A 144,179-nucleotide genomic window follows, 5' to 3' on the forward strand; every position below is an offset into this window, starting at 1 on the left:
GCCATTGACTGATGTGTGGTGCATGCAGCAGAACTGTGAGTAAGGCCTGTCCAAACACAAAGAGGTCAAAGGTAAATGGCAGTGGATTATTCTAGGTTGTGAACTGACATTTCAAGAGCGGCTAAATTGTGTCTGAACTCTTGTAACACTCCTCTTGGGTAGATGTAAGAACTTGGCATTTGTGACTCAGGGAAAAGGGCCTGAAGTCAAAGAGAATTATGAAAGAATCAAGTCACCTCTAATCCCCTCAGTAAGAAAGCCAATTAAACTAGTAAAATTTTGCTGAGACAATGTAGAGATATACAGGAGTGGAGTAGCTCTACTCCTCTCCACTTCTCTCTATCTCCACATTATCTCCATGCCTACAGAAGAACAATTGCTCACTTGGATAATAATAGGAGTAGGGCTCAATTTTGTGATGGGAGTTTTGCTAGAATGATGTTTGCCAAGTTCTAGTACTGCTCTCATTACCATGACCTTTAGAGGACATAGAGGTTTGAGAGCAGCACACACCTGATGTTGCAGGACTGTGTCAGAAACTAACTCTGTTCATCCGGCTGAAGGATGAAGTTGTGGGTGGAAAGGCCTCATCTGTGGTGTAGCTCCCTTAACGCCAGTTTGCTCCACAACTCGATAGTCTTGAAGTTGGGGGATTTGACAACCTTAAGCGTGCCTTCTGCACTGAACAGCACTTTCTGTTATTTCCTAGTATAATGAACCTCGAGGGAACTGGAATAGTTTGCTCTGCTGTAAACGATGTCAGCTCTGCGGTGTTGGCCAAAACTGGTTCAGATGTGGGCTCTGGGCTGCCCTTGGCTGGGGAGGCAGCACTGAGGGGGCGGCCGGGGCCTCGCTCTGCGCCAGCCGCCGCTGGGCGCTGGGCCCGCTCGGGGGGCTGCAGGGACGTACCTCGGTGCACAGGACAGGGCACCGTCACACCGCCGCTCACATTGGGCCCGTACCGAGCGCAGCCCAGGCTCCGTTACGGACGCGGTGCCCGGCGGCCTCACGCGGTTTCGAGGCCGGTAACTTAAAGGCCGTTGCGGCTCCGGCTGCCGTGAGCGGGGACTGTGCCCCTAGCCCCGGCTGCGCGGGGGTTTTCGAGCTGCTGGCCGCCAGCACAGCCGGGCCGTGCGCGACCCCAGGACCCCCTCACGGCTCCCGGGGGGCGGGGGGGCTCAGGTGTGGGACGGGACGGGGCGGGCGGGGCCGCGGCGCGCGCTGCCGGCACGCGGGCGCGAGGGGCGAGGGGCGCGGCCGTCACGGCGCCGTCTCCGCCCCGCGTCCAATGGCGGCACCGCCCGCGTCCGCCCGCCCCGCCCCGCGGGCCGCGGGGTTACTGCCGGGCCGGAGGCCGGGCGGGCGCACACGCGCCTCCTCCGCCTCCGCCTCCTCGCCGCCTCCTCCGCGCACCGCGGGCCGGGCAGCGGTGGCCGGCGCTGGGCGGCCTTGGCGAGGACTGCGTTCCCGTCCCGGCCGGCGGTGCCCATGGCGTAGCTGCGCCGCTGCGCGCCTGCCCCGCGGGACGCGGCGTGGACAGACCTGCCGCCGGGTAGGTGCGGCGGCCGCGACCCCCGCCCCGATTCGGGCCGTCCGCTGGGGCGGGCGCGGGGTGTGCGCCCCTCGGGCTGTCACCGTGACAGGGCTGAGCGGAAGGGTCCGGGGGCCTCCGCCGGGCGCGGGAGCTGCCGGGGGCGGTCAGTGTCCGCACGCGTGCCGGGAGGAGCGGCTCGCCCCTCGGGACCGTGCGAGCTGCGGGCTCCCTGTGGGAAGCGAGGGGAGAGCGGGAGGCGGGCACCTGGCGAGGGGCAGCTACAGGTGTCCCAGCGGCGGTCGCTGTGCCCGGTACGTGCTGGGCGCGCTGCGGGCAGAGAGCGAAATGCTTTACAGAGAGGCTCGCTCTGCTGTGCGCGAGTGTGTCCTCGTACCCTTCCTGAGCCCAGGTGAGAACTCGGCAGTGCACGAGCAGAGTGTGACTTCAGTGTAAGTGACAATAATACAAGGGCCAGTATAATGTCCCTTCAGTGCTATTTCAGTGAGGCGTTGACATGTGGGAGTTACTGCTGTAGATTTTGCAGGGATGCACTGGAGTCCGGTCACTGCAGGCTTCTGAGTACGGCTGTCCTAGTAATAACAAGAATGTGGCTTCAATGTTAGATGTAAAATAAGTGAGTTTTTAAACACGAGCTTTCCCCACTTTCAAGTGCACTCGCAGTTCCAAAGTCACGGGTGTCAAACAGCACAGGATGTGCTACTTCTCCCTTTCACAAGAAAGGACTTCTTCAGGTGTAGTGTGCATGTGTAGTTATGCCTTTTCCACTTGCTGTGGATGTAACCAGATCTAAATCTACTTATCTCAGTTCTGTTAAGCTGTAGGTGTTAAAATTGATTTGCTGTCATTTATTATTTTCTTCTCAAATGTATGATCATTGCACAGTTCATTTTTTACAGAGTATTTCTGGTAGTGTTTGTAACTTGTTAAAGAGACACTTGGACATACAAGTGCCATGATTTTGTTCTAACAAAAAGGTTTTCTGGCTGGGTCTGTATTTATACGGATCTAAGTTTATGTATTTTTTGTTTGGTGAGGTTAAGCAGGGTGATATCAGACCCCCAATGGAGAGAAAACCCGAAGTGAGAGAGCTGCCTGCTCACTAACTGTGGCATCAGTTAGGTTTGTCTCATGGTGACCCACAGGACTGATACTATTGTAGTCTCATATATGGAAGACTTTACATGTGTAAATGAAATGTCTTCCCAAGACAAAATCTATTTGTTTATTGCTACTTATGAAGATTACTTTATTTTCCTTACAGTCCATGCTTTTTTCCATGAATGCCTGCCAAAGTATGAGTTGGTAGCTGGGTTTTTAATTAGCCCTGCACAAGTATCCTGTCAAAGTATTCCCAACAACAGTGTTAGTAAATGTTAATGGCAGATGCTTGTTCATTTGAAGAGCTCCAATTTAACCCATGAAAGCTTACAGGGCTTGAGTTCCAGCTGAGGAGGAGCTGCTCCTCGAATGCTGACCTGGTGCAGCTGGTGCTGGGCTGGGGGAGGAAGGGAGGGACGCGTGTTGGAGGGGGGGCAGGTCATTGGCTTCCTTCAGTGAAGAGTCCTTTACTCTGAAACTTGCTTCCCCCAATTGTTTGCTGCAGTTCAACCTTTTCAAGTTTAAAGTGACACTTCAGATTTTTCTCTTGACATGCTTTTTGTCCCTGGGGAGATCTTGTTTCATTGTTGATTTTGATCCATGTTTTGTGCGTCCAGAGCCTCATCTAGTCAAAGCGTGTTAAGTGATATCCACCAAGGATGTGAGTTCTTTTAAAAAGTAACTTTTAGTTGTTGTTCCTGGCATGCAAAACATATTTTCATACTCCAGCATCTTGATGCCTACCACAGGAACAGTGTTTGGAAGTCAATTGCTAAACCAGCAGGGGGAACACAAAACTTGCTGTCTATAAAGTCTCTCCTCCTACCACAGTTGGAATTTATGAAAACTTTGGGCCTATACTTTTGATAGTATTTCTTTAGAAGGTGAATGTTAATTTACTTGGAACACCCACATACATTGAAATAAACACAGTATTTTCAAATACTTTTTTATACATTTCCTCTAGCAGGCAGATCTCTCATTCTTCTGAATGCAATTTTTGTCATATTAGCCACAACTGACTTGCAAAAATACTACAGGTTTATGTGAGTGAAATTTCTCTTTGAAGATGTTTGAAGTGAATTAATCCCAAGAAATGATATTTTGAGTAATCCTGCAGAGTTTCAGATGATGAACTAGACAAAATATTTTCAGAATGGAGCTCTTACTGCATCACATATGATTGTACGTAGACATCTTGAGAGCTCAAGTTGACTTGCAAAGCAGTTGTACTCTCACAAGAAACTATTTCTAGTATTTAGGCTTTCCATAAGAGAAAATATTTTTAGATATTCTCTTAGGTTTTAAGAAGTCATTACTAGCTTATTATGTAGAGGTCAGCTGATGGTCCCAGCACAGAGCAATAATAGTTTTCTTTTTTCATTCATATTGGCATAATGATTAAGTTTTTTGTACCAAGAATACAGAATGTAAAGGCTGTTGCCAAAGAAGGTTATGGGGAGGGCTTGCACCAATCCATATTGCTTTCTGGTCTGTGAAGTCTGGCGCAGCCAAATGGCAAATACTGAAGGTGTGGATGCACAGACAGATGGCTGAATAGGAGTTTGCAGGGTGTCAGGTACTCCTCAGTAAGAGCTGGGGAACAGCCTTTCATCCGCAGTAAATTCAAGAATCTTGCTGCTTCTACTTGGGGTTAAGCCACCTTTCACTGATGGTGGGGTAAGAACATGCCGAGGAGCATTTGCTACAGAGTAACCAGTTTGCTGCTTGTGAGTGATAACAATTGTATATTCCACCAGCATTAGGTGCTAGAGCAAATACAGACACAATAGAGTTCAACTGAAATTAACAGTCCCAGGTCAGGTTTAAGGATATGTAAGCTCTGGTTCTGGAATGGCACTAATTGCACAGTGAGGTATAAAATAGATATACATGTATATAAAGTATATACATATGTCAACGGCCATGCATTGTTCTCTAAGAGCATTACATGATGTTGCCTGCCACTAAAAGTACAAAAAGGTGTATGTTAAATTCCATTGGCAATCTTCATCTCCTGTTGTTTTCATGGAATCCCAAAACTTTCTCTCCAGATGGTTCTCTGAGATGCTGAAGTGTGTATTTTGTAAAGTCAAATTGAAATTTCTGTTTTAATGTGATTTGAAAATAGTGGTAAATCTTTGCCTAATTTGTCTTACAATTCTTTTTTTTTTTTTTTTTGATACTGCCAGTAATATTGTGTTAAAATTAAAGACATGAATTATCAAGTCTTGGGCCATTTATGTGAATCTCAGAAAATACTATCTGGGATATAGATTGCAAATATCTTTGCAATCACATTGCTTTTGATCTAGTTCCATAAAAATATTTGTATATTATAAACAGGCATTACTTCTATAGCAGTAATATTTGTGGTGATTAACAGTGGTATGCCAGTTTCTAGCCTTCATGAATACAAGCATGTTTTGCCATAAAAATGTACTAGCAAAAAGTAGTGCAGTTGGAATTGCTTGATCCATCAGTGTGGATTCGCATTTTTATGTGCTGGCATTCATCCAACAGAGCAGCATTTCTTGTGCTTACAGCAACAATTAACTCTGTGGTGGCCAAAATGAAAGAGATGTACCAGATTTCAGTTATCTCTGGAAATCATGGAAGAGGGACTTTGAAGCTGCCACTTAATTTATATTCCATATTTTTTCATTTCAAGTATCACAAAATAAATGTCTTAAAAGAAGAACTTACTTTTTGACCTTGATTATCTAAGTAGTCATATTTGTTGAGTTCAGCAGAGAACATTTCATATATTGCATTTTAAGATAATAACTGTTTATTTGTACTTACAAATAAGTCTGTCTTGGAAAGTGTGCTAGTTTCTGATGTTTCTATAATGAAATGAATGGTGTTTTTGAGGAAAATGTGAAAACAATTTCATCTTCATCATGTGAATAGTACTTCAAAATGAGTGACACCTGCTTATTATTAACAAATTTAATTGCATTATATTTAGCACTCCTGTGTAATAATCGGTCTAATTTCAGTACACTAGTTGGCCAAATTCAGATTTATTTTTTTTCTTCTGTCCTGCTGTAAGATGTTAAAACGTTTTGAGAGTCAGCTGGAAGGGGCCTCTCTTTTAGATAGTTTCTGTTGTGACTTTGCAAGAGACCTGCTTAGATTGCAGGAGAGCAGCTTATCTGGAGGTCTTTGGTCTGAAACAATTTAATTATAGAGCTGCTGTGTAGAGGTTGTTTTTCTGCCCAGAAGGCAGTAGGGGCTGTGATACATAAGATGGTGTTAGTGATTCTGAAGGATAGTGGCAATTCATTTATTCTCTGATTCTCCTTTGTAAGCATAGGCATTTTCTGTTGGAAATTGGTGAGCTACATTGTGTGAGTCAGGGACAATAAAAAAATCCCAAAGTATCCAGTGAGCTTAATGTGTAGTAGAAATGTGCTGAATTCATGTGTTTCTTTGCCAAGAAGCTGGAGGTGGACTGAAGACTGATATGTCCTCTTTTGCCTTACATTTGACAAGTGAGTTGTTAGACTGTAGCTGCATTTGACTCTGTGTGATTAAGAACTATGGTAGTATTTTATCACACGTGTGATGCATTGTTTTTTACAATGATTTGAGTGAAACAAAATTCTGTTCAGCTTTCCAAAGCAACTGTTGTGGTGTTTGAAAAGAACCTTTTCTTTAATGAAGCTATTGCATTAATGAACCAAGTCACTCCTCCAGTGTATACAGCTTGTGTTCTGTGATAGATTAGTTCCTCCCTCCAGCAGTTAAAATCACCACTGTTTCTAAATACTTGTAGATCTGGTGATTTGGTTCACTCCAGTGATGATCATATACATGATAGTTTCCTTCTGACAGAAAGATCCCTCTGACAAATTATTTATATGACTACTGGAATTTGTTGTGGTCTTCCTTCTCTCCATACCTGTGCCCAAAAATTTTTTACAGTTGTCATTTATACATTTAATGTAAAATAATTAAAGGAAATTCTGAATGGTAATGATTTTATGGGAGTGTTCTCCACTCATTCTGAGTGGAACATGCTAGTGATTCATACCTTGACTGAAGCAAATCCCCAATGAAGTGCTTCTAAATAAAAATTTTTATGAAAAAAATTTTGCTCCAACCTGAATAGATTTTTCTGCTCAACAAATGGAATGACATCCTTTATTTGATAGAAAGTGAGAGGGTAGATACCCCTACACAAAGGGAAACTCCTTTTGACTCCTTCTTTTAACTGTGTGTCCCTTTAAGGACTTCCATATTTGTATGGGAGAAGTTTCCTATCTGTGAGATGTGCAGCTGAAAGTTTAGTGGCTAACAGATGACTTTTGGTGTGTTTATCTTGCATTTTTGTTTAGCAACCTGAACAAATAATCTACTAATCTGCCTGCCTATTAGAGTTTGCCTTATTCTAGAGACCAAAAGAGACACTTCTTTTGTTGTTCTCTTTGGCTTTTTTTCCCAAATGTGGGTCTGATAATGCATGCAGTTAACTTTAAAATCCCTAGTAGTTAATATTTCAGTCTGTTAATTCACTTCTTGTAGTATGTAATGGCCCATGGCAGTGAGGAGGTCTAGTTTGTATCACTTCATCTAATTCCCCTGTAATGATAAGCACTGATTTTTCAATCCTATTCATTTATTTACTGACTGTCTTTTTTGTTTGTTTGTTTTACCCTTCCCAAAGAGGATTGCATCCTTATACAGTGAACTTGTTTAATGCTGTAGTCTTGCTTTTCATCATAATCTTTGTGGCTTTCTCACAATTAACCCAGACAGTTGCTGGTATTTATAGGTCATGGTTTCAAAACTACTTTTCTATATGTCTACAAGTCATTTCAAGATTTTAAATCCACCACTGATGGATTTAGTTGTTTTTTCGTGGTAGGAAGGTTCTAGGTAAAATATTTTTAGATGCAATCCTATGGTTTTGCAGTTCAGTCTTGAAAGAAATAACAGTGCCAAGCATTCATTAACAGTAATTTGCTGAAATCTTTTACCCTGTGTGGAAGAAGCCTTGCTGAATTGTTGGTAACTTTCCATCCTGCTGTGGCTTCAGTCCCACAGAGATGCCCTCCCTAGGTTATATCTGTCTTGATAGGTACATTAGAGCTGTTATCTGTTTAGTTGAGGTGTGCAATTAGAAACCCAGCCAAGTAAAACTTAAGATAAATTAAATTTGTGTGAAGTTGTTGGCTGCTAATGTGTTTGTGAAGAGTAAGATAGTCCAGTGCCAGGAAACCTGTTCTGTTTCCAATTAGGAACAATAAAAAAGTTGGTAATTAGTCCAAAGAAATTTAACTGTGAGAAACAAAGGTTGTAGAGATGTTTTTTTCATGCAAGTTAGCATGATCTCGCTTAGAATGAAGATTCCTATTTCTATTGTTTTTGTTTTAGGGTAAACTTCTTAGAAGCGGCAAGTCCTATTTAAGAAACGTGAGCTTAGTTCCTGTTAGTTGTGGTGAGATATTACTGGTTAATTGGGAATTTGAGTTTTATTTAAATGTACATTTGAGATTTCTTGAGTTGCCATGTTTTTATGTATGTATGTTTCTAGTTATGTCTGCTTTTTTACTTCATTGTGCTTCCTTAATGTGTATCAGAAAGATGGGGTCTAATTGTGTTTCTGGTATTCCGTGGTAAGATCAGTCAGGTTTCTTGTCCATCTTCTGACTAGAAGGTGGAAGCAGAATGCCCAAAGTAGTGTTGTCTTTCCAGGCAGGTGTTAAGGAGGTGCTGCTGTGGCCAAGGTGAGATCCTGTTACGACTTGTTTTGCCTGTGAAAGAATGGAGTAGCTGTGAGTTGCACAGAAAATACACAGCTGGAGCTGGTATGAGATTGCAGATTGCTTGAGCCAATACAGTACAAGAGCTGTACAGCACCCCTGCCTCTTGTTTTCTCCACTCCCTTTAGAGATGTCCTGATGTAGGAAGTGCCTGAAGGCTCTATGATAAAGGAAAAAAATTCTGACTTGGTATTCAGATTACGTGTGAGGTGTTGGTCTTGGTAAACTCTGTCTGCAGTGCCATCTGTGCCTCCTCCTGTAGAGGTTCAGTAACCTCTAGGAATTTCTGCTGCTGTCAAAAAGCAATCTGTTCCAGTCTGCTCCTTGTGGAAGCCTTGTGTACTCCTTCCACTCCAAGATGCCCGAATGCACTTCCTTCCCTTCCATGCATTGAAACCCTCCTGCATCCTGATCCTTTAAGAGACTGTTCTCTTGTTTACACTTGGTAAGCAAAACCTTCCTCAGCCTAGGAAGATTTAACTGCATACCTCCCTGTGTTTGGGGGAAGGGAAGTCCTGGGAATATATAATAGAATGATTTTTTGGTCCTGTTTCTGTAAACTGCCTCTTACTTTTGTGCTGTATTATGCAGTGATTCTTCACCCAAAACTTGCAATGTCTGGTGTCATCTAAATTGACAGCAATAAAATCAGCTGATTAAAGAAAGGGAAAGTTGTGAAGCTGAAGGGGAAGTTGGTTATGAAATGTTACTGAGAATAGACACACCCATCCACACTTTCATTCCAGCTGTGGGCAAAATATCTACTAGGTAACAAAATCCCCCTCCAGTACACTATTACTAAATAGGTGGAATGGTTTCACATTTTTATTGAATTTATTTGTTTATATTTTTGTTCCTGTAATTTGGCAGGCTACATTGTAATACATTAATAAGAAAATAAATAAAATACTAAAACAAAAATCACATGGAATGGAGGGGCACATTACTAAATGGCATAAAACATCTTCATTTGGCACTCATCCAGTTCCCATAGCCTTTAACTGGGACTTGTTGAAATGTCCCATTACAAGCGCAGCAGCATGTGAACTGCAGGACATCAGAGTTACTTTTTCCCTGGCCTTTATGATATATCAGAGTTTTTAGTTTAATTACTATTCATATATTCCCTGAAAATGAAACCACTTTGTTGTTTCTAAACCAGAATCTGTCCCTTTGTAGTTTATGAATAAGTTACTATTTTAAGTTCTGAATGAACTTGTGGGACTTTGTGTATATGCCTTGAACGTAGAAATTTAAAAATACGGACAAATTTTCAATTCCACATGCACATTTGCTAATCCTGTTAATCATCTTTCCTGCCTGTATATGTGCAAATCATGCAGAATTTACATGATAAATGTCAGCTAATAAGTCTTCAAAAAAGCATTTTTAATAGGAGTAGGGTTATAAATAAGCCCTTTTGCTGTTCCTAAGTTTATAGAACTGCTCGTATAGTTAACTATTTGTGGGGTTGTTTTACTTGAGATGGGGTGTACTTGATTACAAATGTTTGCCTTATTTACTTACACAGGGCATGCCTGTATTCACTGCATTCTCACAGGGAAGCAGCTTGGACAAATGGAAGAAAAGCCGGTTAAATGAGTGAAATGGTTGCCATGTGTAAAACAAGCAAACAAAAAGTGAAAAAGCTTTGGCTGTGAAGGCGGCCTTGGATGGCCTAGAAACTTGGGTTCACGTTGCTATGGCAAAACAACACAAAGGGACAGATCCTTCTGGCTTCACTCAAGTATCCCCATTCACTTTGTTGGGACTTGTGATGTGACTTGAGAGGAGGAGGAATTTTGGCTTGCTTTGGTAGAGGAGTGTTTGTTAGCAGTGTTGTAGAGAGCTGTGCAACCTCTAGCACCACATGTGGAAAGAGGAGGGAATTACCAGAGTCCATGCTGATAAGGCAGAGAGGAAGTGGAAGTTATTCTTCAGGGAGTAAAGGAAAAGTTTAGACAACAAGAAGGGTAGAGTTAAGGCGGGGGAAGAGCTTGTATGGGAAAGGTAGGTACTGATTAATGAAACAGATGGTAGCTGTTGGGGAAAGGGCTTCAGGGAACAGAAGTAAAAGGGGTAAATAAAACAATAATATCCCAGTTCAGCAAGAAATGTGGCAAATTCCTGTGCTGGAGAAACATTTAATAGGAAACAGAAACGCCCTAGAATCTGTGGCTCTGGCTGCCTGCAGGTTGCACTGGGCAGAGAAGCTTTGAAGAAGTAAGCAAAAATAAATTTACCTAGAGAAGAAAAGTGTGTAAAAGTTGAAGCTAAGCAGACTTCTGATTTGAAGAAGACTGCTGCATAATAGTCACTTGGCTAAAAGTACAGAATTGAGCTGAGTAAAAAGGTGCTCAAATATCCTGAAGCCTGAACCTAACCCAGGGTGGTTGATTTTCATTTATAGTTCTTCAAGCACTTTGGAGCAGAGTCCTGTCCCCTTTCTGGAGAGCATTAGGCCCATGGGGTGGAGACATTTCTGCTAGTGGCAGAAAAGTGCTGAATGTCATTTCTTAGTGACAAGCCATAGACCACAGAGCCTTATGGTCTGGGAGTGCCTGTCAGTAAGGACTGGAAAATCCATAGGGAAAGATGTTATGGGTTTTTTTAGGAGTAAGTGTCATACTTCTAGCCTGTGAATTCTTCCATGTTGTTGTAGTATTAAAGGTGACTTTTTAGTCCAAAGGCTAGCTTTAAAAAATCCAAAGACTGAAATTCTGAGGAAGATGAGTAGCAGAATTTTACAAAGAAAACTATGTATGTAGGTGAAAGGCAGAGAGAAAACAGTAGTGTACTCAAGTGATTTGTTTCCTCTGCTGCTGGCTCTAACAAATGTAGATTGCTTTAAGTACCACTAAATTAAGGACAACATTTGTTGTCCTCTAGCTTAGCATAGCAATGAGATCTGTCCTTCCAGGCAGTGCTTTGGTATCTTTCAAAAGCACCATGCTTTTCACTGGGTTCTAGCTAAGCTTTATGCATCAAAATTCTCATGGGCACCAGAGGCTCCTAGCTGAAACCAAATTAAAACCTCATGCTTTCTCCTCTGCTTGTCCTTATGTACTTCAAAATGTGTTTCCTCCCCTTCCATTTCCTCAGTCTTTTTTCGTACCTAATAAAAGCTAGTAGTAATCAGGTTATTCCTGATGTTCCCAGCAGCATGTATTCCTGATTTGATCTGCAGATATCTATTTCTCAACAAAATATGGTCTTTGTGCTTTTTAGACCCTCACTTTTACCAGAACTAGTGGCCTTTACAACAGCAGATTTCAGTGAAAATGACCAAAAATGACCCCATAGTCTTCAATGGTTTTTATTCAGATGGCTTCTTTTGCCAGCCTTCCTTGCAGCTTGTTGTAGTAAAAAGCATTGGCATGAAAACATAGTTAATAAACCCAAAACTCATGTCGTCTTCTTTTTCTCTTCCACATCAGGATTTTTTGGTTATACTTTTAATATGCCCTTTCATGATCTCATTTACAAAAATAGCCACCCAGATATACCCCAAAGGAAAAGATGATTCTCTTGGAAATTTCTTCTGAATGTCAAGTTGGCTAGCAGTTGTGTTTACTTCTTGGGTAAATAGTTTAGGTTCCTTATCCCTTTGCACAGCTTTCTTCTCTTGTTTCAAGGGAAATAGCTTCCTATTTTGTGGACTGGCTTTTCCTAGTTGGCAGGTTTCACATTTTTTCTAGTGACAGCAGGTCTCGCACTGAAGCAAAATCTGGCAGATTTTGCACCACAACTTAACTTTGTCACTTTTTTGTTGTTGTTGTTGTGATTGGTTGGTTGGTTTGTTTGGTACTGCCAGATGGTCACTTAAGAGCAGCTTGGTAGCTGATTCCTGCCACACATGATCATATTTTGGAAAATATTGACAAATTACCTGCTTAGTAGGTTTAGTCTTAAATGAGTTATTAGTAGCAGTTTTATCTGTCTTTTAAATTGCAGCTGTGGAGCTGACAGTTGGGGTATCATTCACCCTAAATTCATGAAACTCACTGTTAGTTTGTCACCTTTTCATGTTGTTTGATATTTGCCCTGCATTTTAAGTTTGTGAGTGTATGTCTTCAAGCAAGTGAGCTCACTCTTCAGAAAGCTCTTCCAAATTTTCATTTAAGTCTTCATTATTCATCCTTCATGAACTGACAGAATCAGGGTAGAAGTTTAGGGCTTTTCAATCATATACTGGCAGCTCTGAGTTATACCTTGCAAATGTTATTGGTCAGTAGATTGTGGTAGAGATTAAATCACTCCTACAGATGGAAATGTGTATGTGTTCTCTCTGCCTCGAAATCACCTTTTTCAAACGGACTTTCATCCAAGTTGAATTGCAACTTGACATTTTAACACATTTAAATGCTCAGGTCAGAATGGGATTCTAAACATAATTTCTTTCTCTCCAGTTCTTTCCCTGTGCTCCCTGTTTCTACACAACTTGGTGCCTTATAAAATTGTCACTGAGGAATGAGAGACTTATGCAGATGGGACAGTGAGCATCTTGGATTTTCTTTATTAGCATATGTGCTGTAGTTGCTCTTTTTCTGGTTTCTCTTCTGTTTGTTGGTGGTGGTCAAATGGCTGTACATCAGTAACTTGGGTTTCAGAATGCTTCTTCATTGCCTCTTTGCACATAGGACATCTTGCAGAACATTATGATGGTCTTCTATAGATAACACTGACTAGAAACCTCATTATTTCCTCTATTTGATAATTTTTCTTTGTGGCATCATTTAAAAATTGAACTAGCAACCAAATAGTACCACCAGGTAGAGTTAGGTTTCTTTTCATCTAGAGAAATAGCAGCAAATTATTCCAGTTTATATTTGACTTCCCAAATAATGCTCAATATTTGTAATGTCTTGCCATTTTTCCAAAAGTGCATTTTAGGTGGGACACTGGAAAAGGAGCTGCCTGAACCCCCATGTTGTGACAGACTGTCAGCTTCTGGCTCTCCCCATACACTGCTGTCCTGCAGGAGTGTGTCTGGTGTTCCCAGCAGCCTGCAGAGCTGCTCCTGTTCCCCCCACCTCCCAGTGGGGTCTGGGGCACTGCCAAGACCACTTGGAGGTTCCAGGAGCTGGGTGCTGAGTGAAGGATCTGCAGGAGGCTGGAATTCTGCCCTTGGGCCCCAGCAGCCCTTTCAGGGATGTAGATGCAGCTCTATGCACACAGGGCAGTGCCATCCCCACCAAATAACCCGTGCAGAAATGCTGCTGAGCAGTTTGTCCAGTTTCCTCAGAGCCCCAGGGGTGCTGGTCTTGAAGTGCTGGTCTGGGTGCAGGTTTTGGTTGAGCAGGCTTCTGCTGGTGCACAGCATGGCACACACTGTGTGACAGAATCTGGCCTTTTGTCCTTGTGCTTCATTCCATTTTCATGTCAGCAAGAACCTTTTAAGTGATATTGATGTTGCCACATGATCCTGACTCAGCATTTTGCTATCGCTTAGTCCCATGATGGAGGTTTGTCATTTCTTGCAGTACTTTATGATGGGTGTTAGTGGTTGCCAAGGTGCCATCTGTTATCTGCTCCCAAAGGCGCAATACCAACATTCCTGCTCTTTACCTTCCTGGTTTGTAATCTTATTCTAGACATCTAGATAATTGACAATAGAATAAAAAAAAAAGTTTAAGAGGATATTGTGGATCTGCTTAAGTGTTTCCCCTCCAAAATCTGCAGCATGCATTCTGGGGTCACAATTTTCCGTGTTTGTAAGGCTTGCAGGCAGCAGCTCTATTTTCATTTATTAGCATAGCACGCTGGAGTTGTTTAACTGACCTGGTATATCATGTCTCAAAGTATTTTAAAATAAAGATTCTGAGCAGTTTTATGTTTATATTTAGTGTTGAGTAGCATTGAAAAGTTTTCAGAGTTTGTCATACTGAGAAATGATGAGTTAAATTTGAGTTACCCACCAACCAGCACATGTGAAACATTTTTCCATGCTATAATAAAGGTAGCAGCAGATAACTGAGCAAACAAATGTTTATATGCACCAGAGAAAGTCTGATTACTTAAAATAAACATGTCTGAGGGTGTGAGTACCATTGGCAGGCTTCAGTGGGACTGTGGTATTAGCTGACAGAAAGGACTCTGGGGCCTCGCTTCCAAACAGATCCCAACTTGCACAATGTATCACAGAAGGGAGCAACATCTGCAAAGAAGTACTGAAATACAGGGGAGGAGTACTAGGTTACTGGTACCTAGGGTATCTGACAATATAAAATGCACTCCCCTACTAGACATTTAAGAGAGAGTTCTGTTTCTCTTCTTACAAGAGAGACAATTTTAAATATCTAACAATATTTCTGTAAGTTGTATTTGTATTAATGTTTATTTTTACTTCTGTCTGTAGGCAAATAAAACTCCAGAAGATCTGATTTCAAAGCTCACCACAAATTTCAAAGAAAGTAAATCTACATGAGGAGCCACAAAGCAAGTTGATTTGAGAAGATACAGCATTTACAAAAATGTCAAGTTGTGTGACTTCAGTATTTGCTTTCATGGTTTTGTGCTTTGCAGCTGCAGGTAGGTGGTATTATGCAAATCATGCATTCAGTGGATTAACTTGATGTGCATATTTAGAATTGTTGATCACAAATACTTTTTCATGCTGAAGAAAGTAGGTCAGCTAAAGTTTATGTCTAGGTTTTCTGTAAAACTATTGTGATCATAATTGCATCATATATGATGTGAGAAACAATGCTGTTCCTATAAGAATGTTTTCTTGCATCTATGTTCACCCTTAAGATAATACAAGAATTGCAGTAGTAATCTAGGTTATTTAGGTTATTTACCTATTTATTTTTAAAAAATACATGGTGCACTTAAAGGGGAGGGTTGATATGGAAGCCTTTGGGAGTGGAGGCAGTGTAGCTCTGCCAGCATGATGAGCTATTGGCTCTGCCAAGAGGCTGAATTTATTTTCCCAGATGCAGGGTTGGGCTGGTGAAGCTGAGGCTGCTAGAGTCTCTCTGCAGAGCTGGGCTGAAAGGGTCTACCTGCTCAGCTCCATGCTGCCTCCAAGACCTGTAATCTGGAATTAAGCCCCAGTTATTTGACTTTATAAAAAATATGTCAGACAAAATCCCAGAAAGGTTCATAATAGGTCGCTGAGTCTGTCCATCCATCCTGCCTTATTGGGATAAACCTCACCTTGGTCATTTCTGACAGTTGTCTAACGTGACTTACAGTCAGTCATTAGTGATGATGGCAAAGGCCTTTTAATAACAGTTGTCTGTGTTAATGGAGTCCTTTTAGGTTAGGAGCATGCATTGCCATTTAAGGGGATTGTTCCTGTCCCACATTTTGGTCTAGCTGGGGATTTTTAAAAGGGTATGTTGCAATAACTTGTGACAGAGAAAGGAAAGATCTGTGGAGTTCAAGTACCTAGTTTATTCTGTAGTTTGTTCAAGCACTGAAGTGATTCTACTCAGAATGTTTGTTTGTCAAAGTTCTTTCTGTGGTTGCAAGGGGAAGCCTCTTATGTGTCCAGCTTGTGTACAGTGTGGGTCTTTGGAGAAGAGGCCAAGTGGATGTGCAGTCAGTCAAAATGAGACAGTGGGAAAAGTAGACAGTGGACAGATGGCTTGCTTAAATCTGAGATGTCCTCACTGTGGAAAAGATGACCAGCTTTGGAAGAGACAGGGCTGAACAATTAAATGTGTTACAATTTGGCTTCATTTCATCTTCAGCATGGAAAATTATGTTATTTCAAGCCCTCAAGCCTTGTGGGACTTTCTCTGGGTTTGACCTCCTTGAGGGCATCTATCCAGCATGAGTAACTTTGATTGTTTAACAGTACGTGATGCTGACATTTTGCAATAGCTTCACTGCAGACAGACTTCCAGCAATGCAGGGTGTGTCTGAGTGTGTCTGCAGCTCGAGCTGAGCGCATCAGTGCTGCTCTTGGCTTACAAGAGCCATTACTTGGAGCAAATCTGTATCATTCTAGATGTGTGAAAATCTACTTTAAAAGGAAGGGCCAGTGCAGAAAAGAAAAGCTTTTTTAATTGATCACAACCATAATTCTGTTTTGCTGCTGAGGAGAATGCTTGCCTGTTGAGTCAGCTTACCTCTTAAAGCTAGCTTTAATTAAAACCCACTGATTTAAAAGTGCTGTCAAACAGTACCACTATTAGTAAGTTATTCAGTGTTGAGAAAACGTAATGTGTCTGTCTTGAAATTCGTTGTGGTTTTTTGGTTTTACTCCCCATCTCTGTGTTTTCCTCTGGCAGATATTATTGAAACAAGCTCTTAAAAAGCTTTGGATTCAATCAGATGCTTAAGTAGAGTGACAGAATTATTTTGGTTGGAAGGGACCTCTGGAAGTCTACTCCAGCACCCTGCTTGGAGGAAGGCTAGTTTCAAATTCTTTCTTTCTTTCTCTGATTTTTCTTCTATCTGCATGGGAAGAAATCAGCTGAGGAGAGTAGGAGGGGTCACAGTCTGTTAGGGGAAGGTGAGGAAGCACTGTCTGTGTGGTTTCTGGCTATATCTGCCTGTATGTTTTGGTTTTCTTTCTTTCTTTTTAATTTTTTCAATAAATTCTTAATGAGAACAACTAGATAACGTCCTTACAGAGTATAATGAGTACAGTGAGATAAGAGCAAGAACCAATGGACTGTGATGAAGAGGGAAGAGATGCCAGGCAGATGCAATTAAAACTGAGGAAGGACAGCTCTCTGAAGGTTATTTAGATAGAGCTTTTGCAGCTGGAGACTTTGAGTCCTTTTAATGCCAACAGTTATGCTTTAAATGCAGGGAGTTTGTGACTCTAGGTGGAAGCACACAGCATGTTGCAGCGCTGTGAAAAGCTGGCAGAGGCCCCTGGCTCTGGTCAGTCTGGTGGCCAGGGCACTGCAGGCGTGGCTCCTAATTGCCAGCATACAGAACCTGTGCTTTTCCAGTCTTGAACCACAAATGTACTGGTATAAATAAAACTAGAAATCTAAATAAAGTTAAGAAGTATAAATAAAATCCCTTGCTTGTGGTGGAGCCTGGGGGAGGCAGGGGGCAGCATGCCACCTCCCTAGGGTATTGATTTTTTTACATTTGAGCCTTTTTCCAGCTTGCTCTTTGTTTCTGAAAAGTGAAGCTGCTGCAGCAGAGCACACCTTTGTTTTGTTTGCCAGTCCTACTCTGAAACTGCTGCTGCTGGTTAAGGAGGGTGTTTTGCTGACATTGTAGTAGCTTCAGTGTTCTTGTATTTTCAGGTGTAAGTGAGGTTCTAGACAGAATCCATGTTTGGTTTCTGTTTTTCCACTCTTGCCCTTGAAGGTACTAGTGTGTTAAATATATCAAAAAGCCCCCAAAACCCTGGAGTTACACTGCATGATGTACAGAAATGGATGGTCAAAGATGAATCACAGATCTGCATGTTTTTCAAGCTGATAGTTTAAATATTACACCTCACTAACTGCATTGAAAATAGTCCATATAAATATTCAAAGAATATTTGCCTGTTTTTCTACCTCCTTATACTACTTGGATGTATGTAGCTAAATGCTTATCTGAATTTGATTTGCTTTTGTCTTGTACACTGATTTCTTGTAAGCTTTTATTTATAAAGCTTTATTGGGCAGAAAAAGACTGCAAAGTATACCTTGATTACTCTGAGATTTTTCTACTTCATGGAAAGTCCAAGGCAGGATGGGGAGAAAAACTCCTGGCAAGCTCTCTACCCGACTGAAGGAATGAAGTTTTTGAAGTGGGATTAAATTAAGGTCTGGCAACCTGCAATAGGAGCTGCACACAAACACTTAGAACTACACACAGTTATCCAGGCCTTGGATGACCTCTTAAATTAGTCTGGCTTTTTAATCTTGGAGCAAAAATATTCTGTCCTAATGTGGCTTAAATCAAAGGCTGGAACATATTTATTTTACTTGCTGGCAAATTAGTGCAGTTGGGTGCATGATGCATGTCATAATAAAGTGTCTTAGAGGACAGCTGAAATACGTACCTGCTCTAGACCTTGAGGGCCAAACCTTCAACAGAACAGGTCCTTCTGTGAAGGAATAGGAATGTTTTTTAACTTCAATTTTTTGGTTTTGTTTTGTTTGTTTCTATCCTGCATTACTATTCAGCTGGAAAGAAGACAGAAGGGTGATACAGGCTATGGATTTCCAGTGGCCAAAGGTTCTCATTGCAGCCTCTGGGGTAGATCCTCTGTTGGTGCAAATCATTCCTGCTGCTGAGGAAGCAGCACAGCTGTGGCACCGATACCAACTGGAATTTGTCCATGCAGCCCATGTTCACTTTCCTTCAACACCCTTGATATTTAGCATTGTCTGTGCTTGACTTGTGAACACTTTTCTCCTTATGGCTGCATTTCATGGTTGTGGTCAGGCAGATGAAGACCCTGTAAGAATTGCATATATTGAAGAATTTACTTATTTTCTATAATGCTGAGGTTACTGGTTTATCTGCTTATGTTAGGTCTGTCTTTATGGTTTTCTTACAACAGCTCTTTAATCCCTGGTTCTCCACTCTATTGTAATCCTAGCTGCTTTTTCTTTCTTTTTACATACTTGTTTTTGTAAGTAATCTTACATTGTTCAGAGCATGTGTGCTTCATTTTCAGTAGGACTGTTCACTTGCAAGCTCATGTATCTCTGCATCTGTGCCCCCCAGATATAATGGTGATGGGTGCCATGTTAATAAGTGGAACAACAGGAAGAAACAGGCCTTGTCATGACACCTAGTTTTTATTTTTTTTTTTAAAGATGAACTTCCCCTGACCTTGAACATTGTGTTTCCAAAAGTAATATATGATTCTTCAAAGCACGGTAGAAAAACCTCCTACTAGAAGGTGAAAGACATGATCTAAAAAAAGTAGAAAGTAATACTGGGAGTTACTCACGCAAATTTCCCTCTATTTTAAACAGTGCTTGCTGGGTATTTCCCAGATGTAATTAGACTGTAATTATTTTTTTCTTAAAGTATTTGTTGCCAGAGGTGTGGAGATTTTTGTTTGTTTAAATTGTTTTTAGAGGATGAGAACCAAGGGAAAGAGGTTGGATCTTGAATTCTGAGGACTGAAGTAAAGCACAGGCTGGTTGCAGCATTCAGCTTTTGAATGGATGAAGATTTCACTCTCTACTACCCTTTCTCTTCACATCTTTCTCATAATCAGCTGACTTCTGCCTCCCTTATGAAATCACCTGTTCCTATCTGTTGATGGTCTGGGTGTTCAGACTTTGGAGGATGAAATAAACCAGCACTCAGAACATTTGAAGATTTGCAGTGTCATAGAATTAGAGGAGCAAAGGCTGGTTCATGTGCTGTGCCATGGCAGAAAGGTTGCAAGGAGGGGCAGGGGCTGCAAGGGAATGCCCACCTTCTTCAGGGGAGGCTTATGTGCTCTCAGTTCTGAGAAATACTATTGAGAAACCAGGGACTGGCTATTAAAAGTGGAAATTGTTCTAATTTTTTTATTCCTTCATCACCCTGATGGTGATTTGAAACATGAATACCACGTTTATCTGATAGGAATCAAACGATGAATTCCTAAATTCATGTCCATGAGCTCTGTGACATAACTTTGAGATGCCAAAATATACATTAAAAAGAGTTAATTTTCATTTCACACAAAACCTAATACCTTTCAAGCAATAAATTGTTTTAAGTGAGTACTTTAAATACAAAGACTGATTAGACTAAATCTGTGTGTCCCCTGATTTAAGTTTCTTCAGCATTCTTGTGCTGCATGATGATCTATTCCTTTGTAAATTACTTTTTTAATCAGTTCATCCGTCTGTCTTTCAGCAACTGAATTGAATCAAATCCTGTGCCATTTCTATGTGCTTTATGCTTAAATAGTGTTTTTTTTATCTTCCAAACCCACACAAAAATTGTGAAGAATTTAGAGTCAGGATACAGAGAAGGGTTATGTATTTTCAAAGAGGTAATTGTATCACAGACTTGGAATGGCTTGAACTGAGCAGACTTCATTTTTCCTGTATCAGCAAGGCTCTCAAGCTAAAACCAGTTGAATTTCAGCAGAATTCTGCACAATTCTGCACCCATGTGGAGCAGTAGGATGTGGGATTGTGGGTCCTGATTCAGCAGAACAGCTGAGTGTATATCCAAGTGTTTGCTGAACCAGAGCATTTACCACTAAACATGAATATCTGCTTCTTTGATTAAAACTGGCTCTGGTGATGCCAAAGGAGCCCTAAGAAATCTGCAGCCCATAATGCAGTGCTGGAACTGTGTAGGTGCAGGCAAATGGTGTTACTGAGGCTCTCTGGAGGGAGGTACTCCACTGATGAAAAGTAGTTTTGAGGAAAATTTTATGGCACAGAATGGGGATGGCATTAATCCGTATCTTTGTAAAGGAATTTATTCAAGTTTTCCTTTTTTTTTAAGAGAAACTTGTCTTTAACAAGTTCTAAGCTCCACATAATTATTTTATAAATACTTTGCTAAAAATAATTCTTTTGTTTTCTGAAGGGAATTGGGATTTGAGGTTTTGCTTGTAGATCTTTTAATATCCTTTCTGTATTGCAGGCCCTTGTTAACTCTTTCTTAGCTTTTCCATCTGTCATTTGTCTTATAAATAACATGATCCCTTTAATTAATAAAAAAGTGAAAAAGGCATATTTATGTAACTAAAGATTAGACTTCACATGCTGTAGAACCCCACACCCAGCATTCTCAATGTGGTTCTGGGGTGTCTCACCAAGAAATGAAGCATCTGCTATTAGAAAAACAATTGCTATTTTCACATTAAAATTGTATTGAATTTCTGCAAATCTGTTTCTTTTATAAGCTCCTTCCACTGAAGCATGCTTGTATGATTCAATGCCATTATTTTACTGCTGGTGATGTTATAGTGTAGAGAAAACATAGGGACCAGATACATGCCTTTTCAAGAAAGAGAACTAATTTAATCCTCTGTACCTAATGCTAAAAAGAACTGAAGTCCCTTAGGCTGTAAGTCCTAGGAGAGATGAATTTGGAGTGAAAAAAAAATATATTTAGCACAAAGACTGTACCATGTTTCATTACCTGAAGGCACTGAGTTGGATTCCTCTTTGGTGTGAACTTATTTTAAGTCAATGGAATTTCACCAAGGATAAGTTTTGACCCCAGGTGACAAAAGCAAAGGTTTTTACTAATGCCATGAAGTGCAGCTGCTTTAAGCACAATGTGCTTTTCTTCTTAAGCATACTTTATAAAAGATGGAGCTATTGTTCCTTTTTTTTGGCAGCTTCCACACTGTGAGACTTACTAATAGGCATTTAATAAAAAAGGGATTTTACCTGTCAGGGATGGAAATAACTAAACTGAAAATGTCATTACTCTCATTATTGAAGTAGTGCAGTGAAGATGTAACAAATAAAGGAGTTTGGGGGTGGGCAGTGGAAATGTATGTAAGGTTTGTTGCTGTTTTATCTCTTCAGCAAAAAGTTTGCATTCATCTGAAGCAGGTTTGGTGTTTTGGTGGTGGGTTTTTCTGTTATCTTTTCCTTAACACTTGAAGCCAAGGGTGGGTGAAGAATTTATTTTTGTGGTTATTTTTGCTCATTTTCCTCTTTAGTTTTTCTTCATTTCCTTGATCACCAAATCTGTCTTGAGTCTGGAAAGGATGATGGATGCAATCTATTTTGGAATAAATAAAATTTTTCTTTATTTATACTTTTAAATTAAATAGAGCAGTAATAAGTATGTCCTACCAGAGATGCTCCTAGTTATTTTGATTCTAGCTACTATGTCAAAATTACTTTTTTCCATCACAAGAATGCGTGCCTTTCTTTAATATGTAAAAATCAAGGAGGGACACTTAGCATCATAATGCCTTGGTGATTCTTTAGACTTCTAGGCTTCAGGAATTGTATGAAAGTGGATAAAGGTGAAAAGGTTATTTGTAGCTATTACTGAAGTAGTTTAGCACAGTTCAGTTTGCAAATTTGGGGTTGCTTTAAGGAAATATGTAGAAGATGAACTTTAAAAGCAGGGGTCACACATTTTATATATCGGGTGTGTGTGTGTGTGTTTAGTCTAAATGGGCATTTTGGTTACCACTGGGAAGCATCTGCTCTGTAGCATAAAAGCTGGACAGGAAGCATAAGAAGCATGGGTGGACAGGTGCTGCTGTGTCTGAGGGTGGAGTGTTGCCCTGCCCATGGAGTGATGTGCACCCTCGGTACAGCCAGGCCCAGCAGCCCCTGTGAGGTGATGTGTGTGTGTCCATCCTCTGTGGTGATTGAGTGTAAATGTCTGTGTCTGAAGGACCTCTGGGAGCGGGTGGGGCGAGTTATGGGCTGGCAGAGCAGTTCCTTCCTGCTGTGGCTCTGCCATGAGCAGGGGCTCCTGAAGGAGAGCACGGGGAGGCTGGAGCAGCAGCTGGGGCTGTTCTCCTTGTGCAGCCCCCGTGCCCGATGGCCATAGCTCTGTTAGGTGCACGGGGCTAATCTGTGAGCCTCTGCTTTTGACTGAAATGTGAAAGGCTTGCATCTGGATTTGTGACTTGCTCTGTGATCTCCCCACGAGTTATTTCATCTCTCAATCTTGGTCACTTGATATGTAAAACGGATGTGTTCAACCCTGGCATCTTCCCTGCAGGCCTGTTTGAAGAGCCAATGTAATCACTTTAAAGTCACATGGTTGACATTGTTGCAAACTGCTGGGATCTCAATTCTTCAAAACCTCCCTGTGCCCTTTTTGGAGGTATGAAAATAGCAAAAGTTTTACTAAAGGTACTGCCAGACTATTTGCCAATTTTGCTTGTTTTTAGACGCATGGATGCTGAACTGCAGAGGTTTGTTGTGATCTCTGATAAGGATCAAGGTGGTTTACATTTTGGCAAGTCATAAAGTATCATGTTCTGAGAAGTGTCTTAACTCATGGAGTTACTTATTTTACTCTACCCATCATCCTTATTTAAAAAAAAATAATTAAAAATCACTATATTTGCAAGAAGTAGAGTCAGCCATACCACAGCAAGGAAGTGGGAAGTCTGAGACTGTACCAAAAATGATTTTCAGGTGAAATACAACTCTGTTCTTGCATGATTGGGAGACAACTTACAACAGCAGGTAGAACTGCATTAAATCCCATACAGGATTTGAGCAACATGATACAAGTTAGTGTGTAGCTTCAGTTTCTTGCATTAGGGTAGACTTTTCCTTTGGATTGTATAATAACTTGTAAGAGTTATATACAGTAAGAGTGGCCAGATTTCTGTATCTTCTGTTTTGAAATGTTATATCAGTCTGGCAAAATTTTCTGTTATGGCACTAATGAGTTCAAAGCAGTAATTAATTTTTCTGTGGGATATTTTCACCTTCAAGCTGAAAAAGTAATAGGTATTTGAATAAATTGGCAAGAAAACTGTTGAGAAATTACTTTGGAAATTACTTGTCTCAATTGCTTTTTGGAAGTAGGCCAGTAGTAGTTATTTTTCTTGCTAAAATAGTGCTCGTGGCCATTTTGTTCACTGCCTTAATTTTCATTCTCCAGTGCTGATGCTTGATCTCTGTGATCACATTTACCATCACAGATGGAAGTAAGAGAGCTCAAGTATGCATCATAGGAAGGTCTCCGAAGTTTTTCTGAAGATTGCAATTGTCTTAATTGTAATACTTGACAAATGCTTCTGTAGTGCCTCCTGTGAAAAGGGGAAAAAAAAAGTAACTGAAATGTCAGAATAAGGAATGCTTCATGGCAGTAACAGAAAAATAAAAGCAACCCTTAAAAAGATCTGGTTTTATTACTTGTGGCTCTTGAAATCTTTTTTCTTCTTTGAAATTAGAAAAGCTAGAGGTATTTTCAGCAATTTCATGCCCAAGATAAAATAATGTTCAAGACTATGTGATGGCTGATTTTGAATAAAGCAGTTTAAAAAATATAAAGTTCCTTAATTCTAGGTCTATGATACATTTACTGGATCTTAAAAGTATGTTTGCAGCAAGAAGCCTATAAGTCAGCTCTTATAAATACTGGACTGAGCTTCAACTTTATTGATGTGATTCAGGAGAAAAGAATTCTAATGAAACCATTCTGAGTATTGAACTGCTTAATAGTGTTGTTAAAATCTTCTTGTATATGGAGAAAACCAAACCAGCTATTGTTCTGTTTGTTTCAAAATTGCACAAGCTCTATGTAAAGGATTAAGCAAAAATATTGTCAAAAACATTTCAAGTAAAAGTTGCTAACAAAGAACTCCTTGGGTTTTTTTCCTGCCTTGAAGAGTCCTAAAATGTATCTTGCCTCTTTCTCCAGAGAAATAATAATGCACTTGAGATGGTTTTATAGGTCAAGCATTCATGTAACTGACTATGATTTGACAAGATTGCTCAAAGGAAAAGTGGAGTGAAATCAGGATTTACCCAGGAGGATTTTTGAGCAATGAATCAGTGCTTTTTTGGCTTAGTGGACTGAAGTAATTTAATTGGAGCAATCAACATTTTTGGTACTAGTTGACTGAACTAATGAAGTTGATTCAGTTTTGATACCTGTGTTGTCATCTTGTTCCAGTTGCTTTCCTTAAATTTTTGGAAGGAGCCAGCCTGTATACTGGTGTCCCTGTGCTCCCTGGTGCCATCTCTTGCTGGAATGCTTTTTTGAGGATTCAGTTTGCTGCTTGGAGGGCTGCAAGTGCTGCAGACATAACAGGTTCATGTTGAGACCATAACTTGCTGCAGAATTACTATGTCTTCTTCCCTTTAATCCCATTCTAAACCAGTCAGTAGGTATCTGATCCTGATAGAGTTGTATAGCATTATGTTTCTAGGAGGACTTAATGGCAGAAATTTGTAGATGGTGTAGCACATGTCCTCTTTCTTAATGGATTTAATCCTAAGGGTCATGTCCTGAAGTGATAACAAAACTCGTGTTCTGGTCTGAAGACTTTTGGCCTGCCTTTTCCGTTGGTGACACATGGGTTTGTTTGCTTTTCCTTCAAAGCAGCTTCTTGTTAGGTCCTCTGTGCTATTTTGTTAACTAAGTCCTTTCTGGTGGAGTTGGAGAGAGATTTACTGAGAACCTGCTGTGCAAGGGTGTTGTGCCAGCAAAGGGAATTCATGCTATAGCTCCTTTTTGGTGGGACCCTGCAATGGGTGTGATTCTCTCTGCTCCCCTCTTTACTTGGGGCTATGTTCTTCCTCCCGTGTTCAATATCTCACTGTAATTGTTTGTATCCAAGATGTGCATTAGTATGGTTTTTTTTGTTAGGATGATCTCATCCCTAATGAGTATTTGATGCCTTTGCAATGTTCCTAATATACACATAGAACAGCTGGAAGAGACTTTTTAAACAAGGATCTTTGTAATATCCTGGATGATCTCAAAGAACATTCAAATACAACAGTGGAGTTGCATTGGAAGCTTTAAAGATAAACATGTATTTTCATGCAATGGCTGAACAGTGTGCAGTGGGTGACATAGGGGTTCTCTCTGCATTTACAGTGAATGAAAGCTGCAGTGAACTGTCCAAAGGGGCTAACTACACTGTTAATGGTTAATAGTAAGCACAAGTAAAAAACAGTAGATGAGAGTACACTTCTCTGCTACATTTCTGAATATTTTCAAGTTGTTATTGTAGGCTTGTTATCCAGAGAAAAGGTTGTTTGTCTTCAGCAAGAACTTGGTTCTTTTCCAGCCAGACTCGTGGCACTGGTGGTAGGGCTGTGAGTGGTGGGACCGCCCAACTGCTCTGCCCGGGCTCTCTCTGGTCCTGAGTCAGGCCTGTGCTGTGCTCGGGGAGGGAGTGGGGCTGTTGGTTACCCAGCTGTCTGTGTGCAATTAGAAAAGGCTGATACCGTGCTTCTGGTGCTCAGTAGGGGGTGGTAGCTTTTCTAAAGCAGGATACACTCACCAAGTGACTTGCCTTGCAGTGTGAGGTTAAGCCTGCTTCTGTGTTGGATGGTCAGTAAATTATCACAGATCTCATGAGGTATTAGTGAAAGCATGGCTGTTTACTTCCATTCCATTCAATGATTTTAAACTACTGGTCCACTGATGGGAAGAAGTTTCAACTGGGCTCCTGTGTGCTTACATGAGAGCTTTTGAAGTCCTAGAAGTGGCTGGTTTTCTCTGAACCCTCATGCTTGCTAGAGCAAATAAGGGACCCTTGGAAGTGTGTGGCAGGGGTAGTGGAGCCACCCTTTTTTGCAGCAGATTATGTTTGTATTAGGTCAAAAAAGAGTTTCCTCTTATAGAGGGAGAGCATTGAAGTATTGTTCAAGTATTTTAACTAACTTGATCTGTGCCTCACCTGGTGGCACAGTCGGACACGACCACAATGTGAAACAGCCTGTCAGAATTGGAATATACAGCAACAAAACCATTTGGTTTACTGGCAAAGCTGTACATCCTTACCCAAAAGTACATGAAAAAGCTGACAGAAGCACTTTTTTTGTTCATGTAACTTATGTAACTCTACCCATAACAAGCGTTTGCCAGCTAGTTTCCCACAGTGATATGCAATACATTACAAAAAGGAAATGTGCTGCTGTACAATGCAATGTTGAAACTTCTATGCTTCTCCTATGAACACTGTTCAGTAAATGAGAGGCAACAGTCCTCCTCTGGACTCTTGAGCTGGAACTCTTCACAGTCAGTGTATTATGCTACAATGTAAGCAAGTGAAAGCCCGAACCATTTGACCTTGTTAAAATCTACCCAACCATATAGTTTAACTGGGCCCTGCATTAGTTTGTCTGCTTGGTTTTCTGTTTGTATCTTGTTGGACATCTAAGTTTTTTCAGTCCCTAGCTGTTTTTTTTCCCCAAAATCAAAACCTGATATTACCTCCTAGTTAAAATATGCTGAAATGGGTTGCTTACATGGTATTTTCTTCTAAATAAAATAATAGTAGTAATTAAAAAAAAAGGCATGTAAGATGCATAGCAATGGCTACTTTCAGGCTGTCAAAAATTGCAGCAAACCAGATGAATTGCCACCACCAAGTGCTGACTCAGTGATATCTTTTATGTGTACTTTGAATGTTTAGCAGGAAGAGAGATTACTCATTCCCTCACCTTTCTGAGGGACTGTTTGAAAGCTTGCAAATCCTGTATGAGGCCCCTTAGACTGCTGACTGCACTGCAAAGTTATTTTGCATCTAGTAAGTTCCAGTATATTGTGACTGTTTTCTGAGTAACACTATCCTTTACTGATTGTACTTGAAAACAAATAGTGCTAAGTGTTGCCGAGTCACTTTGAAAGGCTCACTGAAAGGTTTCTCACTGCTTACCCCATATGTAGGGCTGGGGTGTTGGTTGTTCTTTTTGTAGGAAGCAAAAAGCCATCCTACTCATTGAGGTCTCTGCTTACAGTTATGTTAGGGGCTAAGAAAGCTTCTGTGGTCTTGCACTTTTACATTTAGTTAGTGTTTTCTAGTTAGCTTTTACAGAATGTACCTGCATTTTTTTCCCTGAAGCCGTGTTTGTTTGCTTGTTGAAGAAGGAGCAGCAGGCGTTTTCCTGTCCTGGAGAAGACAAGGAATTGCACTCCATTGCCAGCTCTCGGGCCCCCCATGTGTTCCCTGTGGTGTCAAGGAGGCTCATGCTCATGTGTAAGCCCTTAAATGGGAGTTGAACCTTTGCCATACAGAGAGATGGATTTCTACACCTGTGGGGTCTCTGAAAAGGAAGTACTTCAGATGTGCGTGTGAACATTTTATGTTTTTGTGAAACCTGAATCGGCTTTGAGGCTCTCTGAGACTTTTTTCCTCTGCAGCAATGATACTACGATGCATGCCTTATAAAGGCTGTGTTAGCATTGGGCACAAATGACTTATTTCCTGTTAAAAATCCTTTCCCCAGCTTCCCTTAAAAAAAAAAAGTCAGTAAAAGATTATTTGAGGAGAAGAGCCATTGTGTTTTCATATGGAGACCATCTCAGTTCTCCTTTTATATCTGCTGCTCGCCTGGGAGAATACGCTGTACTCTTGTCCAGAGCTTGAATTGTTTTCAGCTTCTTATTAGTTTTGAAAATGCATTTAGCAGTTAACTGCCAATGTGCGTGCTCCTTCTGCTTACAGCTAACAAGCAGCTGGGCAGTGCATTAAGGAAATGTGAAATTGGTTAACTCTTGTAGAACTACATCCCTGTGTTTCTTCAGTTGCCCTTGTAGAACTATATGGGGAGAAATCCTGTAGGATAACACAATGGACATGTGCTTATTAATAAGGGAAGAAATGAGCAAAAGCAAGTCAAGGAGAAGAAAATTGTTTGGTGTTCTGGCAGGGAGGAAAGGCTGTAGTGAGGGAAGTGTCAGTTGTTGCCCAGATAGCCAGGAGATGAGTGAGTGGTGGCATTTAGTAAGAAACTCCTTAAACAGAACTTTACCTCAGGGGGAACGGAAAGAGATGCATTAGTGAGTGATTCATTTTAGAGCTCTGATGTTGCAGATGGCCTTTTGAGAGACCTTTCCTAAGTGAGCAGTTTTACTTTTTCATGAGAATGATTTTGGTTTGGTGTGGGGTTTGTTTTATTTCTGGTGGGCAGAAAAGGGATACCTCAGGGATACTAGTTAGTGTTTTATTTTACAATTAAATATATATCCATTTATGTTACTTCAACAGTTTTGAAAATCTTGTTACTGGACTTACTCTGTCAAAATTTACATTTTAAATAATGGAACTAATGCCTGTCTGCTGATGGGCCTTTTTCTTTTTGGTGAGGATGAGGTGCAAGTAGAGGATATATACGGCCAAATCTTTTCACATGTGGCTGCCATCTGCGTGAGCTAAATTACTGCCTATGAATCAGGCACACAATATGCAAGCTCTGCTCTGTATAAAGATCTGCTCCCAACTTGTTTAGAGTCATCCTTTCTCACTCTCCATTTAGTCCTTTCTCTGGCAAATCTCCCATGGACCTCATCTGGATTCTTGCCTGATTAAGGACTAAGAGCTTGACCCTGTGAGATAATAAAACCCCAACATCCCTGCAAGAATCTACAGATTTCAATGAGAGTTGAAGGCAGTGTGTGCTGCTAAAGTCTTCAGCATGTGTGCTGGGTTTAAGGTAATGATTTCAGGACTTGGCTGTGTTACAGTGTGCATACTGGCCCTAACTTGATTAAGCTGTGAGTATATTACTATGATTTCAATCCTCTGTGGGAAGGGAAGCACCTAGTCTCTCTGTGGATTTTGTAGCTTATTTAGAATGAATTTTCATTTTCTGACTGTGTATGTTGAGATGTTTCTCACCAGAAAATTTCAGTTTATTGGTACTTGTGCTTTTTTAGGAGCTGTTTTCCTAAAAGCAGGGGTCCAAGAGTAGATTGCTTTGGGAAGTGGAGGCCATGAAATTGTAAGAAGTAGGAAAGGTTGTAACTTTGACTCTTAATGCACACAGCCTTCCAAAATGATTCACTGTTTCCTTAAAAGATTCCAGTATCTCTGCGTTTTTGTTAGAAACAAAGAAACACAAAGCTAATTATCACATCCAGGAAGAAAACACATTACTGAATTAGACCACATAATGAGATAATGAGCACAGTTGGATAGTGACCTTCAGCTCTTTGTATGGGTAATGCTCTTTAGACTTTCTTTGTTTTAATAGAGCAGACTACCCAAACCCAAGGTTTAAAAAGAATTCCCACAGAACCTCCCAGTTTAGAAGTGGGTAAGAAATATTGAAATGCTCACATAACCCCCAAATTATCTTTTAATTAAAAACTGAGTAAGTATAAAATGCTTTTTAACTTGCAAATAATGTCTGACTTAAAAAAAAAAAACCTGTTCTTTAATGTTGCATTACTGCTTATAGGTTTCTTTTGGAATGCTGTTGCACGTAGGCACAAGGGGCCTGATATTCAATTTTAGGTTGAAAGAATAACCCCTAAAAGACAAAAGTTTCTTGATTTGAAGGCTACAGGATGCCTACCAGCAAAGTAACTTTTTATTGAAAAGCTCACCACAAACACAGGTAGTATTTAATTAAAGCAATATTAAAAAAAAAAAACCAAAACAACAAACTGTCACTTAAAAAATCTGCATAGTTTTCTGGTGATAATGCTCTTTCATGCTTTTGAGACCAACACTCCTGTGTTTATAAAATTTTTTGGTGCATATACTTCTTTTTTCATGCACCTATAGTTGTCTCCATACAAGGTTCACAGGGCTGGGTGTCACTGTGGTTGCACACTGGATAGTATCTGATCAAACATGTAACACTTGTGTATTTACAAGCATGATGTGTTTTATCTTCCTGCAACATGGACTTCTGCTGTGATGACCTGGTAACACACAGTGTTTATACAGATAGGAATAGTCAAGCTTGGATGCTTTGTGAGTCAAGCAGAACAGATTGCAAAGGCCCAAGCGATGCAACCCCAGAGAGGTTCTAATGAAAAAAGACAGGAAACAAAGACTAGTAAAAGTGCTCTTGTACACCCTGATGCATATTCAAGATAGTGCTGTGAACCAGGAAGTTTGTGGTCACTTTTCCTGTAGAGACTGAAGGAAGGAAGATGAGGTTTGACTGAGAAAAGAAATGGGAAACTGTGAAAAGCAAGAGTAGAAGGCAAAGGCTGTGAAGAGAAGGAAGGAAATAATGTAATTTCTGATATCCAGTCTGTGTTGTATGTGTTCATGGTTATCACAGGTACGTGGGGGATGGCAGGAAGGAGGAGGCATAAGGACTTCCTCCTTACCTGTAAATGCCTTTGGCTGCCTTCAGCTGGGGAAGGACTGGTAGGATGCAGTGCCTGGAAAGAGCACCCTCAGCCACTTCCCTGATGGCACTGAGCTGGCACACTGGAGGGAATCAATGCCACCCAGAGGGGCACTGACAGGCTGGAGATGTCAGCGGGTCCAGAGGAGGGCACATAGTTGATAAGGGGACTAGAACACCTTTCCTCTGAAAGAAAAGCTGAGAAAATTGGGGCTGTTCAGCCTGGAGAAGAGAGAGTTGCATGGAGGCCTGAGAGTATCTGAAGGGGGTCTACAAGAAAGGCAGAGAGTGACTCTTCATTCAGGAAATATAGTGACAGAACAAGGTGTAAGGGGTTCAAACTGAAAGAGGAGACATTTAGGTTGGATATATGGAGGACATTATTTAGTGTGAGGGTGGTGAGATGCTGGAACAGGTTGCCCAGGGAAGTTGTGGATGCCCTCTCCCTGGCAGGTTTCAAGGCCTGGTTGTATGGGGCTTTGAGCAATCTGGAGTGGTGGGAGATGTGTCTGCCCATGGCAGGGATGTTGGAGCTAGATGATCTTTAAGGTCCTTTCCACCCTAAACCATTCTATTGTTCTGTGATTCTGAGAGGAGGGAGCTTGCATCCATTTTCCTGGCAATTGATACAAAATAATCTTTCCAGTCCCAATTTTCCTTATATAATTCTGAGATTTAAATTCCATTTAAGTCTGTGACACTGTTGTTTCCCATGTATGGGTGTTACTCTGTGTTTCAGGGCTGGACTGCTGGGTTCAGAGGGGTGGAAGATCAGGCAGGGCATGGAGCATATGCTGTACTGTGGCATTCTGGCCACGTGCTGTTTGATGACATACTCCCACCATCAGTTTCTCCTCCATTAAGTGTGTTTTGCAATATGCCTTTATTTTTTTTTTTTAAAGGAAGATGTGAATAAACGTCAAGTGGTGCTTTTCATGTAAAACATTCAAAGAGAACCTGCTGTGTTAGCTAAAAAGGGTTAATTTGAAGTCTCATTTAAAAGCCACCAAATTATTTGCCAAAGGACAAGCTCATTTTTTCAGCTGCTGAATTTCGTTTGCCCTATAAATTAGTGGTAATAATGTTAACAGGTTATAAAAAGGGAAAATGTAGCAATGGAGCCATGTTAGTGAAAACCATTTGTCTTAAGTGCTAAGTTGCACTTTAAATGATAGTTTTGTTTTTAGGAAACTGGGGCCAACCATTTCAAAAGTCTCAGATCCTTAACTTCTTGAAAATACCTTGAAAAATATTTGTCTAGGTTTATGCACCTGGAATTTCTGGTTTAAGTAATCTTACTTTGGGATAACTTTGCTGTGATGATGGCAACCCTAAGCTGTGGAGTAATGGCCTGTGGTCCAGTGGAAGGTGGGTTGGTTGTTTTTCACATGTCAGTATTAGAGTAACAGCTGAGTTTAAGATGTAACATCACACTTTGAAAACAGGTTTTGTTTAGAATGTGGTGTGAGCACTGAGCTTGTTAAAATTCAGGTATTGTTTTTTCAGTCTTTTTGTGTAGATGTTCAAAATAGGGATTTCTGAGGCCACTTCATCTCTGTGCTTGTATTCCACTCATCCTGTTGAGTCAGCTTTATTGAGAGAGCAAAGATCAATTTCTTCCAGTTTGGGGATGAAAAAACAAAGATGGTTTCTGCTTTTCACAGCTATAAGCCAAAAATGGTTGACTTGAAGAGAAGATCTCTTTATTGGCTTGTCTGAATACTGACAGTTCTATAAAATTAGCAGCAAAAGATGAGCAAAAACATGCACTTGATATGGACAGATATTTTGCCCAGCAAACAAACCTGTGGACAAAACCTATGAGAAAATGTTTATTTTAATTTATTTATTAAGCCTTTTTATGGTTAAAACCCATAGATTTATCTGTTTATGATTGGAGGTCCTAAATATGTAAATGAATTGAAGTGACATTGTATGCACTTAATAAATTATTAAACCAGTTCAGACTTCTCCCACATCAGGTCTAATACTGGAACATCTAAGGTGATCTTTGCAGTGCAGCTGTAAATGCAGTTTCCAGGAGTTTAACACAGGAAGTAGAGATGAGAAAGCAAGGGGAGTGCAGAAGTGCAATGTGGTTACCCCTTACAAAGGGAGTAGTTCCAGTTTTGCATTTCATATGAGGTGTTAAGAGTGGGCTTACACGAACACTGATTAGGGAAGCAATTTTAAGAGACCATGTGTCAGGACTGCTATGTCCTGTCATTGTAAATGGTGAGATTAGTAGTGCTGAGGAAATTAAATGGAATTCCTTCAGGAAAGGCTTTTATGTTAAAAAAAGCCAGTCTCTTACATGCTCTTCAAAAGTGAAACAAATACCTTTATATGACTAAAGTTTGATTGATCTCACTTCCTCTGAGTATTTTGTCAGCATTTAGATGAGGTAGCTATGGAGAACATGTATGAGTATACATAAATACTTACACATAAAAATATGTATATACATAGAGTGCAGTGAGGTATTGCATGAAATCTTCTTGATAATCAGAGCAGTTGTTAAGCTGTGACTATTTGTGTTCTCCACCATGGAGATATTTATTCAAAGTGGAAATGCATGAGGATCTTTTGAAAGTGGTAGTTTGTGTCACTATTGTGCTTATAGTCAGCACATTTTCCAAAATCAACAGTATTATCTCTTTCTAGGAAGGTCTTCTCACATTCAGTCAGTGAGGTTTCACAAGCACAATCAAGTCTGAAGGCTCCCTGCTGCCCACAGTAGGGACAGGGGCGCAGGTTCTTCCAGTGGCTGTAGTGACAGCCAGCCTAGGTACTCCCCAGACCTGCCTTCCTGCTCTCAAAGGCACCAAAGCCAACAGAAACCTACTTAGTCTCTTTATTGCTGGGTTACTTTCCTGTCATGTTAGTGAGTTGAATCAGCTCCTGTGGAAGGCAGGTTTGATCAGCATCAAAAGAGGCAGAAGATATCTGGAAAGTGTTGGTGGGAAGAAGAAAAGTGGAGAGACTGAGGCGCCCTGGGTTTGGCTGTGGTTAGATGTTGGATGATTCATCCTGTCTCATAAACCTGCAGTGCTAGGTTTTACTGGTTTTTCATTACCTGTAGCAATAACTGTGTATGTGTAGCTCTGTCAAACCTGCCATCCCACAGACTTGCTCACTTGGGTCCATCTCCACCCAGATGATGTGGCCCCCTGTCTGTGTGAAGCTGAGAGCTGCGCCCTGGGTACCAGGCACAGCATTTGTCACCTGCCAAGCAGCCACCAGGGCCTGGGGCCTGTCCTGCAGCTGGGCTGGTGCTCCTGAGCAAGCTTCAAACAATATCCAAGCATGAAGTCACAGTGCCCACACCTGCCTTGGCTTCAGGCATTCCTCAACAGCATGGGGCCAACATGGTGTTTCCTAGTCTTCTTTAGAACCTTGAAAAATGTTGAGCACAGAGTCTTTCCTACTTAAAACCGAACTAGATAATAAATATTCAGAAGTCTGAAAAGAGAACCTGTAGCAGAGCATATTCCAGGATTGATTTCCTTACTGATTCTGCAGCCAAGGGCAAGAAGCATTTGGCTAACTGAGTGGGGATTGTGGAACAGTACAGTAGTTTTTGCCTTTTTCTTTATTGATTTTTTTAAGCATCTCTTTTTATATTTTTCAAGACAAGACTGAAGCTTTTAAGTGTTTTGTGGAGGAACGTTTTGTCTTGCTTGAGCACTTGATCAGGATCAGTTTTCTAGGTTTGTTCAGTGAGACATATAGAGATAATGAACTCATCCTTAAAGGGTCAGTTACAGGAATTCAGCCTTCAGCTGAACTTGTAATCTTGTTATTTGTGATTAGGAAAAAGCTGGTTTGCTTTCAGTTATGGAGCCATCTTTCCAAAGTTTTTCTCCTTCCTTTTGGCTTTTGCTGCTTCTGAGATCCCCACTGCATTTGATGGGACTGAAGCAAGTGGTGGCCAACTGCTTGCAGCTAAAAGCCTGAGTAGCAAAGGCAGGTTTCTTTATTTTATGAAGGGTCCTGTCCACTGATGAGGATTTTCAATCCCTTTGCAGCTGAGGAGCTGGAAAAGCAGCCCCAGCCTGGCCTGGTGCGGCTGGCAGCGTGCGGATCACGTGTTCCAGTGCCGCTGCTCTCGTTCCAGCACTGCGTCCAGCAGCGGTGTTTATCAGATCCTCTGACACACAGCACTGAGCAGATGTTCCCTTTTTTAGTATGGACTGATGCTTCTGACGTGCAAACTGAGATTAGCAAAGGGAAGGCTTATAAAGTTTCATGCTTGAGTGAAGCACCTATATGTCAGTTTCTGACAGGCAGAACTGAGGGGAGGGAAAACCAAACCCCAGACCAAAAAGCTCTCTCCAGCTGCTTTTCACTGAGTGCCTGGTGTTGCAAGCAGAATCCACAAGCTTCAGTGGCCAAGGATTAGAGGCAGTGACTGCTAGCCCGTTCTTCTGGTGGGCTAGTCACAAATGGCAAGGCTCCCATGCAGCCCTGGGCCCAGTGACAAAGTTTAAGCAGAAGATGATTGCAGGAAGTTGCTGTTGTGCTGACAGCTGTACCATCTGGTACTCTGCATTTCTGTGGCTGTCAAAAAGATATTTTTGAAAGGAAATCACTTCTCTCTTAACTCTCCAGATGTGCATGCATCCATATGCACCAGCATCCAGAATTTATTGTTTTCTCTCTGAAGACCAAAATCTGATTTGCTGATAATTGAATTGACAGATAAAAGCAAGACATCCTATTGAAAGAAGAGCCGTGTGAATGCAGGTGTAGTGAATGCCAAGTGTTGATGAAGCTTAGGGGACTAGATAGGAATGGTTAAATGGAATAACAGGGCTTGAATTGGATAGAATACCAACTACTGAGAAGGAAAGGAGCTCATAGAGGTGGTAAAAAAGGGGAACAACCAGAACTCCTGTAAGTTCAGTGTGTCTGTGTGAAGAAAAGGAAGAATCTTGGGCCAGATGAAAGAAATTAAATAAAAGGAAAACTTTGGCTATGCTTTTACTTTGAAGCTTGGATAGCCTATCAAAAATAATACTAATGTTATGAATTAAAGCAAAATCTGTTAATGGTTTGTAGAATTGTGTGATAGTGTGATTGTTTAGGAATGCTTGTGAAGTGTTTAATAGATTCAGTAAAAGGAATTGGAAAATTTTCACAATTGCAAGAGTTGCTCTCAGCTCTGTGGTTGGGATGCCCCATAACCAGTAAACACAAGACACCTCTAAATCTCTCCTGATCTCAATGAGGTTGCTCTCATTAGTCACCAGATAAGATAAACTCTTCATTGCATAGTAGTCCCCCTTGAATAACCAATGCCACTTGGACACTGTGTTTTTGAGCAAAAGATGGCTGCATATGGAGTTCCAAAGGAAATTCAGTAAGGATCAAGCATGTGACAGCTACTTGCAATTCTGAAAAATTGCCTTGGGATATTTTTCATCATTATGATTAAGAAAAGCTGAAAAAAAACCCCAACAAAATCCATCTATGCCAGAAATCTTAGCCCTGCCCCCCAGTCTAGTGTATGCATTTTATAGTCCTACTATTACTGTATATTTTGGTACCTTCATCTCTACTATTGATACTGCCTGAGATAGGAATCCAACACTTGTTGTGTTGGTTTGAAAATCATTAGAACTAGTATCAGAACTTTGAAGCTCACCCATGAGTATGCAAAGAACTGAAGTATATATTTGCAATTTAAGTAGGTAATATTTTGCTGTGAGAGACTCAGAAGACTTGTTTCCTTAGATAAGCACAGATTGCTGAAGTTTACATGTGTGTTTTTGTGCATGCTCTTTGAATTCTTGTATGGCTGGTCATGAAAGTAAGTATGGTTCTCTCTCTTTGCCTCCTGAAACTGATTTTATGAAATCTCTGATTTTCTTCTCTGTCATCTTCAATTTACCCAATTTTAGGAATACAGTAAAACTGATAGTGTGGGTAGGGTGGTTTGACAAGTTCCAATACTGATTTTTTAAAATAAAATGGTTTTGAAACCTGATTTAGAGTTTTTTGCTCTAAGCAGGCATTAAATTTTTATACAGTTTCCCCCCCCGCTTTTGGCCTCAATACAGAGCTCTCATGTAAACCAAGCAGAATGCTTCCTGTTGTTTTCTGATAAAAAGTGCACTTCCATTCATTGTTTCCATGCAATTTCCTATCTTTCTGTGGTCAAGAGTGGTAAATCTGAGACGATTTATGGGCTACCTCTAGGGAAAATAGACTTTTATAACATGAAGTTTAAATGTTTTGGGGAATAATGAACAAGGAATGTTAGAAATAGTTTGTGTTTGTTCATTTCTTCCTCTTTGCAATATCACTTTGCTGAAGACAACTTTATCCATTAACAGTGATGAAAATTGAATGCTAAATGTGCTTCTTCTGTTAAGGCTGTTAAGGCACAATGTTTCTTTGCATTTTTAGGTATTGCTTGTTATCTGAAATAATTTTTGTATCTTTTACAGTCTTGTTAAAAGTTTGTGATTTGAGTCAGGCATTTTTGAAATACAGCCATGCCTGGGGGGCAGGGCAGCCCTCAGTCTAACATTGACCAGTTTTAAAAAGTATGGGTGCTTCATGGGACAGAAGATTGGTGCAAGAGAATAATCTGCATTTGATTTTTAGACTAATTGCTTGAAACTTGGGTTTTTTCTCTACTACTTGAGGATAACAAAGGGAAAAACTCAACAATCCTTTTTGAAACATTGGTGAACCACTTTGTTTTCAGTTCTTTGACATGGAAAACAAAAATTGTGCTTTCTGGATGTGTTTAAATGAGAGTCAATGCATACATGCTGTTCTGTTTATGAGTATTAAAAAGACGCTCTTATGTTAGTGGAAATGTTTTCCAAATATTGGCTTGGGAGAAGGAATGGGAAGAGAGAGTAAGAGCATATGTGGATGAGTTTGCACATTCAGGCATGGAAAAATACTAGGAAGAGTTCCTGTAAGCAGTGTTTTGCTGCAAACCTCAAGAGAAGGTAGGGCTCTGACAGTGCTTTTGGTCAGAACCAAGTACAGCAGAGGTTACATGAAATGTAGCTCTGTGGTAGAGTACATCTGCTTTTGAAAGACTTCTTTGTTTTCCAGGTGCAGATGTTTGTTTTCTAAGATTATGCCTCATGGGTAGCAATGTCTTGAGACTGTGCTCAGCGGATGTCAAACCAAACAGGTTTTTCATTCATTGCCTTTTCTGTTTAGTTAGCTTAATATGTGTATAAACAAGACACCTAGAGTTTCTTTTGTTAAACAAGATGCTGAACTGATTGACATTGCCTATCTTGGCCTTGCTTGCTTGGGTATTGAAATAGAGTTTTGCTGTATAACAAAGGAGTATTACTTTATAATTTGTAATTTTTCATTAAATGGATAGTTTAGGTTTAATTCATATTTTTTAAGTAGCAGCACGTTACTACAGCAATTGAGTTTTATTTGAGAGTTAACCTTTCCAATTAAATTTGGATCAGTGTTATGTCCTGGTGAGGACAAAAGGTCAATATAAGCTTATTTTTCAAAAAGTGAAAGAAGGAATTTCTGATTTAAAAATGTAATTTGAATGTTTTTCTACATGGAAAAAAGCTGTGAGGTCCATGCAGGTAACACTCAAAATTAGATCATCTCTGCTAAACAGAGATAAACATTGTGCTTCTACCAGTGGCTGGGAGCCATGGGAGTGGATGTTTTGCAACACATCCACCAGAGAGGCATAAAAAATTATTTTGCTTCGAAGGAGAAGCCAGCATCAGGAGTTTGTACCAAGCAAAACAGCAACCTAAAAAGGTATGGGACATGTCATCTCAATGATTCCCAGTGGGCCAGCAGATGATGTTAGATAGACTTTACAATGTATAACAGAAATGTTTAGAGAAACTGCAGAAAATAGAGGATCAAAAGACAGGGGAGATTAAGTGTAATCTAATGTGTTGAAATGTCTGAAGAGTTTGGTCCACACATGGAATAAGTCTGGGCAGAGTTGATAATAGTGGAATAGGAATTAATTGGAGGATAATGGTTGGGGATAGACAGCACATGGAGCAGGGGTTTAATTGCACGTAGCATTAGCTCCAGATGTCAGTGTCAAGGTGAAGAATGTAGGTTAATCCATAGTTCCAGAGAATTTTTTTTTGTTCTTGAAGAAAGGGGAAGGGTGCAGGGACAGTGTTGTGGAGTTGCTGGAGGTTAGTGAGCTCAATGCACTGGAATAGGAAACCTCTGCTGAGTTTCTGCAAAAGCACATGTTTTTAGTTAGTACAACTTGTATGTTTTAACTCCTACAACCAAATCTTGCCACCTGTACTGGATATTTCTTCAGGATATATTTTTTCTCAGTAGAAGTTTTATAGCTCATTGAATTCAAATAGATACCTGTGGAGTCTGGTAGTCTGGTATCTTGGGTGTTTTGGTTGCTTGGATTGGTTTGTTTTTTCAAAATAGCCAAAATTAGTCCATGTTTGTGAATCTTCTCCGTGCAATTTTAAACCTCTCACCCTTGCTCCAATGGCAATTCAGTCAAAAGTGGCTTCACTGTGAAAAATATGCACTAGATGTGACAGTAAAAGAACTCCCTGAAAATTAAGGATCTGAAGGGAAATGTGTAGATTTATACAAATATAAAATGCTTTAGACAGTCATCTTCTTTAGTCTTCCTCCTGGCCAGTATGAAAGTCTGATATTCTGTACCCTGCATCTTCCTTATGGCAATCCCGCTTACTCAGAGGGGAAAATGATGGAATCCAGGAATGGTCTTGGTCAACCCAGCTCCTTGTGGTTGCTGATCATTGTGGAGGAGCCTCTCCTATTTGTGAGCAGAAACACTGAGCTTTCCTCTATGCCCTTGTCTCTTGACACAAAGCTGTGTAATATTTCCTACCACCTGATCTTCTCTTTTACATCTCTCAGGGCTGCTTGCCAGCATGAACTGGTCCTGAGCATTCATGTCTTGTTCAAGTGCTTGCTTGTGAGTGTGAAACTGGTTTTTTCATAGTTATCATTAATAAAAGCTGCTTTTCATATTAATAGTGGAGGTTGTCCATTATCCTGTATATTGAAATTACAAGGAATTTGGCTTTCCAGGTGGTCTTCTGTGAAGGGGTGTGCAGGAAGGAATTTAGTATTTACTGTTAGACAGCCACCCATACTGAATAAGTGACTAACATTTTCTCTGGTAGTGATAGTTGTCACTTCCCTCTGTAAATTGTTATTTGCCTCAACTCTTGTGTATATTTTTTGGTGTAAATACTTCCCTCAGTGAGAAACCCTTTATGAGAAGAAGGTTGTGTAGGTGGTAACAATTGTTCCATGTTGAACAGTGGTCCTTTGCCCATGCAATTTTAACTTTAGAAATGAGTGGTGAATATCAAGGGAAGAAGTTATTCCTGAGTCTTGCTCAAGTGCTCTGTGAAGCTTTTTAGTTCAAGATTCAAATGATTTCCCCTCTCTGTTGTCATTCAAACATAGGTTTGTTCCAGCCATCGTTGTCACTGGGAGATTTAAGAGAATACGCTTAAAATTAACCTTCTGTTTTGTGAAAGTCTGTCATTTGGGCACACTGAAATCTCTACTTGAGTTAGCCTCCTGCACATATAATGTGCCTTTCAGCATAAAGTGATGAATTCTGGGTTTATACATAATGACTAGATTATTGTCATTCTCTCATTCAAAAATCAATTACAATAATGCTGTCCTTTTTCTGAGGAGTGTTCTGTCCCCTTGGTGTGGCTTGTACCCTCTGCTATGGCATATGGGAACCATGCTAATGTGCTGTGGAGCCCCAGCACAGATTCACGCCATTTGCAGGAGCTGCTTATGCTTTTCAGCTGACAGAAATCACCATGGAAATACAACAGAAACTACGTTACCCTTTACTATTTGAGTAAAATCAATCACAGTTATGAGTTGGTCTTGGGTTGTTGTGTTATCCCCCTTAGTCTTACTCCCATTTCTGCTACCTTCTTACAGCAGAACACGTTACTCATTAGTAGCATGTAGATATGGGAAACAAGAATGTTGAAATTGGGTTGAACATGTTCCAGATGGACACAGCTACACAGTATCAAAGAAGGTTGGGTCTGCACTGATTTCCTTTAAAATATTAATTGGAAGTGAAAAATAATTCCATACTCAACAATTCTCTAGAATTCTGAATTCACTAAACATTTGAAATAAGTATTATATTGGAAAACATGTAGCTAATAATTGGTTCTTAGAAATAAAACTGCCTAACCTGCTTTCCATCCTCTAAAGGCATTAAGGAACTAAAATTTGATTGGGGTAGGAGCCAGGATTCACTAACAAGATTAAGTGGTTACATGCTCCAAAGTTAAACAAAACCCAAGGCTGGCTGTGCATGTGCACTTAAATTCTCAGCAGAGAAGGCACCAAAGGCTTCTGACAGCACTAGGATGGATAAACTGGAAGATATCTTTGACCCTTTGTGCTTTGATTGGAGTGGAGATGCAGGAGAACATCTGTACATATTTAGAGCTGATAAGGCAGGCTTGTTGTGTTAATCGGACATTGATAATGAATTTTGGTAGGATGTTGGTGTTGCTGATGTAGGTGAGGAACAGGGTGTGAGGCTGGAGTGGGAAACTGGCCAAGCCTCATCCTGGTGTTTGTGGAGGGCAGAGGGACAGTAAAGCCCAGGTAGATGAGGCTGTGGTTTCCTCTTGTCTTTTCAAGTAGGTGGTGTGGAGGTGATAAACAATCAGATTAGTAGTATCCTAGGGAGAACTTTGTTTTAGTTTTTTTTCCAGAGTGGTAAATATGCATTTTGTAGGATTTAAACTACATAGAGAAGTAGCTGGCTTTCTAGTCAGAGAAAAGTGACAGGAAGGAAGAAAGATGAAGGATCTGTGAGGGAGTCAGAAGTTGCTAATTTGGGTAGAAGAGGGCTCTTGTTGCTCCCACTGGAGTGACAGTGCCTTGTAGCAGCATCCACCTTTGAGTGGGGCACATCTGCAGGTGCAGTAGGAAGGGCTGTAAAGAAATGCAGTTTATGAATGTTGAGCCAATAGCTCTAGCATTGCTGTGGTGCATGCAGTATAAGAAAAGACTAAAGTAGAGCATAAATGCAGAAAAGGTGGCAGAAGGAGCTGCCTTGTGCCATTTACAGGCTGAGTATTCAGTGGACTTTGTGATCTAGAAATAATTTTTCCTTTCACTTGCTGCTACCTCCAGGCTTGCCAATGTATGTGGGCCTGGCACTACACCCAGGTTAGTGGTTGGGCAGATATGCCGATAGCAGTACATGAGAATTGTGGTTTGATATTGCCAGTGTAAGAGAAACAGTGATTGTGCGAGTCTTGAATTGCTGGGAAGGGCAGTATGGGCCCAGGACACACCTACTGAGGCACCTGTGTGAAACTTGGCAAAAATGAGACTGCTGGAGCAACCTCTCAGTTATTTACCCCCACAGCATGCCTTGAACATGGGCAGTTTCACAGCATGTGTGGTCTGATTGCAGTGGAGCATCCTCCAGGCAGTCCAGTCATTGGTTCAGATTCCAGGACTATATCCCTTTCTCTTACAAGGCTGGTGTGGTCTGAAAGCAGTTCTATCAAATGCAGTAATTCCCCCAAAACATTGGTTTCTTGGACTTGAGTGGCTTAGAGCAGCCTTGTGCACCCCTTCCCTACAAACAGATGTGACAGAGGGGATGTGCCCCATGCTGCTCAGAGTGGCCCTGCCCCAGTAAGCCCTGCTCAGGAGTGGCACAGCACCTGGGCTTGCTGCCAGTGAGGTGAGGGAATTGGTGCTGGAGATCTGGCCCCTGTCCAGCCAGGGTGGAGTGCAGGCAGAGCAGGCATGCCTCATGCTGCCAGTCCCTGTGCAGATAAGCTCAGCTGCACACAGTCATCCAGGATGTGAACTTCTGCTCCCTCCGGGACTATTTCCACCTTGCATGTTGAGCAGAACAGAGGGATTTCTTGATGTGCAATTGAGGTGCCAGCAGAGGAGGCAGTTACAGCCTGAACAAAACAGTCACAATCATCTTCCCCTTGTAGGATGTGAGGGGAAAATCCAGATGTCTTTTATCTAATGTATTGAGTTTGTTCAGAGTAAGTACCAGATAAAGGCTGGAGGGGGGAGGATTGGTAGATGTCCTGCATGGGGATAGGTGTTCACAAGAAAATCACAAGGAAAGTATTTGCTTTTTCTCCTCAACCTTTGCTAAGTGCACATTTTTGTCAGCAACTCCATTTTTGGTTTTGTTCAGTCCTGTGCCTTGTTCTTTGTGGGTGAGTGTGTGTTATGACTGAAACATCTTAAACGTGAATTCCATTCTGGGTGACAAGAAACAATTCAATGAACAAGTGCTCCTTTCCTTCCCAGCCCAAGAAATGCTTGTGGAGCTTAGAGAAGCGTTTTGTGCAGGTTGTGTAACATGGTGTGCTGTAGGACTTACACATCAGCGGCCCGGCTAATTTAGCAGCTGGCTCTCTGATCTGCTCTTGTACGTCAGGAAAATGCAGCCTTTCTACTGGTTTTGTTATTGTTACAAATCCTCAGTATGTCTTCAGCTGCTACAAAGGGCAACTTTTTAATTAATTTTTTTCTTAAACTGAATCATATCACTGCTTGGACCAGTCACATTTTGTATGTGTATTCTTTAAAAGGAGCTAAATAAAAACCAGAAAACCTCAAGTCAGTGCTGCTTGGTCAGTGCTACTGCTAAGCTCCTCATTTAAGGAGAAGAAAGTTTGTTTATCCTCTGTACCCCAAGCACATGCATGCATAATTTATGCCTTGAGCATTTCCTTTACAAATATTCCTGCTCTGTGGGAGCTCATAGGATATGCACTATGCACTGGTGGGTTTCAGGAACGGCCTCTTTGAGGCCTGAGGCACTGCAGAAATCTCCCTGTGCTCAAGGGCTTTGCTTTTTCTAGATAGTCTGGTTTAAGACAGACTCTGACTTGTAAGTAAATGGCCAACTGCAAGCTGTGTTTTGAAAGAACCGTGGTTTTAACCAGCAAAGTGTAGGTCAGTGCTAATACAATTAAACATAAGTGTACCCCAGTGTCGGATGATCTCTAGTGTGACAATAGCTGGCTTTAGACTTGACAAAACCAGCTAGAGCTGTTCCATTTAATCAGTTGAGGATTTTCTTTATTTTGAACTTCCTTCAAAGGAAGCATTTTACTTCAATTGCAGATGTGCTCAATTCAGAAAAAAACCTATGCTTCTGCCTTGTATCTCTCTTTTATGCCTGGCAGCCTCTGAACTGACTGGTTCATGTGAGTCTAATTCTTATCTGACTGACTTTGGTGCAAATTAGGGGTTAAATCAATTATGTTCTCCTGCGACCTTCTGAATCAAAAACATACATGTATCTGTTACTGTCAGGGGTGGGCTTGAGCCGTTTTGGAAAAGCAGGGCTGCTTTTCATAAATATTTGTCTTGATTTAGTTTCCTGGGATATAGTTTAAATGTAAACTGCTCTGTATGCTTTGCTTTTGTGCTATCTTGCTCTATCACATCACACGGTCTCACGTACTATATAAGAGTATGGCGCTACATCATGCTGTGGTGATTATTTGAAAGGGCGTACACTCTGTTTTGGACTAGATAACTGTTATCAGTGCAGATAATTGCTGTCAGACACAAAATAGACTCAGTAAACAAACATTTCATTTTATCATGTGACAGATGCGTGCTGTTTTGTACAGTGTATTTGAATGATGTTCACTATAAATCAGCACTGCTTCAAAAGCAACAAATCCAGCTTGCCCAAATCCTTCCTGACATAATTACCTTCCTGACAGATAGAAAGTTTTCATTGTTATATACACATGATGGCATTTACAGTTGCAGATAAGTGTTTGACATAAACATCTAAGACAAACCAATTCCCCTGACCGCTGTCAGGGGTGGTGGGAGGAGGTTTTTTTGTTTGGTTTTTTGTTTGGTTTTTTGGGATTGTTGGTGGTTTTTGGTTATTTTGTTTATTTTTGGTTTTGTTAAATGGGGTTTTTTTAGACTTTATTCCCCTCTCTTTGTTTTTCTCCCTGGTAAAGAAAAAAATACCCTAAGTTTTGGAATTCATACTTGAAAATTTAGACTGTCAGAGAGAAATGAACCAATGAGTTAGCATATTCAGGATGACTTAGAAGTGCAATGGGAGTAAAAGTCTTAATTTTGTGGAGAATGAGCACAAAGCTTCTGCTTGTGCTCCTGTGGATTTTCTGAACAAAAGGATCATCATTATCTGACAAGTATAAACAATGCATTGCTTTTTTTCCTCCCAGTGATGTGTGTCTGTGTCTTTCTCTGCAGGTCCTGTGCCTCAGAGGGAATGTGTCTTGTCACCTGTTAACAATTCGCACCCAGTCCATGCCTTGCTGGAAAGCTTTACAGTCCTGTCTGGCTGTGCAAGCCGGGGCACGACGAGCCTGCCCCAAGAGGTGCACGTCCTCAATCTCAGAAACCCCAAGGAGGGTCTTGGCCATCATGAAAGAGAGGTAAAAGGGAAATTAGTTTTTCTCCAGATCCCTGGTGATAAGTATGTCTGGAAATGGGATTGTTATATGTTAATTTTCTGCATAAAGTTATTTCTGAATTGTCACCAAAGTACCACAAAGAACCATGTGCAATTTGCATGGAGACTGTCCACCTACACTTTACATGTCATGTGAATAAACTGCTTCCCTACCTAGCCACCCTCTTCATTATCTTTCACAACGACAAAGTATACTTAAAAAAGGTAGGGGGTGGGCAAAGGAAATAAGAAACAGATTTAGATCTCCCACAGGCCTTTGCAGAATTGGCTGTCTTCAAAAGCAGATCGTTTACCTAAATGTGTTGTAAATTAACATGAATACCTTTGGAACCCTGCCATGACCACTATAAACAAATACTGAAATTTAGATTCTTTTACAGCCTTAATGCTTCACTGAGGGGGGACTGCTGTACAGAAAGCAAGTGTTGCTGACTATGGTAGTCTAATTACTTATGTGTGCTGCACTTGGAGGCACTGGCAAAAACTTCAGCTGTTCTGAAAGCAACAATAGAATAAAATTTTTGATGTAAGATTGTGCCATACTGTTGTTTACTCTCAAAACACATCAAAACAGAGTGCCAAAGTGCAAAGAAAACATTGCATGCCATGACAGCTGAGCCTTTTAGTTCATATTCTTACAGTATTACACACACAAATCCTTACTACTGTGTCCTGTGGGAGCACCGTGTGGGTACACAATTAGAGAATTTGTAAAGAGAGAACAAAGACGATCTAACAGGGAGAAACTCAGGAAAAGAGGGTCTAAATCTGTGCTGAAAGAACTTTCAAGTGGAGTCTTTCTTAGTGATGTAAATGAAGGCAGATTCCCTTGGCCAGAATCAGTCTTTCCACTGACTTCAGTATCAGCCTTGTTGGGTTTGTGGTGACTTCAGCTCAATGTGTATTGTATGCATCCATGAAATTTCAGCTGTTGTGTTCATTTTCAGTGTATATATGGTCTTAAATGTCTAGTTTATGATGAGAAAAATTACTTACAGTTTTTTCAATAGATACCTTATTGGCTTTCATTAATCAAAATTGTCAGATTTTCTACTGTAATGAGATGAATAGAAAAGTTATGCTTTTTTGGTGGCACTGTGAATGAGGAACAGATATTTTTATATTTGGAGGGGGTAGTGGTGGTGTGGGAACTTGTTTTGGGAATTTTTTTTTTGTTTTGATGTTCTTAAAACCTTTCTTAGTATACCAGGCACTGGATGATCAGCCTGTTAAGTACACTGTGAAAGACTGAAAAAGGTGTAGGTACGATCAGTTCTCTGGACATGAAGCCCAAATTGTTGGGCTTTTTGGGTTTTGTAGGTTGTTTGCTTGGGGAGGGTATTTGGGGTTGGTTGTTTTGGGTTTTTTGAGCACAGTTTCCGATGAGAAATATATAGCTGTATGTGATTCTGCTGTAGATTTTTCAGTGCTTCTCTCATCTCCCAGGAAACTTTAAATCTATTGCTAAGTCAAAGGCAAATTTGGTGTGAGTAGATCTCGCAAGGTGATCACAAGTTTTATTGAAAGTGGGCAGAAGAGTGCCTGCACTCTGGGGCTGTGGTACTGGGGGAACTTGTAACTCCTTGGTTACTAAAGGGTGCCCAGGGCAGGCATGAAATGGGCTGCAGCTGGAGCTTGTACCTCCTGAGAGAGAGCAGCATGACTCAAGTGCATTTGCATAAGCCCAAATTTCCCTCTGGGCCGTGAGGCGGAGCTTCGTGCGGCCTGGCCGTGTGCGGCACAGCGTGAGCCAGCCACGCTGCGCGGGGATGAGGGCTGTGCCCTGCTGCCTGCTCAGGGTTACACAGTGCTGCAGTTAAACACTTGGCTTTGAGTAAAAATACTTGCTGTCCAGCAGAAAGAGGCTGCTTGAGGCTCATCAGATGTGCTTATGCTGAGAAAGCAGTTTGCCCTAAGCTGTCCTGTCTGTGTGCTTTGGGGTGTACTGAAGTGTAGGGCACTGAATAGATTTCAGCATTTGAAACCCGTGGCCTCCTTCTCCCATTTCCTGAGCAATTTCCAGTCACGGCCCTTGGAGATGGCTGCTCTAAAAATGCACAGGAAGCTGGAGCAAGGTTTGCTGGCAACAGTGTTGAGCAAAAGAGTGTAAACAACTTGGAAAGATCAGATTTTACTTATAGGATCAGGCTCAGAGAACAAAGCAGAGCAAATGTTATCTTTTCCATTATTGTAGAAACCAACTCCAAGTGGCCCTTTGTCTAAAAGTAGAATGCACCCATCACCTTAAGTTACATGAGCTTGATTTACCAGCTGAGGTATTTCCTGTTGCCTGCAAATGCTGATAGCAAAGGTAGAGATCTGTTTGTCATGTAGTATTTCCAGTAGACTCCAGAATAAAACCAGTAGTTTTGTTTGACAGCACATTACTTAGATTTAGCAACATCGAAAGCATGTTTAAATAAATCATGTATTTGTTCAGAGGTTGGCTGAAGTTTAATGATATGGAATGCAAGTTCTGAAAATCTTTAAGTGAAGGCTTGCTTTGGGGGAGGAGGTTGGGTTGTTTTGTTTTTAACCTGCACTGTGCTAGAATGCTGCTAAATTACACATTCCTTACTTGCTGGGAGGAGTGTAAATTTCCCCTAGCAAATCCCTTGGAGAGTTCATGCAATAAACATACTTGTGCAGTTATCATGGTTCTCATAAAGATGCAACATATGTGTATGCATTAATTTAACTCTCTTTGACACTCGTGTAGAATACACAGACAACAAGCATTTGCAAATTTAAGGGGTGGCTGATGAGGAGGAGAGTGCATGGCAGGGGTGATGCAGGCAGGCTTTTCAGTAGGGGTTAGTAAGATTTGAGTGCTTGTCCTTCCCTATAAACTGGGAGAAAGAAAACAAAAGACAGACTGGAGATGTATAGGAGTGTGTATTTTGAACAGTCTTTGCGAAACTGAATCAGTAGTTTACCACTTCTGTGTTATGGCAGAAATCTGGTAAATATAAACTCATATAATGAAATATTGTTATCACATTTATGATCTTCAAGGAATTTGTTTGTATTTTAATTCATTAATCCCATGGGGATGAAATCTTGTTTGTTGAGACTGGGAATATCTTCTTTCTTCAAGTAAGAACCCCCACAGTTCCAATCTCTTTCAAATATTTCTTAGAAATGTCTTTTATCACAATTCATATTTGGCCATGCTTTATCATAGGAAATAGAATACGGGTGCATGTAATAGCCTCAAGTGTTTATATTGAACTTGGCAAGAAAAATGCAAGCCTTTTTTGTTTGTTTTATTTGATCAAATATTCCTGGGGAAGTGAGTGCGTGTGTGCATTTCTGTACTGATCTGAGTCTCAGCTGAATGCCAGGAACTACTGAACTCTTACAATAACTTTCTCTTCGGCTTTGGGTATCTTCACTGCTTCAGTTTCTCAGTTTTTGGAAAAGAGATAGTTGCTTCCTCATGGAGCTGTTTGTTCTGAGGAAGAATTATTGTTTGCAGAGTAACTTGGAAACTCTAGAAATTTGCACCAGAAAAATCTGTATAGAAGAGCATAAGATTGTTCTTAAATCAAAGTCACTCTTCAAGTATATTATCAAGTCCTAAATAAATGGAGGATTCTTTTCTTATGCCTGTTGGTTGAATTTCCCTGAGCTTCTTCGGGCACACAGTTACAATTGAAATAGTTAACAGGAGAGAGGAGGGGCATATAAAGTTAATCTCATGTGAATACTTAGGATTGAATACATATGAATACATGGAATCAGAGTTCCTGGCAATGGATTCACTATTGTTTTCATTGACACCCTCATCCTCAAAAACTTTGAGATGTTATGCCTGATACAGATGTTTAACATGTGTTCTATGAAATGAAGGCAGGAAAACTAAGGACTTGTCTTTATATTTATAATTTCGAATAATGCTACTGAGGCTGTAATAATTTGACGGACCTTTTTCCCAATGTTTAATCAGTGCTCCTCGGCAAAAAGTGAATAAAAACAACTTTAAAATTTCCTTTGAGAGTAAACATGATATTAAAATGGCTGTTAGCTCCTGGAATAGGCTAGTTGTAATAGGCTGATCCTGAATTCAGGATAATTTTTCTGTGTCACAGTGTTTTTGGTTTTTACAATTTTGAAGATCTAGGTGAAGGTGATGAAAACCCAGTTCATGTTGCCTATTATGCTGCATATTTATTGTATTTCTCAATGTGTTTGTTTTAACTGTTTTCAGAAGTTTAATACTACAACAGCTATACCCAAGGCTATGTAAGGGAAAAATGTTTTGTTTCATGCTCAGGCATCCAGAGATCCAGGAACAGCCTTGAGATTCAGCTCAGATAAAGGGGCCACTTTCTGGGCATATTTAAAACATGCTGACCTGCAGCACCAGAGTCATGGTCAGAGGGAGCCTGGAGGTCATGTGCTGACCGCAGGCAGGAAGGGAATTCAAGGTTTGTTACTTGACAGCTGGAGTTAGTGAGGATTTTGTTACCTATTCATTTGTTTGAATAGATACACAGTGCTGCACGTGGGTATATTTAGTATTTCTGGTGGGTCAAAGGCCTTTGCTTTGAAGAAAAGTAGTTGCTGCTTTAGAAAAAGAAGCTTTGAGAGATAAAACAAAGCACTGTGCCTCTGCCAAGGTACAGATAAATTCTGAACTTAGCAACAGTGTTTTTCTTTTCTTGCCTCTTGACTTTCTGACCACCTTAGCTTGGCAGCAGTTGTGGGTCTCTAGCTCTAGCCGCAGACCTGCGTGTTTCAATGCATGTTCAGGGGTTTTGAACCTTCAGCCTCTTCAGCTGGCCAGCTCTCCTGTTATACTGAGCCCATCAAAGTTAATTTGATCACTTCACCCATTACTTCTTGTTCCTTGATGACGTGTGGCTCATGAAGTTGTGCAGACGCAACATAATCAGTCATCCTGGGTATACAGAATAACAATGGAGAAGGAGTTTGGCCACCTGCAAGACTCTCTGTCAAATTTGAGGTTGACTACTGCTTTTCATTGTAATTATTTTGCATGGTGTTTTGTGAGGGAAGGGTGCCACTTAAGAAGGTTGAGAATGGGAAGTCCAGATGAATTACTGCTTCCACCAGTGCTCTGTGCCAGTGAGGTTTCAGAGTCAAGCTGTGAGTGATGCTGTGGCAAATGTACTCCAGGAACACCCTGTATTTGTTCCTTGGAAAGCAGGAGTTCCTCATCACATGCATCTTTGATCCTGGGTAATTTCCAAAGTTTGTGGTAGCTCTACTGGCTCAACAGAATGGTTTCACAGGCTGCTGTTGTACTCCCTTTATGCACAGCCATGCCCAAGAGCCCAGCTGGAGTACTGGACTAAATCAGAAGAAAAAGTACATTGTAGACCTTATAAAGCCTTAAAAGTAGTGGAAGTATGTGCCACAGAAATCGTAACCATTCAGTGTCTCCGGTAACTCCATGTCTGCTGAAAGCTGCATCTGCCATGCAGCTGATACATTAAAATGACACTAATGTCTTAATTGCCTTCAGGATGAACATGGCATTACCATATTTTTAAGAAAGTGGAGTTTGCTTGTTGTTTGAAAGCCTTTACAATGCTCTTTCTCCTCTCTGTTAGCACTTGGAGGCATCTGTGCTTGCATAAAATTCCACCTTTTTTAATGTGGCTTTTTCATCTTGTTTGTCTGGACTGCAGTCTTTGCATGTTGTTTTTAGCCAGCTCAGGATTTGCTGGTCACTGGATTTGGCAGTCCTTTCATGTTCTGCCCACCAGAACTGCCAGAGGAAGTCCTGTGTTGGCCAGAGGAGTCTGTTTGTACAGAGCTTTATGTCCTGCAGGAGCGTGGCTGGACGCGTGTCTGCCTTAAAGAGGCAGCAGTGACATCTCATGACTTGGAAAGCACTGTGCAAAGCCTCGCTATTTTCTGTTTTTAGAAATGGGGCTATTTGCTGTGTGCAGAAAGTGAGCCCTGTTCTCAGTTGAGGGAGCTGTGTGGAGCGGTGGCTGAAGCCCTGCCAGGGCCTACCACAGAACGCTAGCATCTTCAGAAGGAAAAACGTCAGTGTGAGTTTTCTGGCTGCTCACAGTTTTGGGTTTTGCTGACTGCTGCTTAAAATGTCGTGTTGGAAGCTGTAAACTGGACCCTTGTTTTCCCCTGAGGCAAGATGCAGCAGGTACTGCTGTGCTCTTGCAGGGCTGTAGAGAGCAAGAAAGCTGCTGCTGGTTACTGGATGGGCTCTTCCTGTCTCTCTGAGGCTTGGATGTGTAAGCACACTGTGCACGTGGGCTCACGCGGTTCTTTCAGGCAGATGTGTGTTGATTTTTGATCATAGACTGTGATTTGTGTTCATGGTCTCCAGTTTCCTCAAAGCCTCTGACATGTCTTCTTTATAAATTACTGCTTTGTCTGTAATTACTTTGTCCGAGAAAAGATAATTAAGGAAATGATGACATTTCCAGCAGTCCATCTATATCCCAAACTCCATGCTCAGGTTCTAGTCTAGCTTTGGGCTCATGCATGTATGTGTGAGATATTGGAGCAACATTTGTCAGGAGGGGTCATATTTATGTTGTTCTCTAGAGTGTCTGTTTGAACCAAAAGCTGGAATTAATGAAGTCGTTCTTCTTCAGCCTCCCAGTGCAGAGGAAAATTTCCAACATAAATTGTGTGGAGCTTGCCATGCCTGACAGCCATGCTCCTGAATCAGCTGAAAAAGTAAAACCATGCTGTGGCAAGATGGAAGAACAATAAGTGTTTTAATTGGTTGGGTGTTTTTATGTGGATCTTGCTTTTGATAACACTTTGATAACACTCAAGTTTGTGTTTCTCTAGAAGAGTCTCTTATTTTCCCTGTGAAACATAAGCAGTGTACTTATACAGTAGCAAACACTAAACTGCTTTAGTGATACGTTAGTGCAGCTCTGTAGTTTCTGCTGGGTGGCTAGCATCTATCTAACTTGTTGAAAATACAGGCAGTGGAAACTTGTGTTTACCTGAAATAGCCTGTGTAGATTAGTTTAGAAGGCTCCAAATGCATTTAAGGAAAACAGTCCTGGCAGATACTTGTCATGTCTTTTATCTCCCGGTTTAAGAAGCTTTTCCTTTGGGACAGGAGCTGCTTTTTAGTAGGTACTCATATATCCTCTGACGTAGTTAACTGCCTCCACATCCATTTTTTCTCTTCAGGGCACTGGACACCTGTTACACAGCTATTTAGTAATAGTTTAGGGCAGGGGTGGGAGAAGGTAAAGCAAATTAAAATTTGCAGCTCAGGCGATGCACTGAAGGAAAACTTAGATCTGCAATATATGTACAAATAAATGTGGACTAGAAAATTACCTGGACATTTGTTTCATTTCTGCATGAGTTTTCTACCTTAATTATTGAAGTAAAACTCAGTGTGATGGTACCATTTTAGAATAGGCCACTAGCAACAGTAGGGGAGATGTTGTACTGTGGTGTATAGGGACAAACCCTCTGCACTTTAACAGATCTAAAGCCAACAAGGAATTTTCCCACAAAAGAAGACTGTCCCCTCAGGATTCATTATATGCCATGTGAATGGTATTGACATCTACTGATTTATGCAAAGCTGAGCAAAGCACTGTGTTTTGGGAAGCCTGGCTGATCTGCAGAAGGGCACATGGCACAAATGGTTTCACTTAATCTTTGGGAGCCTGAGCATCTCGATCAGGTCACAGACAGAATGGGCAAAAGGGTCCCAGCTTTGCACTGATGGGCATCAGTTTTCTATTGACCAAAACATGGGGCTGGTCACTGTGGGCAGCCCTTGCTCTGCAGGTGACCACAGTGGGGATTGTTGTGTGGGAGTTACATTTGGTTGGCAAAGCTGAGCAGAACTGTGTATGCAGAGACTGCTTTCTTTGCTGCAGACAGAAGTTTTTGAAAAATCTTCTTTTTCAGGAAGAAAGAGAATTCTGGTTCTCAAAGCATGTAATGCTTAACACATTCAGTGAAAATTGAATTGATATGTGTATGCACAGGGGAAGCTGGAATTTGTATAATTCAGGTAACAAAGCTAACATAGGCAGTATATGTATGATATCTACATAAAATTTATCAGTATACACTTTGGTTGTACTTTCAAGATGATAGTTACAGAGCTGTCTCAGTATAACTTATGATAATACATTTATTGCCCTTTGTGTTCTGTCCTTATATCCACCTTAAACCTTCAAGTTTTTTTACTGTTATTATTCTTGCACTGTGAAAGTCATACCCCTTTCTATTGCAAATAGGACTTCAATAACTGTCCTGCATATTTGCCAGGTTATTTGTGTCAGGAATAGCTTTTATTACCTGGGTATTTGCATAAATTATTAGCATTTGGCTGCTTCAGCTTAGAATAACAACTTAGGAACATCAGAAATTAATTTGCTATGTTTTTGTCAGAAAATAAATGATGTGAGTAAGCTCTGGGCAGAAATAGCCCAATGTTTTCATGAAGCTAGAAGAACTGTTTTGTAATGTCTCCTTGTGTCAGAATTTTTTAAAGCTATGTGAGCTGTGGTGCTTTCTGAACAGGCACTGCATTGCCAGTAGAACCTTACCAGCATAGTTGCCTGCTCTTCCACTTTTGAGGGGCAAGTATCACTGGTGCAGGAAACTACCAGTTGTGAACCAGACACAGACAACTCTGCTGCCAGGAACAGAGCAGTATGTTTAATGTCATACAGCATACTCATCTGGCACATGATGTCTTTGATAATGTTATAGTACTAAATTTTATTTGTAATTTGATTTTTTTAGTCTGTTGTGGGGAGCAGCTGAATCACAAGCCACAGGAGGAGATCTACATGTGCTGCAATTCCATCCTATTACACAGACCCTCAGCTTGGTCATTTAATACTGGGGCAAGAAACATACCAGAGCTTACGCTGGAGGCAGAACTACAGATAATTTTTGACTGTGCTGCAAGCCCTTAGGCCTTTGTTCTAAAGGGTTCTCTCTCACCCAACTGTTAGATACAAGTATGAAGTCAGTGTATGGGCAGATCAGTTTTCTAGCTGGTTCTGAAGCCTTAGGTCTTCATTAAAAACAATGTGCTGCTCTACAGGGAATAGGTGCCATACTCAAGGGTGATGCTTCATCCCTACTGAAGGTGAAAGGACTTTGTTTAGTTCATGTCTTGAACACATGTTTTGGGGCTGTCCTTTAATGGCTGAGGTCAGTTGGTCTATTCAGCCTAGGGAAGAGGAGACTGAGGGGAGACCATATGACATTCTACAACTTCCTCATGAGGGGAAGAGATGGCCAGGCACTGGTCTCTTATCTGTGGTGACCAGTGACAGGACCCAAGATAATGGCCTGAAATTGTGTCACTGGAGGCTGAGGTTGGATGTTAGAAAAACGTTCTTCACTCAGAGAGTGGCTGGGCGCTGGAACCCCCAGGGAAGTGGTCTCAGCCTTAAGTCTGACAGAGTTCAAGAAGTGTTTGGACAACATTCTCAGGCACAGGGTGTGACTCTTGGGGATGGTGCTGTGCAGGGCCAGGAGTTGGACTCAGTAATCACTGAGGGTCCCTTCCAACTCAGCTTGTTCTGTAATTCTCTGATTTTCCTCTGAATTGTTATTAATGGGAACAACATGCATAATTCAAAATAATTTGTTAGTGGATGTTGGCATGTTCATGTGCTGCAGGACTTGACTTTTAAGCTCTTTGTGTCTAGCACAGCACACCCTGACCTTTATCCCCTATTGTAGGACAAACGAGGGTGAAGGGAAAAGGAGTTTTCAAACACCTACTTAATGAAGAGAGTGCAGTGGGCCAAGGGTCATAGTTGGGCAGTCCTTATCAACTTTTCTGTTTTCTTATCTTCTTTTTTATGGAGCCTAGTTTTCCAGTCTGGGTGGTAGATTGTAACAGTCAAGAGATTGTGCAATAGTATTCTCTCTTCCATGAAGTAATGTATGGGACCTCATCTGTCTCTGGTTTAGTGCCAGTAGCTTCAGTGGAATTATGCCAGAGGTGAATCTTTCCCATGATTTTTAAAACTGAGCTATAACTGCTGTTTAGTCAATCTGGTTCTCTAGTTCTGTGTGGGCGAGAAGGTCCAGGCAATGCCAATCTATTTGCAATTGTGTACTTAGAGTAAATAAGCAAAGGGTTGATTTTAAAATAGAGTGTTACATGAGCCTTGGAAATGAACTTCAGTCCCCATGTACCTGGGTAGATGCTACCTGGGACTCAGATCCATTCCCTAAGGATTGAGTTGTGCCTCATCCTGGAAGTAAGAACAGGTCTTTCCTTCCCTTGTGCCTCGTGCATCGCAGCTCCCTCCCTGCTCTCTCCCACAGGGACAGGTCCCTGCCCCAGCAGCATCCATCTCTGTGCTGCTCTGGCACAGAGAAGGTGGCGTGGTGTGTCCCTGGCACGGACTGGGAAGGTGGCACATGGTTGGGTTCTGTGGGAGAAAAAGTAACTCTCTGTGGGTATGAATGCTTGCTTTTAGTGCCATTGCAGTTTCCCTGCAGTTAGTGGTTTCTTTGATACTGTTTTGCAGATCTTCGGATTGCTGAGGTGAGTTTTCAACAATTGGTGCTTGCCCTGTCTGAACAAAGAGTCTGTGTTAGAGAACCTTCCCAGAAGGGAAGCAGTAGGATCTTGTGTGCTTTTAGGAACCTGCTTATACAATCATTTGATTTAAGAATGCAAATATGTAACCCTGAGAGCAAAGTTACATTCAAGCAGTAACACCATGTGAACATATTTTAAGTTCCTTGGAAAAATCAGCAAACTCTCTCTCAGAAACTGTTGGCTCTCAAAAGCTGGGTATTGTGATCTACTATAGCTGGCTTGGTATCAAATCTGTAACACAATATTCAGTCAGCATAGCAAAAATATGAGGGGGAGGATAAAACAGTATTTCATTTTGAATCACAATCCCTGTCTAAAGAGTGTGCTTTTTCTAGGCTTTTATTTGGAGAAGAAAAGGATCCTTCCTAAAGTACTTCATAAACACTTCTGAAAAGTGGTGCAGTACCAGATCTCACCAGTTGAGTTGGATTAATGGATTAATCCTTAACTGAATTCTATTATGGCCGATTTACTAACATTATATTTTTTTCTAGTGAATTTCAGTAGAAATTCCAAATCTCCTATACTGATAGACACAAGTGAACTGTAAAAATAAGTTTCTTCATATTAATTTCTTTGACTTGTAATATCAGAATAAACTATGTTCTATAAATATTGTATTAACAAAAGGAGTGAAAGCACTTAGGACAGAGATAGGTGTAAATTTTGATATTTCAGCTCTAAATTTTGCCTGCTTTGAATGAGTTAATTTAATCTTTGCAGCAGAGTAATGAGTTAAGATGTCATAAATCTGTCTTTACTGCATCACTTATAAGTCAGAAAATGTACTTATGTGATCTGAGAGTTAAAATTCTTTTTTTCTTCTTTTTTAGAGAACAGCTGTCCAAGCCTAGACAGTGTAATTCAATACAACACCGCATATTTTGTCCTGGCTTTTTAGCACAGATTTGTAATGGTTGTTTTGGAAAATGTGCTATGGATTTATCTGAAGGTCTTCATGCCGGAATAGTTAATTCAACCTTACAAATCCTTGGCACTTAGCTTTCATCTTTTTAGAGCAAAACACAGAGCCTGTGATTTGATGCCTTGAAGTCAGCAAAACAAAATGGTACTTTAACAGCAGCATTTACTTTGATCAGTTTTCAGCATTTGTGTCCTTGCCTTTCACGTAGTACAAATTGCTTTAGCAGAGCAGCGGGGCAGGAGCCCGTGGACTGTTTTTGTAGTTGGTTTCTGTGGTGATCCTCAGCCTTCCATGAAACTGATCTCTGGGGACAGGAGCCTCTGCAGCCGCCTTAACCTTGCTGCTGCTGGAGCCCTGGAGGAGCTGTGCAGAGTGGGCAGCCAGCAGTGACCAGCAGGGTCTGGCTCAGCAGTGCCAGCAGAGCTTCGGTGGGCGCTGTGCCCATGGAGGGCAAATGCATTCCAGCAAACAGGACACAAGCTCGGGGCTTCACAGCCCCCTTGGACCTGGATGCTTTAAAGAGGAATGTGCAGGTTTTGTTCTGAGATTTTCAGAATAGCTGAAGTCTGTCATTTTCAGCTATGACCAAATCCTTGTATTCCTCACAAGTTAGTCATGTATTGTTTGGAGGAGTGTGTGCCAAAGGGGGCCAGACACCAGTCTGAAGAGGAGCTTCCTCTGACAAACAGCTGCTGAAGTTGAGCCTTGCTGAGAGAGCCATTGCTGACACACATGCCCAGAAGGTCTGGCCTAGCTATCGATTGCACAATGAAAATGTTGGCTGTGCAGCAGCTTTGTGATCAGATGAGCCCTTCACTGGGAGTGAGGAATGTGTTGGACCACATTGACTTATTTTCCTGCACTGTTGTGGTGCTGTCTGCTTGGGTAATGTACTGTCTCTTAATATGTTTTTAAAGTAATATGGACAAAGTAATAGCAGCTTTTTAAATGGACTAGGAGAGCTAAAATGCCCAAGTCCATTTAATGATTCTGGTTTAATTTTCTTTTGGTGTTGTTTGACCAAAATGGTCACAGACCTGCCTGAGCCGCAGAAGACTTTGAATCAAGTAGTATGTTGTTGAGAAATACCAAATGTGTGTACCTTATAAGCTTCTTTGAAAATCTAGGAATGGGTGGAAGATGTCCCTTTTTGGATCTCTGATTTATTTTTTTTTAAGCTTATGTGGGAGTTTTAGAAAAAAGTTAGGAACTTTACTACAGAGTTCACAGAGTTCAGAGTTTCGCACTGTGTCTTCAAAACACTTTTTGCAGCACTGAACACACATAGGATTAGTTTCTGATGGAGTTTCTGGGCAAGACTTCCATAAATATTGAGTAATATGAATTTTGCCAGTGAAAATACAAAAAAAAAGGGAAAATTTGTAGTTATCTCTTGTGCTATTAATTAGAAACTTTTTTTTTCTGGTGGTTTAAAGCAATTGAGTATCTTTCTATCAATTTGTATTGTGTTCTAAATGTACTGTGAACTGTAGCCATGAGAAAGGATGTGTCTTGAATAGCTCTTGAGCTACGATGAGACTGAAAGGTGTCCAGGGGAGGGGGATCACTTGGGACTCTGCTAATACATGGTATCACTAGAGCCACAGTGGGGACACTGCAGCAGAAATGGTGTTTTGTTGAGATTGCTGTAGGGAGAGTAGGGATGTGGATCTTTCTGTGCAGTGCTGTGGATGGAGGCAGCCATGCCAGAAATTAGCAAAGGGACAAGTCAGTGGGAGCACAGCTGTGACAGCAGAAAGCTCAGCAAGGCACAGCTAAAGAACTTGTGCTTGTGTTGATGTCATAACTTTTAACACCTTAGAGTCCTGTTAAGCCTTTCAATCTCTGAAGCAGGAGTGGGAAGAGGCCTCTGATGCATATTAAAAGTCCAGGCTTTCACCTGGACTCTGCAGTTCAAACCACCCTCCCTCACATGACCACCTCTCTGGTGAGCTGTTCTGACCATGCCTGCTGTACTTGGACTGAAATTTCCCTGTGATACCCACTGACTGTAGTTATGCAGTGTAAAAAACCCAATGCTTGGCAGCAGGGTTTTGGTGTAAAGATCTTGGGTGCTGGTAACTCCCCAGCAGTTTGCTTGAAAAATTTGAAAAACTTGGTTGAAAAAGATGCATTATATACATCTTTAATTTTACAAGCTGAGGGAATAGCAACTACAAAGTCTGATAGCAGACCCAGTTGCGAAGAGTCTCTGATTTTCTCACTAAGGCAGTATGATTGCTCTGTGTGCTCTCATGTGACTAAAACAACAGGAAGAAATCTTCATGAATTCTAAAACATCCATCTTGTTTGATAGATGTTGGTTTTGAACAAATTTGTCTGAGATCAGTTGAAACAGAGGTACTTCTCCATGTCCTTATTACCCAAAGGACTTGGCCTAGCTATTTCTGAGATGAAGTTTTCAGTGTGTTGCATGTATTGTATCATTCCTGCTTTTAATAAATAATGGAGGTTTTAAATAGCAAAAATTTTTTGAAGCTTCTAATAAGAGCCATATCTTTTACATTGACTTGCCATTCTGACAAAAACACAGCCAGGATGCAAGCCTAAGCTGAGTCCTCCTGTTGGCCAGTGCAAGAGCATTGTTACTAGTTTTTATTCTTGGTTATTTAGGCACGTTAACTATATTATAAGGAATTTCATCAATATCTAGCATCAAAGGAAATCAGTTATTATTTAGCATGGAAATACGTTGGATGCACTTTATGCCATTTGAAGCTAAAAAAAATCATCATGAAATTTGAGCTCATATTTCTGAGATCAGAACTTCAAAAGATATAACTGGACTATTTTACTAAACTGAGATTACAGTGTTTTTATTGTTTTGTGAGAAAACATAAGCCTAGAACAAGGTAATTACATTTAATAGTTTTAACAGCTTATTATTAATTAGCAGTGATTATAGTTGAAAAGCCACAAGAATTAATGAAAGCTGTTTAATTGTCATTAATTTAATAGTAGTTCTAAACACTTTTTCCTTTTTACTTTCATCTCTCCATTTCTAGACAGAACAACAAAGCAGGAGTCTTGTAAAATGAATTATTTCTCTCTTATTTTCAGGTAACAGAGCTACTTTGGCTCTATAGCTGATAGACCAAAGCAGTTTCTGTAGCTAAGAATGTGGTTTGGCATTTCAGGTCTCTGTCCTCCCATTAGAATTGAGAGCACTACCACCCTGCACTTTGCTGAAATGAGAAAGAATAAAATACTTTAGAGGCAGAAAATAGAGGGAAATGTGGTTCTTGGTAGTCTGTTGTACTTGGTGTTTTCTTTATGAGATGTGTTCTGTGCTGGAGAGGCCAGGTGGTGCCAGAGGTGGCTGCGGGAGCAGGAGATGGCACTGCCTGACCTTCCTGCAGGCAGGGCCGTCACTGCCCAGCTGCTGCCACGAGAGGAGCTCCTTCTTTAGGGCACCTTGGCTTTAGTACAAATATCGATCTACTCAGTTTTCCAACAACTTTAATCAAGCTTAACAAAGAGGAGGACAGGGATGTCCTGGGTGCTCCCAGAGATGTGTGTGTGGGGTGTGATGTCTGTCGCTGTGGGGACTGGAGACACCTTTGGTCAGTGGCATTTCAGAATTTGGTGCAACCAGTTAGTGTGAGAGCACAGCCAGCTGTTTGCTAGCTTTCTTGCAAGTTCTAAAGTAGTGATGAAAGGTCTTTCTGCTGTCCTCTGGATGTCTCAGACCTGACACCAGGGCCTGGCTTTGACTTTATAGTGAATGGTGAACTTTTCAAGGTGAAATAAAAAAAAAAAAAAAAGAAAAGAAAAAGAAAAAAATGCAAAAAACCAACCAATCAAAGAAAAACACCCAAACAAAGCAAAAAACCCAAACTCACCAAACTAAAACCACCCTACTGTCTATTTTGGAAAATATTTTCAACAGTAATCGGTACCTAGTTTTCAATTTGGTCTCTAGCTTTCTTTTAGCTAGTTTACTGGATGAATCTCCGTTTACTTTACTGGTAAACTAATGGTTGTTTGCCACTATATAAGAATCATGCAATGAACTATACATAGTCCCTCTTCTCTATCTCAAATATCCTTTTAATTTCTCTAGCAGGATACAGAATTAATTGTGAATTATCTTTGTCCTCATTTCTGTTTGCTGCCATTCAGACTGGTGGTTGTGTTCATGTTTGCTTCCTTTTTACTTTTTATAGAAAGAGCTGTGATTGTCAGGGAACTTGCCTGTCACCAGTGTGGTGGGACATCAGCTTCCCTGCTCAGTCTGGGATAGATCATCTCTCCATTGCACACTAGAGGTTTCTTCTGTAATGTGGGATGAAGTATCAAGCTAAATCCTGACTGCTTACACAGCTTATTAGGTGCCACAAAATCCACTGTAATATCAATTGCAAGTCTGTATATGCCAAAAAAGGCCAGGCTGTGCTGTCTTGTGTTTGGTTATGGTTTTGTCCAACACTGAGCCCTTTCTAGAAGGGCAGTACTGGGATACGAGAAGCTGGGCAGGAAGGACTTCCAGCAACTGCAAACTGGTTGTTTCAAAGCCACTTCTAACAGGTTGCCTCACTTCCATGATGTCCACTTTCCTCAGATCATTTACCCTGTGTATCTTTTTAACCTCTGAGCACAGGCATTTTCTTTCCCTAGTGTACGTTAAAATTTCTTTTGGAATTCCTTCCATAAAGTAATGTAGTGCTAGCTTGTGTTTCTGGATTTGTTCCTCCTGGATTTTGTTTGTTTAGTTTTATTTGTTTTGCAGGCTAGATTTATGCCCTTAACAGAATCAGCAGATGAGGTTTTATACTCTAAGCCAGCCTTGTAGACTACCATCTAGAAACCAGCGATCAGAGTTTGCTTTGCAATTCTTTTTATCTCCTTGTTCTCCAACTCTCAGCTTAGTGGTTTGACCTTTTGCATAAGATATTTTTCATCAGCATTTGCCAAGGTTTTCTTTTTAGCAGTGCTCTGCAAGCATAGAGCACAAATGTTAACTATTTCATATTTTATTTTCTCTGTGCTCTGTTGACTGACTTTTGTGAAAGTAGATTAGTCTTTAATCTTGAGTCAAGAGGTCTGAATGCTAAGAGTCATAATATGTATATATATAAATTACCTTTGATTCATTGTTTCAAATTCCAGGAAGTATTCACATATTTCTGTGTTTTTCTGTAGGTCACATTACATTTGAATCCAATTTCATCAGTGCATATTCATCAGAAGCCTCTGGTGTTTCTTCTCAACTCTCCTTTGCCTTTGGTCTGGAAACTAAAAACAGAAAGATTGGCACCTGGAATCCGAAGAGTTTTCTTTGTAAGTGTACACAGTCCTCTGGCCTGCTCTCTGTCATAGCTGCTTGTCACATAAGCATGGAGTTAATGGTATTCATTTGGAAAATTTTCAAACTTAAATTTAAAAAAAAAAGTTAAAAGAGGGTCAAGTTTCATTGTAGGGCTCTGGGGAACAGTTAGATGGTAGGGCAAAGCAGTTTGGAAAAAGTAGCCAATTACTTTTTATGTGAATTTAAGGAAAGGAAAGCAAAACTGCTTTTCAGAATCTGCACGTCATACAACTATTAATACTAACAGCCATTAGAGTTCAAAAAGCTGTGAGGTTATAGCAGATTGGAAGTCTAACAGTACCATAAAGCAAAAAGCCTCAGAGCTATTGGAAATATTAAGAGTGGATGCTAATTGTGTGGTCTGTGACCAAAACAAAAATTTGTATCTATTGATCTTAATATGTCCAGCTATGGTTTATGTCTCTGATGAAGTTTTGGTCTATTGAAATGACCAAGCTAAGCCCAGAATGAAGTAATTTTTATTTCTCAGAAAGACTGGAGCACTGCTTATAATGCAAGATCCAAATATTACCTAGTATTTGTAAATCATGTCCTTACAGTTTGCCAGGACATTCAAGTTTGCTATTTGTAGTGAAACAGACAAGTTGTTTGGATTAAATTTTTAATGCATGACATCATGTCTAATCATGAGTTGTCTTTATGAAAGTTGCAGCTTTCACTATATTCAACTCTAATTGCAGAACTAAACTTGATTATTTTTAGCAGTGTCCTTATAGGGCTTAATTTTGCTCCTCCAGCACAGCTGACAGTGGTAGGCAAGATTGTTTCTGTAGCACCCAGGGGGAACTCAGCTGTGTCACTGTGCATCAGCAGGACAGGAGGATGCACTGTGGTGCAGCATTAGAACTCTGAGAAGGGACACTGCTCTCTCAGTTGACCTGGTGTGGTGGTGACATGGTGGAGGGCACCAAGAGTTCTGTCACTTGCTGGACACTACAAGCTTTCTGGAATTGTTTTTCTTTTTCCTGTCATCAAGCTGTCATATAAGAGTAGGAGTAGCCTTGATATTTTGAACTTCAAAGGACTCAGTCCTGTTTCCAGTGTATTACTGATTAGTGCAAAGAATATGGCTTTGTTTTTATTCTAAGGTATTTACAGTCTTAGGTTTTTCATTGGTGTTTTGGAGACTCGTGACTGTTATCTTCCTGTTGTGTGTCATTAATGCAACCAGTACAGTTCTGGTCTGCTGAGGAAATGACTGAGGAACAACATGTGCAACAGCAGTGTAACGAGTCCTCATTCCTCTTGTGGACAAAAGAAGCAGGATCGTTCATCAGATAATAAAGCCTTGGACTTACTTCCAGTTTAGTTTTGATCTTCTCCTACAACACATCATCACTCCTATTTCCTATCAGCTAGTTTTTGTTCAGCTAGTTTGTGTTCTTCCTCTGCACCCAGGATTTTCCCTCTCCCCTTATCTTGCTCAGGGAATGGAGAGATGGCCTGCTGACACTCAAGCATTTCTGCTCAGCTGATTGTGCTGAGCTTGCTTGGTTTGTCTCAGTGGGGTTTCAGCAGCCTGCATTAAGGCATAGGAGGAATAGGGATGTGCCTGAGGCTCTGACTGCCAAAACTGTACCATTAGATAAGTGTTTGCTGCAGAAAACTGTTTCAGGTGCTTCTGGTTATAAGCTCAGGCTTGAAGAGGTGAGCAGCAGCACTCATGGATCTTGCCAAGCAAGAAGTTGCCTGACCTCAAGAACTGCCATGGTGAACTTGGCCACTGATGCTGCAGGGAGGGGTGTACTGTTTCTCAGGTGGGGCAGGAATACCTGGTAGGCACTGCAGGTTTGCTGCAGTGTTGGGGGGACTCAAATCAAATACCTCCTCTCACAACTCCAGCTCTTCATCTCTGCTGGTCATGGTAAGGGCTGGATGCTGTGGTGCCGGGTGCCATCCTGCCAGCCTGTGATGCTGGGATAATGCTGCTGCCCATGGGACCTTGCCTTTTTGTTGCAAGGGACTGAACTGGCTCTCAATGTTAACCCATCCCTAATCCATCTGAATAGCTAGCTCTTCATAACAATTTTGGATCTCCTTAAGTGCTGTAACAATTTCTTTAATTTTCCTTCCACCATGTTAAGGTTTCTATTTTTCTTTTCTACAAAGAGCTCAAAGAACAAGACTGCATAATGCCAGCATACTGATCCACCTTTACCTCTCCCAGTTTAGTGTCTGTCATCCATCTCACTCCTAAAGTTCACTTTGTTCTTTCCCTAAGGTGATGTTTTTGCTGTAAACATAAGCTAACTTCAGCCTCTTACCCTGGATTCATCAGCCTTCCCACTTTTCATGGCCCAGTTTCTCAGGGCATCTCAGGGTGATAAGCCATGAGGTTATGGGCTGAACAACTTTAAATGTGGTCACCATCTGTTGCTTTTCCTCAGTTCCACTCTGCTCACAAGGACAAATACATTGTTTTCCCAAAAGTTTTCTGAAAAAACAGCACAGAATCTGGTGGCACAGAAAACATGAAAAATGTGGAGGAAGTACTGGCAGCACCTGTAGGCAAGTGCAGTATGCCAAACAGAGATCAAGGGGCTCTAGTTCTGCAGAGAGCTGTTTGGCTGTGTTGAGCTGTGCTAATTTGCATCCCCTGAGTTTCTGTGCTAGGAAAGGTTGTCCTTTTCCAGAATCAGGGGTTCTTGTTTTAGGTAAGCTGTGGGGCAGAGGGACATCCTGCTTCTGCCCTAGTTGCTGAGAGGTTCCCTGCCTCTGTGCCAGAGCCTTCAGTGAGTTCCAGACAACTGACCCTAGGACTGTAAATAGCAGCTCCAAGGGCTGCAGAGTGCAGAGCATGCTTCCTTAGCCCTTGTTTAAAAATACTTAGCTCTGTGGCTCTGACTTGTTCAGTCTCCTTAGATGTATAGCCAGAACAGAAGATTGAGTGTGTTGAATCATAAAAGATTTAGAATTAGAAGAAACTTTTCTAGTGCCCATGAACTCCATGGCAAGCATACCACAGGAGTGTCATAACTATTGTGTCTGTCTCTATGGAAGCCTCAGGCAAGATACTAGTTGACTTTCCAGCTTTTCCTTCAGACTTTCCAAACAATACATTCATTCACCATTTTATTAATATACTGTATGTAAAGTATGAATTGCAATGACTTTCATTGATTAAATCCTGGTTAGAGTGGTAGGTAGTGTAAAGAAATTTAAATGACAACTTCTGGGACTTGCTGCTGATAAAGACCACACTGCTAGAACCAGATCCAAGTTTGTAGTGAAATGATCATGGAACCATTAGTCAAGTCCTAACTCTTTATTTCTTTTTAATATTAGCTCTTTTTTTCCTTATAAAGTATCATAACGAAGTTCTCAAACTGTTACAGGGACGTGTGCTTTGAGCAAGTAAGTAACTAAATAAAAATCAAAAATTAATTGTATTATAAGTTTCAAGGTTATTTCTAACAAAGGTGACTCCAGGATATGAGCAGATGATGAACTGGATCACAAGTGCTGTTAGCACTGTACAGGTGGAGAAACCAAGGCACAATGAGCTTGAATGGTGATTGTATTTGAGAAGAGGGTAGAGTCAGGGCTGTGTGTTCTCACTGGCCTCATCAGCAAAATGGTCTGTTTCCTTCATTCTGTGAATTTATTGTTTGAGTTTCCATTAAAGCTAAACTGTCCCAGGGAAGGATGAAAAGATTTAAAGCTTGTATCAGCACATATCCAAAAGACTGGGAAAATACAGTACTACTGAGTAGGGCTGGAGTTTAACTTCTTATCACATAGTTTGAGCATAGATTTTTTGCCTTCAGCCTGGTCCTCCATCAGTTAAGAAGCTTAAAATGAATGTGGGAGAAAATCCAGGCTTTGGGTGCATGGTTATAGTATGGGGGAAGCACAAATTACCTTCTTGGTAAACATTTTTTCAGGATGGACATGTAGATTTGGTGTATATGTGTGGTTTTGCATTTATTTTTATCATGTAATGCAGTTTCATGCAGTAATTTATGTGCTTTATCTTCATGGAAACAACTCATGTTTTCATTTTCACAAACTGCCTACTGGTGGCTAAACTCACAGTGGAATAAATTGTCATTAAAATTAGGTAGCATGCCCAGATAAACCAAAGTTTGTATTGGGTTAGCATCAGAATTTCTTTAATCAAGAGTTTTTTCCAAAGTGGCACTGAGTGGAAGCGCAGTGATTCTCTCAGGGTGACAGTACTTTGAGGGAAGCCATCATGACAGGGCATGGCTGCTAAGGGCTATAGGAAACTATTCTGTTTCCTATGTTGTCATTTTGCTTCTCAGGGTGCTTCCCCATCTATAAGTCAGAAAGAACACTAGTGAGTAGTCTTAAGAGAAAATTTAGGCATCTTGATATAAACCTGACAAAAATTTTCTGTGTGTGCACAAGAAAGAGAAAAGAATATATGGTGTCTACCTAGTGTGGTGTTAACAATACATTTAGCATGGACAGGTTATTTTCAGACTCTGCATGAGTTGCTGTATATTGATGGGTGAAGTAGGTGATGCTGTGAAATTATTGTAATTCTAGTAAAATAAGCCTGGAGTTTATTTTCATTGTGTTAAAAATAAATGTACCTTAGTATCATGGCATTTCAGTCCAAAAATACCTGAAATGGGTTAGTGCATGGACTGCCTGGCCTAAGTAACTGTAAATCATCACTTCAGTTCCTGGTGCATGTAGTCATATTGGTCTGGTTTTATATTTGTACATGTCACAGAAATACAACAATTTGGGAATTGGGCCCTTTCTGTTCAAGTGTTTTTGGGCTCATCCCTCTCAAGAGTATTGCATGGGTTGGAAGCTCTGTTCAGTTCAGCAAGGGGAATGCTTCTCATCTGTGCTGCATTTTTTTTTTTCCCTCTGCAGGGAATAAATGCCAAAATTGCATTATAAAGGGGAGGTGGAGAGGAAGTTGAAGGACATGTTCACAGGTGATTAGACTGGTTAGATTATGACATTGCAGTTTTATGTAAGCTAGACAACTACTGTAGAAACTGCTTTTACCTGTGATCTTGCTGCAAGTCAGTATTGCAGAAAAACATTACCAGACCCTTCCACCAGCCCACTTTTAGGTTTTCATACAGCAAATTAGTTTCCTTCCTTCCCATCAAGTCGTCATTTCTCTCCTTCCCTAAAGCTAGTTTATTGCGAACATGTCTTGGCAGAAAACCAGAAGTTTATGAAACTGCACAGAAAGAAGGTTTTATAGGTGCTACTCAGAAAGTAATTTTTTTTCTTTATATTTGGTAGCTTTTTCAATTGCTTTTATAGCCTAGGAATGTCTTTACTCAGCAAGTGAAAGTAGTGAGAATTAAATCAATGAAAAAAGATCCCAATCCTTTGTGATTTCCTGTTAGAAAAGATCCAAACCCCCCTTAAATATCTACATATGTGATTTTATATAATATGTGATTTAAGAAGTGATGCTTCAGCTTTTTCTCTGAGTTAGTTATTCAGACAATTGAATGAGTAAAAGTTATGGATAAGAAAGCACTTATGCAAACAAATAACCTTACTTGCAAGAGCTAGGAGTGAGTGTGTGTTAAGGTAGTGACATGGAGGAAGCCAGGGCAGTAATGATAAATACAAAAACAGATCACTTGCTCTTGGTTTGAGATTTGAAAAGATAAAAGCTTTAAAGAAGATGAAGTGATAGAAGGAAGAGTTTAATTATTAGTAATTTCTGTATTTCTAAGAAGAAAAATCCATGTTCTTATTACTTTAGCCAATTGCTGGTTTATTCCTCTCACTTCATGAAAATATGGTTCACATATTTTGGGTCACTGCCACCAAACCACAGGCTGTTCTATGGTTTGCACTAGGTTTGGATGACTGACAAAACTCACTGAAAAACAAGTGCTATTTGTTTTCCTGTGCCTAGTATTTAACGGGAAATCAGGAGGCTAAATTTCCAATCACTGGTTAAACAGACCCAGATGTGAGCAGAGTGCTTTGCTAGGAGAAGAGTGAGGAAGGATAGGAAATACATGACTAGTGATAAATTTGGTATAAATAGTGACCTTTCACTATTCAAAGTAAAAGCATAGATTTTCAGTGTTGTGTAACAGTGTGAAGAGGAATTTAAAAGGAGCTTTACATTACTGTAGAATCCTGAGTTTGCTTTTTTTTTTATAAGTCTTCATCATTCTTCTACTCAGGAGCTGGAAATTATCCTGTAGTTGCCCTTTTCCACTTGGAAAAGTTCATATTCTCCCTTCTCATCCCCACACTGTTTCCTTGCTTTTTGAAAAAATGTGAACATTAACATTTTGTGTCAAATTAAAAGCAGTGCTTAGTAAACAGTAACTCTTCGTATGCTTTTCACAATGGTAAATTTCCCTGTAGACTGTGTCTCCTGGCATGATTCAAACCTGGCAAAATACTGCTTGCCTAAAGTCTATATAAATGGGTTATTCTCAGAAATATTAGGGGGACTTCAGGCTGCCTGTGATGATGATTCTTGTGAAAAGAGCAGAAGGATTTGGTCAGCAGTAGGAATGGCAGAAAATGACAGAGTAGCAAATAGATGCTTGAAAATGATGCATGTAAAAGGAGTTTAAGAGTACAGTAAGCCTGGTAAGGCATCTTTAAATATCCAGGGGGTTGAGGGTATTTTTTTTTTTTCAAAGCTTGCTTCAGGAAGACATTGCAGAAGAGAGTTGCTATTTCTGGCTTAGGAAGCAAGATGCAGTACATGAAATGAATATGCAGAGTATAGTAAAAACATTCTGTATGTGTGATGTCCCAAAATAGGCAAATTTTATGATCTATAGCTGCCTTCTGCTTTCACTGCAATCACTTCAGCTTGGGCAGAAATATTTCAAGAAAACCAAGTTGCCAGTAAATTTCACAGGAAACCAGGCAGGTCCTTGTGCCTTAGATTCTTCTTTCTCGAGACTTCAAAGGCTGGTGTTTTTTTGGGGAGCTTGGTTTGCTGAGAGTGTCACAGAGTTCATACTAGATCCCATGTGATTTAAGACATCTTTCAGAACTCAACCTTTATTGTGTGGTGTTTGTTTCAGCTGTGGGAGTGGGCTGTCTCTGTAGGTCATTGCTCCAACCAGAACTCGTGTTAGGAGTGTGGATAGGCCAGATCTGATGATGCTGCCTCTTGTATCTCCTGCTGATCTTTCTCAATTCTGCCTCTGACTGCTCCTAAGCATTCCTCCTCCTCCTGGTCCCTCTAGGAGCCCAGCGCCATCACTTTCAGACCAAGACAGCTGCTAGTCAGGAAGATGTGGACTTTTAAGTTAATCCAGCCTTCAAGAGTGAGGAAACAAAGACTGTTTGGGCATTTAGTAGTTGAGGTGTATTCCCAAACCAATCTTGCAGGAGGCTGAAGGACCTGGAACAGGCACCTGTGATAATCTTTTTTCTTCTGTATGGTCATGGCTCCTTCCTTTCTTTGCTTGCTTCAGTAAACAGGGGGTTTAGCCAGTGGAAGTTTACAGAAGCAGGCAGTGGATTTTGGCAGACTCCTGGTGTTAGTGATGTGGAGATAATAAATCACAACAGGTTGTTACTGAGTCACTGATTCCAGTGGAATCTATAGCTGCAGTTGCATAGATAGGTTTTAATTCTCCTCTCACTTCTTCCACTGAATTGCCTCTAAATTGAAACAGAATGCCTGGAAAAGCTTCTGCTGCCTTATTTTGCTCATATCAAACAAGTGTTATGTTGAGTCTATTAAGATGTTGTTAAATTAAGTGGGCAGTTACCTGTGTGCAATTAATAAACTCCTGCTGAGCCTTAAACCTTGGTACCAGATTTCCCCTTTCCACAGATTTTCTTGTTTGTTTCTTTATCATTCTAGTAACTGTTCCTGAGGGATTTTGAAATTTCCACTTGATTTGACACAGATTCAGCTTTGATAGAAAATCCCAGGATCTTTTCCCTACATATATAAAGATACAAAGATGTGCAGGAGTCTGCTCTCTGATCTTGTAAGGTTCTGCTTTCATCCTGAGAAAACATTGAACAGCATTAATTATATAAGGATCTTTGGTAGCTGCAAAACTGAGTATCTCCCAGGAAGTTGAGTTAAAATCTAAAATGTATTTAAGATAATGCTCCTCATGTGTATGTTTTCAAAAATGTGAGAACTTCAAGTGGAATTTTATGATGATTGCATGTGGTCTTGAGAACACTAAAATGAAACATTTTGTCATTGCCTGAAACCATCACACCTCTGTGACTGTAAGGACTATGCAGATTTGATAGGTGATTCACAAGTGTGGCATGTAATTTCAAAAGCAGCATGTTTCTTATTCACTTGAAGAGAATTGTTCTTTTAATGATTCAAGTATGTTGTATATGGGTTTATGAACAACAAAATACGCATTTTTGAGTTTTGGAATACCTGATATTTCTCCATCTGTGGCTTTATTTTTCCTCTATAAGAGGATGAAATAACGTCAAAGTACAGTATCAATAAACACCAGCTGACTCTGATCTCCATGTAGGCTGCTCCAGTAGTTGGTTCAAATATTCTCATTTTATTCTGAGCAGATACACTCCTCTCCTACATGTTCTACACAGGTCTGATGCTGTACAGCTCAGATACAAATATGAAGGATACTGCTTCTTTTCCTCCTGGTACATTTACCTCCATCATGGCTTTAGGGGTGATCAGGTGGTCGCTGTGCTGGCAGGCCCTGGATGGGTGGTGGTGTAGCTGTTGTGAGAGGAGGGATTGGTTCATGCTGGCTGCCTGTGCACACTTACCTTTATATCCTGAGTCATGGCCCAGAGGTGCCCACCTCTCTTTCAAGGCTGAATTATGAACTTGCTTCCTACTTGGGAGTTCTGAATTATAACTGTGTTAAATACTTAAAATGTTATAAGGCAAAGTAAATATCCCCTTGGATCAGATTCAAAGAAAGAAATAAGGCAATAAATGTTTAAAGGGAGAGAAGGAAATAGGTAAAATAAGAAACAGAATATGCAATTTTGTGTGCGCAGTAGTCGCACTCACCACTGCATGTATTTGAGATGAGTCAAGTTTGGTTCTGAGAGTTGTTCCCTCTGGGGAATAGTAACTGATGACATTTGGCACTTCTGCCAGGTAACTGATGTCCTGAACTGCCATGGCAGCCTTGCAAGGGCAGTTTTATTCAGACTGGGAACTTTTCTTAAGGGATGTATGAAGGTTGGTTTTGTTTTGTTGCCCCAGCATGAGGGGGTGTATGTTTCCTTGATCTGGTATGGTGCAGAGAAAATTTCAAGCCCTGTTTTCCCCAATGGTCAGCAGGGTAGTAGTGTATGCAACCAAAATATGTTCCTAAATATGTTTTGTTCTTTGATGGAATACTCAGGTTTTGGTAGCATATTTTCAATATCCTATGCTTGATCCTCATTTCCTCTGAGGAACAGCCCTCTGAACTGTGGTGCTTGCTGTGGTTTGTGGCTATGGCCAGTATCTTATGGTCTTGCAAACAGATTTTCCATGTCCAGCTTCTTCATTTAGTCTCAGAAAAGTGACAGGACATGTAGGTTTACTCAGCAGCAGAGGATGTTTCCAGTGCAGTTCCTTTTCATGTCCTCACAAGAACTGGAAGAAATAGAGCTGGGGCACTTTTTCCACTCCGCAACCTCAGAAAGTAACCACTAAAGAAGTTGAAGGGAGGAGATAAGAGTGTCTGTGGCAGCCGTCTCTTAATCACTCAATCAGTGCGTAATTAGTGCTCAGATAAAAATTGGTTGGTTCCCAAATATTTAAAACATTATTAGGCTTTAATGCTTTGCATTATCCTAAGCATGTTAGATTTGCTTTTGATTTGTTCTGAAGAGTAAGTAGTTAATGTTCAAGGCAGGTGTTGAAACAGTGATGGTTGCCTTTTTTGGAAGGGTCTGTTGAATTCTTTCCAGAACAAATAACATGCTTGGCTCACTTAACCTTGCCTTAGGTCTGTGTAGTAAAAATCCCAACATTGGCAAGCACAGCAGAACTCTGCAGTCCTTTCTAAAACCTGGGTAGTGGAACCAGGATTTCAAATAGACTTTAGTATGTGATTGAAAAAAGTAAATATGATAAGCTTCATGTTTGTTTCAAGATGTTTACTGTATGATCACTTAGTGAGGATGCTTGTGCCAGACTTTTAGTTGCTCTGCTTTCTGTCTGTCGGTTCCTCCCTTGAAGCACGTGGCCACTTCGATAGGATCTGTCCCTCAGGAAGACATTTGTCATGCTGCAGGATGATAAAAAAGGTTTTCAAGTTTTAATTAGTAATAAATGAAAAACCAAGTGTATTCTGAGGAAGACAGCTGTTGTGTTAGCATACATTTAACTATCTCAAATGAAAAATACAGCAAAAATGTATTATTGTAAAGTAATCAATTTCTTTGATTGTTATTTAGAAGGAATAATATTTTTTCTCATGCTGTCTTGAAATGTTTAAAACAACACACTGATGCTGCTTTACCCTGATGCTGACCATAAAAACAAATGGAAACAATGTGTAAATGAAAACCAGCTACTACTCTTACTGGATAACTGTCTCTGAGGGTGGAATGCCAAAATCAATTCAATATTCCTGCAAAATCATCTCTGATTAAGTCTTTAAATCCTGTGAATTTCATGCATGGGAGATTTTTCTAGTTAGGCCAAAGCTCTATGAAAATGTCCCACATGTCTCTGATATAAAAGTGCACAATCCGGCATGTGCTGGCATGTGCTGTGTCAGTGCCATCCTCTGAGACTGTACACTTGGGATTTACACAGAATTTGATATGTTAGGGGCATTGTAGAGATGCTCCATGAAATCAGCCCATGGCATAGGTGCTTCTAGGTGGTGAAAATGCAAAGTGGAAATAGGCCATAATCACCTTCAGTCACTGCATTTGGGTATGAGAGGTCACATCACTTAAACATGCTACGTGTCTGCATGGATAAATGTACCACATTAAAATGTGTTTTTATTCCCATCAGGTGTCTGTAGGTTCCGTTGTTCAGTTTGAGAAGGGAAACTTCTCTTTGTCAGCAGAAACAGAAGAAAAGTTTTTTCCTGAGAAAAATGAACATCTGCTACAATGGGCCCAGAAGGAATATGGAGCAGTAACGTCTTTCACTGAACTGAAAATATCAAGAAACATCTACATTAAAGTAGGAGAAGGTAAACCAGAACAAAACCAACTGAACTGATAGACACTTCCAGATACTGAGAATATGTTGCTTATATTTCACTTATTTTAATTTTTAAACATATGAAAGGGGAAGCAGAGAAATAAGGGCAAGCCTCAAATCTAAGACCAGACCTTGGGTTAGGAAACTTTTAATGGATTGTGGTGCCATCACTTTATGCTCATAAATGTGCATGCAATTGCTCGGAATCTTACAAAAGTCAAACTTTGCCTTTTAAACAGTATCAGCTACTCATGGTGATAGTTTGGGTGCATTCATCTTGAAATAGGGGGAAATTTCTAGAAATACCTGAGTTACATTATTTTTTCATTATTTGCTTGTATAAGGATCCAGGCTTCTTTGGGCACAGAATTATTGCCTTCCTCACCACTTAGTCTGTACTGACATATTTTCATCCCAAGGAGACAGATTTCCTGTCCCTCTGAGCCACATGCCAGATTCTTCAGGTGGCCTAGTGCAGATGGGAGAGGACCCCAGCTCCTTGGGGACTGCACACAGGCCTGTACTGGGGTGGGGCTCAGGCTGTAGCTCCATAGCTGAGCAGTGTTGGCACAACATAACTCTGTGATCCTCTGCAGGAATATCTACAGAAACTCCCAAACAGCTGAACTAGTTGGTTACAGGCAAGAAAAAAACCAACAAAAAGCCTTCAGTGGACAAAACATTCTTTCCTAACCACATGTATCTGATAATTTCATTTCCTGACATAGGAGGTTTACCCCCCAAAATCAGAATATGCCTGAGTTAGTTTTATCCAAATCTTGCCAAATTTGTAGAGGATTCCCTTGTGTGGGGGCTTTTTTTTTTTTTTTTTTTTGGCTCTACTTGGCACCAGTTGTGGATTCTAATGCCAGAAAATCATTCAGAAATATATTTCTTACCTTATTAAAATGCTCTTGAAACATATACATGGAAGTAGTGGTCTCTGCATTGTGGAGACAAATATTTAATTAGATATGTTGAAAAAACCAGATGAAATTTTGTTTGTTGATTTGGATGTCTCCAGTCAAACCAGGAGGCTAAAGAGGGGAGTTTTGCATCATCTTTAGAATGCACTAAAACACAATTTAATTAGGAGCAAGTACACAAAATGGAACTTGGCAGGCAACCAAAACAGACAGTTTCTGAGAAGGCTCCTACAAACCAGCTCAGCTGTAATTGTTTGATTTTGATTTAAATTCTTGGCAGAAGGGAACATGTGTGTATGTGGGGGGGTTATGCATGTGCTCAGGGGTGGGGACAGGGTTAGTTCTTGAACTGCAGAGTTGTGTGAGGAGTTCTGTGAAAACCACGTGGGATGTGCTCCTGGTTTGCTTCTCTGCAGAGTGAACAATGGAATCACTGGATTTCACAAACCACAGCATGCAGTGACGTACAATGTAGGCTTTTCATAGAAAACTTACACTCTCATGAGATTTAGTAAGGTACCCTCAGCAGACAGGGTGTGAATCACTGCTGGAATTGCTCATAATCTATAGGTGGTCACACAAAGCAGTTGCTGGCTGTGTGACTGATACAGAATTTGAGGGCTGTATTCATATAATTGTCTACATTTCAGCTTCACTCAAGTTAGACAAATCTGAAACTGGAAGATGTAACATTTTAAAAGTGTAGGCTGTAGCTGAACACAGAAAATGCAAGCCAAAGGACAGAAAGATCTGAAGAAGGCTGATCTTTCATAGAATAAAGCTGCTTCTGATGCCATGGGTCTCTTAAGTCACTTTTGAAACTGCAAATGAAAGGCAGCTGAGAGCACTAGCAAACTGGATCAGGGCCAAGTGCATCTGAATCCTGTTGATTCTAAAGAGTGGCTGATCAAATACTGCAGGGATGGTGATCACAGCAAGAATTTTAAGGGACCAGAATGGGGGTGTGGAGGAAGAGGGCACAAGAAGTGAGGTTCTTGCTCTTGCCTTGGTTTGTGTAATGAAGGAGAGGGCAGAGTGGCTGCTGTGATAATCACCGTCAGATTCTAGAAGGCAGGACTGCTCATGATGACAGTGCTCTTGGTACGTGTTTTACAGCAGAAGTCAGTTTAATTCCTTATGGTTCAGTAAGACATGATTGAGCAAGTCAGGAAGTCCTATCAGTTAGCTAAATGTTACCTAATGCATCCAGCATCACCAGTAAATCCAGGGCAAATGTGCTAGCCTGGAGGGACCCTAATTTCAACACATTTCTTACCTAAATAAGAAAAAATTAGTTTTAACAGTAGCTAAATTGGAAAATGTACAGTTTATTTACAGACAGTAACACTGTGCTTCTGTCCTTGCAGAAGCTGAAACATCATTCCTGACTCTGAATTTATAGCCAGTGCACATATCCTGCATGCCATGCTTGCTTGGTTTAAGGCTGGCACATGGTCCCATTGTGTCTGGCTTAGCTGTGTGTCCTGCTGCAGGATGAGCACTGCCTAGAGTTTGCATCCTCCCTCCTGAGACCCTTGTAGGCCCTTCCCTGATCCCATTTCTATCCTGCCATTAAATGCCAGCCAAGGTTCTGATCTCTGTTGTGCTAAGGGCTAGCAAACTGTGAAATACACATAAATAAGCCCTACCATCAGGGTGCCCAAGGAAAATTCCAAACACCTTGCTTATGCCCAGATCAGATTTTGAAAGGCAAGCTCTTGCTTGGATGGGATTTTTATTCCTGAATCCAACTGCTGCTGCCCAGGGTGCCTGTCTTGGGAAGTGACACTTGATTAATGGTGCTCATTTGCACAAAAACCTCCTCAGGGTGATGTTAAGCTTGGATATTCAACTTCAGCCAGGAACCTGTGGATGGCACCTAATTTGTGCAGAACAGAGCAGGCAGTGTCTGTCCTCATCAGTAAAAACAAGTGCTGCACACAGAAGGGACATATCCTGGTGTGCAGTGCTGTGTCCATCCAGCCTGCCTGGCACTCACTGATGGAAGCTGGCTGCTGGCCACTGCTCACAGCTCTGCTGCCTTTGGCCAGCAGGGCCCCCTGGCACCCCAGCTGCTGCCAGAGACCCTCTGCTGAGGGTGTTCCTGCAAACCCCACGTCTGATTCCCTGTTGGGAGTCTGGGGAGATTAGAGAGGCACAGAATCCATAAACTGACTGTTTGTTGGCTGGTTTGGTATGTTTTTAATTGATTGCAGACACCTGCAGTCCCTTTCCAAAGTGTGTAGACAGACCTGAAACTAACAAAGAGGAGATGTGTAGTGAGCAAAGAAAGCTGGAATGGATCCCCTTTTCTTTTCTGCTCCAGCCCAGTTTTGGTAACTGGTGTGGATTCATTCTGGTGTACATGTCAATTAGCCCATGACAGAGTTGAAATCTGCTGCAGAGGAAAAGCTTGCTATCGAGTGGGGGCCCAGGCTGGGGACTCTCTGTGCTTCTGGCAGCAAGAGCAGCACTTCTGGAGAGTTCCAGAGACGCCTCATGGAAGTGCCAGGAGCAAGAACTGAGTTGTTTGCAATGGCAAATGATAGCACGTGTGGTAATTACCCACAAACTGCTCCAGAACTGGTATTCTATGGCCTGAATCATGTTGTACAGCAGTTAAGAAGAAAATACCTACTGTCTCTGTGTGTGTATATATATAGATATATTTAAAAATTTAAGCTCAGCATAGACCATTTGGGATCATTTTCCATTCTGTGCTGTTGTGGGAGGAGCTGACAGAACTGCAGCTGCATTCAAGGCTAATCTGGCAGGGCACACACCAGATGTTAGAGAAGTGCTTTGCCTGGGCAGTATGAATAGTCACAGCCTTATACAGCTTTAGTAACTTCTGTAGGGGACACAACAGGGTTAATATTCAAAGGCTGCTTTGTGTAAGATCAGGAGAAGAAACTCCCCTGATTGTTTCTGCAGAGACCAGGGTCACAGGAGTCTCTGGTCTTCCTGCAGAGCTGGGTTAGCACACACAAATGCCCTTCAGAGGTGACATTTCAGTTCTCATTTAGAGAGTGCATGGCCTCAGAACAGCTCATAAGAGTTTCACAGTTTTTTGTTCACAATGCATGCTAGTTGATTTATTTTATTTTGGTTTTTTGGGTTTTTTTTGTATCCTGCTACTGACCTTAATAGGAAAAGTCCTTCTTGTACAGCAATGGTCAAAGACCCAGGCATGTGGAATTGTATTCTTACAGGACTTCAAGTACTTGAACATGGTACTTGGTCCTTCTGTGTATTATGACAATTCATATGTCAGGCTATCTCAGAAAGGCAAAGTGCTCCTGATTTTCAGTAGAAATAGTGTTTCTTTGGCTACAGTAATAGAGGCTGTGCATGAGAATTTCATATGAAGTGACTTTTTTTATAGTTTGCATTTTACACTAGTGGCTCTTCGCCCAGAGGGTGTTTGGGCGCTGGCACAGGCTCCCCATGGCAGGGGTCACAGCAGCAGCCTGGCAGAATTCAAGAAGCCTTTGGACAATGCTCTGACACAGGGTGTGGCTCTTGGGGATGGTCCTGTGCAGAGCCAGGAGTTGGACTCAATGACCCTTGTGGATCTCTTCCAGCTCAGCATATTTTGGGGTTCTGTAATGCTCATATTCAGCTTTTTGGTTAAAACCAGAAGAGAGATTGAATAGCTATGCTAGAATTTCATTATTTCAGCTATGTGTATTGTGATCAGAGTTTCTTTGTATCAACAGCTGATTCCATAATTTTTTGAAGCTTTTAATTTTCCATGTGCAAGACAAATGCAGTATTTGTTGCTTTCTAGACAATACTGACTCTGACTACACAATATATAGTAAATATATTAAGTAAGGAAATGGAAAGTACTTTCTATAGTATTTAAAGCATGGTAAGTTTATAATAACAAGAATAAAATATTTTCCACAGGGAGAAGGCGTTGATTCCAAAAGTTATCTCCAAGTAAATTGCAATAGAAAGAAATCTCTTGTAAAGATACAAGGAGCAAATTAAATGTATTTTATTAATTTTGACAAGTTTTTCACATTTTTCTTCAGAATTGTTTTCACACTTTTCTTTACAGGGATTTTCTTTCATTAAGTGTTTAAATCCATAAATAATAACTATTAGAAAGTTGATGTATTGGTGCAACAGTAATCTCCTTTTCAATATGATGATTTGTCATATGTGCTTGTAACAGATGTTAGAGACACCTTTAAGAAATATAGTGAACACTGAAGTGTACGTGGTATGTGCATACATCTAAGCTGCCATCTGTGGTTAAAGGTCCCTCTGCTTGCTTTTTTTTCCCCTCCAGATCAAGTTTTTCCTCCCTCGTGCAACATAAAGAAGAATTTTCTGTCTTTGAATTACCTTGCGGGGTACCTGCAACCAAAACCAGCAGAGGGGTGCCTCATGTCTAACTTAGTCCAGGGAAGAGAAGTTCATATCATTGAACTAAGTACTCCAAATTCCAATCCTAACAGGTAAAGTATCATCTAAATAGACTAAAACTGTTTGAAGTAATAGCTAAAAACTTCACTTGTCTTATAAAAATCAACTGAAAGCAGCCATTTCATCCTTAAAGAAAAGCTTGGGCTTTGATATTTTACTTTAAATAGATATTGGTTCTTCAGTATGTAAAGATTTTAATTCTGCTGCATAATCACAGGATTTTTCTGGACAAGACTGCAAAGCACAGCTTTTATGGACTGTATACTGCTCCCCTTTTTGCTCAATCAATCATATTTTTCCAGGGATAAGGTGAATAAGGGAATATGAGTAAGGGCAGTATCTGACAGAAAAGTTTTAAGGTTAGACCACTGTGTGAGGAGGTGAGACAGAGGTAGAAAGTAATCCTGACTTTTCACAGGCAGGGATGACTGGCAGCAAGGTGTAGGACAGTGGCTCCCAAACAGTGTCCAGAGGCTGCAAGTGATGTGTGCTCTGTGATAAGTGTTCCACAGCTGCTCTGAAGATTCACAACAGTATCTTCTGTCAAGTTTCCAGTTGAGTTTAAGGGATAATGTGATAATTATGAGAAATGCTAAGGGTTGATAGTGATGCATTGACTAAAATTTTTTTAACTGCTGGCTAGGAAAAGTAACTCTATACACATTATGAAGATTTTCTAAATTTTGAATTATAGTTTTCATCAAAGGGGAAGGGTAAGACATATAGAATACTCATCTTTTACTGGTCTTTCCTAGATCTTTGTGGGAGAACATAAGTGGGGTGTGCTTCAGATAGGAAGAGGTTTTCCAAGTGTGACTAAGGGCCAAGTATGATTGCTAGAACAGAAATTTGCTATGAAGCTTAGATGGTTACAATTTCATCAGAGATAAGGTAGAATTAAAATCCTGTCTGCTTACTGCATTCACTGGATATCTGGCATTGTCTGGTTCTGCTCCTCGTGCAGCTGCATGTGAGTGCATCCTATCCCTAATGAGAAATCCACACAGGGAGATGGAGGTGGGAGGAGGTGTTTTTGTGAAAAGGATAATTCTCATTGCAAGATGTTGAACCCAGAACCTGATCATTTTCTTGCATAAGAACCTGAGGAGAGTAAGAAAGTGTTGAGGTGGAATGGAGTGGTAGTGTAGTGGAAGTGGAGTTGGTAGCCCCAAATGCTGATGCAGCCCCATGAACAGAGCTGATGCTAAGCATCCTTCCAAGTCCCTTGTAGTGCTACACAATGACAGCCTTGGTTCCAAGCTTTTGGCTTTGGATGATAGCACAATAGGAATTTGCTTTTGAGATGATAACACGGCAAAAAGTTTAAATGTTTTGCTATTAAAAGTAAAAAAAAAGAAAGATACTAAATTACTTTGTTCTTAGTTTTATGTGTTACCCACAGCTATCCTTGTGAAGTTTAAATCCCCAAAGAAACATACAGAAGCTGAGCTGGGCATGTGTAAAGCAGCAGGAGATGGACCAAAAGTCCCAAGATACATGAAATCTCAGTGTAGAATATTAGTTGGAACCTATTACATGGAGATGAGCATGTTCTTATAATGTATGGCCCCATAAGATGATCTGGAAGTATAGGTTTTTCTGTTGAATTGGTGTTTCACATGTTGAGATGTTATTGATGGGTAAGAACCCATTTGCTGTACTTATTTTACTGTGATCTTGAAAATCTGGACAGTTTTCATCTATTTTCCAGTAAGCAGTAGGCTGGACATCTGGGTTTTTTTCTTTTTAAAGTAACTATATACCCAGAAGTAGTGGAAACTGAATACACTGCTTAATTCCTCAAAGCACGCAAGATCTGAAGCAAAGTCATTCCACAATTTAACTGTTTAGGCAGAGACATCCCCCAGTACAGTATTTGTGGTTTGGGTTGGGTTTTTTATGCATGTATGTTAACCTCTTTGTCTTCTTTACTTTTTTTAAGGTATTTTTTTTAAGTTTTAGTACAGTTATAGCCAGAGGAAACTAAAAAAGTTATATTTAGGCACTGTCACAATGAAATAAGAAAATTGTGTTTACTTTAGAAAGCAACCTGCTAGCCATATCACTTACCTGCACTAAATAATAGGTGAATTGGGTAGCACACTTCCTGTAAATAAGAGACAGAAATATTTTTTTCCCAAAAAGTACTTGTTTTTATTGTTATGCAAAATCACTTAAGTGTATATGGAATAACAATCTGTTTTGCACATGTTGTGTTGCCCGGGATAATATCCAGCATTTTAATCAGCTGGCCAGACAGTGGAAACATGATGGATTGGAAGAAGGTTGATAGCTGAAAATTTCTGGCATTTTGTTCTAACTTTGTATTTTCCATACAGTGCTCTCCAGGTGGATATAATCGTGGACATTAAACCATCTCAGCCAGGCGCCAGGCTTGTCAGGGATGTGGTGCTTATCCTCAAGTGCAGAAAGTCTGTCAATTGGGTTATCAAGTCTCATGATGTCCAGGGAAAGCTGGAAGTGATTGTAAGTTAAAGCACCTTTATTTTTTGTGAGCTATTGTAATGCAACAGTATAGAATCCATTTAAATGTGATATAGTGCTAAACCATGTTGATTTCTGAATGTTTTCTCTTAGCTGCTTCTTTTTAATAATTACCGCATTTTAAGGAGTAAATGCATAAACTTTTTATTCTCATTAACTTTCAGTATATGGGCTGTAAAACTGACAACACATTGCAGAAGCCAGGTGGTTAGAACAAGGATTTTGTCTGTGTCTTTTTGATATCTGTTGAAGCATCCTAAACACAGAGTAGGATGTTCATTTCTCTTTTTGCTGTTACTTTGGTGTATGGATCAACAGGTTCATGTCAGAGGTTGGAACAATGCCTTCAAGTGAAGAATAGATAATACTAGATATGCAGCACACACCCACATCCCTTTAGAAGTGGAAACTCCTTTACTTCTGCTTGTGCTTGCAGTAGTATCTACCCCTTTCCCTGCCAGTACTTCTGTCTCCAGTAAGTGTTTGGTCAAACTGACCTAACTCTACTCAGACAGCAAAAAATAATTGTTTTTTAAAGTTAAAACCAGACTCTCTAAAGTTAAACTTCTTCAATTCCTAGAGATGCTGATTCATGTTGATTTTTGGTACAGGCTTTGTGGCTTAACACACTTTCTAGTAAGAAAATGTGTGTTCCCTTGCTCTGAAGTAAATATAATTGATCTGATCTTGCAGCCTATAAATCTGTGGCCTATTTCCATATTAAGTGATCAGTTAAGAGCACATTGTACAGTTGAGCTGAATGTTTTCTCAGGACCACCCATGAGCCTCATGATTAGCAATTTTGCAGCAATTCAGTTACATTTTCAAACTCCAGTTCTTGGTATTTATAGCCATTTTCCTTTGCTTAGTTGCTTTCTGCTTGTAATCTGTGCAGAGGAAATTCTGGCAGAATACAAAGGCTAATTGATCTAAATCTCCCAAGAAAATAGATTACTAAGGATTTCATAGTAGCTTTGGAGAGTGAAGGGAATTAAAGGAAAGCTAATTTTGGTGTTGCTCAGAAAATTTAATGGAAAAATTATCTAGGGTGGATGATGAAGTTCCCTCTTGACCCCTGACACATTTATCTTACAGACAGGAGAGGATGTTCTGGTCATTCTGTAGGTCTGAAATAGTCCTTAAAGAGAAAGGTCAAGTTTGGTTGTTGAGGATTACCACTCTTGTAAGCAGAATGACGGAAAACAAGGCTTGACTTCAAAGTTTCATCCTAGGTTATGACATAAAATTCACCACTGTATATTTGGGCATATATGGATCTACTCTCACAGGACAGAATTGTGCTTTAGTTCACACCATGCTAGGAAACAGCTCACGTGGTGTATTTCATGTCCATAAAGCTGTCACTTTGTGGATGGTCAATTTTCACAAGACAATTTCTACAGGTTTTTAAAATTTCTAAAATGCTGCATTTGAATATAGAAAAGCAGACTGCTTAAAAAACTTTATTTTTAGACTTCTTCTTTATTAGTTATTGATAATATAAGTAAAAAGTATAATTAAAAGTAGTTTCTGTAATGAGTGGCAGAAAGTAATATTTTATTTAGATTAACGAAAAGAGAAAGTAATACATTAAATTCATACGGAAATTTCAGTATTTAAAAGACTTTGGATTCATGTTAGGATTTTCAGTAACTAGTTTACTACTTCATTTATATAGATGTTTCATTTTCTGAATATATGTTTATTTTCCTTTATTTAGAGGGGGTAAGGGAGGGAACTAAACTCCCCCATGTCATTAAAAAGCCTGTAAATCCAGCATTTAGCATCTTTTCATATCTCTATTAAGCTGAATGCCTTTCCAAGCCCAAATTTAGACAATGCATAAAAACATTACTAAGCAATTAGGTAATGTTTCACAATGTTCTTTTTATTAGTTGAAGCAGTTCCATGCACTTCAATTTTCCTAACTTCTTGCCCTCACTACGAATTAGAATTGTCTTGAGGGGATTGGCAAGCTGAGAGGGGAAGGTTAGTGGTAAGCTGCCTCAAACCCAGTGCTGTAAGTTACTGAGGTCCAAGTTCACAGACAAAAAATGAGAAAGATGTTTTAAGTCATACAGCTCATCTCCCAGCTTGCTGTGTCTTTTGGAACTCTGCAAGGGGATGGACACAAACCCAAGGAAAATGGGAGTACTTTAGGTAAATCAATTGCACTTGATGTGTGTGCAGTGCTTTCTTCTGGGCTGTGTTTAACTCCTGTGTGCAGTCCTTACATGCAGGGCTTGTGTGGTTCTGTGCTTGTACACTGCTGTTCACATTGCTTCCTTTGCAGCTGCTGTCCCTCTGCAAAGCTGGGAGCTGTGCAGTGAAGCTCCAGAAAGAAAATAAGTTTATGGGCAAGGAGTAGAGAGGTGCAATGCACAGAACAAACCCTTGAGGGTTTCAGAAGCCTGGAGGGATGGTTGCTTACCTGAAATGGTGTCTGTTCTGACAGACAGCTGGGGGCTCAGATTGCCTGGTTTCAGTCACTGTGTGTGAGGCAGGGGAGGCAAGTGAAGGGAGGTCTATTCCTGCCAGCCCTCGTTCTTGCTTTTGTTTCAGTGGGGCAATGCAAGACTGAACATTTACAGGCTCACTGTGGAGTGGAGGGGTGGAAACAAGCCCTGGAATTGTTCAGGTGCCAGCTAGGACAGTAAAGTTCTGAGATAATATTTGTTCAGCTGTCTCCTTGTGACAGAAAAGTAAAGAGATGCAGCAAAGTTGGGTTAGCATAATAACTCCTACCAGTCAAAGCTGTGTGGTAATATGAAAATACATGATCAGTTGTGTCCAGTTTTGCACCTTGTTGAAGATCAAAGATTAGTTGATCCCAAAGAGTCATGAGGCATTAAAATTAGGATACCTGTTGCTCCATTTTTCTTCTTATCTTCAGTGACCTTTGCTGAGCATTGATAACTGCTCTGGTAACAGTATCCTCAAACCAGGTGCTCTGTACTTAGTTATCTTTAACTTCAGTTGTGAAGCCCCAAGTGTTTAAAGGCTGCAGAACTGGGTCCTTAGGAAGAAATGAGGGAGGGAGCTAAAGGTACATTATGCCATTCTATCAGGGCTCTCTGCATGCTTTATTCACTTCTTAGTTCAATAACTCACTTTGATGTCAGGTAGGGAAGTACAGCTGAGCCCTCTGACCTGTGTAGCATGTCCATAGGAGCACTAAGAGAGATCTCCCTAGTCAATCTTCTGGTGTTCCAGAGTGAAAGATTTAAGATTTGTTCACATTGAGGAAAAACCAGTGGGGATGAAAAGAAGATGCAGTCTATATGATGGAGAAGGTAATCAAGCATGGTAATGAAGGTGTTTGTGGAACATTCCATGGTATCAGCTGCATTAGAAAGTGCATTTCAATCACATTGCAGGAATGACTGAAAAGTGGGTCATCATGCCTTTGCTGCTGTATCTATGTTCAGCTTGTTCTGCAGCCATTGATGTGATTGTTACAGTGATAATAGTAATGCTATAACTGTAAGAATAAATATATATGTATTCAGCTTTGGTGTGAATGAATACATGTTAACGATGTCAAGCTGCTGAATACATGTTTGTGTAATACGAGTGAATATTTTCAAACTGCCTCTCTAACAGTGAGAGATACTTGTTATATTTCTTTGATTTGCCCGTTGGGACAAAAAAATTTGAAATTTCACAAAACATTTACAGGAAAATGAAAATTAAGTTGTTGTATGGCTCATTTATTCATTTAATAATTTAGCATGTTCATTCATAAGGTCAGCATGTGCATTTATGAGTTTGCTGTATTGATGTATTTGTGTAAAATTTGCATTGTTAATTAATTTTAAAATCTTTTCATTTACAGAAAGTAAATGTTTTTTATGTAGTCTGGCCATGCATAAATGTGCATGCTCTCACTTACTGCTCTGTTGAGTGTTTAGTTCAATTGTGTTTAACAAACTCTACTTTGGAGAAGGCACACAGCATTTCTAGGGTGAAGCTCATTTCAGACACAGCCTGTCCTTGGTGCCAGCTGACTTACAGCATTAGCTGCTATCAGCTCTGCTTCATGAGCATGCTTTTTGCCTTTTTCAGTAATGCTCATTTGAACAAAGGTTTTCCTTTATCCAGCTTAAGTCATGCTCTAATCCAAGAAATTAAGAGACATTTGAAAATTCATTTGTCATCTTGAGTTCAGGAGTAATTTCAGATCAGTTTTGAAGCAAGTATGGCCTTATACAAAAGGCTGTAAATATGTCTCTGTCTCGGTTAGGGATGAACAGTTTCTGATTGCCTTGATTTACTGTACTCCAGGCAGAGGCTGAGAGGAAGCAGGGAGTTCTTTTCCATCTGTGCAGCTGTTATGTGCTTAAGGTGGCAGGGTTTGCTTTATTTCCCAGGTGTCCTCAGTTTGCTGTTACTTAGTAGTTTAAAACAGAATAAAAGACCAAGGTTCAATCAGTGTCACTATTCCATTGTAATTATCCTTAAGTGGTAAATAAAAAACCAGGTTTTTCTTTATTTACAGACATCAAATAGTATTGGTTTTGGAAAAGAAACAGAACGATCCATGACTATGAGTAAATCAGTTATACCTGACCTTCCCTCATCACATGAGAGTTTGATCAAGTGGGCTTATGAGCATAATTACAGTCCAGTTATTTCCTACACAAAAGCACCTGTTGCTAACAGATTTCATCTGCAACTTGAAGATATAGGTAAGTTTGAAGATGAACTTTTAGCATACAGAAAAAGCATATCTTGTGTTTTTAGGAATACAGTTACTTAAATGATATTTTTTCAGTTTTGAAGCTTTGGTTTTGGCTATTGCACTTCCTTTACTGCTTGTCATTAAGAATGCTGGTAATATCTATGCATGATGGTTGCCAGTAATAATCTGTGGCTTTTTGATTAGAAAAGTTCAGGCAAAGTTGTGATATTTCCTGAAATTTGGTGAAATTAAATGTTTATAGTTTATCCAATGCCCAAGACTTCATAGCTGATGGTACCCAGTGTTCACTGAAATAGATATCAGCAACTGGATATCTTGTTAGTTGATAAATCCAGCTTTGATTTTTTTTTTAGTGTGTTTTTTTCCAAAAGTATGAGCATAGTGTTTCCTTGAGACGATTAAATAAACATTGAAACTGTTTACAGACATGAGTGGCTTACCAAAAAAGTCTGAGCAAACAGAATAAATACAACTATTGAAAAAGGAATGGGTATTTGGCCAAAGTAATTGCTGATGTGTGTCCATTGAAGCTAGCAGAGTAGCATCTGTTTTCTCACTAATTCTGAGTTTCAACCACTAAAACTATTGGTTTACAATTTTGATAAAGCTATGTTCACATTCATGTCATCAATTGCACTCTCATGGGCTCTGTCCTCAGCAGTCACGTGTATAAGCTGAGATATAGTTTCCTCATTTACTCACTCTAAAGTTAACTCTTATTTAGCTTCATTCTGCTTATATAAGTAGTTTCACAACAGTAGTGACTGAATTTCTGATGGACCAGGTAGTGGAAGAATTTCACCTAATGATTTGCACTTAGGCTCTTTCAGCAGTACCAAAATATTATATTTGATGAATGTGATGTTTCTTTTATCTTGCTGGATCTTTTACATATAATAGGTCCACTCATCAAAAGTTTATTTTCAGCTCTTGGTGAGAGACATTTCTGACAGGGGTTAAGTACACCAAGATTAGATGCCTCAGTAACAACTAAACTCTTATTTGTAGGAGTTGTGACTGCCTACCTGACAAGTGCAAAGATGCTGCTTTTAATGGCCTTAGGAGCTCCCTTTATGAATAATCTTTTTTTTGTATGGAAGTTATTAGTTCAGGATAGTTTTTCAGAAAAATATCTACCAAACTAATGTGGATTTGTTTGGTTTTGTGTTTTTTTTTTTAGAAGAGATGAATGATGAAGAAGACCATTCCCTTCCTCCAGAGCTGACAGAATTGCTGGGTGCTAACCCACTGCCAGTTCCAAAGAATACTGATGGCCTGACTTTTCCATTTCACATTAACAGAGGAAGACATGACACAGTGGGAGAAGAAATCTTCCCATCCAGGCATTCAGTAGATGCATTAATAAATCATGACTTCGGGCATTCCCTCTCAAAACACAAAGAACCTGAAGAAGTTCAGGGCAGTGCTGATATGGCCCTGTCAATAAAGTGTGATGACAAAGTTATGACAGTAGCTGTAGAAAAAGATTCTCTACAGGTTGGTATAACATCTTATTCTCAGAACTGGGGAGGCTTTTTTGGACAGCCCATTTTATTTGCATTTTGATTGAAAAAATAAACATTCAAAGTCCTATAGCCATCACCACATAACCCCCCCAAAATAGTTTAGTGAGGAAACTATACTGTGGATCTTCCTTGCCATAACTCAGGATAGTGTTTTCTCTTCCCAGCAATCTGGTGGTTTTTAGAGGGATTTCTGATTGAAGGTGTGCATGGTTGGTTTTCAAAAAATTACAGTACTCAACCATTAGTCTGAGTTTTTAATTTCCAAAGAAGCTGCTTTTGGGAGCAGTGTGAGACCTAAACAGATGTAAAGATCTGTCTTTACCATCTACCAGCTGATAGGTTGCTTGTGTCCATTTGTATTGTGGAAAAGAGCCTGAAACGGCATTTTAGCTCATTTCAGTACAAACAGAGTCAGCATTATTAATCAGCAGATTAATAATGAACCTGTTGTTTCCATTTTTTCCATGTTACATTTATTCCTTGCGTGCCATGTGTGCGAGCATTTTGAGAGTGCCCTTGCCTGGCTGTCAGCACAATGAGCTTCCCTTGCAGCAGCCAGGCAGTGCTGAGCTGCATTCAGAGGAGCCCAGTGCTGCTCAGCCCTGACAAAGCTCCTTTGTTCCAGGCCGGCGGCCACGCCCGCACCGAGCTCTCGCTGCTGGACCACTCCTGCAAAGCCAGCATGAACGGCACCCACTTCATCCTGGAGTCCTCACTCAACAAGTGCGGCACTCGGACAGCGTACATCTTCAACAAGATTGTCTATTTTAACTCTGTGAGTACTCACAAAGAGCATCCACCCTCTGTACTGCACATTGTAGTAGTACAGGGAAGCCATTGCAGTTAGCTTTAGTCTTAGCAAAAGGGAGGCATCCTGATCCTTCCTGCCTAGCTCAGTTGCAGCCACAGTCCCTGTATTCAAGGAGGTAGGAAGGCTGCATATTCAGTATGCTCCAGTGGTCAGATAGTATCCCAAAGGAAAACAGAGGAGTTGGAGTTAAATACATTTTACAACATAGCTGCTCTTTGGGGACCATCTGTACCAGTCTGGGAGAAGTTGCACTGGTGTTCCCTGTGCAGCTTTGATCATCCATACATAAACAGTAATACATTGCTGTAAAGAGAAATAGGAGTGAAGTTTTGTAATTGCACAGAGCACTACCTTTAAATTCATACCCTGAATTAAGTGAAGTCTTTCTTCTAAAATTGTGTGTGAAAAAAAGGCTTTTAAAATGTGAGGCAACGACATTATTTTTACATGCTTTTCTCTTACAATTTGAATTTATATTTTTTTAGCAGTTGCTATACGTAATGAAGGGACTCTTGAGTACTTGTATATGAGTGATGATACAAAGGAGCCCAGTTAGGTTGTAATCAACTGCTTCCAGATTGGCTCAGCTTATGAGCCAGAGTACAGTGCAGATATTCTGGGTTCAAAAGTAATGACACTTTTCTCTCGCTGAGCTTTCCAGTACATAGGAGTAATTTTGGCAAATGATGGAAAGCCTGTGGTCCAACCCAAACACAGCTCAGGCAATCTGATCTGACCTTGCCTGGTTAAAACTGTTCTGTGCTGGGGAGTCAGTAGCACCTAACTTTAGAAATAGTCCCAAACCAAGACAGAATCTTCAGCAAATGACAGAAGAGCACGGGTCTGGAGATAAACACTCTCATGGTCCCTGTATTCTATTATGGCCCAAATTAAAGTGGTTATTTGCCTCCTCTCCTTTCTCCATCATGTCTTTTAATAGTCCTGGCTATAAACTTGAACTCCCAATGAGGTATGGGATTGTTCAGAATTTGGGAGCGTTTCTCCTAAAATGCAGACACCCTGCAGTGGAGTGTCAAAGGGTGTGCCTATGTCATTTTTTAGCAGTTGCTCTAAGTCTAAGAAAACAAAGTTGAAATCCTGAGAGGGAAGAAACTAGCTGAGAAGCTGCAAGCATAAAGAGGCAGAATGCAGAACACTGGAAAACATAACTATAAATTTCCAGGTGAAGAAATGAAGACGTATGAAAAGGATGATTAAAAAAAAAAAAAGGATGAGAGAATTCAGTGAAAAAAGTGGGAGGAAAATGAGGAAGTAATATTATGGTTTTGGGTGTACATGTCTGAAGAAAAATTGCTGATGACAGAAGAGAAAATTCTGTAGTGACTCTAACATTTTTAGTGATTTTTTTACAAGTACACAAAGGAGAACTGATAGTAGCAAAGTATCACTTTAGAAAGCCATTTCTTTTTTCAGTGTTGGCTATAGAAATACTAGAAATAGAATGGAAATGCTGGGCTGCTCATTCAGACACCAACACCCAGACTGGTGTCCTTCTTCACTGGCTCTGAAATCTGGAAAAAAAACTCAGGCATTCTTTAATTATAAGCTGCATATCCTACATGCTCAGCACAAGGCTGTTCAAGACATGCTTTCACCGTTTGCTTAGCTGGTGCTCTTCTTGTGGCCTTTGCATTGTTCTGAAGAGAGCAAAAAATAACAAGCATGAGAGTGCTGGGTTATCACCTAATCTAATTTGTTTGCAATCCCTCTCTGTGCAGATTGTCATTCAGCTATCAGCACCAGCTGAAGGCAGTGGCTTTGAAGATGAGGACATGGAATCAGGTGATAATGGATTTCCAGGGGATGCTGATGAGGGAGAGGTGCCTTTCTCCAGCTGGCCTGAAATAGCGGTATGTTACCCTCGGTTTTGCACCTGGCAATGAACAAATACCTACTGTAATAGGCCTTTCACATGAATTATAGTAATTGTCTAGAAATTCATTTGTCTTTTAACACATTTCTTCTCACTACTGTTTCTCATGACCCTGTTGAAGATTTGCACTAAGTAGATGTAGCGTGGGTGGGCCTATATTGTACATAAGAAATGTGTCCCACCACTCCTGACTCGCGATGTTACTGTATTTTTTTCTCATTTTAGTTTAACTGCACACTGCACCAGCCAGAGGATGACAAAGGCATTTTCTGGCCTCCTGAACCTCACATCACAAATGTCACCTTCAACATGGATCTGTACAAAACAGATTTATTCCTTGCTCCCTCCCAAGGACTCTTCTCTGTTGGCAAGAATGGGCCAGTATATGTAGAGGTAACAAACTGAAAACGACTTCAAATTAGCAGAAGGGTTTTGCAAGGCTGTGCAACTGAGCCAAATCTGTTCTTGTCAGTTGAAAGGTTTTGTTGGGCAGCTGTTTCAGGCCTCTCTGATGCCTGCAGAGAACAGAAACTGAGGGATAAGAAGTAGGACAATATTTTGGGTAAAAAACCCAAAGGATTCTTGCAAAATGGATGAATTTAACTTAATAGATAGATTGGTGATTCTTTCTAAATCTACTTTTCCATACCAAACTTTAATATGGTTTCTGAACTTGTGCTCTGAACTGGCATGTCCTGATGGATTCATTTTATTGTGTGTGTCTGAACCTTGTCTGAAAGATGTAGTAGACATGCAAAAAATTATTACAAATGTGTGTCTTTCATATGCTAGTGTTCTCAGGTTACACAGTCAATACAAATTGTGGTCTCTCTCCAGTCTGCTTAAAAACATCAGTTATAATCCTTTTGAATGCTGCCACATAAGAGATCTAGCAGATTTAGGTAAATAACACTGAAACAAAATCAACAGCTGGGTACCTTTGACTTCGGGTATGTTTTGCACAATATTTCCATGTGTTGCTGAGTTGCTTATGAAATCTGTGGAATTGGTGTGGAGTTTCACACCAATACAGTCAGTATTTTTAAAGATAGCTATGTGAACAGAATTTTGGATTTTCAAACAGTGGTAGCCATTAATAAATGCACCTTTGGCAATGAAGAAGTATTGCCAGTTTCTAGGCAAGTGAATCATAAGGTGTGAGCTATGGGGTTGTAAGACCAGGAAAAAGCAGCAGTGCTGTGCTGTGTTTCTCTTGCCCAAGTCAGTTCTTTGGGAACCCATGTTGCACATGATAAGCACAGTGACCCATTTGGTACAGTTTTCTTCATTATTTCAGTGTCCTTTCTCATTTATTTTTTCTCTACCCAGTGGAAAGTACTTAAGACAGCTAAAGCAAAAATAAAGTCTGTTACACTCAGTTAAGAATATTTTTATAACAAACACTTAAAACCATCCACTTCCTTCACTGATCTGGGATGAATCCCCCTGACTCTGAGCCTGCTGGAGCTGTTTATTCAGACAGATGTTCTGATTTCTTCATCACCTTTCCTGGCAAAAGCCTTTTTATTCTGTTTTTCTTGCTTGCACAGTGGAAAACATATCAGTTTTGAACTTCAGTGACTCCATTTTTTAAGATGACTCTGGGGTTTTTTCCCTCTTTTTTGTTTCTCTTTTGCATTTGTTACTAAGAAAAATATTTTTGGGTTTTGATAAATACATATTTGGTAAAAATTCTATATCTCCGTTGTCCTTGTTTGGTAAGGAGTTTTTTTTTGTTTGAATCTTTTGGATTCTGGAATTTTATTCTTTCTTCTCTGCTGTTGTTTTCTTACCATGTTTTGATCTTCCATCTTCCTCCTGTGTTTCTTTTCTTTCCTTGAGATATCATTCATCTTTTTATTTAATTAACTGTAGTATGCCTGTCCTACTTTCCATAATCTATTTCTTAATTAGTTTACACCATCAGCTTGTTTCCTGTCAGTATCTGTGGCTGACTTTTGTTCATCCATCTTTATTTCTGTTCTTTTTAGAAGATAATCTTTCTTGCTTAGATGCTTCAGCACATTCCTTCATCTCTAATTTGATTGCTGCTCACATAAGGGAGAGAAAAAAGGAGAAATGCTTTTATTCACAGCAAAACTCCTAGCATCCAGAAATTACTGCACAGACCACACAATTTGGCAGGCTCTTCCTTAAAGATACATGCAGCACATATGGATTAAATATGCATATAAGGCACATTTCTTCTAAGAAGATTTCTTGTGGAACTGTTTCATTGGGCAGTGTTAATGGTTGGATAAATGCTTCTGTTGCTTATTAAGAGCAACATGCCTCATTTGTTACAAGTTCCATTTATTTTTTCCTTTGAATTATTCTGTAGCATTTATTGTCTGCATTCCAATCCAGCTGAGCAACATCAGGGCACTGGAGGCTTTCAGTCTTAATTATTTTTCATAAAAGAATATGAATTTCAAACTTACAATAAGCTAAAAGGATCCTTTCAGAAGAAATGTCGGCTTTTTAGGAGGCTCCCTCACCCCCTCCAGCCCAGGAATGCCACCCACACATCAGACCATGACCTCCTCTCTGCCTTTGCATTCCTCTCTTGGCTGGGGGTGGATTCTCTGTTGTGTCTGTTGCTTTTTTTTTTTTTTTCCCTATTTTCATTATAATTTTGAACAGATACAAAACCATAGAATTAGTGATTGATTTGCATACAGGTCTGTTATAGCCTGTGTGTCTAAGGGAGGCAGTGCCATCTCAGGTGGCAGACACAGACATTACTGTGTGTCTTATCTGGGGGGGGTTCATCTGCTTTTAGAAAGATAAGGGATTGCTGTATTTATGCATGGTTATGCTATTAAACAGCTGCTGGTTTTGAAACCACAGATTTTCTGTCTCTCAGTTTGACAGTTTATCCTTAACATTTAGCCTTCAAAATACTTCAGATTGGAAATGGCACTGGAAAACTGCTTAAAAAATTGTTGAAAATATTAATGAAATGTGAACTAAAAATGTCATTTCTGAGATCTTACTGTCTCTTTCTTTAATGCAGGTGTCTGTGACTAAAGCTGACAGATCGTTGGGCTTTGCTATTCAAACGTGCTTTATTTCCCCGTTTTCAAATCCAGATAGAATGTCTGACTATACCATTATAGAAAACATTTGTCCTAAAGATGAATCTGTTAAATTCTACAGTATTGAGAAAAAGAATTTTCCAATACCACATGCACAGAAGGATAGAAAAAGATTTAGCTTTGTGTTCAAACCGATGTTCAACATCTCACTGCTCTTTCTTCACTGCGAGCTGACTTTGTGTACAAATAAAGACAAAGATACTCAAGGACTTCCAAAGGTCAGTAATTAATGTAATTTATCAAAACTTCTGATTTAGATAAAACCAGTGTATTTTTTCATCTGAACTCTGAAGGTAATACATAGTTTTCTGTGGAATTGTCTAATGAACATGATATCTCTAGGCTCAGAGTTTTAGTAGATAAGAGTTATTATACTGTGCATTTTGACTACATAATTTGCAGTTGCTGCTTAAATTTCTTTAGGTGGCTACAAATAGAAATTGCTTTTTATTGCACAAGTGGTTCAAGTTTATCTTTTCAATGCATATCCAAAGCACAAACAATGTAAGCTTTAATTTCCAAAGACATGCACCATGTTAGATAATACTGTAATCTCATTGCTACAAAAGATAAGGTTGTTTGGAGGTTCTCATTTTTTGGTAAATTGTGTAGGGTAAACTGATTATGAGGCAGCTGTGCCACTGGCAGATGGGTGACTCTGACCTCTGTTCTTTGCACTCCAGTGCATTCCTCCTGATGAAGCTTGCACCTCTCTCAATGTGGATATGATCCTGGCCATGATGCACAACAAGAAAACTTTCACCAAGCCCCTTGTTGTAATAACACATGAAGGAAAACAAGAAGGTATAAAAATGAGCTTGACCTGTTTAATAATGCTATATATATATAGAATATTGTGTAACATAGAGTCACTTGAAATGAGGGAGCATGTGACACTGTATAATCTTGTGCTGGTGCTTTGTCTGTAAGATGTTACTTGTTAGGACATTTCCCTGGCAGCAGTCATCAGGCCAAGTCACAGCCATTTTTTAATCATGTTACTGTTCTCTGGACGTGTGGGTTTGCTGAACATTGAGAGAGGAATACTCAAAGTAGTACAGAATAACATGGGTTTTGGAAGTATGAATGTAGCAGTAGCATTTGGAGCAATTTCTTGTTGCCCAGAGATCAAAGGCAGTCCTGTGCTCCCTGCTGTGTCCTTTTATTTATTGTGCTTGTAAATATCAATTTATGAATAATAGCAATAGAATCACAAAGTATTGAGGATCTTAAAGCCTGACAAGTTTGTAAGGCAAAGAGGTGGCCCCTGGAGACTCACTACATTCTTGGAACTATGAAGAGCAAAGGATAGTATGCACAAAGGGGCTCCACTTTAGTGGGACTTGTTTGATTATGTAATCTGTCTTGGCAAAAAAAAAAGAGTGTGGTTAGTAACTGGTTGAAGGAGTTGGAGAGGCTGAAGGTTGGCATTATGAGATAATGCAAAACAACATGATGGGACCTTATTCTAGTTTAAGAATATGCCCTGTGAGTGATGAGAAGTAAGAACTGTTCTCAGTTTCATTTAATTAATCAGTTTTTCTTAGTAGATCACTCTGACAAGAGCATCAGTCATGTTTTGATGCAGTCCTGGAAGAAAATATGTTCATTTATCTTTTATTTTTGTATTTGCATTGACATTTCATAAGAAGCTTCAGTGGCTTCCCATACACATCAAAATCTTCCAGTGGTGTCCAAAGGCTGTTTGACCTCTGGAATGCTTTTCAGGGAGCATCAAAAGGGTGGTGATCAGGAGTCATTTAATCTCTGTTTTACAGTGCATGCTGTTAGTCTTTGAACAATTTAAAGTTCAAATACAGCATTGCTAGGGGACATAGACAACAACTGTTTCTGTCTAACTCTGCAAGTCAGCTCATATTTAGTTCGGAGGGTTTTTAACAAAATTGTTAATACAGACCAAATCCAGTATGACTTAAAGTCAAGTATTTGATCTGTTGCTGTTACCATTAAAACTATGCTTTGGGCCTGATTCTGGACTCCCATTTTGCTCAGCTCTCATATTATTTCAATAGATTTTCTATTGGGAATGGGTAAATCCTGCAACTGAAATTCGTCTTTCACTAAACAGACTCGTACTTCAGCTCTCTTGTCCTTATGATGTGTGGAGCATTGTGCACAGCTCCCATCTCAGGCTCCACTCAGAATGTTGTCTTTGTCAGAGGCACAAGGTCTCAGTGTGCAAAGACAAGCTAAATTTATAAAGATTACTTACAGGACAACAGTGTGATAGAGTATTTTGTTGCATTGTGGGTGATTTGGTATAATTGTAGGACTCTTGGTGGAAATCTCCCCAGCATATCCCAGCTTTCAGACAAAATACAAAGTGGCACATGAACAATGTAGCTTTGTTGGTATGCAGTTCTGCAGTGAATCAAAACCTCTTTCTTAAAGCCAAATGCCATTGTTGGCCAATACATGAACATAAGATTTGGAGAAGAAATTATATCACATTAATGAACAGGAGAATTTACCTCCCAGAGGTAAATTTTCTTTGATGTAAACAGAACCAGCTTTTACTATTTCAAACCACTCTATGTGAGGTACTGCCCCTGGTTCTCCTTATCAAGCCACATGTGAAAGTCATGGGCTTGACATTTCAAAAGTCAGAACAAACTGGTCATTGCAAAGGTGGTTTTTTTTTTTATTCAGACAAGCTTATAACTGTCATTGCCTCTATTAGAAATCACAATGCTATATCTGAAAGAGAATTTGCAGTAGATCCCAATGGAGATGATTAAAACCTAACTCCATGCCACATACATTCCCTTTGCATTCCTGCATTTCCCCATGCTCTGTCCCACTGCCATGAAAGGCACATGGATGGCCATTTATATGGTAGGAAATACATGTTCTGTTGAAATAATCTACCAGTGTTGTTCAGATTTTTGCTAAGTGTGGAAACTTTAGATTATTATTTCTACACCAAAACCAGACAGGTCATAGAAAGAAGGTCAAAAGGATAATTAACAAGTGCCTCTATCCTACAAAGATATAGGAAATGTTGATAATTCTAAAGGCTGGCAGCCCTTGTTTTTAAATTAGATGGTTTTTGTAGACCTCAGTGATTCTCACTGAGTTGCTCTGAGCAAATCACAATAAAACACATTTAAGAACTGGATGTCTGAAGAGAATTGATAATGAGCTACACAGCTTATCATTAGCTGATTTCATTTTCTCTGTGGAGAGGCCAGTGATAGAAATAGTATGGAAAATTCATTTTCCCCTCAGCTCAGAAGGCATTTTCTTGGCACTTGGGATATGCCAGTGGAGTGTTTGGACAATCTGACAGTGCCTTTACCCATGTTTGTACTTTACAGTTTCAGTCCAGCCTTCCTTGCAGATCTTACATTGTTATATTGTTGCTGTTATGAGCACTTGATAACTTTGCGGATTATTTGTGCATATACTACCCCACACACCCTCTGTCCTCACCTGTTTCCTACTACTGTTCCACCTGTTTTGGACCATCTGCCAAAAGGGATCTGCAAGAGATACTCGTGTGTTAGAACAAGACACAATAACACAGTTTAAGGATAAAATGCTTTTTGGGTTTTGTAGGCACATGTCTCTCAGGGCCTAATGGTCTAAAGGATATTGCTGGAAGTTTGGTGCTGCCATCTGGGTTTTAGAAGTTAGAAGCATAGTCTTATTTAAGAACACTTTAAATAAATGAATATATTTATTTTCAGTATTATTGGGCTGTTATGCTTGCATTGAAATGAATCAAACTATATTTTCCATTTGCTGAAGATACAAAACCAAGTACTGAAATACAGTCTTATCAAATCCTTCTGCATCTGTTGCACTGATCACACTCAGATATGCCAGAATATAAATGAAATCCCTGAGTTGCTGGGCAATCCAGAATCAAGCTGCAGCTAACCAAACAGGTCCCTGAAGCCAGAATCTCTAGCTCTTCTGCTTGAAGTGGCATTCTTGGAGAACGATAAGAGAGGGTAGTTAAGAAAAAGGAGGGGAAATTCTTCATTTTTTAAACATTTACTTATCTCTTTCTGTTATGGGGTGATATCTTTATCACTAGGATGATGATATTTGATATTCTTGCCTAAAATAATATCTTTGATCTTTGAACAATACCTATGAACTTTTATTTCTTATATATAAATTTTTTAACTTCCCCCTCCCCCTGAAATAAACAACAAAAAGGAAGAACAAACAAACAAACAAAAAAAAAACAAAAACACCAAACCCACGCAACTTAGAACTTCCAAGACTGAATACTATGTAGGACTCAGGAAAATGGATGAATCAACGCATATTCATGCAATTTGGACAAAGCAGTATGTATTGTGCTATAAAACTCACTATTTTATGAGTGTGTGATTTTGTGTGAGTGTGTGATTCAGTGCTGGTATGTCATGATTAGTAAGAGGTCAGATGAATGTAATCACCTTAACACAATCTTTGTTCCTTCACAATCTGTGAAATTTAGGAGTTCCACAGAGGGGTAACCAGAGTTACTGTGGGTCATGCCTGATGACATCTGATTTGGGAAAGGTTGCAGTGTATTTGCCAGCAAAATATACAGTGCATGAACTATACTGTAGATAGAGTCCCTTGAGGAATAATTAATATATGAAAAGAATTTTTCTGAGATGAGTGAGATTACTGAATTTGGTCTGCTTTTATTGAAATTCATGGTTTGTTAAAATTACAGGTAATGCCTTTCTGTCAGATCAGAACCTGCATAGTTTGTAGGCTGCATGTGGAACTCTATCTGATTGATGTTTTGTGCATTTTCTTTGTTTTAAATTAGATCCGTCCCTTCCAAAGCCAAACGTGAGACAGCCACGTAAGTAACTCTTAAAACAATCTCTTTTCATCCTTACACGTTTATCTACAAAGCATTTGATAAGTTAAGAAAATTCTCTTCAAGCTTTCTGAGTGTGTGCATGTTTAATTCAGAGACAGAACAGAATTCTGGCTGTATTGTTGATTGAGAGGTTCCCATCCGTGTTCAGGGGAGGACTTTGACCTTTTGTGTATGTGAAAATCAGGTTTGGGGAAACACCACTGAGAGTCTCAGCCCTAGAAGTTCATGTGTTGGTGTGTGTGTGTTACTTCCCCCCTCTGCTGAGGCCCCTGCTTCCCAAGAGCAGAGTTAGAGCAGCAGTGCCATCCCTCAGAGCTTCTGTGCCCTACCTGTGTCCTGTTTGAGCCTCACTCCTGTCCTGCACCACAGCCCCAGGTGCTCCAGCACCAGCACGTACAGGCCATGCTTAGATGAGATCACTGCCTTGATATGGATTCATTTCTTTGGTTTCCATGTTATCTTGGTGTACTGAATGAATTAGGGTTCATTAGTGACCCAGAAGAGGAGAGAAGCAGCACTAGAAGAAAATAAACAGGAAGGTGCAGATGATGTGTAGCCAAAAGCAAGAATGAATGGAGAAAAGGGAGATTTAAAGAGCAGTGCAAAGAAGGTTTTTCTTCTGCTCCTGTCCCTGTGTCTTCAAGACTAAACTTGGTCAAAATAGCAAAGGTGGTGAGCAATTATGCTTCTGCCACTTCTCCATGCAACTTTCTTCTCTCCACTGTGTTTCCTCATAAGAGGAGAGGACACTGACTGGTGCCTGGTGGAAAAAACTGTTGAGTATAGTCTGTTGTGTTTGCATTTGAATGACTAGAAGTAGCCAAAGGAACCAGAAAAAGTCTCATAGAAAAAATGAAAGAAAAACCTTCTAAGACACTATCTGTGAGGTGTTGTATATGCAAACTAGGTCACAAATACCCAGGAATGGGTCCTGAAGGCCCTTGCCAACAGGAGCTGCTGGAGAAGCCTTTTGTCAAAAGAGGATGAGGGATGTCCTTAGGGGCATCTACTGGATGCAGGATGAGTAAAGTGAGGGTGTTGGTTGTGTCCTGAGAACTGAAAATTCCACTGAAGGATCCTACTAAGATCCAGTCAGCTCATTTCCTGGCCAGCATAGTCAGTAAAATGTTATTCCTTGGACTAAGCAATTTTTTGCACTGGGAGATATTAAAAATACTAAAACTAGAAATCAGTTTTTTAAGAAGAAATTTCCCTAAAAGATTGCAGAATGATTATTAAATTTTTTAGTATTTCTAATTATCAAAAATAAAAACACAGAGGCCAAAAATATTTCTGTTTGGATGATTAACACTGGAGAACAATACCTCCAGGAACCAAATGCTGTTACCCTTGAAATGGTCCTACAAAAGGGCCTCTCCCCTAGAAAGTGATTTACGTGTGTGTGCTTCTATTTTTGTGATCTGGAATTAATTTCAGTTATTGAAAGTGTTGCCAAATGTGAAAAACAATTGTTTCTATTTATGTTTTCGCTGACTTTTTGCTGGCATCTCTTTCCTCTTAACAGCAGTTCCGTTCTCCACCTAGATTTCATACTGAACTTGAGGAGATGTAGGGGAAAGTTTGTCTGAATGTTAGGCCCTTTAAATGAAAAGCATTTCTGCCAAACATTTCAGCCTTTTTAAAACGCACTTTAAAGATAAATGAATACTTAATTGAAAGCAAGTTATTAACAGTCAACCAAAAATGCTTAGTTTTTGCAACATTTTCCAGACTTGGGTGTGCTGAGATGGAGTTTTACTTTGTGATGTGGAAAAGTTGGTTGGACTGAAGCCACTCTGAAAGCATCACTTTCATTTCCTTGATGCAAATCTGCGAGTCTGTTTCTCAAAGCGGTGCTTAGTTAACTATGAAATTTCAAAAAGCTCTTCCATGCAAGCGTGGGGGTGAATTTCTGTGGGATTTCTGCCTGTGAAATAAGCAGTGCCTGTGTGTGTGTTTCCCTGAGCAGCGGTGCTGTACGGGCTGGACACGCTGACGGTGGTGGGCATCGCCTTCGCCGCGTTCGTCATCGGAGCCCTGCTGACTGGAGCGCTCTGGTTCATCTACTCGCGCACAGGTACCGCGGCCCCCTGCACGGGAGGGAGCCACCACGGCTCATCCTAGCCTCTTTCACTGCCTTGCTCTCTCTTCTTACTCAGGAACTTGCCAGCAGCTCCTCCCATCAGCCTCTATTGCACATCAGCCCAATGATACCCGCCCTTCCCTAAAGGGAGATGTTACGTGTTACGGTTTAAAATTTGCTTAAATAATTTTAAACACAAGTCTTGGAAACTCACCTGGGACATGAGTAAAACTGAGTATTCCTGGCTTGTGTGTCATCATTAGTAACATCCCTGTATTTCGAATTTATGTAATATTTCAGTTAATGGATCCCTTTTGGTTCCCATACTACTTTGGAATTATTTTTTTTTACAGTTATTACATTAGGCTGATGTGTACAAGACATGGGCCAAATGGTTAAGAGAATGCTTTATCTGAACAGATATATTCTGAGTATAACCAGACTTGGAAATTTTTCTTGGGCCTTGATTGGAATTTTGCCACAATTATTTACTCCATTCTTCAACTACTATTTTCAATTGCTAGAAGTCACATGTAATCTTAATTGTGTGCAACCAAATACTTAGGAATGTGTCTGAATTAGTGCAGCCTCTAAAAACAGATAATTTTCCAGTGTCTCAGAATTTTTTCCCATGCTAAACTAAATTATCAAAAATGTAATACTGTATTGAATGAAGAGGGCATTTGGGGAGCTTTCTGTTGCATGACCCAGGCAAAGACTGGACACTGGTGGAGCCTTGATTTCCAGCAGGGGACCTTGGCTGCTTGTGGGTTGTGGGGTATCTCAGGATCCTTAGAGTATTCTGGGCTCCCAGCTACTTCCACTTTTGACCTCATGAGACCCTATCAAGATCTGGGAGGTGGGAAAAATGTGAGGTCAATTACTCCAAGCCTGTGCAGCTCTAGAGCACTGAAATTTGCCTGTAGCCCACTGCAGGGTTTTTTTTTCTGGCGTCTGAAACCTCATGGAAGCTATTTAGGAGTGAGAATTCTGGCCCTGTTGGGTCACAGCTTCTGTAAATATTATGACCTGGAAGCTTATGTTAATTTGGAAATCAAAACTATGGCATTTTTTCCAGTTGGCAGTGCAACAATTTTTGTATAAGCAGTTTAATACTTCTCAGTGTATCAGCTGTGTATGAAACTTGTTTGGAACTGAAGCAAACATGGAAAATTTAAAGGTTGTGATAATATGTATAAATTGTATAATTCTGTCTCATATAAGTACTGAAACATTGTGGAAGAAAAGTAAGTGCTATTTCAGTGAGTAAGTGGGAAGTTAAGTAATTCCCATATCAGTAACCTTTATTAACAAAAAAAAAAATTAACTAATTGTTAAATTAATATCTTTTGCTGCTGCATTTGTTGAAGTTCAGTCTGTATTCACACACAGAACCATCTATAGACATGTTGTGTGTCAGTAGTCAAGGAACAGTGGGAAGCCAACAGGATAAATCCTTCAGCAACAGTAGAACTTGGAGCAATCCCATTAAAAGAATTATATTAGTGAAGGACATCAGTCATGGTGACCACATAAAAGTAGTGGAGAGGGCAGCTGCTCTGGCTTTGTGCTTGAGAGATGTAAATAAGTGGAGAAAAAGGTCACACAAAAAGTAGTAAATGAATATAAGAAAGAAAGGGGACACTGTAACTCACCAGATTAGAGAATCACAGAAATGATAAAAATTATCTAGGTGGTTTTCTGGTTCAGATTTTCAAAGGATTGTGAAAGTGCACCTATGTTCCTGTGCACATAATTTTTCTGTGCATAGCGTCTTGTATTTACAAAGCATAACTTGCAGCAAAGGGAGCAAAGGTTCTGGCAGGCACAGCCTCTTAGAGGCCAACTGCTGTGGCAGACAGGATAATCCAGCTGCAGTGGAAACATTTCAGAGCTCGCTGCAGGCTTTTATTGACTTGAGGAGGGGAAGAAAAAAAGATAATCCAAATTTCATCTACAAAGTGGCTGTCTTTTGCCATTAGAGAATTTATGCATTGCTGAATCGTGTTCTGAAATTGCATCTTTTTTTGTGAGCAGTACTGAGTTTCCAATATATGGTTTAGACAAAAGGTTGGAAAATATGAGTTCATTCTAGAGCTCTCTTTTGCTGATACTCAGAGCACAGATAAAAGCTACTGCTGGTAGAGAATGGCAGCTTGGGATGTGTGAAATAAGTTATTTTTGTTGCTGTAGTGCTATGTGCAATGCAGCAAAAGCCCACCTTTTTGCCAGCAGTAAGATTTGCTGATACAATTTTATTAGTGTGTCTCTGCTGCTAACAAAGAAGGTGTTATGTGAATGAGCTCTTTTGTTTGTCTTGATAGGCCATTAGCATTAAAACCTCAAGCAGGTCATAGCAGAAAGGAACCACAAAATAGGTAGAATTTCATCTCCAGATATTGAGCAAGGATTGTTGTCATGTAGGGCTTTTGCAAATTTCAGTCATGAAAAATTTCTGCCAAAGCATCACAGCTGTGCATTAGAAAATTCTAGATTGTCTGAAGCAATTTGACATGGAATAGAGATGTCCTATGATAGACAGGTAGTAAAAGAAGAGAGAGGGAAAGCTAATATCAGAACAACAGAGGAGGAGTTTTAGCTGACTTGTCTGCAAAAAGACTCAGTACTTTTGATCCTTTCTCTAGTCAGTTAAAGGGCATGAAAGGTGTTGGTGCTGCCTGGAGAGCACCCAAGAACTAAGGGAAATACCAGACATGTGCCACAATTAACCTCATTTATTTAGGGGCCTTGTAAAGAAGCAAAAGTTTTGCAATGTGCATGAATGCAGATACTCTTCCTAATTTAACCATATGAATATGTATCAATGTAATACATGTCTTAGTAGGGTTCACTGAGTGTGTTTAGGAGAGACAGGCACAAGCCTGATTAGTTAATGTGACCATTAAACCTTGTAAAGTGTGTTACAGAAAACACCCGTCGCTGCCTTCTCCGAGGAAGTGCGCTTCCCTTCTTCGGGCTGTGCTGCAAATTAAGAGGATAAAGTGTTCCAAAATCTGAGAAGTTAAAAGTGTCTCTCCTCCCCCACTTCTCTCCCTTTTTTATGAGATCTGATTTAAAGTAAACTGACATAGCAACCAATTATATTTGGCAAATGGAGATAGAAAAGCAAACATTCAGACTTCCTGGACAGGGAGTACAACTGGCAGCTTTCCTAAGAGTGAATAATAAAGTGCGTGTTGTCGTGTTCAGATGGGTAAAAGCTTGTTTACTGTCAATAGATGAGATGTGTCCATTCTGAGCAGTTTTGGTTCAGTAACATGAGATACATGAAGCTGTTTACACGAAAAAGACAGATAGAGAATGCTTCTTCAATGATTGTTTAGATTTCTTTACGTCCTTTTCTTGAATACTCTTTTAAAAAAAGCTTTGCTACGGTTTAGCTAGGTGTTGAGGAAGTAAAATACAGGAAAAATCAGCAAGTCCAGATGTAGTTGCTAGACAGTGTGTTCATAACATTACTTTGATTTGGACTTTCTTTTTTCTTGACAACATTAAGAGAGAATTTGTTATTGTTCAAGAAGTGATTGTGGTGCATCAGAGCTGCTGATGTGCTCTAGAAATGAGGTGCTGCAGAGGCCATTGCAGTGGAAGGAAGGGGCCTTCCAAGCCAAACAGAAGGGAGGGTGCCTCCTAGGACACTTTCCAGAGGAGCCAGGAGAAGAGAGCGAGCCATTGGGTTTGCTGGGGACCGTGGCACTGCGCTTTCGCTTTACCATAACATAAAAGCAGCATGTGTTTGGCTTACAAATGAATTATGTTTAAATGCATGCAGATTGTGTTGATGTGCTGGGGCTGCCCAAAGCTGTGTAACCATGTGCTCTGTAGAACGGGTGACAGCAGAGCTGCAGGGGAGGCGCGGGCCGGGGGCCCTGCCGGGGGAGCCCCGCGGCCGCCCCTCCTCTGCCGCCCTCCCGAGCGGCTTCTGCGGCGGGGCTGCGGCTCTGCGGCCCCCTCGCTGCCTCCTGACGGCTGTCTCTTGTTTAGTTTCAATGAAAGGGAGTTTGCTTATCGCTGCCTTTATAAATATATCCTGTAGTACAAAAGGAAGGAAAACATGTACACAAACAACGGGAGGAGAAGGGAGCAAGTCGGGAGGGGAAGAAACATCCAAACAAGGCTTATGAAAGCCTGTGCAGCACGATGACACATACTTTGATTTGATGCTGTTTATTCTGGGGGGTTGCGAAGCCACTTCCAAAGCAAGTTAAAGCTGAAACTTGGTTTTTTTGCAGATGACTGGGGGTAGATTCTGACCCGCTGCCTGTGAGCAGAAATCCGTGGCTCGTGTATGAGCTACAATAGTTATTTCTTACACTGGGAAAAACAGATTCAAAATCTGCTCACTAGAGTAAAATGCTGGACCGAATGCTGAATTTAAAAACAAGATCTTCACATCTTTTTAAAAGTTTATTTGGCCTCCTGAGCAGTGTGGTTTAGTAGTTTAATTTGTTGTTTTTTCTGTCCTGTCCTGCCCCTTTTTTACTCCCCATTCCTAAACCAGTGGGGTGTAAGGGAAGAGCTGTGTGTTGTGGGGCTTTAAGTGCACTTCAGCTGTGGCTGTGGCTTGAGCTAGCAGCACATCTGCTGGGCTCCATTGCACAGAGCACTTGCAACCTCTGCTGTGAGAAATCCTCAGACCTCCCTTGTTTGTTCGCAGCACCTCTGAGTACTGAGCAGGCTGCAGGAGGATATTTTGTGGCCTGAGACACAAAGCGTTAAAGGCGCATTTCCTCTGCAGCCCTTCCGAGAAGCCGGGCTCTGGCAGCTGGGCAGCAGCACACAGGGCATGGGGATGTGCCAGAGCAGCTCCTGTGGGAGGAAGCTGGCTCGTCCTTGCTCTGTAACCCTCTGGATGCAGGCTGTGCCTCCGGCCTTCAGCCTGTCACTGAAGCAGTTACTGGGAAGTGGGATCTCTACCAAATCCTGAACATGGAAGAAAAATTGGAGTGTGCAGACCTGACCCATGGCATCAAGTTCTGGATAACATAGGATAATGTGGAGCAGGAGAGCTGTGTCACCATAAGCTCATGAGGCAGGAGATGTACTAGCCTCTGACTTTTCCTAATTGCTCTGCCCATGATTCCACAAATCATTTCCATCTTGCTGCTTTTCTGGGAAAGCAGCTATGCTGGTTCTGGCTGCCACAGCAGGTCTGCAGCTCAGGCAGCAGCAGTGTGACTGTTGCTGCACTGAGATCACAGGTTCGCTTGCTGGAGATGAGCTCAAGGGAGGGGGCAGCTACAGTGCACATTATATAAACTTAAGTCTTGCCATCTGTTTTGAAGAGACTATTTTGTAATATTGCTAAGGTTACAGACTTGAGCACTGTAACTTTAAAAATGCCACAGTTATGGTTTCCTATGTGGCCTTATTATGATCTTTGAGGCATTGCATGGCATAATTATTACTTTCGTGCTTAGTTGACAGCTGGATTTTTCCTTTCAGTCCCAGCCACAGGTGCAGAACGGTGTGAGGAGACTCCAAGTGCTTGACTTGGCAATATCAATAGCGAAGGGGTTGTTGAGACATGCTCTCACTACGGGTTTTAAGTGCTGCACATACTGTGTAACTATAGGAAAACTTCCTGCATGTTGTGTTAGGAGTAAATCAAGTCAAGCTTTCAGGATAGCCTGTTGTTTTTCTTCATGAAGAAAACTGGCTATGTCTCAGGATATGTGGTATCCAGCTGATGGAAGAAGATTGTTTTGAGCTACACTTTTAGTAAATATGCCGCTCTATAAACTGGCGTTAAAACTAAAGCCTACATTTCCTGGCCTTTTTCCTGGAAACAGCAAAGCTGTAAAGTGTCTGAGTTGTGTAATAGGATCCATCTTGAGTGACAGCTGACAACAGAAGATAGACAGTGTTGATCTTGGCAGTTTCCATCACTGCTTGTAAAATGCTCAAGGAAACAGCGCTGTTATTTTCCCCATGTGCACAGCCATGCTGAGGTGCCAAAGTCTGGTAACATTTTCAGAGATACTCCAATTAAGGTCTGTTACCCAATATGTTAATTGCATAAGAAAACAAACCACCAGAAGAGGAGGACTGGGAAGAAATGGGTTGTTGTTTTCTATGAGAACATTTTCAGTTTCCCTTCTCCTGACCCCACTTTTTCTCTTGCCTGTCCCTCAGGGGAGACAGCGGGAAGACAGCAGGTCCCTACATCGCCGCCAGCCTCCGAGAACAGCAGTGCAGCCCACAGCATTGGCAGCACACAGAGCACCCCCTGCTCCAGCAGCAGTGCCACCTAACCCAGGGACACAGCCAGGGAGCAGCACAGGACTGTGGGGACATTGGACAGCAGCTTCTGAACGTTGAAAGGATCGGTTTGGTTGTTTCTGGAAAAAATGAGGAGGGATTTTTCTATGGGGGGAAAAAAAAGACTGATTTTCTTTTGGGGAAGCCACTGTGTGTGTGAGTGTGTAAATGAGCACACAATGCATGAGTGAACACAGCCTGTTGGATCTTGTTAGCATGTTATGCTACATGTGACAAAGCTACTAATTTTACAGTACTGCAACCTGTTCTAGGGGTCTGTGGGCCCTCAATGTGAAATCTATGCCAGTTTGGAAAAATGCTGCTTTGTCTATATGATTTTTTCCTTTCCCTGAACCTTATCATTGACACAAGGTATTCATTAAGGGAATTCAGTCATAGAATCACAGAATGGTTTGGGTTGGAAGGGACCTTAAAGATCATCTAGTTCCAACCCTCTGCCCTGGGCAGAGACACTTTCCACTAGACCAGGTTGCTCAAGCCCCATCCAATGTGCCTTTGAATACTTCTAGAGATGGGATATCCACAACTTCTCTGGGCAACCTGTTCAGGTCCTCACCACCCTCACAGTAAAGAGTTTTTTCCTAATGTCTAATCTAAACCTCCCTATTTCAGTTTAAAGCCATTACTCCTTGTCCTATCACTACATAAGATAAGAACAAAGGTGAACTTAGGTCAAAGGATTTTTCTTTTTCTGAGCAAGAAAGCATCAATGTCAGATCTCCTTGGTAAATAACATTTTATTATTCAGCTACATTTAGCCTCTTTTGAATAATCTTTGTTTTTTCAGCTTACAGCTACAGCATCTCATTTGCTTTCCTGTTGTGTTTGCAGCTTCAGGTTTGTTCCAGGTATTTTTGTTATTATAGTCATTGATTTAGTAATTGGAAAAGAGCACACTCTAACATTCCCTCTCTTGTTTTACGGGCCAAAGCTCTTTTATAAGAGGTTTTTTGATCTGCTATATCAAAAACAGGCGCACACAAACATTAAAACAAAAATGGTCTTATGCACTAACATAGATGGGTGTGTACCTTTAATGGCAATGTCTTTATGCAAATAGATCTATATCAAGGTATACACAGCCTAACCACTTTACCAATTGGAAATTAGCACAGCATTCCTTCTATACATAAACATATAATCCATAAATAGATATATATAAAAAAAAGAAAAACTGTCTTTTCAGTTTATAACAGTAGATAGATGAGCTAAAAAAGTTGATTTGGTTCTAATCTTTTAGCTAGCCTAAATTCTCTTTAAAATAAGACATGGGTTTGAGGGCACAAGGAATGTACAATAGTGCCTGTTGTTTGCTATTCTCTGAAAATAGTTGTGCAGTTGTTTGTGTCAAACTGTTGCATGAATGTTATCATTGGATAGTCCCAAAGTAGTATCAGAATATGGAAATGGGAGAAGGGTACTAATTGTCACTATTTTTAGTGTCATTGCCTTATCTTCACCTTCAAATTGATGCAAAATGAAAAGCAGAAAAAGACACTTTTAACATGTAATTGTTTGACTGTTACTTGCCACTTTGTAATGTGTTCTACTGATCCTTCTTTGAGGAAGAGAGGGCATGGGTTTCCTCTAAGAATGAGATGAATAACTTTCATTAGTTGTAGTGAAGATTACCTGTGCTCTGCAAGAGAGGAAGGGACTTCATTACACTCGAGTGATAGTCTGCTCTGAAGTCTGAGCTGCAGATTTCTTACTGATTCTACACTTGTGCCTTGCTGATGCCAGGATAGTCCAAGTGCAACATATGCAAAGATTTAAGTGCCAGGATCAGGCAGAGTGTTACTCACTTTAAATCAAATCTGTTACCAATCCTGCAAACCCCTCTGCAAGCGGGTAACTGCACACCTTGTCCTCACTATTGGAAGCACGTGCTGGACTCTGAACCAGGGCTGGTCTCGGTGTCACACATACAAAGATATTTGATGCTGCAGGCCTGGTGATGTGGACAGGGTGCCATGAAAGTGTGGTTACCCCTGCAGAAGGGTGTGCAGGGTGGCTCTGCTCTGAGCCGTGGGGAGGATGAATGTGCTGCCTGTGTGGTTGAAAAGAAAGCGCTTTGCCTAACCTTCAGCAGAATGTATTGTTAAAGCATATTCTATGTGTAAAGTCTTTAAAGATGTCTTCAAAGAAGACTAGAGTCTTTAACTTCAATCATAGCTATATTTTACTACATTAAATTTCTGTATAAAGATATATTTAAATGTTTTAGATAAATGTAAGTTACTCTATATGAAATGTTTAATTTCAATTACTGTGAAATTTACATATTTTGTAAATTCCTTTCCCCATTTTAACCCTTTCCTTCCCCAGATATTTTATTAAGTAGTTTCTCATAGGAAGTATTAGATTTGGTTGTTGGGATGGACAGGTTGAAAAATTCTGTGTGAAATAGATAATTGTATATTTTTGAGAGAAACATGCTGCATTATCAATCATTTTATCAAAACTTTAATCTAATTTTAGAATAATTTACAGATTTATATATACCATTGGATAAACCAAAAATATATAAAGGTCAAAGATTTGATTTGTTGACTTGTGTGTGAAATTCAGTTTAAATTAACTGAACGTGGTGTACTCAGCTATTTAATTCAGCAGTTTTAATAGAACTGAGTTAATTGTCTGTTGGAGTTTACCAAAATGGCACATGATTGCTTAGCAGATGGAAGAGTCATTTCTGCTTCAATAAAGAGAGAGAACCAAACCCAAACATTCCCAGTGAATAACTTTATAACAGAAGTGTGCAGTACTTTGCAGCAGCTGCTAAGCTGCCCTCAGCTCAGAGCCTGACACAGCTCTGGTTTTACAGCAGCCATTTGTCAGCACTGCCAGTCTCTGTGTGTGGTGTGGCAGCTCCTGAGGTGCTGATTCCCTCCTCTGCCCCGGGGGTTTCACCACGCTGGGCTCACATGGCAGAGCCCTGTGGGGCCTGAAGGCCAGGGAGACTCTGCTGTCCCAGCAGGGGTTTGCATGGACGGAGTCAGTGTTAATTTCAGCATGATGGAATCAACTGCGAAGGAACTTCTTATGTAAGATTGGGAGGATTGGGCTTAAAATGGACACCTTGTGCCTGTAAAAGCTATTAGGATACTTAAACGTCCAAGTAGACTGCTTGTTCTGTCATGTGTTGTCTAATCACTAACTCTAACTTTTTACTTTATTTGGTTTTGGACACTTCTACATTTGTGATTCGAGAGATCAGATCTTTCTGTGTTCGGCTATTTTTGTAGCATTTGCCACATGAAAATGGATTTTGCAAAATGTCTGTAGATGCTGATGATTGTAACCTTTCCCCCGCTCTTTCCTAACCATTCCTCTCCTGTATGTTCTTTCTGTTATGTATATCTACCTCATGCTTCACAAGAAGACTGTACTGTTGGTTGTGCTGGCAGCCCTTCATGTGAGGTGCCTGTTGTACCCTGTTGTTGTTTGTCATTCATCAGGATGTTCACAGTGTTACCAGATCTTCGCTGCTGTGTCCTGACAGTTCCAAACACAATATTCTCACCTTTGAATAAATAAGTATATTTCTTTTAGATGCAAATGCCAAATCAAAGAATGGGAGAAATTTACTTCCTAAAACCTGTGGCCAGTCTGAACACCCCGTTTGTATTTCATATTGCATTCAGTATTTCAGAGCCTTGTGGAAATGCATAATTGTACAGTTTTGATAACCACAGTGTCATGTCATCTTAGTCTCTTGTGCATAATAAAGTATATATCAATTTATTAATAATTGATGTCATGATTCATTTATGTCTGTCCTCATGTCCCATAAATTTCAGTGGGAATTGTGTGCAGGATTTGATTTTGTGTATCTACTTCTGAGTTCTTTTAATCCATTGGCTTTGTTTGAGTACTCAATGTCATGGCTTCTTGCAGGAAACAGTAGATATGTTTAGTTAAATGCTGCTGGGTTTTGCTCAAAGTTGAAGACCAGATTCTGATCCTGTGGGCATTTAGTTGTTGCGTGTCAAGACACAGCCTCATTTGAATTCTGCTGAAAGCCTGGCTTGAGCACAGTGAAGCCCCTGGCTCTGCAGCAGCAGTGTGCTGCTGGGTTGTACCCGTGACTGCAGCTACACTGGAGACATGTGAGCAAGACTGTTTTCATCACTGAATGATCTTCCTGTGCAGGAGCAGGTAGTTTTGCTGTGTATCAGCAGGACAAGAATTTGGGTGTTTACAGTCCTGCTTTCTAATTTGTTTCCTGTATTTCTTGTGCAGAATATTCTTTATGGGCACTTGAGGGGAACAGCCTTAGTGGTTTTTCTCTGGGTAATTCAGACATTGTAGTTATTGACTCACAAAAGGGAGTTTCTTAGTAAGGGAATCTAAAATGTTAAATGATCACTTTAAAAACCAAGATTCCTTCAGTACAGAAAAGGCTATTGAAGAGGTGCAATGGATTTATTGCTTCATAACAACCATATTTCAGTTACTGCATCAAGACACTTCTGTTTTCCTGTGGAAATGAGCTCCATAGGGTGAACTCACCTGAAAGTTGCTGTAGCTGCTGTTCCCTTTCTCCTGTAAAATTTATACTTTGACTGAAACATGGTGTGAAAGCATGATCAGTGTCTCATATGTGGAATTAATTTTAAAATGCATTTATTAGCCAATGAAGTCTGATATATTTGCACTAGTATTTTTAGCCAATAAGAGGTAAGAGTATTGCCATACTGCAGAGTAGGTATCAATGTTGTGCATATTTGTTCCCTCAAGCATTGTGAGTGAAGCAAATGTTTTGGACGGTCAAACAATACCTGGTGCCAGTTTTGGGAGAAACACAGTCCAGAGCTCTTCAAATTTAAACACAATTAAATTTATCACAGCATTCCTTCCAAGACAATATAAAAGGAAAAGGAGACAATATTTTGATAGATTTTCACAGCTGTCACTTTGTAATTGTAAAGCAGATATTTATGAGGGTGGAAGCCTGATTGCAGCAAGTGTTTTTGTAGAGTGTTCCCAAATCTCAGGCCCTGAACCTAGCCTTGCCAACCTCTGTGCACTTACACTTTGCAAAAGAAAGATCAAATTACATCCTTCACCTCCCCAAGGAAGTTTAGAGCTCAAATTGCAGATTTCTCTGTGGTGTTCTGGAAGCCCCCAGGGAGCCACTGCAGCCTGCCCAGAAGGTGACGTGCCCTGCAGTGCCTCCTGGCCGGCTCTGCTGCTCACCCTGCTGCGCTGAGCTGCAGCTTTACTGTGTTTAGGAAAGTCGAAAAAGGAGTTGGTTTGTGGACAGATGAAGAGGATAAGCAGCACAAAAGTGTTACTCTTGCACTCTTGTTTAAATAACAGATTTTTTCCATCCAGTTTTGGCACATATATTTTGAGGAATTGGTTAAAAAATATTTGGGTGGAGGCTCTTTTCCTCTGTTACTGCTGCTTATAAACTGCCGGCTCTAGTAAAGAACATACTGTAGAGACAAAAAATTAAATCAGTATTTTAAAGGGCAAAATCTTGAGTATTAAGCAGAAAAAGCTGATGGTATTTAACAGTGTGGTAAGTGGCTCACCGAGTGCTCTATTTTGTCAGTAAATTTTTTATGGTGTGCCTGCAAAGTCACAGTGTAATGCATGAACGTGGCTATGGTTTTCCCAGTTCTCTAAGCATTTAAAGTCCAGATTTGCTTTGTAAATAGGGTGAAAGGATTAAAAAATTCTTAGTCTGTCCTTTATACAAGTAGGCATATCCCATGGGGCTGTAAGAGCTTGGGATGTAGCCTTTGCACTATGCAATATTTTTATTAGTCCGTGATCCTAAAGTTGATTAGTAACATTGGCTGTTAATATTGAAAAATAAAATAAACAGGAAGATTTAAGAGGAGCATACACACAGAGCCTTTGCAGCAGGAATATTTAGGTTTTCACAAAATTCTTCGAGTGCCAAAACGTGTCACAGAAAATTTAAATCACTGAAATAAAATAACATGAAGGAAGCAGTTAAGAAGTGTCTGGAAATGGGAGGTTGGAGAGACATGCCACACTTCAGCCCGAAAGGAGCTGGGTCTGGCAGACTTCCAGGGCTGCCATGCCCCCAGCGTGCCAAGGGCACGGGGGCTGGGATAGTGCCTGTCACTGGAACTGCAGCTCACGGTGCTGGGCACCCGCCAGCCGGGCAGGGTTATTGCGGGCAGGCTTTACTCGTGCTGTTAACCCTGGGTATGGCTGTCCCTGTGATACTGTCCTTGTTAACAGGCTGCTTCAGACAAACCAGGTGTGCATGTAAGCTAAGGGGATCTGTCTGGCTTTTGCACTGGAGAGAAGTGTCATGAAATATGAAAGGCTTCAGCTGGAAGTCACCATCTGCACTCATGAGGGTCACAGAGCGAGTGTTCTTGCAAGCAGGAAAAGAGGTACAGCACCAGTCCTGTCTCTGGAAGCTCCTCTGCTGCTAAAAAACTGAGTCTAGGAGTTCAAAATAAAAATCCTCATCCTGAGCAAGAACCCAGCTCCTGTGTTTGCCCTGTGCAGGTCACACAGGAGCAGCGGGATGGAGCAGCGGCCCCACCGCGCGTCTGGGTGCGCCCGGCGGCCCCTCAGGCAGCTCCAAGTGGCAGAGCGGGGCTCGGCACGGTCCCACCCGGGTTTGCAGGGGATGCCGGGGAGGGAGGCAGCTGAGGGCAGCACGGCAGCGGTGGGCAAGGGCTGCTCAGGGGCAGGAGCCAGCGGCTGCTGGGATGTGGTTTAAAGGAGGGCAGCCGTGAGCGCCCGTGTGTGCCCAGGGGAGCTGTGGGGAGCGGCAGAGCTATTGGGACCCTTTTTGGACCAAGTTAAATATCACTGTAGCTGAAAGATGCCTGTGGGCTTTGGGGAGTGGCTCACGTTTTTATCCCGGTTGTACCTTGCCGTCTCAGTGGCACATCGTGTGGGAGCCGTGAGGGCTCCCTGCCGCAGGGGGCACCGGCCCAGGCTGGGGCTCTGGGCACGGACAGGCCGCCCTCACTCTTATTTCCGTGGAAAGAAACCCAAAGGTGGGGTTTGGATCCCAGTCCTCTGGTGACATGTCTCAAACCCCTCTTAGAAGCACAGAAGGTGCTTGAGAGGCAGCTCTGATGAGCAGGGCAGCAGGGAGCGAGCAGACACACGGGTGCGAGGTGATGAGGATGCTGAAGGTGGGGAGGGTGGTCAGCTGAGAAGCAATAGCAGGTACGAGATGGCAAACACCACATGAAGAAGGTGAGGCTGTTACTTTGATTTACATATACTAAGCTGGTTGTGCTTTCAGTCTGATGATATGGGGAGGCAATGTTGATAATTAAGACTGGAAAAAGGAAGAAATCCGTGATGAAGTTATTGTCAAGTTGGTTGACAGAGCAAGTTGGATGAATGCTGTAATTACGAGTGTTGCAGCATGACTGTGCTGTATTTCTCCAGAGAGGGCTGAGGGATGATTACACCGGAAAGCATGTACCCCACTGACATGCTTTGTGCCATTACAAAGACACAGCGAGTACGCCCATGTTTTTACTGGCAGTGCTTAGTGAACTTTTCTGTGACTTCTCTCAAGTGTGAGTCCCTGAAGTGAGTCATATTTTACTACATGCTAGACAACAAGGGTCTGTCATAAACCAAGAGGCCTTGCCTGGGCCAGCTGCTGTCCCTGTGGGCTATGGAAAGCACAGGATGATCTGCTCTGAGGACAGAATTATTTCTTCTGCTTGGGTTGTGCCCATCACCTGAAGCATAGGATCACCTACCAAGGAGGCCACAGTTATATTGGGAACTTCACAAATCTAGCTTTGGCAAGTCATTGTGAATGGTTAGTTTTGTTTTCTGGTTTAATGGTAGGAGTAGGGTTATGCCAAGGTGATTTTCCTGTTGTTTGTTCTGGTGGACTTTCATTTATTACATTGCTCTTCCATTACACAATAAAAATTTATAAGATATTGAAACTTAGACCTCATACTTTTAGAGTGCATGCCTTTTAATCAATATCTGGTTAAACAACTGTGAGCCAAGACCAAATTTGCTATTCTCTCATCTAGCTGTTGTAAGAAATCTTAATTGCAGTGTTTATTTGATTAACAACAAATACTATGGTTACACAGACCAGAGCTACATTTTATAGATTTCGCGTGCTTTTATTGAGCAAAACCAAAACTATACAATATCCAAACCAAAGTACTCACACGGTTATGTTTTCAATATAAATGCACATGTGTATATAAACACACATCATTCCATCTAGCACTGGGTGAACCCAAGAAGGGAAAGTTCCAACATGTATTGGAGAATGCACGTGGCCATGAGTAGTGCAAAAAGCATGTAGAGTATGCAAGCCTTGTGAACAAGCAATTTACATCTGGAAGGTTTGACTCAGTTGTGCTGTGTTACACAACCTTACAGGCCTGGATTTTGTTGGCTCGCTTCAGGCAGTTAGGGGAGCCATCAGCCTGTGCCTCCTGTATGGTGGCTGGAGGACCAGCCCGTGGGGATGTGAGAAAAATCCCTCTCCTGACTGAGCCCCTGCAGTGGGCCAGGGTGAATCTGCAAGGGCATCTTCTCCAGAGGGCACTGCTCATGCTGGGAACCAGCTCCTAAAAACCCCTGTGCTTCAATCTGAATGAACTCATCATTCCCAGACCTCTTCTGTGCTGGCGCTGCCAGTGTAGGAATATGTCAGTACAGGTTTATTTTGACACATTCCATAAAGGAAACGGTTACATGGAAGGAGACTGGAGGAGATCAGGGTCACTGCCATACAAGCATGGAGCTTCTCTCTCTAGGAGGGGTAACTCCAGTCTTGCCCCCTGCTTACAAACCTTTAAGATTTTTCACAGCATGGAAAGAAACCAATGTGTGTAAAACTGGAGGCATTTGCCAGGATCTAGGTTCAATGCCACATTTGAAGAAAAAATAGTTTATGTAATTTAGAGTCCATATTTCATTTTTAAAGCAAACTAAGGGCCAAATTCTTGCCTGGTATAAACCTGGTTCATCACCTTCCGTCAAATTCTGTCTATTTACACCAACAAAGCATCTCTCAAGTGTCTAAGCTGTTCCTTAGTACCTAATAACAGAAATACAATCTGGCAAGCAGACAGTTTTGACAGCTGCCAGTGTGCTTCAGATCCAAAGATGATTCCTTGAACTTCAGCTCTTCCCTCCTTCTTTAGACTTTTATTAAAAACAGGACCTATTCCCTAGTGTTTCGTGTCATACGTATTGCAATGTTAGTTCAGCACACTACCCATTTTCTCCAAACATCTGAATTCTGCTCCACAGCTGTAAAGTCCTTTTCCTCCACTCTAATCAGCATTAAAATCTCTTGTTTCCAACTGTAGTTCTGACAATTGCAGTGCTGGTCCTCCTATTTGCATTTAAGTCAAGAAGGATCACATTTCAGACCAGCCACTGCAAAATGCCATGCTCATTTTTTACAAAAAGATGTCTTTTGAGCAGGGTATGCAAGGCAGCAAGGCATTAGAGCTATCCTAGCTTCCATGACGTGGGTGGGTTTTGCTATAAAAACCCCAAGAGAAGTTGAAGCAGGTGTTCTACACACCTGATCACAGCACACAGAGGGTGGCACTTGAGCTCCCCTCACTCACACTGTGGCTGTGGCTTGCCCAGGCAAGTGCCCCTTGTTACATTTGACATTGTCTTTCTGTGGCAATGTCACTCCCATAAAGGGAGAGAAATGTGTGGAGCACGGGGCTGTGTTTCCCAGGTGCTGTCACTTTGGCACTTGAGAAGGTCAGTGCCTGCCAGGCTGCCGCTGCATGGGCCCTGCTGCTCTGTGTCCCTTCCTCAGCAGCACTTGCTCAGGTCTCCAAGGAAACACCAGCATTAGTCATCATGCATCAGCTGTACCCAGCCCACCCCCGCACACCCCATTCCCACTGCCTGCTCCCAGATGGATTCAGCTGGCAGCTGCTTTGAAATGGCCGGGACTGGGCTGGCTGGCACTGCATGTGATGAAGCCTGCTCGTCAGGGAGGCTTGGAAACTGTTCATCCAAGTTTTCAGGAAGGTTTCTTCCTCTTTTTTCTTTGAGCTCATTGCCATTGCTGCATTGAGTGCTGTCCATTCACACTTCCAAGTATGCTTTTTGGACAAAGCAAGCACATCTCTAAACATTTTTGCCTTTGTCTTCAGGAAGTGAGTTTGTAGGTTAGGTGATGTCACTGAGACAAAGTAGCATTGTAGCATTTGAATTCCTGAGCAGTAAAGAAATGTCTCCACATAACAGTCTGCAGAAAATGACATAGACTGCAACTTGCATTCAAGGCTCATCAAATGCCTTCGAATATCAACTAAAACAGTAAAATCACAGAGTGCTCTTAGACAAGTAATAGATAAGTGGTGGGGGAATAACTGTATGGGATAAGTATTTTCATTGTATTGAACACTTTGGCAAAGATTTAGAGTTTGTGGAAAGAAATGACCATTCAGTTTTGCAAACACAGACGCATGAAGCTGTGGCACAGTGCTAAAATATTTTGAGGAATTAGAGTTGTTCTTTTATCAGTCATCAAATTTAAGGAAACCACTCTTCGTGTGTCATGGGCTGTGCTTTCAACATACTCTGTGATTCATTGCCAAGGACTAAGAAACTTCAGAGATGTTCTCTGAACTTCTCACCTTCCCTAGGACTGACTGCCTTTGAAATGCACATTACATGACCCCTGACTAAAAGCTTCTAATGTGTGATTCAAACTGAGACTTGACCAAGTATTTGATGGGAAAGCTTGCATTTTCCCCTGAAACTTTGCTTTATTTTCCTGAAGAATTTAGTGCTAAAATTAAGCCTATTTTAAACTGATTTGCTGAATTACATCACATGACTCTCTATGCCTCTGGCTGTGAATTCAAATAGGCAGCCAGCTGAGGAAATTTCAAACCTTTGTTTTATTCTTCTAAAATAATTTGATAACTTCATGTCTTTGGGATAGTGCAAAACACTCTCATGGAAGGATTACCCATTTCTTTTTTCTTGAGGAAGACTGGCTGATCAAAGCTGTCATATAAATCTTGCACAACTGTCAGGTGTTACTCTCCAAAACACAGTAATAGGAGCTATTCACTGGTGAGACTAATTAGGAAAAGCATTTCTCCCTGGCACTGGTTTTCCTTTGATGTTATGTTCCTGTTGGTCCAGTGCAGACAGGCAAATGCCAGAGAGCTGAAACCTGGCTGCTGCTGGAGTGTCACTGGTACCTAACACTGCAGGTCTGTTTGCCCATCAAGGCATAGGGAGTTTTCTGTATAAACTGTTAAAGGCCTAATGGGAATTTCCCCCTAAAACTCTCTCCTGCAGACCCAATGAAAAATGGGCTCTCTACTGCTGTTCTCTGTATATGCATCTTCCTTTTCTCACAGTTTGAGTTCATTTTGCAATAGAAGCAACTTGTGTTTATTTCCTTTCTTTTTAAACCCTGATAATGACAAATATGTCTTAGCAAGCTATTTCCTGTTTTTCTGCATACTCCAGGTATTGCAATACAGTGGAATTACCTTTGTAATAAAGCACTCACACATTGTAAATGAGACATAGCAAAATATCTATTTAGGCCACCTTGTCTGAGACATCTGGAGGTTTGATGCACATTTCATAGCAGAGAATTAGCGCTGGTTTCCGTGACACAACTCCTGATTATCACCTGAGTGGGTCAGGTACTGGTACCCAGACACAGAAAACTCAGAGCAGATCCTGATAGGTCTAAATCCAGGAGATTTGAGGTGTACTAATATATTCCTTGAGATTTATGCAATCTACTTTAAGCCCTTTGGGGGCAACTCTTATCTGTTTCATTTAGACATTTGTTCTGAAGAATGACATTCCCTGGCCAAAATGCCATTCAAGAAAGGTAACTTGTACTTATGGAGTGGTGTAAACCACTCTGAGGGCACAGCTCAGTGGAGAACCCAGCTCTGCCAACAACCATGTCAGGGCATTTGGATTTTCTTTGCCTCACTTTTTTTTCATTTGTTTGTTTGTTTGTTTGTTTGTTTTGGTGAGGCTTCCCTAATCATTTCAGCAGTTTAAAGAAGATGCATGTCTGAGACCTGATGTTCTGGGGGGAGGTCTCTGTTCTACTTTCACTACTTCAGCAATCTGAAATAAAAGGTGAAAGGTTAAAACTCTTTGCTCTAAGTGTTTTTGAAATTTTCTTGCTGAAAGGCACATTCTGCCAGGTGAAAAAAAGAAGGAAGAAAAAGAAAAAAGGTAGTCCTTCACCGTATTTTTAAAGCATTACATCAAGAAAATTTCCCTAAACTTCTGAAGAACCTATTGCTTGTTCCTCTTGGTATTTTTTCCCCACATTCTATCTGCCAGTGCAACCTTTCACTTGTAAACACATAAGCTACATTAAAGGAGGGTACATAGGATGTAAGAGGCTGTTCTTTCTCTTTCCTGCTCCCAGCTCTCATCTGGTGTGCAGCCTTTGTCACAGCACACAGAATTTGTGGGGTGAATCTGCACAAGTATGAAATCCCAGGCTGTAAACTAAACACTCCCAGGAATGGGAAGCATCATGAAGGGGTTCATGTGGTGAAGAAACATCATTTTCCTGGGTAAACTTGGAACAACTCTGTTTTCTTGACTCCCAGTTTCAAAACTAATTGTATATTCTGAGATCACTTTGGCTCCAAGTGATGAATGCCATGCCCTGTAATATTTAATAAGCTTTTCACTCTTACATGGAAGAGTGCTCTGTAGAATGATGGATATAGAAAATATCCCAGATTAATAAAGCTGATTTGTAAATCAATGGAATTAGTCTAATAATGATCATTGATTATTAAAGGATGTTGAAATGCACTGGATCCTGCACTTCAGCTGTGGCTAGTTTATTTTAAAGTTTCTCATGCTGAAAGGAGGAAGGTTGTGTCACAGCTGGGTGATTCACACCATCCAATGAGACCTTTGGTACAAAGTATTTTCCTCTTTAGAGACCTGGGTGACCTCTGGTGTGGCTGAGGCTCAGAACTGCTCTTCTCAGCTCCCATTCTGAGGCTGACCCCCATGCTGGGAGCTGGGATATCTCAGTGTGATCCTAACCTCTGTCTACTCTGTAATTTGGATATATTATTGAATTTCCTTATTTGTACCACTGTTGTCTTTGCCTAGTCTTTTTCTACAGGAAGTCTGAAGTTTGGCGGCCAAATCTGCCTTTTGTTTCGTGGAGCTCTGCACTGCAGTGCTCTTGTCTTGCTAGGAATGAGGGGTATCCTGACTCTTTGGGATCTGGTGGACTCCTGCCCACCATCTCCTGCTGCTGGACCACCTGAAGCAACTGTGTTGCTCCTGCTCTGGGACATCTTCCTCCACTTCCAGCCAGACATGTCCAACCCACAAGAAAGATTCCTTCTGTAGATTGTCTTCTCCATTTTTAATTCTTCTGACTGTGCACTCCGTTCAGGCCGGTGCCCAGCACATTCAAATAAACAAAAATACTTCATGGTGAAAAAGCCACGGGCAATAGTTTGGCTGGGGGAGGTGTGTACTTTATCCATGATGACTGCTCTGAAATTAGGATGAGCAATTGGAAGAAGTGGCAAGGGGAAGTTCAAACTGTTTTGGAGATTTCTTGGAAAAACACATGGGGTTTTGAGACATTTATTTTGTGTGATATGATCAGTGTATGCTGGGTGCACTATGGAGATGACTCACTTGTTGCTTGGGTGCAGGGGGGTGGAAGAGAAACAAGAGATGCTGGCTGTATCCTTGGAGAAAACTTTGAGTTTTCTTTGTTTTAACCATTCTTGTTTTAACTTTTCATAGAAAACCCTCATTCTATTCTCAGTGTAATTAAGAAGTTACTGACAGAGGAAGACATTTTCCCATCTGAGCAGCCAGCACAGAATAAGGACTACATGGGACATGAGTAAATAACACAGGAAAGAGAGGTGGAAGACAAAAGGAACAATAAATAAAAGCAGAACTTCTAATACGTTGCAATTTATGGTTGTTTAGGGTTGTATAAATACTTTCCTGCAATGCAGTCATTTAGATATCCTTACAGAAATCCATTGAGTCAGATAAATCAACAGGCACAAGACTATGATTCAGGATTTTTTACTCCTGTTAACTCTCCCATGTATGCACTAACATTCTTGGTTCTACTTGGGTATTTGTTTACACAGAGTATATTATGTCCATAAATCTTAATTTAATCTTTGACCATGACAGTGATCAACTTCTTGCTCACTGAAATCCACCAGGCACAGCAAATTGTACATGGAGATGGAACTCTCCAGCAGGGAGACCACTTCATTCTAGAGGTGACTTTGGTGGAATAAGATTACATGAAACCATTCTAATGGTTCTCCTTCCCCATCAGAGCAGTTCATTGACTTGAAGTTTTGGTGCCAAAGGTAGTGTTTTGTTTTCAAATATTTCAATGGGACTTCTTGTATGTGCCTTCTGTTGTTATTTCCCCAGCCCAGGGGAGGTTCATTAGGTGACCATCACCTAAGTGGGGTCAGCTGTCCCCACTTGCTCCAGGTGTGTGGGGTGTGGCTCCTGGTCCCACCCAGGTGGGGCTGCTGCCCGAGGACTCTGCTGGTGTACGATGCAGAGGGAAGGAATCAACCTCCTTCAGTGCTGGAGCCCACGCTGAGCTTGGCAGGCAAAGGTAAGATAGCCTAAAAAAATGAATATACTTGATTTTTGCTTTTGAAATAAGGCCTTTGAACCTAAAATTTTAGAGTTACAGTGAGTGTGAACCCTATGGTGAATTTGTCTCTGAGAGTAAAGCTGTAGCAAATAGTGGGAGAGTGGGGGGGATGGGTGTGTGAAGAGCCCTTGAGCTGTCTTTATTTGACTTTCATCAGAAATAATTTTTTAAGCCTGATTTGAAAGGCTGCATGGACAGATCTTGCAGATGCTGAAATGGAGGGATTGCTTTAGCCAACATATGGAAAATATTTACAGACCTTACACAATGGTGATATATAAGAGTAAACAGAATGTCAGATAAGCCCTGCATTCCTTTATTTTCACTTAAGACTTAGGAAAAAATGCATGCTTCTTTGCTAGCAGGGAGAGAGGAGGGCATGTTGGAGGGCAAACTGATCTGGAGAAAAATGTGCATGTTAAGCAAAGTGAATTATCAGCTTTAAAGTTCCTAAGTCATTCACGTGTCACGATGTCTCCTCCGAAGTCTGTGCAAAGGCCGATTTTTGTGGACTGGGAGCTTAGGTTATGGCTCCATTTTCTGTCCACCTCCATTTAACTTGCAATTAGAAGTTCAAATATCGGAACTGCTCTGACCCTGCTCACGGTGGGAGTCGGGGATGTGTCTGTGCCAGCTGGGGAGGGGACAAGGCAGCCCCTAGGGCAGGTTAAGGCTGTTCTTCCTTTCCTTGGCGCCCAGAGCGGACCCGAGGATTTCTCAAGGCAGCCCAGGCTGGGACACTGAAGGCAGGAAGGCCGAGGGTCTCCGGGCGGCGGCTCCGCCGGGGCAGCAGCGCTGGGCCCGGCTCTGCCCCGGGCCGGGAGCCAAGGCCGGCCTTGGGCGCTGGGCCTGAGCTCCCAGGCTGGGCTTTGCTGCTTGCGTTAGCCGTGGCTGCATTTTCCTGTGGTTTTATCCTAGTTCAGTGTCTGTATTGCATAAATGTGTGTTTGCCTGCCCCCCGGGATTCCCTGGGAGCATGGCACACGAACAGCACTGTGCCCAGCTGAGCACCCGGGGCATTGCTCAGGCAGGAAAGGCAGGGCAGGCTGACAGTTCCGAGGGGATGCGGCACAGCTGCCGCAAAGGGTTTCTCATCCTCCTCAGTAATGATGCTTTTTATTTTTCTTTTTTGTTCTCTTTCAGAGGCGATGTTGCTAATATATAGGAAATTCAATACATTGCTAGCTAGGTGAGGGAAAAATGCATCTTTGACCAAGTGTGTTACCAAAGTGGAGATCTTAAGAAATGTTAGCTTGTGCGAAATACTGGTGGTTTGAAACAATGACATTTTATGTTGCTGGCCTAAGAACTTTCTTTGACTTTTGCTGTTGTTTCTTTTGGATATGCTTAGTTGTTTATCTAAGCAACTCTGGTCATTGAATGAGGTTTTAAGAGAAAAGGTAAGCAGAGGAAAGAAAATATTGCCGGCAAATACAAATAACTTCTGCTATAGCAACTACATTTCTTTCATTTTGAAACTCTGAGCCTATTTTAAAATGTATTGATTTGGTAAAGTGTTTTGTGTTTCTAAAAAGAGCAGGATTGAGAATATTTACCCATACTGAAATGCTTAGGAACTACCTAAGGTTTGTTAGTTTTGGCACAGGCCTGCAAAGGCAGTCTAATGTCATCATGTTTGAAAAAGGAGGACAGTGGCAAAGGGTGATCGAAGTGCAGCATAAACTACACTTAATTACAGCTGTTAATTTACAGCACAATCTTCGTTTTAATAAAAACAGGAGAATTGGTACACAGTGCTGGAAGAAAGCCTGAGGCAAAATCAGATTTAGCTGTGGATATCAATTAGGAAGAACAGACAATGTTTGCCATTGCTACTTATATATTTTGTTGCTTAACCTTTTCAAGATTGATAAATCTGTATGTTGGGTTGGGTTTTTTTCAATTTTTCCTTGTTTTGGTTTTTTTAAAGGCCAGTCTGTAACGGTGTCTGAGGTACTTTTTATATGACTTTGGTGTCCTGGTCTGCTCCAAGTTCCACTGACAAACACACACCAGTTCACTTGCTGCCTGGTGCTCACTCACGTCAGTGCTGGGTCCAATAAGAACCAGCTGTGAATGCATCTGAGCTGTCTCTGATACAGTTCCAAGTCTGGAAAAAGTAATTCCTCCCTTTCTTTGCAGACAGTGTTGTGCAATGGCCTGAGCTCACTAAATTCTTCTGTTGTTCAACAGCAAGTAACCTAGGTACTACATCTGCTTTAATGGCAACTGGCTTGTTGAGGCAATAGATGTTTGGGAGTTTTTTGCATCCGAAGCTCTGTTGATACCAACTCACCTTTTTATGCTGGTGGAATTACAAGAAATCAGTACAACCATTATGTCTTGGCCACTATTTCCACACTATTTTGCCAGCTAAGCAGAACTGAGACACTGTTTTCTGGCAGAATTCCAGGAATCAGGTTAATTCTGTTGCTCTGTACACACAAAACCACTGTTAGGGAGTTTCTGTTAGCTGCTTATAAAATGCTTTGAGGAAACATTTTATAGGACAGATTTCCTTAAGATGTGAAATGGTACCATGATCTAAGGTGGCTAATTATGAAACCATGTGGAAAATCAAATGATAAAGCAAGAAAAACAACCCATGCACTTTGGAATGTGGTATTGTAATGTTTCCTGAAAGGGGTGAGCTTGGCTAGCAAGATTTCCATCATTATCCCTTTCCTCTTCTACCCACTACATCCCCTGGCTCTGTAGTGCTCTTGCAGGTGTTGTTTGTTGCAAAATACATCTAATCCCCAGGGAATCTTGATGAGTACTCAACATACAATAAGCTATTTGGGCCGACTGATCTCTATTTCTACTTTTGGAGTGAGAAGTTTGCTGTGGTTTTTCTTCACAAGGTTTTTACCATCTGCCTTAATAATTTTAGTGTTTACAGGTCTGCAGTTGTTGACAGCATTAACTGCCTTGTTTGTTCCCTTTCCTTCTGCAAGTAGCCTGATGTTACACAGAAACACCCTCTCAGCCACTTTGCTATTTTAGTATTCCAGTGAGCAGTGTAGTTTTCCTGGGCTGTTTATTCTCTGCAGCTGTACTCCAAGGGTCCAAAATGAGGCCTGAAAGGTACAATCAGTTAAAGCTTTCCAGTAGTACAGCATTAATGTTTGTGCTTTATGTTCATAAAATACTAATGCTAAGAAAGTGGCCACAAATGTAGTTTACAACAGCACTTGCAATGTTAGCAGCCTGCAAGCTGGTCTATCTTTGTAACAAATAGTTATTCTAATTTCCCTTCTCCTTTCCAGTAAATACAGCCTATATTCAGGGCCAGGATAATCAGCTCCCTGAGCTGGTGGAACTCTCTAAGATTTCCAAGGACTACATGCTCACAGCTCAGGACTAGCTTGGGTTTGGCAAGACAGATTATCAAAGTGAAAAAGCAGTAAGAATCAGCTCTTGAAAGAGCTCTAGTGATCTTAGGGGAAGTAGCCCAGCTAGTTAGGTTAGAAATTAGAAAAAGCCAAGGACTACAACCGATGTAGAGGCAAAAAGTAGTTACAGAATGGAGGGGTGGCCTGCACAAGGACTTGGCAGCTTAGGAAATGACTGTTGAATGTGGAAAAGGGTTCTGCCCATGCCTGGTGTTATACTTGGGTTTAGAGTTAACAGAGAGACAAAGCCTCAGTAAATGCTGACTCAAATCAGAACCTGCATTGTTGTTCCTGGCCTGAGCCCGTGACCCCCCAGTTATGCCCAGAGGCATGAGCTGCCAGGAATCCAATGTTTGCACAGCCTCCCCCTCCCTCTGATCCGTGTATAATAATGCCTAGTTATGGCCCAGACAGATACTTCAGTATTTATTAATTTGTGTGGCTGATCTATTATTTTGGTTACCCTTTTGCATTCTATCCCTGCTTGGAGCTGTCTCTCTCCTAACCCTAGGAATGGGCTGAACCTCAACTTGTGGCCACCAGGCATGACCCAGAGGCCATGGGTGAAATCCTTGTGCAGCCAACCTCCTGTTCTGGCAGCCCTTTTCCATCCCACAGCAGTCGGAGCTATTCTTTCAAGGCAGTGAGCAGGCTGGGTGGTGATCATCCAGGCCTCATTACATCATGGTCCTAAGAACAAGTACATTATAAAGAGAAGAGAAGAAATGCCTTTTCTCCAGGCCTGTTCTGTTTGGCAGACAGCTTCTACACTGGTCTGTACTAAGGCTTGCTGTAGCTACCTCCTGACAGAGCCTTCCCCAAAACCTCCCTGTCATGGTCAGTTTGTGTTCTTCTTGAAAAACGGCCTCTCTGGTGGGACAGTTTGGAATGTCCTTTCTCCAGGCTCACAACTTGAGAAGGTAGAAAAAGTGTGATATTTCAGGACTGTTGTTCTGTGTTCAGAAACTTCATTTTAAATGTAGCCTTGAATAAATGATTACTGACTCCAGCCACTCAGCTGGGGACCAAAGCGCTGTCAGGCTCATGGAAACATGCTAACAAATGTGATGCTGACCAAACGTCTAGTACATCATGTCACATTTTTGAGAAATGTCACAAGGTAAAATATTCATTCTTTGGCAAGGGGAGGTCTCAGCTAGGAGGTGCCAAAGGAATTCACAAAGCTTTGGAAATCTCTACACATGCCTTTCTCTAGAGAAAGAGAGAACTCAAACATGAGTTTGAGCATGACTGTTTACATCTCAAAGTAAAAGCTGGAAACCCAACAAGGACACACAAATTTCAAGAGAGTTTGTTGCCACAATTAGCACTCTGTGGAATATTGATTCTGAAGCTGTTGAACCTGTTTTCAGGGATCTGTTTTGTTATTTATATTCAAGGGTTTGCATTGTATAATCTAATTGGAATTTGAAAGATTTTTATGCATGTTTGTTTATAAAAATCAAGGCTGTGTACTAAGATTTTTAGTACTCTTCTGTGCTAACATAGATATGATCAGGGTGTATTTAACAGTCCAGTCACTGTTAACTCAAGGAGAAGCAAGTAACCCTACCTGGCCTTGGATGAAACAGCTAAGATCAATTAAGGTATAGAAGGTCATTAGAGCAACTTCTCCTTGTAGTATTTCTGAGCTAACAACTGATACAAATTCTGATGTGGAAGAGTGCACTTTGTTCAGCAATGGTCCCCCACACTGACTCACCGTGCTATCAGAATTATTATTTGGTAGTTTAGGACTCTTCCCCTGGGGCTGGTGGTGTGTTTGGTGTAAGCACAGGTGTGCTGCAGCACAACACTGTCTATAGCAGCAGTGCCTGGATCTTCACAGCCTCCCTCTACTCTGCTCTGGAAAATAAAGTGGATCACAGCTCTGAGGATCCGTAAGTGTATTGTGCAGTACTCCACCCGTCCCCATTGTTGTGGGCACTTGGGCATCTAAGAGGCTGCCATAGTCTGTGCACTTCCCAGCCTCTGGGTCCTCCCCTGCCTGTGTTTGGGTGGAAAACTGAAAGAATTTTATTTTAACAACTAAGGAAAGGTGAGTTAGGGACATTCAAAACGTACTCTGCTGCAGGAAGAGTTGGTATTTTCCGTGCTGGTGAATTAGCCAAAACTGGTGGCAAGAACTGAGGAAATTAATTCCCCCAGGTAACTGGGGAAGGCAGATTCTTTTGTTTGGACATGTTGTGAGCATTTGTTCATGTTATTAATAACATGGCATCAATTGCTTCTCGTTTGTTTCTCCCTAACTGCTTTCCTCAGTCATTCCTGCTCTTAATCAGGCTTATTTCCCCATGCATTCTTATGCATTTTTCTCCTGACCCTTCTGTTGTCATTTTTTTTTTTTTTTTAATTTTAGTTTCTTCTCTTTTTTTCTTTAGTTTTGTTTTCTTCCCACAACACCCGTTTGCTTTCTATCCCCATGCCCTGTTGGCTGTGGTATTCAGTCAATGCTAAAATTCGGACCCTCTGATCACATCTGTTAAAATCTCCTTATTGAGCTGGCTGTCTTGTACTCAGGCTTGCTGAAGCTTTGTGGTGCAGGGTTTGCAGCAGAAGCTCAGACAGAGCAAGCTGCTCCAGGTACTTCCCCTGCTTCTCTAGTGGGTGCTGAAACCCATGTCAAAGTGTGTGCTAGGAAAGAGAAGTTGTTCATTTTAGCTGTCATAAATTCGGCATGGATTTATGGTCTCTGATCTGAATAGCAGTTACTGTAGGATTAACCAAAGCTTCAAGGACAGCTACAAACAACTTGCTCTCCTTAATGAAATCAGAGGGATTTATTGAATGGATTCCCAAGACAAAATTGAAGAGTGCTGATGAAATTACAGTAGTTGCCACCATGGACTTCAAACAAACTCTTAATCAGCCTGTCATTTCATACCCCCATTAAAGAACAAAAAGTGAAGCTGGGTGCCATTTCTCCTCTGAGGGTTTTCTGTCCACCAAAAAGCTCCAGGCTAACACCCAATATGTAAATTCTGTTTATGTCAACCACTATTTTGTGTCTTTGCTGATTTATGTCCTACTTGAGTGAATAATGCCTTGTACTAAAGTTGATTGGCAGATTGTTGGTTGTCCTTAACCTCTGGTGTTTCTGAGGGTGTTGAACCATTAGCAGTGCTGGGAAGAAGCAGAAGTTAGCCAGGAACTGGTATTTCATCATGTCACTGTGGTGGTATGGGCTTGCTGATAGCCTGTGATGATGGATCAGGACAGCTGGCCTTGGAGAAAGTCTTGCCTGTTTAAGGACTAACATGAGGAGAGGCAAGATAGCTGTCATGCCTCCAGGCTGTTTCTGTGTAAGAGAAACAGACCACTGGGCTGTTTTGCCAGTTAGGATGGAAAGTGTGTTTGGTTTATGTCTCATATAAATAATAAAAGTAACAAAAAGACACAAATACCTCACCGCAAATGAAGCAGTCAGGAACAAATTTGAGAGAAAAACAAATAGCTGACCAAAGCTCATTAACCACTCGGACTGAAGTCTGCCTTCAGTCTGCAATAAAGGGCTTTATTAGCCTCTACACTTGATGTGCTCCGTTGATTTAAGCACCTAGGGGTTTTTTTTCCTGCTTCTGGCAAAAACAAGAATTGATGAGGATAATTGTGCTCATGAATGCCCCTCATTGGGGAGGAGAAGGGTGCCAGGACTGCCCTTGTTCACTCTTGTCTGTGCCCAGAGGGCCAGTCAGTGCTTGCTCTGTCAGGAGACGCTGGCAGGAGTGTGTGTTTCCTTGGCAGAAGTGCAACCTGTTACACACACACACACACAATAGTACACAATGTCCTCTTTCCTCAAACTGGAAATGAGTGCAATGCTGTTTCCTTGCTCAGACACCCAAGGCTGCCCTCCAGAGAGTGCAGTGCTGAGTGCCAGCCCCCAGCTCCAGGTACCAGTGGCCAGGCTGGGGCTGGGCTCCCCCAGCTGCACCCTGAGGCTGCTCTGCTCCCCGAGGGAGCTGCTGAAGCCAAGACATGCAAACAGTCTAAATCTTCATCTATCACCCTATATCCTGGCCAGTGGCTTCTGGTGTCTGTTTCTTCAAAATGCAGAGCTATTAAATTTATTTAGCTGCTTTATTTAGATCAAATATAGTTTTATGGTGTCTTGTAGTATGTGAAGGTTGTTGTCATCTCCTCACACAGTCTTTTGTGAAAGCTTTTTTTGCAATGGTTGACTTTGTGTTAATGAGGACCAATTAATATTTAGGTCCTCTTCTTAAAAAATATACTTATCTTTAAATATGTGTTTTTCTGCCTGTGTGTGGTTCACAGAAGTCAGCTTTATTCAATGCTGAAGACACCCTGGGCACTTTCTGGTGATATAAGCTGCCATTAGCAGAAACATATCAAATACATCAGCGGACAACAGGAGTTCTTCAGTGCTTAGGAAAGATTATATTAGTGTACATATTTTAGTTATTACTACACTTCTGACCTTTATTAGATGATTACTTCACACAAGAAAACTCACAGACTAGCCGTGCTGCACCAGTGTGGAGGGTAAGGACAGCTGTCTCTTTGCTCTAGGAAAAAACTTATTAAAACTACAGCATTTGGTTGCAAAAGAATCTACCTGGGTATTTCCTTGAGAGGAATGAATTTTGGGTCTGCAAAAAGAAGCAAGCAATTTTCAAATGCCGTGGTCTGGTGCGTGGTGCACCAGCTGGGTGACGCTGCAGGGTGCACCCCTGGCTGTGGGTGCCAGTGGAGAAAAAGCTGAGACTGAGCAGACTACCAGGGTTTGTCTGAAGACATTTTTTCCAGATACCAGGAACTATAATATTTCCTGACTTCCTTGAAATGCTGAGTGCTAAAATAAGTGTTGTAGATGGAAAAACTGAAGGAGAACACACAAGCAACAGATCAAATTGAGCAGAGGCCCAAATTTCACATTTTAGGTTTCCTTCAGAAAGAGGAATTAGATTAAGAAAGATGAAGATCAATGTGATGACACTTCAGGAAAAACAAGAAAAAACTCTGTGGGATATATATTACCCCAAAGAAAACCTACAGCCCTTATGAGTCTCAAAACCAAAATATTTTTTACTGAATACAATAAATCAGGTTTTCAGGATAGAACAAATAATATCTGAAGTTGAGGGAAGCAACAGTTGTGTGCTTTGGAAGACAGGGCCAGCACAGGATGGTGCAGCCTGCTTGCCAGGACAGAGCCTCCTGGGACATGTGCCATAAGGCACTGATCAATCAGCTGTTGCAGCCTTCTCAAGAATCTCTCTGCGGAATTTGTGCAATATATACTTGTCACAATTTATACTATGATTTAAAAGCAATTATAATAACTTGTGATTACAAATTTTTCTGCATAGTTAACTTGAATTTTAAGTTACAAAATTTAAGTGGCTTGGACACCCCTTGTAAAGAAAGCCCTGCCTCTCTAGAGGTTAGCAGAGGTGTTGGAGCTGGAGTTCCCTGGATAAGTGGGAAGGAGTACCTGATGCTGTCTTCCCATGCTCTTTGGGAATGTTCTACTCCAACACCATGTTAGACATGTTAGCCCTGAGCACCCTGCACAGGCTATCTCCTCCCCTCTCTGCAAAATCTCTTGGAGGGTGTGTGGCAAGGTGGATATGTCCATTTTGTAGTTCTTTATTCTGTGGGATCTGTGCCAGAATCTGTGCCAGAGGCAGGGGCGCCTCCAGTTGTATCGCAGAATTTTGAAAAACTGAAAGAAAAAAACATGTAAAACAACCCTACAGTATCTCAGAGGAGCAAAAATATTCTAACTGAAATGAGGCCTGGAAATGCACAAGTCATTTAGTCACCTCCTATCTGACATTCTTTCTCTTTCTCTCTTACCACAGCACATTTCCCTCATAGGTGAAGGCACTGTCAGCACTTCATTGCAGTTAGCTTAGGTGCACTGGGAATGGCTTTTAACGAGGCAGCTTAATCCTGCCTGCTCTCAGGAGTGCAGCTGACAGCAAGGAGTTGTGTGCAAGAGATGCAAAGATGTGGAGTTTGCAGGGAAGTGTGAGCATTGTGTAAATAATCCTGTGGATCTGTTGTGTATGTTCTGGATATTGATCATTATAGAAGTTTACTTTGAAGTGAGCAGGAAAAGAGACTTATCAATGGCTTGAATCTGCTGGTTGCTGAATGCTCTCAGTTCCCTAAGGAGCTTGAGAAGTTGGTTCCTGTTGCTTGTTACTGTTCCCTTCTTTAATCAGTATTCTCTTGTGAGGTTTTATTTTATCTTTATTTATGGATGTGTTTTTTGTCTGGGATGTTAATTGAAAGCTTTTTTATAAACATGACAGGCATGCATGCTAAGCATGGAAGCTGTGTACCCACAAAGGCTACAGAGAATTTTAAACAGAGGAGTCAGGAGTGCCATTGGGTAGGGACAGACTGTTGTGCATGCAAGGCATCTGTTTTGGAGAATCTGCTGTTAAATTGATTTTTGGAAAAAAAATTTGTTTCTTCAGAAAGAGAGAGTTTGTCAGTGTAAGACTATCAGACCACACTGAGGAAAAACTGAGAAAAAAAGAAGAATGCTTTTTCCCCTTTAAGGGGAAGCAAGTTTATTTGCAAAAGCAGAATCAAGTTTTGAAAGCAGGGCTGTGCTCTGTGGGACTGTGCATTTTTTGCACCCCTTGGCTGCACCAAGATGTCCAAAATGTTAAAGGGTTCTTAGTCTGACATTGCTAATGCTAGTAAGGACAGACAGAGTGCAACTCTTCTCTCACTGAAAGCTTCTTTTAATAGCCTTGTGCAACGCTCTCTAAAGGCAGTGGAAATGTTCTAACAGCTAACCTCAGTGGGCACCGAGCCAGGTGATGTATTACCTGGCTCGGTGCCCTAGTCACCTGCAGATGTGCAGAAATAACATGCAGTAGAATGTGCTTAAACTGTGCAGCACAGTTCAGGAGTTTTTATAATCTGTAACATCCTCCTTGTAAGAACTGGAACACAATGCAATCCTTTTAAAAAGCATTAAAAGACCCCCAAAACCCACCAGCACACAACAACAAAAAAAACATATCTACAACCAAACAAAAACTCCCCAGCAAACAAACATAAAACTCCACCAAACAAAACAAAAAATAAAACAAAACAAACAAAAAAAACCTCCAAACAAACCGCCAAAAATATTGAAGGCAAATCCTGAAGATCTGCTTCTGAAAAACACATTTATTGTGTGAAAACTGGAGTCCAAAATCAGTCCAGAGAAGTTCTATGACATTAAAAGAAAACAGAATTCCTGCTGTAATACAGCAGATGGGGAGGCTGTGAGCCACTGTATTTGGAAAGAACAGGTATATGAGCAAATGGATTAAAAGTCCTTTATAAACTTGCTCTCTCAAGGTGAAGGTGCCTCTCTGGGAAATAGAGATATATAACTCCTGTGGCCAAGACAGGTAAAAAGCAACTGGCCTGGTGTTTTAATTCTCATTCAACCTTCAGATTTTAAAACATGATGCCTTGTCCTTTGAAAATTTTTTTCAGTATCTTTAACATTACTTCAGACCTGTGGTACAGAGATCCATTTCCCAAGATGCCTGTGACTAGCAGCTGATGAAATCCTTGTCAGAATGATGTCATCAGTTATCATTAGAGATGACTATTTTCTGACTCTTTTGAGGTGATTCTGGCACCTAAGGAGTCTGAAGGGGCAGTGGAGGAGCAGCACCCCTCTTCTTTCAGCAGGATCTGAGCTCCTTTCTTGTTATTTGTAATATCCCCTTCCTCTGGATCCTTGTTTTCTTTCCACATGCTGCTGGTCGGCTAAGACCTTTCTCCCAAGTGCTGGAGGTGCCCACTGACAACTTAGTCTTTCTAAAACCTCTTTGCATGCTTTTTCTGTGCTGGACTGGAAAACTTCACTACATTCATGACAAGCCCATTTTCAGAAACCAGCATGTTTTCCTTAAAAGCCTCTGCTAGGAAAGGGTGAAAGTTTGTACTTTCTTCAGCTGTTACAGTTGGCTTTTAAGTCTTTTTACTTAAATAGCTTGATTTATTTTGGTTGTCAGAAATTTGCACATTCAGAGCTCTGGTAATATGTACAAATATTTACAGATGGCAGCAACAGTTGGAATAATGTCTGATCAGCCTTCTTCACAGCAGTTAGCAGGAGATCCAGAAAGAACTGAAACTATAAGAGGGTTTGCTAGGCACAAGCAACAAGAGACAAACTGCTTATTCAGTGGAGATGGCTAATCTCCATTATGATTTTGAATTTGCTTTCTCCATCTTATTAGTCTACATTACTGGAAAGAAGTGTTATCACAACCAGCTTTCTTCACTTTTAATAGGGCCTTTTGCAGAGCAATTTCTTACACGCTCTGGATTAGACCCACTCTGGATTTGAGAAGAGTTAATGTTTGACATCTCACCTCATATCTTGTGAGCATTCAATGAGAAAATGGACATTTTTATGTAGCTGGTGAGGCAGCTTCTCTCCACAGCTAAGAAGGTATGGGCTTCTACACAAGGTATCTTCTCCACAAGAAAGAAACAGGATTACTCTGCCGAGTCTACCTCTTCTATTGAGATACATAAGAAAATTGGCAAAATTTCCTAGGCTAAAGCAGGTCCTCTTCCTCATGTCTTGTAAGTCATCAGCTGCAGACACCAGCTCAGTCTCTGGATCAGCTCCTGTGGAGCTTGGGTCATGGCAACAGCGATGCTTTCATCAGATGAGAGACTCTGCTGCTGTGAGTGGGGGAAACCTGCCCTCCTGTTAGTTCCTGCCTTTGTGTCAGAACTGGTGCTCATGTACAAGACTGTCAAGCAAAGCACACTGGTGGCACGTGCAAAGGTAAAAGCTAAACATTTGGGACAGAAGGAAAGGGAGGGAAATTAATTTTCACCTAAATCATCTCCCTGCTTTATCTTATGGTTGCATTGCTATTCCTGCTGGTAAAAAAAGAGGAGAATGTAAAATTGGCTCTTGTGACAGCAGCCGGCATTCAGATCAGCATGAGGTCAGTGTAAAACCACTGCCCAAAGCCCAGTCTGTACAGCCCTCACATTTGGCAAGAGAATCAGAAGCACAGTTCCCCACAGCCATTGGTTTGCCATTTTAAGCATCTGGTTTAGTTACAAACAGTGAATGAAAAGTTGTAACTATGAAGAGTATGTGGTATGGAATTTGTGCAAAATATTGATATTCAAAACAGTTTTAGATCTTATATGGGACTAAGATGCTTTGAGGCCATAACTGTATTTTGATCTGATTGAATGTGTCCACAATTCCACAATGTGGCATGGGATGCCACAAATGCTACTTGATTATTGAGTTCAGCTTTCAAGGCCTTGTCCCTTTACTTCCCTGGAGGGGAAATACTGAGAAGATACTAACAAGAGCCTGATAGCTTTGACCTGAATGAGTCTTGAAAAAATATCATCTCTTTCTAGAAGTTGTAATGAGCTTCCTAAAAGGCTTTCCAAAACCAGGTAGTTCAGTTCATCAGGAGGAGGCAAGTACTTGGAATGTGGAGATGGCTATATTATGAAGCCTTTATTTATTCCAAGTGTATTGCAGCATGACTGACCTAAATTCCATCTCTTTAAAATTCCTCCAGAAAAGTCAAGCTCAGTATGTAAAAGGCTAGCATGGTGTGTTGTAGCCATGCCTAATAGCAGAGAGCAGCACAGTGCTGTGTGGTGGGAGCTGGGGCTGATGTGTGAGTGCTGCACAAGTGCAGCATGGCCAGGGCTGGGGAGCCCAGCAGGCACTGCAGGGTGTGTGATGGTGCTCAGTGCATGGCCAGGGCTGGGGAGCCCAGCAGGCACTGCAGGGTGTGTGATGGTGCTCAGTGCATGGCCAGGGCTGGGGAGCCCAGCAGGCACTGCAGGGTGTGTGATGGTGCTCAGTGCATGGCCAGGGCTGGGGAGCCCAGCAGGCACTGCAGGGTGTGTGATGGTGCTCAGTGCATGGCCAGGGCTGGGGAGCCCAGCAGGCACTGCAGGGTGTGTGATGGTGCTCAGTGCATGGCCAGGGCTGGGGAGCCCAGCAGGCAGAGTGCAGGGTGTGTGATGGTGCTCACTGCCCTGCTCTCTGCAGCACCAGGGCCAAGCTGTCCCTCGATTCTGATGTGGGCAAGTGGCTTTAGGACACCATATTAGGTAACCTGCCATGGGGACAAGGTGCACTTCAATGGCTGAGCAGGGAGCAGAAATCACAGCTGCTAAACAGCTGTCAGAGATAAAAAACTGCCTCTAAAGCAAGGCTTGTTAGGGAATGAAAGATGCATCTAGTGATCAGACAAGAGGTGACCATGCTGTTCTCCTGGTAGGATTTGATGACAAGTTGCTGAGAGTGATTTCATCCCTAAGATGTCTGTACAGAAGGTTTTTCAAAGATCCCTGGCCACTTAGCTTGGCAAATCCAGTCTTAATCAAGTAATGAGAAGTATTACTTAACCTAAAGCTGTCAAAAAATTATTTGTGTAGTTAAACCAAAATGATGGAAGAATAAGTAATGGCAAATAACCATGTTAAATGAGGGTCAGGTTGCTCTCTTAATCAAATAACTTTGCCAAATATTTACTAAAATAGGACAGACTCTTGTAAAAGTATAAATAGTTTGTTAGTTATTTAAATAAAAGATCCTTACAAGCCTTATTTGGTATGATTCTTTGATAGTGTTTATGAGGGGGGTTTTAATAGCAGGATCTCCATTGTGATTTTTCACTAGTGAAAAGTAGTGGAGTTTTTTTTTTCCTTGGCAAAGTAGATTTTACCTATGAAAATCTGATGGAAAATATACTACTTTGTAAATTATGAGATTGTAAGCACTCCATACATGAACTTTAGCACTAAACAAATATTTAATTCGAAAGGGTGTTCCCATTTTTGGATTTTGACTAGGTGTTTTGTTGCCATTTTGCAATAGGCAGGTTCTGAATCCCTGATAAGAAAATACTTAGATATGCGTGGAGAAGGGGGAAGGTTCTGGAACAAAAGCTTACAGTCTTTTACCCAAACATGTTCTTTGTGCATGTTTGTATTTGCAGAACAGGATATGTTCAGAACAGGTGAGACAGATATTTAAAAAATGCAATATTAGAGAATATACATAAAGTAATGCAACACGAATATTGAGAGTAAATGTGCATATTTTCAGTCTCCCTGGTCTTGTGGAGTGGGGAATGCCTGTATTCATGTCTTGTTCTGTTATGTGCAATTTACAATATTCCTTAAAAGAGCCCCACAGAAAAGAGTTAGAAGATACAAATTACTCTCTAATAGTATGGAAGTCCTGCATAAGGAAATTAAAGGACTTTAAGAAGCAAAAAGTAAAGGATAATTACATTTTGGACACTTCTTAATATGTAAGAGCAGAATTCTCTGATTCAGTTTTGGTGCTGTAGGTGTTAATACCACACATCCATTGTAATTACAAATGGGATGAGGATGGGAAAGTGTCAAAAAATCCTAGTGTGAATGGATAAATCAGAAAACATCCCTGATTAGGCAACAATTTCTCATCAGATTAACCTGAATAATCTTCTTGGTTATCCTATGTCTAGTATATATCAAGTTTTTGCAACCACAGTCCGGCTTAGCTGAATGGGGGACTCTTGGGACAGCAAATGTTACATGAAAAAGGTGGGGTTGTGTTAGAGACAGACTAAAACAAAGATTCAACAATACTTTCAGGCAATCTGTGTACAAAAAGCAAATTGGCCTGAAGTATTGAGGGCTGATCTCTCTGGCTCCTGATTTGAAAGCAGAATTATGTCAATATCTAAATCTTGCTGCTATTTTTAGTATTCTGATTGTGTAACCTGTAGTTGTGATGATGAGTGTTTCTCATATGTGATATGAGTGATATCTCATATCTTTGGCTTTGTTGGAAGTGGCAATAAGTTTTACCAACACTATCAACTTCTGCTTTCTAGTTTTCCTCTTTTTGTCCAACCTTGCTCAAGGCATCTATCAGAGTTAGGTGCATATTGTACTGAGGCACTGTCACAAGGATAGAAGCATTCATTTCTTTCTGGATGTGAAAATGACCTGTCTGAAGGGACTTCATCTCCACAGAAATAGCTGGAACTATTGGAAATTACTGATTTTGAGAAGGGATTGAGCCTGGTGTTCTCCAGGCAAGGTCAGAAAACCAACCAGAGTCCCAGCAGCCGGCCGCCAGAAGCCAGGACCATGAATAAAAATGGGGGCTACTCACTTTATTTTACAGAGGCTCCATCCTGACCTCCTGTCTGTCTGCAAATCATAAGGAGTAATAAGATATAAATTTATATTTTCAGTTGAAGATCAATTCCATCCATACAACCATAAAAATGTGAAGTATACTTCATTCCCTGCAGTCACCCAAGTGGAAAATACAGCTAGCTAAGAGCTAGACTGCCATCTAACTCTGAGCATAATACCCTATAATATTGTTGCAAAAGTCTGGAAGTTTTCTAGTATGTGATCAGATTATTTGAGTCCAAACGATACCTAAGCAAGTGAGTCAATAAAGAGATTAATCATAGATGAAGCAACTAAAAACATGTCAAACAACTGAAAAAGGACCAGTAGAAAATGGAAACAAAACATAAGGAGCACAAAACCATAGCAACAGTCAGTGTTGCTGGCTACAATAGGCTTGTGTTAACTAGAAATAGAACAAAGTAATGCAAGGGATTGGAAAATAAAAGATAAAGGCAGTTTCAGTATTTTCTGTTATAAACCATACATACCATTTATGGAGTAATACAGCAGAAAGCAGTACAGTTTAAACAAACAGTGTAAAAATGGGAATAGATAATTCTGTGAATGAAATGCATTCTACATTTTAAACTATTCAGAGAGAGAAAATTCGAAGTGTTAGCAGTTTTTTGCTTAAAAAAGAAAATACTGCTGATGCAAGCAGATTGTGCTGGACTTTTCCTGTGCAAACATCTGCAAAATAATCAGTCATGATTAAATGGCAATTTTTAACTGGTGACACTGTTTATATGAAAAGCAATTTCAGTGCTAAAGCCTTGTGGAATATAATGGCAAAGTGAGATGTCTTTTTCAGCAAAAGTGAGACAAGCAATAGCACCAAACTCTTAATACTCAAAAAATTAGAGAAAAAAACACAAAACCTGAAAATAGACAACCGAAAAGAAAATGAACTGCAAGATTTTTCAGTTCTGTTAATGTGTTTCAAGTGACTGGGAGTTTGCCAGTACAATGTGCAAGGTGGCTCTGCTTCAGGAGACTTTAAAGCCTGGACATGCCTTATCTCTGTAAGCATTCTCAAAGAGTTGAGGGTGTAGAAATCGATCTGGGTGCTGATGCCATGCCTCAGACTTTCTGCTCCCAGGTTTCCTAATATGCCTGTGGGTGGATCTCTCGCTATTTATGTGCTCTTTTATGCATATTAGAGATAGTCCTCTTCTGGGGAAGAAATTTGGGTCTGTCCCATGGGACATCTATTAACAAGTCTTAGAGGTTTCTACTCTTCAGCAGTTTTGGTAGAAAAAGTCAAGTGTGGGTTAGTGGATAAATAAGAGATGGATGTACAAACAGTACAATCACTAAAACCTCCTTACTGCAGGAGATCAGACCTAAAGCCAAGGCCTGCTAGGTAATATGCAAGGAGAAATGTATCAGTTGTTTAACTGAAGGGTGTGTTGAGCGAAAGAACATGCTTTGGGATGGGGAAATAAACAGCTGGGACTCATTTGATTGTAACACTCAAAGCACCAGACAGTAGTGTCAGAATTTCTGCAAAGCCAAGGAATCCTCAAGAGACAATGTTCATCTGCTGACTTGAATGGAATAGTGGGAAGAATAGCATCAGCCAAATTACTTAAACCTAGCTATGCTCCAGTGACTAGTATTTGATGAGGCAAATTCTAGAATTTTCACTATAAACAAATTGTTTGTACAGCATCAATTTCTCTTCTCTTAATGTTCTGTACCCAGTGTTCCTCTGGACACAAATGAAAATATTTGGTGGGGACACAATATGTTTTTTGTTTTTTTTTTAATAGATAGACAACATTGATACTGGGAAAGTACAGAGATGGGAAAGCCTGAAACAAACAGGAAAATTGAGCAACTCCAGTCATGCTAGTGCCCTACAATGGAGGAGATGCTTCTTGCATGTTTACTTTTATGTGGAATTCCTTTCTTAATAATATAGGCAAAACTGTTTTGCTGTCTTTTCAAAGGTGAGGATGGATGGGAAAGTGAGCTGGTTTTAAAACACCTTATCAGTGTTGTTATTTTGTCCAAAAAATCAAACTCTTAATCAGCTATTTCTGATCTGAACTTCAGGCTTTGGCACCCACACAACTGCAGTTGTACAACCACTAAAATAAAAGTTTCCAGAAAAAATATTTTTTCAAAGGCATTGAGCAGAGCAGAAGAGATAATTTTTTTTTAATTGCAAAGAAGGAAACCATAGAACTGTGGTAGTATATGTTCTATACATGCATGAGGGGATTCTGATGTGTCCTTTTCAATGGCAGTGTGTTATCCATGAATTTGGATTAAATGAGCTTGAAAGTATAGTTTGATGCATTTGCTCTTCTAGCAAGGCCTATCAGAAAAAAAATCATGTCTCTCCCACAACCTAGCCCCTTCATCCCCCTGTGTTCTCCCTGTAGTTCATTATCCCCCAGGTTGTGCTGGTGCAGTGGTGAGATGATCTGCCTCTCAGAGGGGACACAGTGGGTGCTCCATTGCTTGTGGTTCACTCTGCAGCAAGGTCAAAAAAACCAGTTGTGCCAGTGTGACAGAGTGGGGGTAGGAGGGCAGATGTTCTTCTGCAGGAGGGATCCTCTTAAAACAAGAATGTTTCTGGAGGAAAGGTGTTTTTGCTGCATGTTTCAGGCATTACATCTCAAGAGTTTGAAATCTGTAGATTGCTGTCACAATCTAGAAAGAAAGCCTAGTGAAACCGCAGCTGATCATACCATGCATTTCATTTTTTCGAGTGATTTGAGGAAGCTCACTAAAAGCTGTGTGCTATATTCTGGCCATAAGGGTCTATGGCACTTCCCTGTAGGACATAAGGATTACCCTTCAATTCCTACCTTATTTAAGCTTTAACTTGATACAGAACTGTTGTTGGGGTGTACAGACAGCTTGGTCAAATATACTCTGGAGGAGTTTCAGAGCAAAGAAATTGGGATATTAGTCACACCAGCTTGCCAGGAGACTTTGCCTTATATGTCATACAGGAATCGCAAAGGGGAACTTTGGATTTGTGGTACTGTGCACAGCTACAGAAGTACACGAATAGCAGCAGCAGCAGAAGGCACAAGTGAATCAGTCTTGGACTTGGTGTTCCCCCACAAAGCCAGGATCTGGTGGCTGACTCTGTTGCTGCTTTGTGCTTTGACAGAAAATGTACTCTCAGGCAATACTGTTCTGTGATGGCTGGGTCCTGTGTGCTCTGACATGTCTCTGCCCTGAATTTCTTGTTCAAAGAAAGGTTTATATTCAGGAACTCTTTCTTTATGAGTCATCTTTATCATCTAAGAGGAGGTGGCCTGTGCAGGGAGGCTGTACCCTGATGCAGTGACCTGAGCTTGGTGATGAGAGATGCAGAGTTTGGACAGTGGCCCTGGCTTTTTGCATCTGTGAAATCTTCTGAGTGTGCTCAAGACTTTTGGAGAGATGAAGGTTCTGGGATGAATGTGCATGTGTTACCTGTGTGCCCCAGATGGGTTAAAGCAGCTTCATCACCATGAGAGGAATGGGGAAACAGAGTCAGTTCCTCCCAGGGCAGCTGCTGACATGTAGAGGTGGGCAAAATGGGATCCCTGATACATGCTGGCATCTCATTTAACATCTTGGTTGTGTTATTATTTTGCTTAGATTTATAAACACCAAGTACTGAACAAATACTAGATTTTGTGGGTTTTCCCTACGCAGAAACGCCCACAATTCTCTCTGTAGCATAACATCACTTTCCTTCAGGGCAACTGTTGTCAGGAACAATCAGTATGGCCAAGTATTTCCCACTGCCTCCACCCAGTCAGGAGGCTGTTGAACAAATCTGATTTAGCCTGCACTCACATGGAAGCAGGATACTGAGGGAGTTTAGGGGTTTTTCCTCCTCAAAGAAATAAACAGACTTGTTAAAAAATCTAATTGATTCCAGCTTCAGAAGTGCAAGAAAGATCTATAGAACTAGTGTGTCACTCTTTGATTTTTCTCTATGAGACAGTAGATATAAATATTTTAGAATTTGAATTTTTCGAATGCTGATGATTATAAAAATCAATTACACTCGGGCAAATTAAACTCTTCCCTATGAGGCTCTTTTGATAAATCAGGATTTTTTTTCCTCTGGAAATGAAAACTTCCTACTGAGACACTGACCAATATTTTCACTTCCATGTTTTGGACTAGGGACTTGAGCTAGCACTAATCTTATCAAATAGCTAATCGACAGAATGCATCCTCAAAGGAAAATAAGGAAATTTAACTGAAGTAATCTATTATGAACATACATTGATTTCAGGATAAATTTTCAATGCTAAAGAAAATAATCCCTGAGGTTTTGCAGCTATTCACTGGGAATCTTAGTATGATACAAACAGATTTGGGTTAAAAGCCAGACACATAACAGCTGTGTTGTTGGAAAATTAGGAATCTTATTCTAAATATTTTAAGCCAAAAGAAATGTTTTTAAAAATCTGTTATGCTTCAAAATTGTCTCATGTGAGCAATTTCATTATCTTTAGGGGAACAAGGACTATTTAACTGTTTCTGGATCTTGTCCTTAACTGGTGACATATTTATATATTCCTAATTCAGGAAGCAAAAAAAGTTAAGAAACCCTTGTGTTCTAGAGATTACAATTGAAGTTACTAGTGTCACTTACAAAAGTAGCTCTTTTTAAAATACAAAACTCCCCTCTATCTGTAAAAAAACAAACAAACAAACAAAACAAAAAAAACCACCAGAGGATTTAAATTCTAACTTCTGCAAAACCAAGAAATCTAGGTAATTCTTAGGGTTTTTTAAATTAGTGAAGCACACGGGCAGCAGTGGGTGGAGGAGCTTGTATTTCCCTTTACTTCAGCACGGGAGGAGCTCCATCAGTCAGAGTCCTGAGCCAGGTCACAGGGAAGCAGCAGAGAAGCAGATGTGAGCTACAGGGCCAGGGTGTTGTGTTTTCTTACAGCAAATGGGCCACTCCTGGGAGAAACAAGAGCATAGAAGAATGTTAGTTGTTCCTCATGGGCTCCATGCTGATGAACTCTGTTCATCATGGTCTCATCAGCACTGAAAAGAGATGTCATTTACCAGTAACTTGCTGGGTGGCACACACTGGTGAAACCCTCAGACTGGGAAGAAAGGATCATACCTGGATCCTTCTTCAATTATGAAGAGCTGCTCTGTGTTCTAGCATGAAGCAAGTAATCTCTGCTTGGAGAGGCAGAAATGAGGAGGGTTGCTAATGCATGACTACTATATAACATTTTGTGACAAGTGACACTGGTGGTAACTGGAGCACTTGCTTGGGTATGAAATAGGGTGACATTTAAGGAGAAGCGGGATTTGGAAGGTCTGGTCTTCCAGGAATAGCAGGTGTGTGGATTCTGCCACCAACACTGTAGGAACCCCCTTTGCAGGGAACTTTGCATGAGTTGGAGACTTCTATTCTGCCTTCTGTACTAGCTAAACTTAAAAGAATTCACAATTTTGTTTGTACAGTTTATTCAAAATCATCCAACCATCCATCTCCCCCTTACAGAGTTCCCAAGGGCGGAGATAACCCTGCCTTAAACAGGCAATGTGAAACTTCTTATCACTGTTATACTCAAGCTTTCATGCAAAAAGTGAACCACATGTCTTGGAGGGGAGGAGTGGACATGTGTTTCTGTATTTCCACTGATGAACGTGGCTGTTTATGATTTGGTGCAGCAATTCAGCCCAACTCTTTCAGGGATAGGGGATTTGCAGACATTTTCTGAATTTCACATTTCTGAAATGTGGGATCCTCTATGGAGTCTCTTGTTGCTTAATGCATTTCCACAGTGCTCTGAGTGTTCAGAGAGGGCAGGTGTCTTGCCAGGGTCAGCGGGCCTGTCCTAACCCAGGACTCTAGGGCTGGGCAGCCTGTCCTGAAGCAACATCTCCAGATGTTTGGAAACATCTGGGCTCCTTGGTGCCGGAGCTTGAGAACAAGGCAGCCCTTTGTAGATCTCAAAAGTAAACCCAGCTCCCCTTTCATTGCTCATAGCAGACACTTGATTAGAAATCAAGCAGTTTGGAAATATTTGCAGTGTAGAGAAGCTGGGATAGGAGTTAGAAGAGAAGGACCAGGGCAGGCTGACTTTTCTGAGTCCCATTCAGTTGGAATCCTGCTCTTGTGTGTTCTGCTGCAGCCCTGTAACACACAGGCCATCTGCCAACAGTGACCACTTACAGGTGCAGTGTGCTGTCCTGACACACTCGATTTCAGCTGAGCCCCACTCTGCTGGCTTGGCAGGAGGCTTGCTTCAACGCCTGCCTTATTTTCCTTTTGCAAACTAACTCTTTAGTGGAATAATTACTGTACAAACTCCAAAGCCCAGCAAGCTGCTCTGCATTCCAGTTCCACAGGAAGTAAATTCCAAGCTTGCCAAGTCTGCTCACTCCTCTGTGGCTGCCCGGCATCCCGGATCCCTGAGCCTGTCAGCAGGGGTTACGTAACAGGCACACATCAGGGCTGTGGCTTTTTACACAGAAAACCAGAAATGAATGAGTGTGATGTGGCAGGAAGCAGCTCGTATGAAAGGCCCAAATGGAGATTGAGAGATGACAGTAATATGTTTTCAATACTAAGTTAAAGCAATGAAATACTCACTTGAGCAGCAACTCTGAAGTCCCTGAAGCTGGTTTTAAAAGGTATAAATGAAGTAAACCTCAAAAATTGCATGGTCAATTTATTTGACAGCATGAGCTTAAATTACCCTAACAGCTGGTTTAAAAACTGCTCTCTTAAGAGAGAGCAGAAGTATTAAGGCAGCTGCCTTTCTTTTTGGAAACACGATGATAAAGGCAATAGGGTTACAACAGTAACAGCCTCCTGCAAGGAGATGAGCAGTTAAGGTTTGAACCACTATCTTGGGACCCTGAGTGCAGCCACAGGCCCTGGGGCTGTGTTTCAGCTCAAGCTTTGTCAGTGTGTTTGTCTCCAGCCCTGGCCCTACTTCCTGGATGCACCTTGGATCTGCACTGTGGTCTTGCTTCCAGCTTCACCTCCTTTTGCTACTGCCTGGACCCTCTGCATAGACCCTGGACATCATTTATGTCCACTTCAGGGACTGCTGATGTGCTGGCACCCAGCTCCGCCTGTCCTGGTCACACATGGCCAGACTGTGGTTTGTGTGTGAGGGCCTGCACTGGGCCACCTCTGGCTCACAGCCCTTCATGGAGCAGCCCTGCTCGTGCTGCTCTTTACTGACCTTCAGTGGCACTTCCTTGCTGCTGGATTGAAGCTGATGCTCGTGCCAGAGGCACTGGACCTGTCCCAGGGTGGGACACACCAGCCTCAGCAGTGTGGT

The 144,179-nt window shown here is 41.0% G+C and overlaps 1 protein-coding gene across 1 annotated transcript; it reads left to right on the top strand.

Annotated features, from left to right (window-relative positions):
• The first annotated feature begins 1,440 nt into the window (after positions 1–1,440).
• On the top strand, positions 1,441–108,317 carry TGFBR3 (transforming growth factor beta receptor 3). The gene is made up of 17 exons (XM_054285662.1): positions 1,441–1,552; positions 14,783–14,955; positions 45,327–45,511; positions 62,199–62,336; positions 73,298–73,481; positions 78,719–78,887; positions 81,195–81,342; positions 85,859–86,048; positions 87,243–87,559; positions 88,214–88,363; positions 90,139–90,270; positions 90,519–90,686; positions 93,310–93,609; positions 94,075–94,195; positions 98,190–98,225; positions 100,216–100,323; positions 106,486–108,317. Exons 2-17 carry the CDS (start codon positions 14,898–14,900, stop codon positions 106,602–106,604), a joined length of 2,523 nt encoding a protein of 840 aa, XP_054141637.1. The 5' UTR covers positions 1,441–1,552; positions 14,783–14,897; the 3' UTR covers positions 106,605–108,317.
• The last annotated feature ends 35,862 nt before the right edge of the window (positions 108,318–144,179 follow it).

This window comes from Melozone crissalis, unplaced genomic scaffold (assembly GCF_028551555.1).
Source record: "Melozone crissalis strain CALT ecotype California unplaced genomic scaffold, PUWL_Pcris_2 ptg000045l_1, whole genome shotgun sequence".
Taxonomy (NCBI): domain Eukaryota; kingdom Metazoa; phylum Chordata; class Aves; order Passeriformes; family Passerellidae; genus Melozone; species Melozone crissalis.

Coding starts and splice junctions, on each gene's coding strand:
- TGFBR3 (XM_054285662.1), top strand. CDS start 14,898: ATGTCAAGTTGTGTGACTTCAGTATTTGCTTTCATGGTTTTGTGCTTT. Junction 45,512..62,198: donor TTGGCCATCATGAAAGAGAG/GTAAAAGGGAAA, acceptor GTTTTTCTGTAG/GTCACATTACATTTGAATCC. Junction 73,482..78,718: donor CTACATTAAAGTAGGAGAAG/GTAAACCAGAAC, acceptor TTTCCCCTCCAG/ATCAAGTTTTTCCTCCCTCG.